Source organism: Ammospiza caudacuta, chromosome 7 (genome assembly GCF_027887145.1).
Source record: "Ammospiza caudacuta isolate bAmmCau1 chromosome 7, bAmmCau1.pri, whole genome shotgun sequence".
Lineage (NCBI taxonomy): Eukaryota > Metazoa > Chordata > Aves > Passeriformes > Passerellidae > Ammospiza > Ammospiza caudacuta.
Genome location: NC_080599.1, coordinates 19,771,375 through 19,872,359, shown reverse-complemented (window position 1 = coordinate 19,872,359; position 100,985 = coordinate 19,771,375). Strand labels below are relative to the sequence as shown.

The 100,985-nt window shown below is 50.8% G+C and overlaps 2 protein-coding genes across 4 annotated transcripts; both read right to left on the bottom strand.

Moving 5' to 3' along the window:
* Window positions 1-1,965: 1,965 nt before the first annotated feature.
* Window positions 1,966-45,773, bottom strand: LMX1A (LIM homeobox transcription factor 1 alpha). Of its 2 annotated transcripts, none has more exons than XM_058808862.1 (8): window positions 45,694-45,773; window positions 44,935-45,117; window positions 9,006-9,238; window positions 3,806-3,975; window positions 3,206-3,283; window positions 3,042-3,111; window positions 2,764-2,937; window positions 1,966-2,126 (listed from the first exon to the last, which is right to left on the bottom strand). In XM_058808862.1, exons 1-8 carry the CDS (start codon window positions 45,771-45,773, stop codon window positions 1,966-1,968), a joined length of 1,149 nt encoding a protein of 382 aa, XP_058664845.1. The 2 variants fall into 2 exon arrangements, with proteins under 2 accessions (XP_058664845.1, XP_058664844.1); XM_058808861.1 differs by having other exon boundaries at window positions 44,935-45,121; window positions 45,698-45,773.
* A 7,274-nt stretch (window positions 45,774-53,047) lies between these two features.
* Window positions 53,048-76,564, bottom strand: RXRG (retinoid X receptor gamma). Of its 2 annotated transcripts, none has more exons than XM_058808630.1 (10): window positions 76,354-76,564; window positions 64,815-65,056; window positions 61,031-61,175; window positions 60,057-60,236; window positions 57,301-57,461; window positions 56,053-56,182; window positions 55,317-55,449; window positions 54,512-54,603; window positions 54,145-54,250; window positions 53,048-53,458 (listed from the first exon to the last, which is right to left on the bottom strand). In XM_058808630.1, the coding sequence occupies exons 1-10, from the start codon at window positions 76,400-76,402 to the stop codon at window positions 53,311-53,313; spliced, it is 1,386 nt and encodes a 461-aa protein (XP_058664613.1). In that variant the 5' UTR covers window positions 76,403-76,564; the 3' UTR covers window positions 53,048-53,310. The 2 variants fall into 2 exon arrangements, with proteins under 2 accessions (XP_058664613.1, XP_058664614.1); XM_058808631.1 differs by lacking the exon at window positions 76,354-76,564 and adding an exon at window positions 76,005-76,015.
* Between the last annotated feature and the right edge of the window lie 24,421 nt (window positions 76,565-100,985).

The window sequence follows — 100,985 nt, the reverse complement described above, 5'->3', positions numbered from 1 at the left end:
CGTTGGGTGGGAGCCTTGGGTGGGCTGTCCCACCTTCCAGGACACTCCAGGAGCTAGTTTAGTTCCAGACCACAGAATATGATCAGGCCCCAGCACAGGTTACCCAGAGAAGCTGTGGATGCCCCACCCCTGGAAGTGTCCAAGGCCAGGCTGGATGGGGCTTGGAGCAACCTGGGATGGTGGAAGGTATCCCTTCTCATGGAAGGGGGCTGGAACTGGATGGTCTTTTAAGTCCCTTCCAACCCACACCATGATGAGGTCTATGATTCTGTGAATATTTGATATCAAAAACCCATCAAACAAAACCTTCTCAACCTACCCAAGACCTTTCTTCCTTTGGAGACGCCTCAAACCCTTCCCTCCCAATCAAGAGGACACAACCACACAAGAAAACACCAGAAAACACCAGGCTTTTTTTTTTTTTTTTTTTTTCTTAAACAGTGATTTTTTTTTTTTTGTCTTTTTTTTTTTAATTTCATCTGGGTGCGTGATTTCTGATGGCGCTGTCGGCACCTCCCGCCGGGTCAGCCATCTCCAGGCCCTGCTACATTCAGTGTCAGACAGGATGGCAGTGACCAGCCAGTGTTCTGTTCTGAGCCTCACAGTCACTTGCACGTCTCTCTCTTTACGGGGTCGTCGCTTACATTGTTTGTGAACAGCAGCACAAAGGGACACAACGCATGAAAACCAGAGTGGGGATGAGCTGAAGGCTCCACCCCAAGGAAAACTCCCCCCAGGGATGAAAGGCAGGGCTGTCCCTCCTTTCTGCTTCTCCTGAGGGTGGGAGATTGGGCTGCAGCATTTCCCAGGGCCAGGACAGCAGCTCACCCCAGCCTAGCACCCAGGCTGGAGGATTTGGGATGAGGTGGCTGCTGGCACCTGCTGGGGAAGGAAAAGGTGATGTGGAGAAGCATGGCTGAGCTCCAATGGGCTGCGATGTCCACCAGCTCCACACAGAGCTCCTGGACAGGTCCAGCAGCAGGGACATGGCCTGGCCACCATGCTGTCCCCACCAATCTGCTGGCCCAAAGCAGCTCTGGAGCCAGCTCTGCTCTGTGTCTCAACTGCGCCTCGAAACCAGTGGGGCAACCTGAGAACAGCGAGAATAACCAACCCCAAACCCCAAACCTGTTGCCTGAAATGAACTGATGCTCCTTCCCTGCCACTGGGCTTTTGCAACCTAAAACATAACGTTTATAAAAAGTAAAATTATTTCCTCTTATAACTTAAGTGCATTGAGTATCTCCTTAAATATGGTTCACACTGAAAATAAAGTTACTTTTGCTGTACAGTAAATTTCTGATAGACTTAGAAATAAACTTTGTTTTTGTTGATACAATCTGGCAGGTGTGGCCGTGCAGTGCTGCACTCCCAGCCACACGGCTCTGCACGCACACACGCACACACACATCCACACACACAGCCCCATCCTCGGGGACAATGCTAGGGGTTTCTAGCTCTCTATATTCACATGGGAACATCTAGCTTAAAAAGTCCCTACGTTTAAGCAGCGGGTTGAGGGAACAGGGGGGGGAAATAACCAAACCCTGCAGCGACACAGAGCTCCTCTCCTGTTTGCCCAGATCGTTGTCAGCTTGTCAGATTTCAAAGCCCAGCTGATGCTACAGGCTTTCCCCATGAAGATCAGCAGTTTGCTCTTCCTAAAGGTGGGGTACAGCGCTGGGATGCTCCTACAGGAGAATCCCCCTCCCCCTGCCGAAACGAGAAATTCGTGTCCCCCGTCTGAAATCTGAAAATCCACCAGCCAGCTGCAAAAACCACTCCTCTCCCTAATCCTAGGCTCCTAAGAGAAACATGAAACTATGCAACCCATAACTTAACTCTCTCCTTGGGAATCCCAAGCTACAACATGATTTGACGGCATCCCAGCAGAGCTGCTCCCTTTCTTCCCTCCCTCCCAACCCCGGAAGCTCTGCGGCCCCTCCTGGGGGGACCACGCTGGGCTCAGGAGGTGAAGTAGGAGTTCTGCATGGAGTACAGGTGGTCGATGGGGTTTCCCACTCGTGCCTGCAGTGGCCCTGCATCTGCTGTGCCCAGGAAGCAGTCCCCCAGGTTGCTCAGTGAGGTATCGTCACTGTCCAGGTCGTGGAAGAGGGGCTCGGCACCTTGGGAAGCAAGGAAGGGACAGGAGGGGTTCAGAGCCTGCTCCAGCACCTCCACAGTGCCTGCTACCCCCAGCTTTTCTAGTGATGCCTTAGGGTTTCAGCTTTGTATTTTTCAAATCCTGTACTGCTTTAGTGTATAGCTCTAAACTCCATACAGAGTGTCAGATGCTGTCCTCACATTTTGGTCAGAAAAACGATCCTTCTGGGCCTGAAACTCAAGGACACCCTACAGCCTCAGGCCCTGAAAAGTATGAACAAAAAGTGAAATCAGGAGGAGCAAACAGGGGGAATATGACTTCATTACCTGAAGCTGTAATTGGAGGATTAACGCCCTGATATGGAAATGGACTAAATTTATAATTGTCTGAAAAATGTCTGGACCATAGTCCATCTTGGGTGTAGCCCCTTGGGGAGGTTTCATCTGCCCTTAATGTACCTGAAAGCCCTTCAGTAAATACTTTTATTTACTGAAAGAAATATTTATTTCTTTTATTCTTTTAACTTTGCCTGGCCTCTGTTTTTAGGTGAGCCCTAAAAGGCACCAGTAGCACACGCCATTTAGGAGTGACGTGACCCCACCCCAACCCGGCATCTCTTTGAAGGAGACAGTGCAAAGAGAGCATCCCCAGCGCCCTACCGTAGGGGTGCATGTGGTCTCCGGGCATCTGGGGCGGGGTGAGCCCCTGCCGGAAAGGGTCGGAGCCGTAGACACCCTGATCCATGCCCAGCAGCTGCTGCTGCGGCGGGGGCAGCGCCGTGTAGGGGTTCAGCATCCCCTCCAGCCCCGGCCCGCCGCCGCCGTTCGTCTGGGCTGCAAGATAACAACGAGATAAGGTCATTGGCTGCGGGTTTTTGGGTGGCTGAGCTCGGCTGAGAAGCCTGGAGATGGGGAAAGCTGGATTGTGAGGGGGGTACCTGAGCTCAGGCGCTGCGTGTTCTGCTGGTCCTGCTGCTGCTGCTGCTGCCTCCTGGCGAGCTTCTTCATCTGGGAGAGAGGAAAGGGGAAAAAAGCAGAATGAAGCCATGGCCTGGCCAAGGCCAGGAGGGAGGGAGCCCCAGCAATGGGTGCTGGTACCCACCTTTGCTCGCTGGTTCTGGAACCAGACCTGCACCACACGGACACTGAGCCCTGTCTCTGCCGCCAGCGTCTCCCGCACCTGGAGAGAACAGGGACAGTGTTCCCTCAGTATGGCAATGCTGGGATGGCCCCAACCAGGGGAAAGAGTGATGCATCTGACTCCATGGACATCAGAAGGCTGATTAATTACTTTATTATACTTTATACATTACATCTAAACTGAATCTGCCAAGCACTCACTCTGCTCACACTGCTCTCATCTTGTCCCCAACAGTCCCAACACACACACCTGGTCCTGACAGGCCAGGGAAACAAAACACCATCACTCTGGGTAAAAAATCTCCCTATTGCATTCTACTCTGGCACAAACACAGGCACAGCAAGTGATAAGAACTGTGTTTTCTTTCTCTGAGGTTCAGAGAATGCGAAACCCAGAAATATTCTTGGAAAGAACTGCGCCTTGCTTTTCTCTGTGAAGAAAAATGTGGGGCTGCATCTCAGTGCACTCAGCTTTTCAGGAAGGGTCAGATCAGCCAGGACAAGGCCATGCTGAGCACCCAGGACATCCCCAAGAGCTGGGCATGGGCCCTTCTCCCCGTACCTTCCTGCAGGGCTTGGAGGAGACCTCAAACGATGCCTTGAACGCCCTCCGCTGCTGCGTGGTCAGGATGGTTCGAGGCCTCTTGGGCCGTTTGTGATCCTTCCCGTCCTCAGCGCCCTTCCCCGAGGCCTGGCCCAGCTTGCAGATGCTGTCCTCATCATCACTTTTGCCTAAGGATGAAATAGAAGCAGGTCCTTTACAGAAAACAGGCAGCATACACCATCTCCAGCATGGTCAAAATAATCTGAGGCATTTAAAACAAGCGGGTGCTGGTGGGGATCTTGTTCTGAGTATGTGAGAAGCTGAATTTGGGAGTGGGGGAGAGCTACTGGCACTTGATGCCTGTGACTGCTCAGCCAGCAGATGTGTTTTGGGGTTCTTCTTTTCCCCAAGTGTCTGAGCAGCTGCAATGTGAAACCCTGGGACAGCTGATTTTCCCTCCACCAGAGCCAGATCTCCGCCTGCCTCACAGGAATTTCCAGCTGGAGACTCATCTGGACAGAGACACGCAGGTCACATCATCCAGGTGAGGGGCCAGCAGCTGTCAAGGACCACTGTGCCCCTGGGGCTGTCCCCAAACCCAGGTGGAGACAGAGATTGGGTCCCTCTGCCCAGGCAGACCAGGCTGGGGAGGTCAGGGATGCTCAGAGAGGGCAAAGTGTTAGCCAAAAATCCCACACAAAATCCTCCTGAGATGCTCTACCATGGAGGACAACTCCCTTCAGAGCACATATATTTTACATACATATAAGGGGCACCCTTCTGCCTGGTATTTCCTTCTTTCTGTGGAGTTTTCAATCTCCCTGCACAGAAACCCAGGGTCTTTCAGCCTTCACCCCTCAGCTACTCACTGTGATGTGCTGCCCCACAGCATTCCCAGGCACTGGGGTGGATCTCCCTGCTGCTCTCCACCACTCAGGACAGGAACTACTCCAGGAAAAGGGACAGTGCCTCTTCCCAGCTCTCCTCATTTACAGCACCTCCCCTGCTGATGACCTTGCTTGCTCACGTTTGACAGCACCTTCCCTCTGGCTAGCTGTAAATCACTCAGCCTTTCCCAGAAAGCTCCTTCAGTGTTCATCCGGGAATGGCTGATGGAGCTGAGGTGCAGGTTGGACATGGATGGGGCTCTGCAAGCCTGTGCTTGGCCCAAATCCATCCCAGGGCTCTGGGAGAGGGGGATGTACCAGGGAGTTTGGGTAATTCCTGGGGAAAACAGGCCAGGTCAAACCCCACGGCAAGGGCTAATCACGGATCACACACAGCAGGAAAGTCTCAATCCCAGGTGGGAATGAGGAAAAGCAAGAGCAGATCTCCAGGGTGAGGGGAGGCAAAGATCCCAGAGGAGCAGCAAGAATGCTCTCAGGCACCAGTCACCTCTCCTCTCCACACTCCTTATTCCAGCCAGGAGCCTTTCCCTGTCAGTGGGCAGGGAGAGCTCTTGGTGCTGGCAATCCCTAGAGAGCCGGGAGCTGGGTCTGGCCCCCAGGAACCAGAGCCTTGCTGCTGCTCCAGCTCCCTCCCTGCTCACAGCACACCCACGGCATTCCCACACCAACAGGAAGGACAAACTGATGTTTCCTGGCACGTCCCAGCCCGAGGGATGCCACACTGGAGCTGGTGTGAGAACCCCAGTGAGGAGGTTCTGATGGGGATGAGCAGTGGCTCCTGCTGCTGCTGCCTCCTTCCCAGTGCTCTGCCAAGCTGCTGGCTCTCCTGAGTGCTGAAGGAGATTAATTTTGATGGAAAGGTAGAGATTTTTACAAATCGTGGGAGAAGGAATGTCAAGTGGTCAATGAACCACCCGAGCACGAGGTCAGCGCCCCACTCCTCTCCAGCCACAGGCTCATGGGCTCCATCAGGCCCATGATGCTCAAAACCCTCTCCAAGGGGGAAAACCTGCTCAGAGCAGCCTCTCCAAGCCCTCCCCCCGCCAACACCTGCTCCCCAAATCCCTCCCAGTGTCAAAGGGAAAGAAGGAAAAGCGAAGCCGGATTTGGCGGGGTATTACTTTTAATTAACTCTCCCTTTCAAGCCTTTCCCCACTGAGGAGGGGGGAGAAATTAATGAGTGTCTGGGGCTGCCCTGACGTCACCTGGGAAGGGGCCTGGGCCGTGGATCTTGTGGATATTGTGGATATTGTGGATATTGTGGATATTGTGGATATTGTGGGGCTTGGTGCCCCCGCTCCGACCTGCCGAGCCCACATCCCGCCGCCGGGGCCGGGACATTCCTCGCCCAGGGAGGATTTAGGGAGAGCAGGAACGTTAGGACGTTTTTAATTGGAAAGCAGGGTCCTCTTTCAGAGGGGCTTGTTTACTCAGGCTGGGCGGCGGAGGCTCGGGGGAGGCAGTAATTGAAGCGAGGGTTTGGGAGATTACAGACAACATATGGCTCGCTTTTTATCTCTGCTTTCTCATAAAGTGGCCCTTGGTGTGCGGGGGCTGGGGGTAGGGAGGGAGGGAGAGGGCCTGGGGGGCTTCAAAGCAGCCAGGGGGGGACAGGGAAGAGGCTGGAGGAGCTCATCACATGCTGCTGGTGAAAGGCATCCAGAGAGGGGACACCACTGTGCATCTCCTGGTCACCACTCTGCATCCTCTGGACATCACTGTGCATCCCCTGGACATCACTCTACATCTCCTGGGCACCACTCTGCATCCCCTGGACACCACTGTGCATCCCCTGGACACCACTGTGCATCTCCTGGACACCACTGTGCATGTCCTAAACGCCAGTGTGCATCCCCTGGACATCACTCTACATCTCCTGGGCACCACTCTGCATCTCCTGGACATCACTGTGCATCCCTGAACACCACTGTGCATCTCCTGGACACCACTGTGCATCCCCTGGACACCACTCTGTATCTCCTGGGCACCACTGTGCATGCCCTGAACACCACTGTGCACGTCCTAAACACCACTGTGCATCCCCTGGACATCACTCTACATCTCCTGGGCACCACTCTGCATCTCCTGGACATCACTGTGCATCCCTGAACACCACTGTGCATCTCCTGGACACCACTGTGCATCCCCTGGACATCACTCTACATCTCCTGGGCACCACTCTGCATCCCCTGGGCACCACTGTCCATCCCCTGGACACCACTCTGTATCTCCTGGGCACCACTGTGCATGCCCTGAACACCACTGTGCATCTCCTAAACACCCCTCTGCATCTCCTGGACACCACTCTGTATCTCCTAAACACCCCTCTGCATTCTCTGAACACCCCTCTGCATCTCCTGGGTCTGTGGGGAGGAGAAGCCACCAACACTGAGCATCCATGGGGGATGTGCATCTGGGCTGGTCCCTGCTGTGTCATTGTCCCCAGCATCCCAAGACAAAGCTGGGAGCCACCAGAAGCAGCCAGGGACAAGCTATGGGGTCAGTGGGGCGATGGCAAGGGCCAGGGACAAGCTATGGGGTCAGTGGGGCGATGGCAAGGGCTGGCACCCCCCAGCCAGAGGCTGCCAGGCCATGTCAGGGGCTTTGGGTTGGGTTTCTGATCAGCCAAGGGGTTGCCTTGCCCTTTTGACTCCCACGCTGGCCCTTCACATCCCTCGGGTCTCAGCTGGAGTTTCCACCAAAATAAATCTTTCCCCCGGGGGTTTTTGCTAAGCTGAGGCTCTTGGTTTGACAGTGGGGCTGGACCACAGGCTGATGAGTGGCTGGGGAGGAAAAGCTCCCCAACCTTTCCCCAAATGCCCTTTTCCCCCACTAGGAACAAACCCAAACCATCGTGGCTGATTTGCTTTCTCTTCCTCATTGGTTCCTATTTTAACTGGAAAGGGTTTGTATATCCCAGAGGAAAAAGCAGTAATTTTTCTATCAGTTAAGGACTTTCCCAGGGCTAAGGGAAGAGCCAGTGCCAGTGGGCTGGGTCCTGCTGCACTCCTGCCTCTCCAGCTCCTCCAGGGCTGGACCATCACTCACCAGCTCCCCTCAGCCACCTCCTCCCATGGACTCACTCTGATTTTTAAACATCACCACTGTTAATTGCAAGGAGGAAGAACTTTTTTGTCCTGAGCTAGCAGGGTTGAGGGCTCACACAGAACCCACACAGGCAGTGCTGTAAGACAGAAGGGCTTTCACTGCAGAGGAGCTCAATATTAAAGAGAAATACAATTTTTGGGCAATTTTTGCTCCCTATCTATGCAAACTATCCCTTCACAGATCTTCTCCCAGTTACAGCACTCCAGGCTTTGTTGTGTCTGTGCTTCACATCTTAACAGCACACCCCTAATCTTGATTTCTACTTTTTTTTAAATCCAGTGCTTTGCTCCAGTAGGGAAAAGACAGCCCCCTACCACAGCTGCTGGCAGTCTTTTCCAGAGCAGAGAATTTCCAAGGTAAATCCTTTCCCTCCACAAATCAGCCTTTTCCCCAGTGAGAGATTTTAGGGGGAACTGAGAGAGTGGTGAGGAGCAGGGCTCTGTGGGGATGGCGTTATCCTGAGGATTTTGGCTAGCAGACCATCAGATCATTTCCACCCTCCCACTCCCCAGCACTGGCCTTTCTCACTAAACTTGCCTTCCTGGGAAGCATTCAGGTTTAATTTGCATTGAGTGCAGATAACATATTTTAATGCTGGTCTGATGCTCTGGGCAACCTAACCTGGCTGTGACACTCTGGCTGGAGCAGGATGCTGGCCCCCTGCCCACCACCTCTCCTGCAGCCCCCCTTGGCTCTGCAGTGTCCCCACAGTGTCCCCATGATGGGTCAGCAGCTGCTGGGGACACAAGGTTTGCAGACTCCCTGCTGCCAACTCATGTTTCAGCTCCATGCCTCAGTTTCCCCTTGTTATTAAAAGGAGTGACTAGAGCAGAAGCAGCTCCCTTCTTGTTCTCAGCCTTTACAGGGGCAGGAAAAGGGACAGGCAGGGACACTGAGGCACAGGGCAGGGACAAGGGTTTAGCCCTAGGTTTAGTCAGTGGCCAGCTCTCCCTCCCACATCCAGGGAAGCTGCACGGGCCAGGAGCACAAACCCCTCCAGAAATGAGCCTCATGAGGTGGGATGGAACACACAGCATCCTCCAGCCCTCCCTGCTCAAGCCCTCACCACCAAGGTGCCTGGAGGACCTTACAGAGCTCATCCCCTCAGCCCAAAGGGCAGAAGTTCAGGGCAGCGAGCCCAAACCTCACCTCCAGACCCCTGTGAGGGGCCTGGCAGCGGGATCAGCCAGGGAGTCCCTTACCAGAATCCGACAGAGCCGGGCTCACCAAGCTCAGCAGCTCCCGCTCCTTCTCGTAGTCGCCCTTACAGAGGAGCTGCCCCTCCTTGAGCACGAACTCGTCGCCCTTCTGCAGGCGCCGCTCGCAGACGCAGCAGCAGAAGCAGTGCAGGTGGTAGACGCTCTTCTGGGCGCGCATCACCAGCTCGCTGGGCGCCACGGCCTCCAGGCAGCCCGCGCACTTCACCGCGAACAGCCTGCGGGACAGACAGACCAACAGACACGGCTGAAGTGGTCAGAACACAATCTCTTTGCCACAGCCAGACCAACAGACAAGGCTGAAGGCATCACAGCACAACCTCTTTGCACACCCAGACACGGCTGAAGGGGCCAAAGCACAACCTCTTTGCACACCCAGACACGGCTGAAGAGGCCAAAGCACAACCTCTTTGCACACCCAGACCAACAGACACGGCTCAAGGGCTCAAAACACAACTGTTGCAGACATCTTTTCAGTAAAAATCCTTTCTGAGGATTTTTTCCTTCTGAGAAGCTGAGAGGCCTCAGGGACAAAATGTAAACAGTGGTTATCTGCTGCTGTGGAATGCAACAGGTGGATCCGTGATTGGTCCCATGTGGATGTTTGGAATTAATGGCCAACCACGGCACAGCTGGCTCTCTCTCTGTCCGAGCCACAGACCTTTGTTGATTCATTCTTTTCTATTCTTAGCTTAGCTAGCCTTCTGAGATGAAACCTTTTCTTCTATTCTTTTAGTATAGTTTTAATGTAATATATATCATAAAATAATAAATCAAGCCTTCTGAAACATGAGTCAAATCCTCGTTTCTTCCTTCAACCTGAGACCCCTCTGAACACGGTCACACACAACCTCTTTGCACACCCAGACCAACAGACACATCTGAAGGTGTCAAAGCACAACCTATTTGCCACAGCCAGCCCGCTGTCACACCCTGTGGGTGATGGGACAAAGGACAGGGCAGCCACAGTGGGCAGATTGTCACCGTGGTGTTTTATGACAAATCCCTTCGCCAGGATTTTTCTCCTGAGAAGCCTCAGAAAAGAAATGTGAACAATAATTATCTGATTGCTTGGAATGTGCTCTGGAGGTTTGCTGTATTGGGGAACTCCCTCTTTTTCCACGTGTCTATCCATCTGATGTGTCTCTTGGAATAAAGAGAGAACGTTACCATGTGGAGAAGAGCGCTTCCGATATTTTGCCTTCATTTATGTAAGACCGTGTGGGCTGGGGTCAATAGCCCACAGACTATTGACCCTATTGTCAATGGTCCAGAGTGGACCCAAACAACCCGTCCAGACATGGTCTTACAGAGATTGTTTACCAACAGGTGCACCTTTGATTGGTTCCATGTGAATTGTTTTTAATTAATGACCAATACCAGTCCAGCTGCGTTGGACTCTCTGGTCAGTCGCAGGTTTTTATTATTCATTCCTTTCTAGCTTTCTGATGTATCCTCTCTCTTTCTTTAGTAAAGTTTCAGTATGTAATTTCTTTTAATATAATATGATAAAATAATAAATCAGCCTTCTGAGAATTTGGAGTCAATTCTCATCTCTCACTTCATCCTGGGGACCCTCACAGCACCACAACAGGGAGATGCATCTGTGTCACCTCCTTGGTGCATTGAGGGGCTGGGGACAGCGCTGCTGGCACTCTGCAGTGACAGGGACGTGCTCTCAGTGCTGCACAGTCACCCAGTGCCAATGGGAGGTGCTGCTTTTGGGTCAACTTTAGCAGTTTTGGGGATCACCAGGTGGTTACCATAAATGCGGGCAAGCGATGAAGAACCCGATGCCCAAAAAACAAAGTTATTAAACCAAGCAGCCCAGGTACCACCAGCACAAGACAGCACCAGCTCCACACAAGTTCTATCAAACCAACTCCCCACTGCCACCTCCCTCCAACTCATGCCAAGACCCAAGGAGATGCTGGAGACAGCAGTGGGATCAGGGAGCTCATCTGTGCTGCTCCACAAGCACCTGCAGAAAGTATCCCCACCCTCCCTCACCCACAAACCACCCCATCCCTCTGGCCCCACCCTCACTTGCACAGGAATGGACACACAGGAGTGTCTAATGTATCATAAAAATCAGGAATTTCATAATAAAGATGATAGCATAAAAATCAGAATCACATCAGGAGTGTCTAATATATCATAAAAATCAGGAATTTCATAATAAATATCATAGTATAAAACTATAATAAAAATCAGAAACACATCAGGAATGTCTAATATATCATAAAAATCAGGAATTTCATAATAAAGATCATAGCATAAAAATACAACAGAAATCAGAAACACATCATGAATGTCTAATATATCATAAAAACCTCCAAGACAGCAAATCTGGGGTTAAGGCCAGTGCCAGACTGAAGACTTGACATGTCAAAAGGAAAAGCTCAGCTTGTTCCTTGACATTGATGTGACAGGGTTTGAGGCATCCCTAATTAAACTGTTCCCAGGTTTCAAGACTCTGGCTCCAGACTTAAAAGCTAATAATAATAACAACAGCAATAACACTTTAGGTTGGAACACAGCTTTTCTTTCTCCCAGTTTAAATGTCCCTACTGAGAATGATCAATGATTTACAGCTGGGAGAAATGGAGGTGGGAAAAGCAGAGGTTGCAGCATCAGTGTTGGCTTCAGAGGACTTGCAGGCACCTGGAATCACCCTTAGGCACAGATATTTTCAGTAAATGGGATGAGCCACAGAGATGTTTGAAGGTATCAAACCAGAACCTCTTTGCCACACCCAGATATTTGAGTTCTTGGCTTGGACATCACATAGAAAAAAAAAAAAAAACACCACTGTTTACCCAGCCTTGTCCGAAATATCTGTGGGAACTGGACATTATTATTCCCCTGTCTTGGTGACTTTGGCCCAGAAAGAGAAGTCAAAAGTCAGCACACATCCTGCAGAGGTTACCTCCGAGCTTTCAACCCCATCTTCTTTTTTTTTCTTGGCTGTTACAGAAACCCAGATAGGAAATGTGCTGAATCAGCCCCATTCTGAGAAGCAGATAAATGCAAAACCTTCATGGGAAAACCACCAGAAAATGGGGATTGTTTGAAAAAGTGCTTTCTTCCTCCCAGGTTTTCCCCAAGTAGTGTTGGCAAGCACAAGGGTCTGGTGTAACACTCTCCCCATGCCAGCCAAATCCTGGGCACCCTCAGCAAAACATGACATTCCCAAAGAAATAGGAAAGGGGTGTTATAAAGCTTTTATAAAACACCACAGAAACAGGGAAATCATCAAATAAAAAGGTTAGGGAGTTCATAATTGCCATCAGTAGCTTTTAGATTTCTACATTTAGCTTTAATTCCCCAAATTTACCTACAACTGCCTGCCCCTAAGATGTATTTCCAACATCCCTGTGAAGAGAGGGATGTGCATTCCCTTGAAAGCATCCCTTCTGAAGGGTCATTTATTTCTTGTTCCACCTCAAACATACACTGGCTTGCATTAATATTTCTGTAGTCACTTCATCTTTAATTATGTCTCTTTTATGTCAAAGGGGAGGCTATTTGTATTCGTCTGGCAACACATTCTCATCCTGTTTAAATGATGTTTAAGCCCTACCTGTTGGGATTACCAACTGCTCTCAGCAATAAAATATTGATAAGATATTATTTTACTGCCAGCTAATCTCCAGGAATAAATGTGCCCAAAATTTGTTTCCCAGGCACTTATTAGAGAGCCAATAACCTTTGCCAACCAGGCACAGCAGCACCACCCCAGCAGTGGATGTTTCCAAGCCCAAAGGGTGCTGCACAGCAGGGAGGTGTGAGATTTAGGTAAAAGCTGCCTGATATCAGACACTTAAAGCCATTCCTAGGTCGCTGAATAAATGACTTTATTTCCAAAGCAGCTCCCACTGAGGGATGCTGATCAGTCCAGGTGTCCTTCACTACCCAGTGCAGGACTCCCCCATCCCTGGGCAATGTGAGCTGCAGAGAAACCCCCATAAAACCAAAAAGAGCCCCTTGCAAACACACCATAAACTGAGACCTCAGGCACTAAAAGGTCACAGGCAGAAAAAACACGATCTGGCACAGGTAGCAATGGAGAGAGAGCAAAGGGTCTTGCTGGTGCCTCAACTCCCTTGAGACCCAGACTCCAGCAATTAATTTAACATTTTAGCCTCAGTGAGACACACCAGCCTGGATCCACAGAGGTTTTCCTCCATCTCTGGGACCTTCAGCTCCATGCCCAGCTCTCTCCTGCTTCACTTATGGCATTTTTGGGATGCTTTAGTTCTCAGTAGCGTTTTTCTCCTGTGGTTCCAAAGTTAAGTCAGGCCTGACTGGGTTTGTTTAGCCAGGTGGGAAGCTGGCCAGGGCACCAGACAGGGAGATTGGGATGCTTGGTGGAGAACCAGGAGCTCAGTAAACACCTCACTGAAGCACTGACAGTGAGTATTTGTAAATAAAACCAACATGCTCAACTTAGGAGGAAGTGGAACAAAAAGACAGTGATGTGAGCAATTTTTATCACCACACACAGCCTTTTGTTTTTGTTTTTTGTTTTTTTTTTAAGTTTAGGTCTCTTTTGAAATGACAAGCTGCAGTTTTGAAGCCGAAAGGGGCTGGCGGTGGCTTTCAGGAAAATCTTGAAGCAAAATATTTGGGCATTTCCAAAAGCGCCACATTTCTGGGGGCATTAGGCATATACCCCAGGATGCAGCACCACTTCTCCTTGCCCATTCCTCCTTCCCAACCAAGCATCCCAGACCTCTCCTTTGGGGTTTCCCATCCACGTAGCATCACCAGCAGCTCAGTAAACACCTCACTGAAGCACTGACAGTGAGTATTTGTAAATAAAACCAACATGCTCAACTTAGAGGGAACTGGAACAGAAAGACAGTGATGTGAGCAATTTTTATCACCACGCACAGCCTTTTGTGTCTGATCTCAAAAATATTCCTATTCTTGGAGGTTGTGGTTTTTGGGTTTGTTTTTTTTTTTTTAAGTTTAGGTCTCTTCTGAAATGACAAGCTGCAGTTTTGAAGCCGAAAGGGGCTGGTGGTGGCTTTCAAGAAAATCTTGAAGCAAAATATTTGGGCATTTCCAAAAGCGCAACATTTCTGGTATTTCCCCCAGGATGCAGCACCACTTCTCCATGCCCATTCCTCCTTCCCAACCAAGCATCCCAGACTTCTCCTTTGGGGTTTCCCATCCACGCAGCATCACCAAAACCCTAAAAAATACCGACACAGGGCCAAAGTCACCTCTGGGATGCTCATCCTGCATTCCCTCCCTATGTTCGGGGTGCGGCCCCGGTGCCAGCAGAGCCACCAGCGCCTCTTTCCCTGTTCCTGAGGGGGTGACAGGCTGAAAGGGGGGCCGTGATTGACGGGCGCTTCCCGGCTGCTGTCTGTCTGTCTGCGTGCCCCGCATACAAAGGCGGCCCCGCGGAGCCTCCCGGGGCGGGGACGCCGATATTGAATCGTGACGGACAAATCTCAATGGCCGAGCCTTGGGTTGGGGCTGCAGGGAAGGGGAGCTCTGCTTCCCTCCCTGCCTGCTCCAGGGATGGGGTGAGAGGGGCAGGGGCAGCCCCTGGGTGACCCTGCATTGGCACCATCCACAGGGATGTCGGGTTCTCCAACACATCTGCCCCACTCGCCCCACGTTGTGCATTTTGGGTTTTCCAGCACACCTGCCCCACTCACCCCGTGTTGTGAGTTTTGGGTTTTCCAGCACACCTGCCCCACTCACCCCATGTTGTGATCACACCTGAGCAGGTCCTGACCTGATGGAATCCTGATGGATGCTGAGAATTTTAAGTTTTCTGTGCTGAAGGGCACAGACCCACATGGAAATACTAAACTGGCATTGACCAATCCATCAGGAGGTGCTGGGAGCACCAGCCTGGCCTGGACCCTTGACCCAAATGCCTTCTCCCCGAAATGTTTTTACTCTGCAAATTCTCTTATCCTCCAAGTGCCATCAGCCTCCAACACCCTCACCTTCAATGGTCCTTGCCCTTGTTTCCAACAGCCTGGCATTCAGAGCCATGAATGCCACCAAGGCCACGATACTGGCGTGGGGATGAGCCAAGGGTGCAGGAGGAGGCTGGCAGTGAGTGCCAGCAATGAGCCACAGGGAGTGAGGACTCTGGATTGAGTTGTGTTGGCACTTGGTCACCTCCTCACCCACTGCCGCTCCCTGGAAGGGGGGGGACATCATCACCAGGTCCTTGAAAGGAGAATGGAGAAATGCCGCTTTGCTGTCAACCCTGCACCCCTGGCTTGGGAATGAGCCACTGCCCTGCTGATGGTGGGCTCACATCACCCTGTCCCTGCTCATGGAGCCAAAGGAGGGGCAGAGGGCATGGCCCATGGCCAAGCAGGAAGGGCATGGTGGCAGTGAGGGCATCCCCCAGCTGCAGCCATGGATCCTTGGCCCTGGCAGGAGGGATGCTGACACCACAGGAGTGACTCAGAAAGAGCTGAGTCCATCTCAGCACTATGGAGAGCAGGCTGGGCACATGCTGGGCACCACTGGGGAGCACAATCCAGAGGGCAGCTCCACACCAAGGATCACCTCCAAACCCACACTGCGCCTCCAGGCTCCCAAGCTGATGGAGGTAAAGCACCCACAGCCTCCCTCATCTCCCTCCCTGTGCACCCCAAGCCCTCAGGGAGCTCTCTGGTGGCACAGGGGAGGGATGTTTTCCCCGGGGCTCTTCTCCTGACCCTTCCCTGTCTCCCAGCTCCCTCCCCCCCGAGGCGGACAAGTGTTCGCTTTACTGCCTGGCAACGGGGCCGGGGCTAAGCTTGCTAAAATATGAGTGTTTTTTGGCTGGAGTACCAGAAGGCTGCAGTCCTACAGAGAGAAAAAAATTGAGCACTCCATGCCATGGCTCCAGAAAGGGGGAGAATTAGGTTTCACACCGAGCAGGCTGGACCATGGCATTCTTTAGTTAATGCTTAACAAACGCCCAAACAAAAGCAGCCAACTTCGCTGCATGTTTGTAAAATGTATTCTCAGCAGATTCGGGTTTATTGGAGAATTCGCTCGCTCTGCAGCAAGTGGCGTTTTCCTTTTTTTTTTTTTTTTTCCTCTCCTTTAATTTCCCTTCTCCTCCCCCCCCCCCCCCAGCTCAAGCCCTTCTCATTCCTGCTGCCTGAATGCATCTTCCAACACTTTGAGGGAACATGGCAACCGAGCTGAAATGGGCTTATTCCACCCCAGGGGCTGATGTGAGCTCGCCTCCATGGCCCTGGGGTGCAAGTTCTCCCTGGGGTTCAGCTGAGCTGCTGCTGCCAAGAGGGAACAGGGAGCCCAAAAAGCCAAGATCTGGCCTCTGGCAGATTCACCAGGGGTGAATCACTGATTCACTTGGCTGGTGGGGCTGTATGCTTTGACAGGCCAGAGAGCAAGGAAGGGAGGAGAAGCCTGAGAGTCCTATTTTTGGCCTTTCTTCACCTAACCCAGCTCTTTCAGGGTCCTCACCCAGGGGTTCATCCCACTGTGCCATGCATTCTCGGAGAGCCCATCATGGCAGAGGATGCCAAAAAGCACAGCTTGCTCCCAAAGGCAGAGCCAGTATCCGGTGTGGAGGAGGGGGCAGCCCCATCCAGGGACCCAGAGGCTTTGAAGAGGTTAAATTATGGAATCTATGGCTCCTGCTCTGTAATAGGCACCTCAGCAGGTCCCATGTCCCCCCCAGGGCCTGGTCCAGTGATGAGGGACACATTGGGGGGCTGCTGGCAGAGAGGAAAGGGGGAGCAGCAGAGGAGAGGGGGCTGATGCTGGGCTGCTCAACCCTCCTTCTGCTACATGGGAACCATCTGAGCTTTCCCAGGAAAGGGCACCTTCGCCCCTGACTCCTGGATGGGGTCCAGAAGCGGTCACTTAACACCTCCTGGACGCTCCAGAGACCACGGCAGGGGCACTGCTACAATGATGGGGTTAAGTAAACAGGCAAACGAAGCCTTCCCAGTGAGCAGCCGCTGCCAAGACACACCAGCAGCCCTCCCTGCGTCCAAGTAAAAGGTGGAGCAAGTGCACATCTCCCAAGGCTGCTCTGTGTTGCTCCGTTTCTCATCAAGGACACACTAATAAGACTTTCACCAACAAGGTCCCACAGCAGCTGATGGCTCTGTTCCCCCTCCAGGAGCCTGATAAAAATCCTGTGCTTGATGGCAGGAGTGGCCAGAAAGTGATCTCCTGAGCAAGGCCAGAAGGCCAACACCAAAATGCTGATTTTCCTCCCCATCTCCCTGAAGACCTGTTCTTTTGGTGTCCCCCCACCCTCAATAACAACGTGTAGCATCAGACAGCATCCCAGCACTGATGAAGAACCAGAAGCACAGGTAGGAGGGGGAGAGGCACACACAACACCACGTCCAGGCCCAAATGCCATCCCAGTGAAGCCAACCCAAGGATCACTCCCATCCAGCCCACAGCCCAGCATCCAAGCAATGCATCTCCCACCAAGCTGAATTTTGAGCAGCGACCCCCCCCCCCCCCCCCCGCCATGCCCCCAAGAAAACAAGGATAATTGAAAAACCACAATATCACTAGTCAAATTTAATATTGAGAGTGAGTGAGTGGGAGCCAGAGGTCAGAATTAATTACACCCCACCATATTTCAGCACGCTGCCGCAGCTCCGTGTCCTTTCCTTGGGGAGCAGTGCTTCCACAGAGAGGTCGACAGACATTATTAGAAAGGACTGATTTAAACGTACCCCCAGGAGCTTTTCAGCTTGTCTCTTCAGAGCCTTTGTTTGTACTGAGATTAATGGAGAGGCAAATGATGGAAAAGCAAAGTCACCAGGAGCAAGAGGATGTGCCATTGCTGCCGCCACCACCCTGATTTGGCTGGCTTTGTGAGCGGGGCAGGAATAGCCAGGAGAGAAGGAAACGCTGCTCGTGTCATTCATTTTGTGGGTAAAAATGTGAAGATCTTGAAAACTATTCTTTTTTGTTTGTTTGTTTGTTTGTTTTCCAAGAAAAAGATATCCTGGCCGAAACCTCCTGCAGGCTGGCTTTCCTACTCCCTTGGGGATTTTACACACATGCTGGTTTTTTGAAGTGCTGTACCACCGCGGGGAGAAGGAGTTATTTTCATTCTGCTCCAGATTAATGTACTCCTCTTGCAAATCATTGTATTTGTTTCTGATTTTGTTTTATAAACCTCCTGTGATGGAAAATTAATACAGACACAAACCCAAATTAAACCTTTCTATTTTCCATTCATATTTTCAAACAGAGAGCTACAAAAACAAAACAAAACAAAATAAAACAAAACAGCAAAGGAAAGATAGAGCATTCTGATTAAACAGAAATCTCATTCCTTGGGCACAGCCAATTCTTTACTGGTTCCAGCCCTGAACAACCTGATCCACATGCAAGTGAGCCCTGCTCCAAGCAGAAGAAGGACTGAGAAGAATTCCAGTCCTTTCCAGCCCCAGCTCCCTTGTGGGACGACAAATTCACCTCCACCTTTCTACCAACAGGTTCAAAAGGGATCAGGCAAATCCAGGGGACTGAGTTCAACACCTGCCTGGACCCTCAAGTCCAATCTCACCTTTAGGACCCCCCAAATCCCAAATAATCCCCCAGGGCTGCCGTGGCCTTGCGAGGCTCTCCTGGAGCATCCCCACTGAGGCCAGTGCGGGTGCGCAGGGCCCAGCCGGGAGCCTCGGCTGCTCTCCAGTCTCCTAGGCTACAATCAAGGCTTGCCTTTCCCTTTATTAAACAGCAACCCCACATTCCCCCCAAGGGCTCTGGGAGCATCCAGGGATGGGGCTGCAGGAGCAGCCGTTTCCCAGGCGTTCCGCATTCAACCGGGGCTGTTTGTGCCCGACGTGCCGACGCGGCAAATTCTCATTAGGAGGCGGCCAATATCCTGTGGAGCTTCCCGGCGCTCCGGTGGCCATAAAAATCGCTGGGCTGTATAAAAGCTAAACAGAGCAAACCCACTTGGACACAGGGAGCAGCTGCTTCGGAGCAGCTCGGCAAACAGAGATCGGCGGGAGCGCGCTGGGCAGGGAGATAGCACTCGCCCGCCCCGCTTATTTCTTGCCTTATCTTTGATTTCCCTCACCCTCACGCAGGCTTTTGCATAAATATCATCTGCGTGTGTTGTCAAGTTGTTGGGATGGGTTTGTTGGGGTTTTTTCTTCCCCCTCCCTCAGCAGCATCTCCACAATGGGAAGCAGCTGCTGCTGTGGCTAAGGGGCTGCTCCGGAGCAAAATCTGCACTCGCATGGAGATATCTCAGAAGAATCATCCTTCATACATAGCTCCGTGCACTAGAGAGCACTATAACATGTGTTTCCATGAAGTTTAACTGCTCAGCTAAACAAGCGTGCTGGAAATGCCAGAGGAATATGCTCTGGAATGAATGGAAATACTCGTCTGAAAAGACATTAAATTTAAGCCATCTTTTTTCTCTCCCCCCTCGTTGCGCCGCTGAGCTCATGTTGCTGCTCTCTCCTGGTGTGTCCTTTTGGGAGAAACAAATGTTTGGGGTATGTTTTGCAGCCTCGTGGCACTGGAGACAGGGATGAGATAAGAGATGAGGGTACACGGGGGCATTTCATGCCATCGGTGGTCTGTGGATGCAGAGGCAGAGCCAGTCCAGCAGCTCATCCTCTGTGATCCCTGCAAGAGATCGGCTCCCAAATGACATCTCACGTGTGGAAAATCAGATCTCTGCCCTTCATGGGCCTGAGCATCAGCTTCTGGGAGGTACAGAGCATCTTAGAGCGGCTCAGTCTTACAATAAGAGTGATAAAACCTCAGGAAAATTTGACTATTAAGAGTTCAAAATTTGCTTGAGCTTCTCTAGAGCTATTTCCTCTTCATTCTGAGCAAGTTCACATTTTTAGCCAATGTTCTCTTGAAAATTCAGCAATCCACCAATGCAAATCCAAACGTCTCTTTGATTTCTGTCAAGTGAATGCATTTCAAGGTGATTGCAGTAGCCCCCAGAAAAGGCTCTGACTGATGCCAGTAAATGACAAGGCTTCTCAGATCCTGACACCAGTCAGGAAGGTCAATATCCATCACTGGGGGAAGATGCTCAAAAGGCTCCAAAATGGCCTGAAGATGCTCAGCATTGGTTCTGGTTAAGAGATTCCCCATAAAATTATTTTCCTTTGTTCTACTTGCTCTATTTTATACCCATATATGTGTGTGCATATACATATATGTGCACATGAGGTATTTTTTTCTGAAAAATCTTAGCTTTACACAGAGATTTTTAAATCCAGCCACAAGCCTAAGTTCAAGTCACACTGCAGGGCTGTGCCCAGGGATGCTGAGCCATCTGGCAAAGAGGGACTTGGGTGCTTTGCTCCATCCAGCCAAATCCCTGGCTGGATGCCATCTCACCACTCCTGACCCAAAACGTTTTTCTGGAGCTTTTTGATCTTAAAAACCATATATTTTCTTTTTTTCCCCCTTGGATTTTCACACCAAGGAGTGCTGAGGCACCGGAATGTCATTCCAGGGAAGAACTATTGATGCTCTTTCCCCCACACCCCTCACATCCCACAGCACCCACGACCCTCCCAGTGTGTTCTGATCACCAGCGAAGGCTGAGCAAAGAGCAGAGACCCCTACAAGAGGCGGCAAGGGTGCAGGGACACCCCTGTCCCCTGTGCCACCACTGGGTAATGCCACAGTCAGAGCTGCAGGGCCACAGTGCCCAGCTTGCCAGGCTACCTGAGACAGGTCCCAGCGCTGCCAAGGCAGCAGGATGAGCTTTTGATGAATTAGATGGCAAAAGCAAACATGCTTTCTCTAGGAAACAGGTTCCTGCCACTCGTCTGCTCAGGGTTATCGCAGCATCAGGGGCAGCAGCCCTTCCCAGCAGCCTCCCTCGGCCGTGGAGGCAGGATATTACTTTGTTGCTTATTCATTTTATTGCTTCTCCTTTCTAAATATTTGCTTGGCAGGGGAAGGATTCCCTTTACACCGTATCTGTTCTTACAGGTCAATTGAATTTCTGGCGCTCTCAATCCCTCTCTCCCTCCAATTGCATTTGCAAAACAAATATTGGTTGTACCAATTAGCTGCGAACCCCTCGCAGAAGATATCCCAAAGCCTTCATTCAGGAGAAGGCTCTCCCACAGCCACGAGGATGGGAACCCACTGCCAGAGTGGCAATGCCACAAATTCCACCCCCAGCAGCCAGAAATGGGTCCAGGTAGGAGGTCAGACCTCGCCAACTGATAGGTTGTTGCCAAATCACATCCTTTAAATGAAAAACAATTAAAAATAAAGGTTTTCCATCAAAATGTCTTGTGGAAACCCAGGGCACCACTGGGAATATTTGTCTGCATGCTCTGGGGTGCCCTGACCCCCATGAGAGCACTGACTTTGACCCTCATTCATGGAGAAAGTTTCCTAGACTAGAATTCTAGTTTTCCTAGAATCCACAAAAGTGTGAAATAGATTATAGAGAGCAGTGTAGGTGCATCACTTGGTGAGAAATTTAGGGTTTGGGGTTGTTAGTATGTTGTGGATGGAAGCAGATGGAGGGCACAGGGTGTCATCCTGGGCTTCTTCTTCATGCTTCTTCTTCCTTCTTCTCCATGGGTTTGGGTGGAATTTTGTAATTGGGCAGGAAAGTCCCCATTGTGGGCTCTTTGGGATCAGTTATTGGGTTAAAAGGGGAAATAATCCAGGTGTCAGTTCTTAATTGGATAGTTTAGCCTTAAAAGACCTTGTACCAAGAGATTGTTGGCCATTTTGTGCCTTCTAATGAAAAGCTGCCCAACTCACAGTAGTGAGACTGTTTTACTGACAAGAAATACTAAACACCTGAGTCAAAAATGAATTACTGTCTCAAGTGCCTTCAATCCAGACCCAGAAAAACCAATGACTGCAAAGAACCTCCACAATGTCTTTATGGTTGGCCTGTGCAGTGCTGGGCTTTTCTAAGCTGCCCCACCAAAAGCAACAGGCACATCCAACCCAAGCACCTCATGACATTTCACCACCCCGATTTCACTGCTCTGGGTTTTATCTGAGACTTCCTTCAAAGGTTTTGTGAAAATCTACAACCGCCACGGGGAGAAAGGAAAAACAGCCTTAAAAACTTGCTGGGTTTTGCCCTGACGAAGCCTAAACAAATGTGAAGAGAGCAAAGGAGATTACCAGATGGCACAGCCACGGCAAGGATCCTTCACCCTCGCATTTTGCTTTTGGTGACTCCCACCTTCTGCCAGCTGCCACGGGGACAGGGATGGCAATGCCAGCCCGGGTGCCACCCCAGCAGGAGGTGTGACACAGCCCCAAGCTCCCAGCCCACCGGTGGCCACCTGCAAAGCGCTCAGAGCACACTGTTAAATGTGTCCTGCCTGTGTCAAAAGTCACAGCCCGAGGCAAAGGCGCAGGGGGTGATGGATGAGCTGATGGATGAGCCATGGAGGTGGGACATGGTGCAGGAGACACTCTGGGCACACCCAGCCACTGGTCCATCCCAGTGAGGATTCCCAGGCTGACAGGGATGCCCAGCTTTGATAAAGCCTCTTTTCCCATGTGCCACCCTCAAAACAATGCTGCAAATCCCAGAAAGCAGGCAAAGCTCACATTCCCCTCCACATCCCCTGCAGCCCAGGGCAGGCAGATTGCCCAGCCAGCCCTGGAGTGCAGGACTAACCCAGCATCAGGGAGAAATGCTTTTTGCCCCAAAACAGGGATGCTTTTTTCTCCACATTTCTTTGAATCACAGCTGGGTGGATTCCCACTGAAGCCCTGGGGTAAAATGAGACAGGAAGACAGAGCAGGGCCCCCCATACCAGGCCAGGGTACCCACAGGTGGTCAAGTCACCCCAGCAGGCTGGGCTGGGGATGTATAAGATGCTGACACACAAATATGAGCCAGTCCCATCTATGACAGCATGCACACATCCAGCATCCTGGGGTGGAGGGTGGGAAGCAGATGCCTGCTTAGAGAAAGGAGGGACCAGCCACAAACCACTCATGCTCCTCTGCAGCTTGGACAAGCATGAGGCTGCTTGGCTCTGTGTTTTGGGGCCAGGCCCATCTCTCTGGTTTGAGCCCAGAGTCTCATTGAGTTAGCCTGCCCAGAGCTGGTTCTGCCACCAGGCTGTTTCATCCCAACATGAAGCCAATGTTCCCCTTTGTGGCTACAAGGAACTCAGGGCCAGAGAGAGGAAGCAGCCCCCAGTGCTGCCAGCTCCCAGCATTTCACCTGAAATGGGTGACAGAGGGTGCTGGAGGCTCTGTGCCCCCATCTTTCCACTTTTCCCCTGATACCACCTCCCATTTTAAACTGATCTCCATGGCTTGCACCAGGAATGGGAGCTCTCAGGCTGGCCAAGCCCCTCCAGCTTGGAAACGACAACACAGAGGCAAAAATCTTGGTATTTACCCTCAATCCATGTCAAAGGACACGATGGGCAAACCAAGGTCAGGAGCAGTAATTTGTTTTGCCAGCCTGTCTCCTGGAGCAGAGGCAGCCTGAATCCCCCTCCCTCGCACCAAGCAACACGTGTGCCCCATTCCCTGCTGGTGGCATCCCTCAGAGGACGTCACCATGGCACCTCCCAGCCCTGCTGAACCCTCTAAATGTCAGCACCAAAGGCATGTCCACCACATATGGTTATCAGTTCTCCGTGGGTCCGTCCATCCATCCCTCCCTCCACTACAGCTGGGTGAACAATTCACAGCGCATAAATTTATCCAGCAGATCCCAGCCCACGTGCTGTTTGCTAACAGTCTGTAGAGAGGCTGTATTTTATCCCTTTGGGTTTCTTGGCCAGCACTCAAGCTCCTGACCCTGATTTATTCGCAATCGGTCAAGAGCCGCATTTCATCTCCGCAGGCCACGTCTGCATGGAGCTATTCCGAGCACGTGGCTCCGTGTCCCGCAGCAGGGCCAGGGGGACACCTCGCCACAGGGCAGCCCCAGCTCCCTGCAGCACCTCCAGCAGGCAATCAGGGGGTTTCGGGTTCCAAAATGGGCTCTGAGGGGGCAAACCAGGGGCCGGGACAAACCGCGGCTCCCGTGCGCATGAAGGCGGTCAGAGCTCCAGATGCCGGCTGGGCTGGCTCCCTGCCTGTCCCCATCCCATCTCCCCATCTCCTGGCCTACCTCTCTGCCTATTTATAGCCACGGGAGACCTTTGCACAGTGCCCCAGCAGCCAGAGGGGTGAGTGAATGGGCGGGACGGCAAATGCCAGCCTTCGACTTTCCAAAATCCTTTCCCCCTTCTGCCTCCCAAGGGAGCTGCCATGGAGAGCCAGTCACGGCCCTGCCTTTGGGACAAAGCCTTGGGAGCAGCTAGGAAGTGTCTCTCAGAGCTGCACCCATCACCAGCACGGCCCTGGGGGGTTTATAAAGCACCCTGGGCTGGGTCTTTGCTAGGGGAGCAATGTCACTCACACACGTGAAACCAACCCAAAAGGTGATGGGAGAGGCACAGAGGAATCAGGGAATTCAGGGAGGGCACAGAGGAATCAGGGATTCAGGGAAAAACAGCGAAGCATCAGGGTTATACTGTGAAGGATCAGGGGTAGCATCAGCCCTATCTGACATCTTCATTGGCAACTGCAATTAGGGACTAATTACCATGTTAATAACATTCGTAGAAGATAATAAACTGGAGAGGATGGAAGGGAGCAAAGCAATCTGAAGGGGACCCTGGAGAAATTAAAAAAAAAAAAATAACAAAGGAAATTCGGCTTGGAAAAATGCAGCTTCTGCAGTTGAGGGAAAAAACATCCGGAGCAGATGCTGCAGGAGGAGGAGGAGGAGGAAGGTGGGAGCAGGGAAGCAGAAAGAGGCTCGGTGTGGGAGCACAAGGGAAGGCAGCCCTTGGCTGCATGGCTTCACTAGGCAGTGGGAGAAGGAGCAGCACCCGATGGTGATACAGCACCCTGCTGGGCTTTTCTTGTAGGAAAAAAATAATAAAATAATAAAATAATGTCCTGAGTAGAACCACTGAATGAAACCTGGCTTCAAACCTGGAGCTGTTTCCCCTCTCACACACTGCTCAGACACCTCCCCTCCTGGCCCCCAGGTGGACTGGGCACACATGGCAAGGGGAGAGGTGGCAGAGCTGTCACCTTCCTCCAGGTGGGCAAGGCAGGGGGACAGCAGTCAGTGCTGCAAAAGGAGGGCCCCCACACCCCAGCTGGACATGGGAGCAATTCCTCTCCTCCTCCTCTGCAGAGCTCCAGCTCCCTGTGCTCAGCCCCTCCTGGCCAGCATGACCTGCCACATACCCCTGTGTTCCCTGTGAGGCTGAAGGTCCTCTTGTCCCCTCTGTCCCCAAACCCCCCAAATCTGCCAGTGACATCTGCCCATGACTGATGGGACACCTGGTGCACCCTGAGGGTGGCACACCTCGGCGATTCCAGTCCTGGCTACATTAACAGTGAAATGCGTGGAACTGTTTTCTTTGTTAGAAAATCCTGTAATTACTCAGATGACCAGAATGAGGTAAGCAGAGTGCTTTTCTTCCAGGGATCCTCACGGACCTGCTCCTCCTGGCACAAACCACGTGGGAGCAAAACCAAGGACAACGCAGGCACTCACAGTTGGGAGGGTGGAGGGGATGGAGGGTGGCAGCCTCTCTCACACTGCTCTGGCTGTCCCAGGACACACAAAGAACATTTCATGAAGCACTCCTCCAGCAAATCTCCATCTCTCCATTCCCATGGCAGGAGGGACTTTTGCCTATCCCTGAGATGCATAGATGCAGGAAAGGGCTGGGCCCACTAAAATCCTTCATCCTGGGACACAACTGCTCCTCTGCCTCTCAGCTGGAGCCTACGGCACCAAAATGCCCAGCTGGGCATCCCTGGGAGTGCCTGATAATGCAGGCAGACCAACCAGGACCTGGGTCACTGTCACTGGTGACAAGGAAGGTGACACCAGTCATGTCACTGTGTCCCCTCCAAGCAGCTGCTGTCACCCTGGGTGTCTGAGCCCTCCAGCCCTCCCCTGCAGCATTTGGAGGGTGTAAAAGCACAACCAGCTCAAAGAAAAGCCAAATTCTAATCCAGCAGGAGCAGTGCTTCAGCATGCAGGGACTCTGCGCTGTGCAGGGAAGGGGCAGGAGTTTCACTGCTCCTTCAGAGGGGAACTGAAGTGGTTCCTGATGCTTGGAGGCAGGCAGGGAGGAGGGGAGAAGCTTTTCCATGATTTGTGGGCTGCTCTCAGGCTGTCCCTGCTGCCAGGTCTTGGGCAATTTGATGACTTTTGTTGCAAACTGGAAGAACGGGAGGCATATGTGAAGGAGGAAACTTGCATTCCTCTCGCCTAAGAAATCCCTTCTCACTTTCCCCCAAATCACACATACACCCAATCCCAGCCTCTCTGGGCTGGCTTGGACACCAGCTCCCCTCCCACACCCAGATGACCTACTCATCCAGAAATGGCCAGGGCCTGAGGCTGGGGCGTTATCCTGCTCTCCTTCCCTTCCCATGTGCTGCCTGCACAGCCCTGCGTACAGCCAGGGGAACCCTTCACCTTCCACTGCTGAGCCAAGCCACGGAAAACACCACAAAAAGCCAGCCCCTCCCAGCAGCATCAGTGCAAAGGGAACCCCAAGCCCCCAAAATTCACCCCACCCCTCCAAAGCTGCATGCCAAGCACCTCCACACCTCCTCCTCCTCCTCCTCCACAGATGTCTCCAGTGGCTTGCAAACATGGATGTTGTATTTCTCTGTCCCTGTTCCCAGAATAAAATCCACACCTGGCACTCTCTGCCTCCAGGAATGGTGATCCCCAAGCCAGGCAGGGGTGGGATGATCTTAAAGGTCTCTTCCAACCTAGAAATTCTGTGATTCTGTGACTCACTGGGTGGTGGGACACAGTGATGGACGTGGCACACCAGGCCACCCTGCCTTGATTCTACAGCACCTCCCCATCCCAGGTGACTCCTCTGTGCCCTGTGGGATGCAGAGGTGGGGAAGGACCCACACCAAGCTGAGCCACAGGGGTGGCATCACCACCTGAGGCCACAAAGGCAAAGGGAGCCTCAGTCCCTGTGAAAGCCTGCAGGGAAGGAGGAAAGCCACCAAAATCAAAGCCACACTGAGCCCTGGGCTAGGGAACCAACTGCTGACAGACCCTCCCTGCTGATTTCCACTGATAACACTGATAACTAACACCGATTTCCACAGAGTGTGACCTCTGAAGCCTAAAGGACACTTTGGTGGGCTGCTCCTGGGGTGGCAATGTCAAGAGTGCCAGCATGGAAACCAAACCACCTCCAAACCACCACCAAACCACCACCAAACCACCTCCTGAGAGGGAGAAAGGGAGGGACTGCTTTCAAAACAAGCAACACAAGGGAGTTCCCACCTCTAACTCGGTATCTATGCTTTGGAGGCTGATTTAAACCTGCCCATAAAAGAAAACCCAGTCCCCACGGCCATCCCTGCCATCCTGGGGAGCTCCTCAGTGGTGAAAAGGTGAAGCTGGGACCCCACAGGAGAGCTGTGGGGGAGAGCTGGGTTAAGCAAGACCCTGCAATCTGGCCACGGGGCGTTTGCCTCTGCAATCTTGGCTTTGCAATGAGTTCCCAGGTCCATTTAACACAGCAAGACAGAAAATTGGACACCAAAGCCTGCTGAGTGCAGGCAGGGCCACCCTGCTCCAAGCCCATCTTGCCGGGGCCTCCTGAATTTCCTTTCCCCTTCCTTTTAAATGGAGAATAAAGACAAAGCCCAAGCTCAGACCCAGATCAAACACAACCTCACAAGGAAGAGCAGCAGGAGAAGTGGAGCACAGTCCTCTCACACAGAGTTTTCCATTCCCACCTCCACGCCCAGCTGAACACGGTGCTTCCCGGCTGGGGTGGGACCCTTCTGGGTAAGAGCAGAAAAAGCTCCGGGGTGGATCCCACCATTCCCTGTTCCAGGAAGGCCAGAAGCCCTTTGAACTCTGTCCTTCTGCTGGAGAGAGTGAAGTGCAGCACCACACACCCCAGTGTGGTTTAGTGCTGGTTTAGACTCACACCTTCCCCAGCGCTGAGCGCTGGCATCCTGAAAACTCCACCGACCCCTCTGTGTGCCAGGCAATTCCATAGCTGATGGACCAAACATCAGCCACTGGATTTGCTCTTTCAAGCCCCAGTGCCTTGCCCCAGGCAGCCAGCAAGGCTATTGTTAGGGCTGGAGGCAGCCTGGCCTCTGTCTGCCTTCCCTGCAAGCTCTGCCCCACGGAAGGATGTGCAATTCCCACCACAGTGCCCTCATTGCATAGATATTGGATTTGGGAAATACTTGAGTTTCTTTTTTTTTTTTTTCTTTTTGTTGCTGCAGGCCAAACAGCTCCTTCCCCACACCTGCCCTTTCAAATGAGAGCCGTTTAACACTGTTTGCAGAGCTAAAAAAACGCCCCAAACCATCGGCATCCCTAAAGCTGGCCCGGCCCCATCCCTCCGGTGGGGAAGAGCAAAGCAGAGGAGGGAGCAAGGAAATGAAAGGCATTGCTGGAGGGGGGAGGCAGCAAACAGCCCCATGTGCCAGCAGCTCCCTGTGATGGGCTCAGCAGCCCCATCCCTGAGCTGGGGAGCCAGCAAGGAGGGGCTGGGGCCCCCCAGATACCTGCAAACATCTCCAGGACAGCTCATGGCAGGAGAGGAGATGCAGTATACACCAAATAGGCTCCCTTGCTCTCACAGTTAAATATCTTTGTGGAGCATCCCCCCGAGCTGGGCTGAGCTCAGCAGAGGCACAGGATCCCCCAAGACACTCTCACAAAAAGCTGCAAGGCACCCCAGTGCTGCTGCAATGGTGCTGGCAGCCTCAGGCATCCTCGACCCAGCACCATCCAGGGCTGCTCCTGCAGGAACCCCTGTGGCTTTACAACACACCCCATTTTTCTCCCCAGTGTCACATGTGAAACAAACCCTCGGATAATCCCATTTTCCAGGTTGTAAACTCCCTCCTCAGTGGCTGAGGACACGTGGGGGCCTCCCCTCTCTGCTCTGATGAACTCAAGGCCCTCGGTGGGGAACCGTGCCTGGTTTCTGCAAACTATGATCTAACCCAATTCCCTCCATCCCATTACTTCAGCATTTACAACACACAGCCTCCCCTGAAAATGGTTTCTGGTAAATTCTTTGAAAGCTCTTCTGGTCCTCACATCATGGTCAGGGTCAGCCAGGCATTAATGGCAAAGCATTTTCATGCCAGGTAACTCCTTCCCCAGCAAGACACTTTGCTTATGCTTTTTTAATTCAGGAAGCAATTAATAGCTGCCACAAAAGCAGCCAGTGCTTGTCTTGGGTGAGGGCCATAAAGGCCTGACTTGCCCTGGGGGGTTCTGATGCCTCCATCTCAGCAGGCACCTTCCAGGAGCGTGGTGGTTGCAGAGGTAAACCCTTAATGGCGGTGGACACCTGATGCTGGGAAATCATCTCCATGAAGAAATGAAGAAGAAAGAAAGAAACCTGATGGGAAATCTTCATGGGAAATCTTCATGCTCCCTCTAAGGTGAGGGGCTGAGCCAGTTCAGGGGATCATTTCAGGGAACAGCATCAAAGTCAAACAAACACGAGACCCCAGCATCTTCTGGCTTCTTCCTCTCTAGGCAAGGACTTCATTCAACTCCCTCACTTTGGGACTTGCAGCTCCAAAAGCCAAAAGGTCACAGGAAATGCTGTGGATGAAGCCAGGATTCCAGCAGAATCCATGGATCTGATAGCAAGGGGGAAAACTTTGGTCCCTGGAGCTCAGCATCCTCCGCTCACACCAAAATCCCAGTTCCTGGAGTCCAACAAAGTCTATTCACACCAAAAAAACCTGCTCCCCAGAGCACGGCATTCTCTGATCACACTGAAAACCCAGCATCCCTGGAGCCCAGCATCATCCACTTACACCAAAACTCTGCTCCCAGATCCCAGCAAGCTCCATTTACATACAGAAAATCCCCAAACCCTGCTCCCCAGAGCCCAGCACATTCCACTGACACCAAAATAACATCCCTTGAGCTCAGCATCCTCCACTCACACTGAACAACTGCAACACCTGGAAAGCAGAGGCAGAGACATGCACACCACAGTGCTTCCTCCCTCCTGAGCACACAGATGTCTCTCAGGGACAGGAGATCCACTCCCTGCCTGGAGACCCCCAGGTTTTAGAAGCCATCCCTTTCCATGCTGGCCCTCTCAGAGCCATCAGAAAACAATGATTCCCAGGCTCACCCCTCTGCACTAGACTTCAACCAGCTGCAGACAGGCCCGTGCATATCCTCTTCCTAATCCTTCATGCTCAATCCCTAGACAGTCCCTGGCTTTTATTATTTTCTGGCAGGAGAGAGCACCACGTTAACCCCCGTGTGCAGGCTGCAGCCTGAGCATCTCTCAGCACATCCCAGCCTGGGTCCAAAGCATAAATGAAACGTTTGTGTAGCAAGAGAACTGGTGAGGACCTATTGCCCATTAATATTTGAAACATTTAATTCTTATTTAACAGCCTGTCCTAACAGTCCCTCCTAATTCTTTGATATGGGAATGATGGGCCTCAAACATTTATATTTATATATGTATTTGTATTTATAATTTTATATTTATATAATTATATTGTGTTATATAATATAATATAATATAATATAATATAATATAATATAATATAATATTATATTATATTATATTATATTATATTATATTATATTATATTATATTATATTATATTATATTTGAATAGACCATGGGAGGCTCTTCCCATTGGGATGGATGTGCTTTTCCTGTGAGGGGTTGAAAGCCATGGGACAGGGCAGGCAGGAGCATCACTGATTATTCATCACAACACAGACCCTGCACTCCTCACCTCTGCCAGACCCTTCTCTGCTCAGCAGTTCCCTCAGCTGCAGGAATATAAGATAAATTCCTTACTGGGACATGTTTTAAGGCAAGGAGAAGGAGGGAATATTGTCTCTAAGTGCCCTGGAAGGTTCTGTCCTTGGCATGGTGCTGCAGAACTCTCAGGGAACAGAGCTGCACCTGCCCAAGCTCTGGCTGAGGATTTGCAGGTGTGGGACAGCACGCTGGGGGCACACGAGTTATAGGCAGGGTTTGTATCCCAGGATCACATCCTGAGATGCGGGCTGCAGCCTCTCCATGCAGGGGAAAGCACCCTGAGCTGCCAAGGTGCTGCAGGCTTTGCCCCACAAGAGAGCAGAGGCACAGAACCCAGCAAGGGCTGCAGCCTCACCAGATAGGGATAAAACAGCCTCCATGTCCAAGCCTGAGCTCCTGAGGGCACAGAGGCTTTGCCCAGGAGGGAGCTGAGCGCAGCAGAGGCACAGAAGGCAGGAGCTGCCCCTGTGGCCCCAAGCTCAGCCCTGACCTTGAGGCGCCGCTGCCGGCATCGTATGACCCGTTACAAAACACAGCGGGCTCTGCTCGGGGGTTACACACTGCAGGACAAATTTAACAGCCCACAGCCTTCCCAATCCCACTGAGGAATTCCTGGCACGGGCTCGGCAATCGCCCACCGCTGTAAGTGGCCAAGTGCCACTGCGTTGGTTGGGCTCCAGACACATGAGGGGACATTGCTCCTCACTCCTGCAGGGAAAGATGCTGCAGCTGATGGAGGACACCAGGCAGGATGATGAAAACCCCAGGAGCAGGTGGGCCTTGAACCAGGGAGCAATGGGAATGTGGAGAGGATGTTGCTCCTAAATCCTTTCACTTGTTCCAGAAAGGTATTTAAGGGCTGCAATTAAAAGTTTGCATTGAAGCCAGCCTGACTGTGCAGCTCTCCCCATGAAGTCATCCTTGGGGTGAATGATCAGAGGATCCTCACTCAGAAGAACAAGCAGATGGAATGAAAGCACCCTGAAAGGATGCCCAGTCCAATACCAGGGGATTTCCTGGCCCAGCCATGAGGAGGAGAGGCTCCACAGGAGAATCTGTCCCTGCTGCCACCCTCCCAGCCACACAGAGCTGGTTTTGGAGATGGAGCACATGGATGCTGCTCCAAAGAAGGTGCAGGCCAGCAGGGTGAGAGCAGATCTGGTCACAGCTCAGCAGCAAGCCAGACCCTGCCACTCCCTCCTCCTCCTCCTCCTCCTCCTGCTCTCCCATGGCCCGCCCTGGCCCCGCAGCGCTGGAGCAGCCAGAGGCAGCGCTGCCGATGCTGCTGCAGGGCCCCCGGCCAGCCCCGGCTGGAACCTTGGCGTAAAAACACCAGCTCGGCAACACAGCAACGGGAAAAACACTCAGGCAGCCACGTGTGAGCGAGCACATGGGTGTCAGAACTCAGTGCAGCCCTCCAGGTGTCCAGAGTTACCGAGGACCCCACCGAGGGGCTCAGAGACCCTGGCACACAGCCCAGAACACCTGGGGATTTGATATTCACCCTTGGAGCAAGTTACCAGCTTTGTATGAGGACCTGAAAGTCACACAGGTTTGAATGGTGTAATAACAAAATGATCACAGGGTGAAAATGTAGATTTTAGGATTTTTGGTATGGGGGTTATGGGGACAAGATGGAGGAATCTGGGTGTGTCCAGCCTTTCTCCTTCTTCTTCTTCTCGTTCTCCATTTTCTGCAGTGATGTTGGCACTTTGGGATTGGTTTAGAGTAGAAGTGCACTGTCTAACATAGGTGATAGATATTGGGAATTTAGTGTAAATATGTTATACGTAGTTTGCAGTATAAAAGGACAACAGAGGGTGCCTGTGGCTGCCCTGCTGAGCAGATCTCGGCTGGGCAGAAAGAAAATTTTATAGATAAGAATTAAAAAACAACCTCAAGACCCAACAGTGAAGAGCCCAGACTCGTTCTTCATTGCACGGGCTGAAGCAGAGACATCCTGCACATCTCAGGGCAGCAAATATCAATGGGGACTCCTGAAGCAGGGGAGCTCCCACCTGAGCACTGAGGTTTGCAGCAACGAGCAATGTGGACTCGTGATTCCAAGGAAAAAGGGATCCTGGGTTTGGTGTTTCCTTCCAGCCCTCAGGAACACAAAACCAGGAGCTGCTGCTCCTATCTGAGTGTGGCCTCAGCCCTACAGGCAGTGCCCAGCCCTGTGCTGGCCAGGTGAGGATGCTCAGGGTGTCCCAGCAGCTGATGAGGAGAAAAGCCCAGCCCAGGTTGGAAGCACCAGCATGGAGGCAACGCAGCAAAGATGAGATGACAGAAAATGTCATTGGGCCAGTGGCTATTTTTATCTGCAAGTACCAACACTTAATACTCTCCTATCTCCCACAAAATGTCACTTGAGCTCCAGCAGAAAGTTTACACCACTTGCAGACAAGGGCTGAAACCCGAGCACGTAATCCCTGCTCCAGTCAAAAGTTTTAGTGGGATTCACAGCGTCTGGACGGGGGAAGCTGAGAAAAAAAAAAAAAAAAAAAAAAAAAAAAAAAACCCTTCCCCAGAGAAATGGTGGCTGTGGCAGCACAGAGACAGGACAGGCAGGTCCCCTCCTGGCACCAGGTATTCCCCTGCCATATCTGCAGGGCACAAGGGGTTTTGTGAGCTACCTTGTGGCCTCCTCACCAGCCCAACCAGAATTTCAGTGCCCTAAAAGGGTCTTCAGCAGAAGGGGGAACAGGGAAAGCAAGGCATTCACCACCCCACTCCCTGAACACCCCAATCACATGGGAGATGAAGGGCTGGGAGCAGTGGGGCGAGTCAGTGGGGGTTTGCAGAGGGTCCTCACCAGGATATCACCCTTCTGGGCAATTCCCCACTCTGCAGCAAGCATCTCTAATCACTCCAAACACTCCCCCCTCTCCTCCTTCCCTCTCACCCCAAAGGCCAAACCCTGCCGTGCCTGGGGCGGAGGGGAAGGAGCCTTCCCTCACTTAATAAAGCCAAGGTAGAGCAATGCTGTTATTAACAGCAGCCTGCCCACAGCAGGAATATTGCAGCAGCAATCCCAGGGGAGCAGCCAGGCACTGCCCTGACAGCAGAGGCAATAAGGCAGCCCCAGCACTGCCCTGTGATATTGCAAACACCAGGGAGTCCTCCCAGATCCCCCCTTGCATCACAAGCAGGGCTTAGTGATTAGGGAAGAATGGATACCTGGATACATGGAACAGCTGGGATTTGGGACAGCACCCTCCAGAGGGCTCCTCCAAGAGGGGCAAAAGAGCAGGGGTAAAAAGAGCTCCAGGCATGGCAAAACACGGTGCAGCACAGGGGTGCTCAGAAAATTAGGGTGCCATGCTAAGGGCTTCCATGGAAACTCACAGGAGGAGGATTTTCCCAGGGATAAAAGGCACAAACTCATCTGTGTCTTGGAGCTGCCCCCAGGAGGTTTTTTTCACATCACTCTCTCTGTTTTTTAAATTAAAAAGAGTGGGCAAAGCATTCAGGATGGAGGTACAGGCAAGGAGAGGAGCCAGCAGAGGACAGGGCTGGGTGAGCCCCTGGAAATGCTGCAGGATGCTGAGGAAAGGACGATGGCTCCCCAGAGGGACACACAGCACCTTGGAGGAATCAAATAATAGACACTGACAAGGAAAACCCTCTCCACCAGCCCCAGAAATCTCCTCCTGCAGCAAGGAGTGGGGTAAGGAACACTGGGGAATACACTGGAGAGGCAAAACGCGCATTCCTGAGATGGCCAAGGAGTGATCACATCCATCTCCCCTCCATCTCCAATTCCTAAGATCCATTTCTGGAGCATCACCAGCCAAGAAACTTTGGTCGGTTGGACGTGGTTGAAGCAAAAAACTCACACAGAAAACCTTATAGCTGAAACTTAAACAGCCTCCACAAACATCTTGCATATTTTCAAGGACACTAAGGAAATTTCACATTTTACCCCCCCCCCCCCCCCCCCCCGTATTTTAGACTTAAAAAAAGGCCTCAAGGGAAAAAGTTATTTAGAACTACTTAGGAAATACAAAAGGATAAAAAAGCCTGTAATTATTTCTCTGCCAAGGGCTTGTCAGTTTGAAAATCCCCGCTCTTGAACCACTAATCCTCATGGAAAAAAAAAAAAATGCAGCTTCGGCAAGATGCGTTGTTGGTTGACTTTTGCTGCACTTTTCTGGCACAAGGGAACTGAAGGGAAAGGCAGAGATTTGGGTGTTGTTTCATCAGCACCTCTCACCCACAATGTGCCTGATACACGTCCTTGGCTGACAAAGGAGACCTGCAAAGCATCACCCCAAAATGAGCCTGAGAATGGTGCTCTGCAAGCATCAGGCTGTGGAGGGAAGGATCACGGCTGATGCTTGGAGACAGAAGTGCCAAAATAGGCAAAAATAAATCAGTTCAAGGTGGGGGTATACTTACTTTAAAAGCCAAGGATTCAGGGAGTTCCTGGGATGTTTTGTTATGTGGTTGGAAATAGCATAAAGACATTATTGGCAGGGAAAGTGCACTTCCTCTGGAGGATGGGGATGGGCCATCCCAGCAGAGCTGGGATTTGGGGCTCTGCTTTAGCAGCCAGATCCATCACTTCACGTCCTCCTGCATCAGTGCCTGTGAACCTGGCTGGCCACGGAGAAACAAAACAATGCCACAGAACTCGCTGTGTCCCACATCCCAACCACCCTCCCCAGCCTGGAGCATCTCCCACAGGAGCTGGCTGAGCCACCCAGGTCCTGCTGCATGCCAGCACCTGCACCTCCTGGGTTTGGGGCTGCACAGGGCATCTTGGCACAGCAGGAGCCAGAAAAACTTTGTCCATGTCATGGGCAGCTTTCCCACTGCCAAGGATAAACATCTCACACAGAGCCACACTCACCACACAGGGCCCTCCACCCACCCTCGCCCATCTCTGGTGTCTTCTTTCACTCCTTTCTCCTAATCCATCTCCACAAAAGCTTCTCCCATCAGCGTGGGGTTGAATGTCCTTGAGGTAATGCATGCAGGAAGCCTCTCCTCCTTCCCAGATCCAGAGCTGAAACAAGCTCAGACTCAAGAGCCTGACCTCCAAGGCTTTAAGCTCCATTAAACTTTTACACCAGTCCACTGAGGTTGCTCTCTCAGCCTCTCATAATGATGGGGGTGCAGAGGGAAGGAGCAGCACCCACCTGAGCAGGCAGCAAGAAGTTTCAGACAGTGATTTCCTAACCAAGCTCCCACACCCACAGCACCATTTAAAATTATCTGCTCAACAGCACTCCTGCGAGCTGTTGGACACAGGGGATGCCAGGATTTAAATCATCCAGGATTTCAGCTCCCTCCCCATCACCAACCCTGCTGGTCACCCCTCTGGCACAGGTGGGACTCCAGAAAAAGCCTGAGCCACCCCACCACTCCAGAGTCCACACACACCCAAGCCAAGAGGATGGCTGGGTTCAAGGACACCATTCAGGTGAGCAACACCTTGTTCTCCCTGCAGCCAAAACCTGGAGTTCAGCATTTCCATGGGGCAATTCAAACCTTGGCTTGGCTGAATCCTGTGTGAGCCTCTCCCTCACCTTCAGCCCTTGCAGGAACCTACAGAAGATGGTGTGTAAGGGGAAAGGAGGCTGTCATCCTTGCAGGAACCTAGAGAACATGGTGTGTAAGGGGGAGGGAGGCTGTCACCCCCTCCTCAGCACCCAGCACAGAATTGGGGTCCTACACACCTGACAGCAGAGCACAGCTGGCATTCCCTCCTCTCCTGCTGAATCTCCAAGAGCAGAAATGGAAAAAGTGCCCAGAAAAAGTGCCCCAGAAGCAGGCTGGAGGGCAGTTCCAACCCAGACTCAACACAGAAATCATCAGGCAGGAGTTTTGTGGTTGTTCCTCAACAAACTCCCACCTCCACTAGCAGCGCCCATGAATTTATTCATCTCAATCACCACTGCAAACAAGTGGCATTGCCCTCCTCCCATTCAGATAAATCACTGCAGGGGTTAATAACCCTTTTCATAGCTAAGATGCAGTTTTCCAGAATTAAAGGCTTAGCAGGGCCAGCGAATTCCAAGCAGAAATTTTGCCAACAAAAGCATCCCTGTGATTTTACAATGGCAGGGGTTGGAGGCAAGAAATGACAACACTGCCTCTTTCAAATAAAAAAAAAAGCTGCTGCAGCTGAAAACTGCCTTCAGGTCCCTTAACCTGTTTCTCTCTCCTTTCCAAGTTTTTCCAGCCAAAAGCTTCCCTGAGCATTCAGTAGCAAAGAGAAAATTCCCACCATCCTCCTCCTGCTCAGCCACTTTGGGCAATGCTATGCAGCGAAAAATCAACTTATAGCAAGGCCCCACTGGCCCCAGGCAGGAAGGAAGGAGTCCTTGGACACACAGGCTCCAGGTCCATGCAAGGATCTCTGAAGCACAACATCAGAGGAGAGGATGCACCTCCCAAAGAGATCAATTGCATGCAAACAATGGATTCTCCAGGAATCGCCCTCGCCTCTTATGCTTTTAAGACTCCACTTTGCTCCCTTACAGGGCAGGGAACCTTGCCCAGAGGGATTTCAGGGGCTCCCCACCCCACTGGGACGGTGGTTGCCATTCCAGAGGAGCAGGGGAGGGGGTTTTTGCACGGCAGGGGCGGGGGGCGATGGTCCCGTGAAAAGGGATTTGTTCCGCTGTCAAGGGAAGGAGAGGGGTGGGGAGCAGAGAGAGACAATGTGGGGACAGCAGTGACATGGAGACAGCTCGGGAGGAGCAGTGCTCACACAGCACAAGGGCTGGCAGAGGAAGCCTCCTCCAGCATCCTCGTTGGCCCCGAGGAAGAGCGGGATGTCATCCACAGCCACGGAGCCACAGGGACCCTCTGGCATTGCTGCCTGCTGGTGTACACAGGAGAGGGGCTCTCCTAATGGTCTGTGCCTTCTCCTGCCAGTCTGTACCTTAATCATGCCAATCTATGCCTGGGAGGAGCTGCAACACAAGCTCAGGCTCACCTGTGGTCCAAGGTGGAAAACACAAAGGCGAGCGTGACATAAAAACCAGGCAGAGCTGGAGAGGCACAGAGGACTCATAGCCAGCGTTCAAACTCACCCAGTAAGATGCTGAAAGCACTTGTGATGATGAAAGAAGCATTTTAAAGCTAGATTTGTATTTCCAGCTACATTTCATGGGTGGCAGAGCCAACTCTCAGTTCTTTCTCTTGTGTGCTATCATACCCAAACCAGGCACTAGTGCAGAAGACCTGACCCCAAAAAACAGGATCATATTCATGGGCACTTGAAACACTCTAATGAAAACAGCAGGACAAAATAAATTATTTGCACTGAACACAACATGAGTCCACCCCTGCACTCAGAAACTCACACATCACCCTCCTGAAAACTCCAACGTTTGTGGGAGAAACTCCCATTTTCAGCCAGCCAGCCAGCCTACAAAAATGTGGAACACCTGAAGGATCCCTAACAAGCTTCTGTTAACAATACCCCAGAAAAATCCCAGATAAGCAAGAAGACAGAGCCACTAGACAGACAACCCCCCAAATAAAGGGGACTGGGGTGCCATCAGCCCAACACTGTGCCCTGCACAGCCCCAGCACAGCACAGCTCAGTCTGCCCCACGCCTTTTGCAAAAGCTTTGGTATCTGGCTGTCCGTAAATATTTGAGGTGGGAAGCCAGGAATTACAGAACCCCTCTCCTGGGCAACCAAGGTTTGACCATCTTAAAAAAAAAAAAAAAGAAAAAGAAAAAAAAATACAAAAACAAACAGCAAACCTCAAACAGAGCTGCAATGAGATGCCTGCTGGTTTCACAGAGACATGTAAGACAACACTGGTGCATCCTTTGCCCCTGAGGGCCAGCAACCCCAGGAGAAGATAACCACAGACCAGCTGGATTCTTTCTGCCAGGAAGCAGGATTCCAACCAGGATAAAAGTATTGAGGAACAAAACTAGGGTTTGCCACGACAGAGAGTGCTGCTAGGCCCCCTTCTGAAATCTCAAATACACAGAAATTCACATTTCTCATGAAAACACATTTATGTTAAAAAAAAAAAAAAAATTCAGCTGGCTTCACCCCGGTGTTTTTGCCTTGTAAAACCCAAGTATTTTCTCCCTGCTTTAAGTATCTTCCTCACTCCTGCTACAGAGGAGGTGCTTGATTGAATTGCAGGTAAAGGCACAATCCTCCAGCACAGGCACCATCCCTGCTTCGTGTTTGCATCTGCAGAGGGCACGAGCCAGAGACAAGAGAGCACAGAGAGACAAAGAACATCTTGAGAAGAAAAATACCAGGAGTAATTCTCATTCCCACCTCCCTCAGACACGCTCCAGCGCCGAGTGCTGAGTACCCACCACGAGGTTCACCAGAAGCGGGGAGCTGTGAATCCACATCCAAACTGCTGGGTTTGGATTTCCCCCCCCCCCCCCCAGCCAGGAGCAGAATCTAGGAGATCACCCCTAGACCCCAAATTCCCTTTTCTCCTGCTCAAAGGCAGAGGGGCCTTTGGGGTACCCCTTGCCACACCCTGGGGTGAGCGTGCAGCATCAGTGCCAGAAACTGCAGTGGGTTTGGGCACGCTGAGGCCACCCCACTGCTCCAGCAGGGTTGGGGACAGCCAGCAGAGATCAGTACCCCCGCAGCAAACACGGCGAATCCTGCCCGCGCAGCTCACACCCAGCACTGCCACCCGCTCCCCAGTCTGCTGGCCCCACCACAGCAGCAGGTTCAGAGCCTGCTGGAGGGCTCCCCCAGGAGCACAAACCCCAGTGGGGGCTCTCTGAAATTCCCCCCGAGTGAAATTCCCATCTCAGCAGAGCCCTCCCTGCGCCCGGCGGCTGCAGCAGGTGAGGAGCCGGCGCGGCGAGGGCTGGCGAGCCAGGGCAGGAGAGGACCCCAGCTGTCTCTCCAGCTGGTGGGGGACAAAATTCTCATCAAAACCAAACAAACCCCTCTTTCTTCCCCAGCCGATTTCTTTCTGGTGCCTTTGTCAGGACTGCAAAAACCTGAAGCGATTCCCACAGCTCTAAGAGCCACGTCGGGGGCTGAGCAGGGAGCACCAGCTCGCAGAGTGAGGGGAAAAAATGTTAAAAAAAAATCATGGTATGTCCAAAATGAGATGGCAGAAACCATTAGGAGTCCCAAGGATGCTCAGGTTGTGACTCTGATGGTACCGACCTGCAGTCTCCAGGATCCCACTGCCAATGGGGTGGCCCCAAAGCCACCCTGTCCCCACCACGGAGGGAGAGCTGACAAGTCTATCTGCCTAGCTCCAAATGTGCCAAACCTCACTCACTTCCAGGCCTTTCTATGAAATATTAATTGTAAGACAAGGCTAATTAAGGGTTGAGAGAAGGGGCAAGATGCCAAATCTCTCCTTTGCTCCCTCTGGAAAGGGGGAGCCCCATGAGTGAGAGGACAGGGCTTGCTGGAGATGGAGGCAAGGCCTATTTAGCTTGCCTGGCATTTCCAGCAGAGATCCTACAGTGGCCCCTGTAACATCCCTCCCACTGCTTCCCTGCTTCCCTGCACAAAAAGTTGACTTAATAACAAAAACCAAAAGAGGTGGTGCTTGGTCCCAGCCCAGCAGTACCAACCATGGTGTCCTTGGTGGGGATTCAGCTGCCCCACAGCCACGCTCCTCCCAGCCCACAAGGAGTGAGCACTGTTCCTCCACGAGCTCTGGGTGAGGACTGAGAGGTGTTTGCCGCAGGAAGTGAGGTGCTAGGTGGGGATGGAGAGCAGGGAAGAAGCATGGGAAGCACTACAGGGAAATACTGAGAGATGGGGAAAGAGAGACCACCAAGAGGGATGTTGTGTGTGCTCTGCTACTCTGTCCAGGCCAGCCTGACTGCTCCCAGAGCCTGGCCAGCTGGAGAAACCCAAGTCAGCATCATCCTCTCCACAGGATGCCCTACAAGAAGGGAAATGGGCCTCCAGAGAACATGCTGGACTGCAGCTGGGCTGACCTGTGGCTCTCTGGAGGGACAGTTCTCTCCCATCACCCACACAAAGCACTGAAATTCCCAATTCTCCAAGCGAGACAAGGCATGGTGAGAGACTGCAAACCACCAGGACAAACCCACCACACCACAGGAACTCTCCATCGGGTGGGACCAGGCTGTGCTGAAGCCTCCAGCACTGCCTCCATTCGATCCATCTGGGATTATTCCCCTCACAGCCCTTCCGGGCTGGGGAAGCAGCGCCAGGTAATTGCACAATTCCATGACCCATGTTGAGCAGGATAAACAACTACCATGCTCCAAACCTCTTCCCCTGCCTCCTCTGCCCCAGCAGCTGCCAGAGGAGCCTCCAGCGGGCCAGATCAGGCTACCCCAAGCCCGCAGATCCATCCACAGCCTGGCAGGATCACGCTGCTGAGGACTCAGGCTCATCCCCACGCAAAGACGCCGGGTGTGATCTGAAAACCCAACACCAGCAAGTTCCTTCGCACGCGTGGAAGGTGGAAGGATTTTCATTTATTTCCCTTTGCAGCCGGACACAACTTCAGATTTTAACTCGCAGAGGAGGAGGCAGCAGCACCCACACAAGCCCCGTGACTCTGGGATTTAGGAGGCAGGCGAGGAGAGCCCCGCGTGGAAGCTGGCACCGGCACAGAGCTATCAAGCCGTGCGAAGACAGGGCGAGCATCACACAACTGCCTGCCTCGGCCGGGGAAAGCCCGGCACGGCGGCTCGGGGGCTGCAGCCGGCCCTGCACTGCCGGCGCCCACATGCCAGGCCTGCTCCGAGATGTGCTGGCCATCTGCTCCTGCCAGCCGGGGCTGGGGCCGGGGCTCTGCGCCACGGCTGGGGACGTGCCAAGCCGTCCCGCCGTCGCCACGCTGCCCAGCTGCGCCCCCCGTCATGACCGCACCGCTGTCAGCGGCCCCCAGAACCTGCCACGGGGATCTGCCCGTGCCTCCAGGCCCTCCCTGCTTGGACAGGGCAAACCTACTGTGGGACACCACTAGGCAAGAGGGGGCTCAACGATTCCTTGTTCCCATGAAGATTTTAAAGCTCCAGAGCAGCCCTACTCTTCCCATCGCTCCCAGCACTCCTCCCTGTTTATGGGTAGGTTTGGTGCTGCCCCCCCAAATCTGCCACTGCAAAAACCCAGCCCCTGACCACCAGTACAGGGGCCCCACAGCCGGGTCATGTCCCCAGCAGCCAGGGAGCCGGCCAGGGCGAAGACTGAACCTTGTCATAGTTGAGACTTATCAGGTTTGGACAAGCGCCGGGGGCTGCCGCGGGATTCGGGATGTTCTGTAACGAGCGTCCTCTGCCCCAAATAGACGCCGTCCCAGGGGCACAGGCTTGAGTCGTCCCTCTCCAGGAGCCCTCCCCGTCAGTGCTGGGGAAACTGCTCCAAGAGTGACCCCCAAGTTCCCACACAGCATCACCATCCAAATCACCCCTGGGCCCTGAGTCGTGGCACCCCAAAGAGATGCCAAGACCTGACCTGGCACCCTCGGCCTTTAATCCATCCCTTTCCAAGTCCTGTCCCAAGTTCTTCCTCTTTGTGAAAGACAAAGAAATGTAAAACATGTGTTTAACAAATTCTCCTCGATTTCTAGAGTCCAGCGAGTCAGATGCTCGCTCAAACCCGTCCGTAACACTTTCCATGGGTGTATTTATAACCGAAGGCATAGCTGCCGTCTCGTGCTCCCTCATTAACCCTCTGCGGCCTCGCCACAAACAGAGCTCAAACAGAGAGCACAGAGACGTGCCGGAAAATTCTGCACCTACTCCTCCCTGGGAAAACACCCCAACGTTCACCATCTGGAAGAGAAATCCCTTCTTTCAATTTCAAAAACAAAAACAACAAACCCACAACCAAACACAACCACAGAACACCGACGCCGTGACCGCAGCAGGTTGGATCCTGGCCGCTTCCCTGACACCCCCAGCATTCCACACGCAGCTCTCCCACCCGGAGAGGCCTCCGGAGCCCGGCTATGCCGCTGCCACGGGGAAGATCCGTGGGTCTCCACTGCAAGGAGTGTCAGTCACTTGTGATAATTAACCAGCTTGAGATAATGAGCTCAGTCTGAGAGCAGCGGCTCTTGCTCCGCGCGTTTCGCTCGCAAATCCCTGCTATCGGCGCTGGCACCGCGGCCGAGGCAGGCACGGTGCTCCTGTATCCAGCAAAATGCTCACTCCAAAGGCAGGATGGGTGTTTGGGAAAAGAAAGAAGGATTTTTGGTAAATTAGGAGTGTTATATAAAGCTCTGAAGAGCCCAAAGGAAGCAGTTCTTTGGGACTCTGCATCCTTACCATCACCAGGTAAGGAGTCACACCAGCGGCACAGCAGAGTCCTGCAGGGAGGATGAAAGGAGAAGGGACACAAAACTGCACTTCCATGCTAAAATAATTAATATTAAATGCAAAGGGACAATTAAATGATGGCAAGAAGCAGGCAGGGGCAGGAGGGGAAGAGGCCAGCAGCGAGCTAGGGTTAAGACCATCACACCTCGGGAAACCGCCCGTCGCAGAGCCTCAGCCTCCCGGCTCAGGCAAAAGTCACCAACCCAAACACAGCTGGGAAATAACCAGAAAAAATGGTGCTATCCCTGGGCCTCAGGAAAAATTTGTGACATTTTTTTCCCGCAATCATCCTCGTCCATCCCAGCAGTGAGAGAGATGGGCACAGCAAGAAGCCAACTGCGGCACCGATTTCTTTCGCAGCCAACAGACATCAGAGGAGGGTTTCAGGTTGGAGCCACTTCAAGAGCTCGCAAGCTGCAGTCAAGAGTAAAATCCACATGTGCTGCAAGCTGGAAAGGCATTTCTGGGTGACAGTCACCCCAATTTCCCCTTGATGGTCCAAACAAAAATATGGATAAAGCAGAAAATGAGGACTGAACCGTGGTGGAAATGTATGGGAGCCAGTAGCTAAATTTCTACAGACAAACAAGCAGCACACCCAATATCAACAATTTTTTTTGCCTACAAAAACCCACCCCATGGCACAGCTCTCTCCTTTCCACTCTCACAGCAGCTAATTCTTCCGCTCTTTCGTAAACATTTGAAAACAAGGTCACACGCACAAATTCTGCTTTCAATTTGCCTTGTATCCATAGTGATTAAACTCAGACCCACAATACGGGATTTAAAGGACCAAAAAAAAACCATCCCAAAACACCCAAAAAATCCCAAAACCCCAACTTTAAGAAGGCCTGGAGCTGGGCTAGACCCCGGCACGCTCACCAGCTCGGCGAAGGCCAGGGATGGGAGCATCAGCAATCACTGTTTTCTGCTACAAAAAAGGGAATTAAATTGCAGGGCTTGGACAACCGTGCTATCGCCATAGCGAGAGATGTGGTCCCCCACCTACACCCTCCTCAAGAAACAACCAGCCCAGAGGCAACAAAAATGTAACAGCTCCAAAAACTCGGCCAGGCAGCGGGGTCCGGAAAGGAGAGCAAGAGCGGGATGAGCAGGGAAAAACGAAAGCAGCTGCAGGGGAGGAAAGACTCAGCAGCCTTCTCCCCATTCCCACTGGAATGGTTTGTCTTTTCAAAAAGAAAAATGCATTTCTCATTGTCTTTCCCCCTGACCCCACACTTCCAAAGGGGAAAGCATCAGGGTTGGGAGGCTTTAAAACCCAAATTTCTTCACCATCACAGACCCAGAAAAGCCCCTGCGTGACAGTCAACATTCCAAATCCAGCAGGGCCTTCCCTGGTTCCTGCCGAGTGCCTCAGTTTCCCCACCAACCAGGGGGGAGAGCAATAGCATTTCCCTGCCTGTGAGGATATTGGGATAATAACCTCGTCCAGGACCAGGTCAGGGAGGATACAACTTTCCTCCTGCCGATGCTCCACGGGAAAATAAAGCCAGGAGAAAATGCTTGACCACATCCCCGCGCAGACCTGGGGCTACCGTGGGTCTCCCAGGCTCCCAACAAAACATCCTCAATTCCCAGAGCACGCACAACCTGAGCACAACGAAACACCCCTGAAAAGGGGAGAACCGGGGGGCAACGAGACCGTGGCAAGGGCTGACACCTCCGGGCAAACACGGGGCAGGGAAAGCGACCGGGAAAGCAGCACCGGGACACCAGTCCCCCCCACCACAAGCTTTCGCCGGGCACTGGGGCTTTGTGGCCGCTGAGAGCAGGGCGAGGGGGGCTCCCCGAGGGGCAAGCCGCACTCACTTCTCATAGTCCAGCTTGCAGTAGAGCTTCTTGTCGCGGTAGAAGCAGGTGGTCTGCAGGGGCTCCTTGCAGGACGCGCACTGGACGCACTGCTCGTGCCACAGGCTGTCGTTCAGGCGCAGCAAGAACCGGTCCAAAATCACTCGCTGGCACCCTTCGCACACCGACTTGGGGGTCGCGGCTCTGCCTGCGGGGAAGGAGCCGGGGGCTGGGGTGGGCGGAGGGAAAGGCGGCCAGGGAGGCGAGGGACGGACGGACGGACAGACGGAGGGTTCCGCGGGTCTCGCTTCCCCCGGGGGTCGCGGGGGGACGGGGGTGTGCGGGGAGCTGCTGCGGGATCCAGGAGGGACCTGTGCCTTAGGGCAGCTCCGCGGGGGACACCTCGCCCCCAATTTCGTTCCCCTTGCAAAGGCGGCAGCGGAGCCGCAGCTCAGAGAGAGGGCGACGGTTTGAAAGCGATATTAAAACGAAGATAAAACGAAAAAATGAATTATTTATTGCTCGATACGAAGGATAGCCCTTCGTTACAAGGGGGATTTAGGGGGACACGCGATTTAATGCGATCGCGGAACGAAGCGGGGGCAGCGAAGGCGGGCGCCGGGGGCACACCCCGGGCGAAGGCAGCGGCGCCGGGCAGCACCGAGCCGGGCAGAGCCGTGCCCGGGCCTCCCGAACCCCCCGTGCCCATCCATCGCTCGGGCCCGCCCGGCCGCGCCCCGCCCTGTGGGGTCCCCAGGAGGGCAAGCGGGGCGCCCCGACTTACCCAGCAAGGAGGAGAAGGGGGTCGCGGGGTCCAGGGCGCTCTGCAAACTCTCCTCCATCTTCAGCCCGTCCAGCATGGTGGGGAGCCGGGCCGGGCGAGGGGTCGCGCCGCCCGCCTGCCAACACAGCCCGGACACACCGCGCTCAGCCCGGCCGGGGCTTCCCCGCCCGCTCCCGGCGCCGCGCTCTCTCCTCCCTCCTCCTTCCCTCCTTCCCTCCCTCCCTCCCAACGGGAGAACCCCTCGGGCCCCCCGTTCCGGCTGCGCAGCCGCTGCCCCGGCCGGGCTGGCTGCAGCCCCCAGCCCCGACGTGGGGAGGCCGCGGGTCGGGCGGATGCGGGGCTGCCGTCGGCGGGCTCGGCCGCTTACCTGGGGCGGCCCGGGCGGTGCCTCGCTGCCAGGAGCCGGCGGGAGAGGCGTCGGCAGCCGCGGCTCCTGGGGGGTCCTGCGGCGGCTCCGGCCTCCCCGGCTGTAGCGCTGCCCCCCGCGTCCCCGCCGCCGGCGCTGCCCGGGGTGCGCAGCGAGCCGCGGCTCCCTGGACGGCTCGGCAGAGCAGCGCACGGACCTGCGGGGAAGCGCCCGTCCGACTGCTGCCAAGGCACATTTCCTGGAGCTGATAGCTCCCTGCCCGACCCCCACCCCCTGCCCTCCCCTCTCCACCCCACTCGAAATAAGTTTCCTCCCCGCTGTCCTGCCTGGCTGCAGGCACCGGCCGCGCCACGCCTCGAGGGGCCGGCGGCCTTTCCCGGCTCCGGGGTGCACGGCTCGGCCTGGCCGCCCCGGCTCCGCTCCGCTCCCTGCCTTCTTTTTCCTTCTTTTCTTAGAAAGCCAAAAAGAACGAAAGAAAAAAAAAAAAAAAAAAAAAAGGTAGAGGGTGGTGCCCCACCACAGCGTCTCTCCCAGTAATGAAACCGGCTGGAAATCAAGTCCCCCTTCCAGGAGCAGCGCAGTCCGGCAGTGTTTGGGGAAAGCCGGTCCCCTGCCCGCGGCGCTCCCCGGCGGGGATGCGCTCCCCCGCGCCGCGCATCGCCCCGGGCGCCGCGCTCCCGCTGCTCCGGAGCGTTTAGAGAAAATCAGTGCTGGGACGAGGAGGAAAACAAAAAAGAAATAACAATAAAATAAAAAAAAAATCCCAACACCAAAGCCGGAGAGCTGCCCCGGAGGGCTCGTCTCCAGTGATCCCTGGCGCCGAGCGGGGCTCGGTGCGCTTCGGTTCCGCGGGGCCGCAGGGGGAAGCAGCCCCGGAGAAGCCGAGCTCCGTCTCCTCCAAACCGCATCGCTTTCGGGGAGGGGAAACCCGCGGAGGAACGGTCCCGCCCGGCCGGGGAAGACGAAACTTGGAGCCTTCCCGCAGCCCCGGCGCTTTCCCGTCCTTCCCGGCTCTCCCTTCCCTCCTGCCTGCGGAGTTTCGCCGTTTTTCGGGGAGTTTCGCGGCCCCGCGGTCGGAGCGGGGCTGGGGCCGCGTACCTGCGGCTGCCGGAGCAGCCCGGACGGGGATCCGCGGCTTCCCCGGCACGGAGCAGGGCTGGATCCCCCCTTCTCCGGCCGCGGAGCTGCGAGGAAGCCGCTGCAGGATCGCGGAGGATGGGAGGCTTTTGGGGACCTCACCTCCTGCGCTCACCGCTGACCTTGGCAGCAGGGGCAGATGCGCTCCCAGCCTCTCTGTGGGGCATCCTCGTCACCGAGTGCTCCCCACACCCAGATGACGTGGGCGATGCAGGGAGCGAGGTCGTGTCCTCTGGGAATTCGTAGGAAGGAGAGAGGCCGCAGGTTAGCACGGGCAGCTCAGCGCCCTGCCAAAATCCCCCGGGAGAGGGAAACGCGGTGCTGGGACAGCCCTAAGTGCATCCCGGTGTGACTCCACCGGGAGTTCGGGCAGGGAAGCCTTGGTGCTGTCACACGGGTCAGTGTCACACGGCTCTGACCACTCACATCCAGCAGGGCTGGGCTGCAGCAGGGAGGCTCTTAGGCTCTGACACCTTTGTCTTTGGCTCTCCCGAAGGTCTCCGAGCAGCCACAGCCGAGTGTCAGAGCGGCCAGATCCACTGGAGCCACCTTGCCAAGGCACCAGCCCAGCGAGGACTGACTGCAGCACGACCAGGGGCTCCAGGCACTGCCTGCTGCTCTTCCCCAGCCTGTCCATCCCACAGGGCAGATTTTCCTCACCCAGCCAGGGAGTGGCAGCCCCGTGGGGTGGGAACACCACCACTAGCGCTGCTAAAAACTGTGTCCCTGTGTAGGGCACTTTGCTGGCAGGCTCAGCCCGCCCACCTGATTTTCCCTGCTCAGAGATGCAGGAGCAGCTGGGAGGGAAGGCATTCTTTCCTGGATGTTGCCACCCCATGGTTTTCCTCCTCCTCCTCCTCTTCTCCATACAGGGAGGGTTTGGAGACTGTCTCACCTTTCAGCTCTCGTGTACCATTCCCAGCTTGGTCTATGGAGATCAGGTTTGGGGGCTGAGTGTGTAACACCAGGGTGTTGCTGCTCATGATTTACACACCCACCAGCTCCCACACAGGTCAGAGGTACAGGAGCACAACTGGCCTTGTGCAAAAAGTGGTCACCAGGTGAGTAAATGCAAGAAATACACTCCAAACCCCCAAAAGTGCAATTTCAACATGGGCAGTGGCCCTACAAAACATGGGGGGAGTATTTCAGGCTGCTCACTACAGCCTCTGAGGACCAGTTTCCATTATTAGCTCACCCAGAGCTGAACTAGGGGCAACATCAGCAGCCAAAGAGAATTAAACCAGAGGAAAAGCAGGTCTTGCCTTTTCCCTTCTAGCTGTAGGGTCTGCAGGCAGCTAGGTGTTGCAAAAAGCGGGTGGTGCTGGAGAAGTGGATTAAACAGAAGCTGCCAACCGAGTGAGCAAGGCCACAACGTTGGCAGAGGGGCTGCACATCTTCCCCAGCCCTGCTGGGGCTGCCCAGCTGTCAGTTCTGTGCAGGTCCCCACTGCTCACTGCTGGACGGGGACCAGCAGCACTCAGCTCCCAGGTAGCCACAGCCACAGCCAGCAGCAGCCAGATCCCTCCTCCAGCATCACCTGAACCCTGCCCAGCCAAGCAGATGCAGAAAGCCCCAGGAGCAGGCAGGGCTGGCCTCAGGAGCAGGCACACAGGAGACCCAGGAAGAAGATGGCTACAAGCCACCTGCCTTGGGACAGGAGTCACTGAGCCAGCACCATCCAGGTGTCGCAGACATCTTTTCATTTAAAATCCTTTCTTTAGGATTTTTCCTCCTGAGGAGCTGAGAGGCCTCAGGAACAAAATGTAAACGTTGATTCTCTGCTGCTGTGGAATGCAACAGGTGGATCTGTGATTGGTCTCATGTTGGATGTTTACAATTAATGGCCAATCACAGCCCAGTTAGCTTGGACTCTCTGTCTGATCCACAAACCTTTATTATTCATGCCTTTCTATTCTTAGCTTAGCTAACGTTCTGAGGCTAGAAAGAATACCTTTCCTTCTATTCTTTTTTTGTATAGTTTTAATGTAATGTATGTTATAAAATAATAAATCAAGCCTTCTGAACATGGACTCAACATTCTCGTCTCTTCCCTCACCTGAAAACCCCTGTGAACACCATCACAATCCAGGTGCCTCAAATGCCCAAAGCCAGCTTGACACAGAAGAAAAAGTCTTGTCCAGCAGCAGAGATGTCCCTGGATGCCACTCCCCATGCAAGGAGCGCACCTCCCTGTCCTGCTGCCACCTCCAGAGCCCCTCGGGGGCACCAGCAGCCCACAGGCTGTCAGATAGCCCTGGGGTGATCAAATCCTCTCCTTTCACCCCTGAAATCCACCAGACCAAGCCTGTCTCGCGTAGAGTTGATTGCACAGAGGGCACAGGAAGAGAGGAGAGAGAAATGGAGTGGCAGCCTTGCTTAGATAGAGGTTGGTCTTTGTCACTCACGCTGATAAACTCTGGGGATTTATCAGGGCTTCTCTACCACGTTTTCCACCACAATGTCTCTTGCCATCATCCCTGAGAGAGGATACACACGCTGCATCCCACTGCCATCAGCAGCAGCTCTGGGGAGCCCCCTCCTCTTCTTCCCCCTGCTGCCTGTGCCCCAAGAGGCACCAAGGGCCTCCCATGGGACAGCAGAGAGCTGGGAGAGGGACACAGAGGGGAGGAGCAGAGGAACCAGGCAGCAAAGAGAGCATCTCAGGAAGCTCAGGTGAGATGGGAAAGGCAGTCCCATCAAAGGGCTCGGCCCAGACAGGAGGTCCTTGGGGAAAGGTCAGTGTTGGTGGCACTCAGTTGGATTCTGTTGGTGTCTTGTGATGGTGTTCACAGGGGTTTTCAGATGAGGGAAGAGACAAGGATCTGATTCCATGTTTCAGAAGGCTTGATTTATTATTTTATGATATATATTGCATTAAAACTATACTAAAAGAATAGAAGAAAAGGTTTTCTTCGGAAGGCCAGCTAAGGATAGAATAGCAAAGAATGATAACAAAGGTTTGTGTCTCAGACAGAGAGTCTAAGCTAGCTGGGCTGTGATTGGCCATTAATTATAAACATCCAAGATGGGCTAATCAAAAATCTACCTGTTGCATTCCACAGCAGCAGATAATCATTGTTTACATTTTGTCCCTGAGGCCTCTCAGCTTCTCAGGAGGAAAAAATCTTAAGGAAAGGATTTTCATAAAGAGATGTCTGTGACAGTGTCTGAGAGTCATGTCAGGTCTACAGGATGTGCCCCTGAATCACCCAGCCCATCAGGGAGCCCAGAGTCAATTTGAACATAAACCAGCTCAAAGTTTTATAGTTTGAGATGTATTTTTTTATTCTCAATCCAGAAGTGCTGTTGTTGGACTCAGTATAAACTGGAGCAGCTGCTACAGAACCCAAAACTCCATTATTTTTTGAAGACCCCTCCACAGAGCATTTTCAGAGGGAGCAGCTCAGAATTAATAAATGCTTTGACACATTTGGCCTGGGCACCAGAACTAAGCTTGCCCATGGTGGGGGGGACCTGCTGCTTACTCAGGAAGCTCATGAGATGTGATGCATGGTGGCAGAGAGAAAATGGCCTTGCACCAGTCATTCCCAGAGCCTGGCTTGCTTATTAATCCCAGAGCAAAGGGAAAATTGTCTGAGCTTGATCTGAGGCTATGAGGGGCTTCATGGGGAAACCAGTGACTGGATGAAGCTTTCTTTGGTGTATCAATGATGGGGATTTCTGCTGTTTTATGAAAATTAGGTTTTTCCAGGGCTGGGAAAGCTCCAGCCATGCCAAGCTGCTGTCCTTCTGCAGCAGCTCACACAAGGATAACCGCAGCAGTGAGTTACTGCCAGCTGCTGTGGGATTTGTTCCTTGGGGTGTCCAAAGCCTCCCGTGCTTTGCAAGGCTTGGGGAGGCACAGCTCTTGGACAACACCCCTGTAGAGAGGTCTACAGTATGAATGAGGAATCCAAGGGCTGGGACCAAATCCAGGAGGTTGCATCAACCCTCAGGTCCCCAGTGACTGCAGGCAGAGCTGGGTTGCTCCATGACTGTTTCCTCTGCAGAGGACATTGGTTTGCTAGGGGCACTTTCAGATGAGCAAGTGGTGTCTCACCCACAGAGGCCACGTGGAGAGTCCTGGTCTCTCAGCCCTGCCAGACACAGGGTGGAGGAGTCTGTGGTGTGCTGTGCGTTGATTCTTTTTTCCAAAAACCCAGTAGTCATCTGGAGAAACAGGACAAAGCCCTGCTCAAACTGCAGCCTGCAAACCTTGTGGCCCAGAACCCAGAGTAACCTTCCAGACTGCTAAGAGTGAGTGTGTCCAGCAGCCACCTCGAGGCTTCCTGCCCCCTTTTGGTTACCATATCCATCACTTCCAAAATATCACAGGCAGCAGCCTGGGATTGTTTACAAACAGTGGATTGAGATCAGCATCAATCAGAAGAGAAATCCAATCCAGCCAGCTGGGGACCAGCTCTTAGAAGTTTACATCTCTCAGAGGGGAAGCCTGAGCAGCCCAGGCTGGAGGTGGCCTCCTGCTTCATCTAACCAGTAGTGTGGTGTGGCACCAGCCCAGCACAGCATCTCAAATTCCAGCAACACTTTTACAATGAGCAGGCTGTGTATTCTCTGTATTTAAACACTTCTTTTAACAAAAAAAATGCCTTTTCACTTAAAAAGTATCTTCTTGGTCCATGCTTTTCACAGGTTTTGAAAATCTCCCTGGGTTTTTCTCAGGAGGAAAAGAAAAAATTGAAGCGTTTTTGTAATGTTGGGGTTTTCCCTCTTTTCCTCCGCTCTTTTAAATTCTCCTTTTCCTCCTCTCAGCGAAAAACTGGAAAATGAATCATGTCCCCGTGTGGGAGCTTTAACAAAACGTTTCATTTTTATCCTCCTTCCTTTTCTGCTGTCAGCCCTCCTCTCCCTGCAACCTCCCCGAGCCGGCAGCGTCGCAATCTGTCACGCGGACAGCCCAAGCTGCATCTCACCCCACTGTCTGCTGAGAGGGTCAGGAGGGGCAGATCACTTAACACTACACCTGTTTTATGAATAATAATACAGACAGTTTCCCTGGGTTCCTGGGAGGACGTTTTCCCACCAGGATAAGCGCTGCATATTGAACAAATTAATGTCTTTAACTCGTTTGACTCTGGTTAGCTCGGCTGCAATGGGGAGCTCCAGCAGGAGAAAGAGCAGGAAAGAGCAGGCAAGCCTTTGAGGGTGGTTTGTTAGAGGGTCTTGTTCTTTCCTTCCCTGCAAGTTTCACTCATGGAAGTGGGAGATTATGAATTTTGGGGTTTGTGAGGTTGTTTCCAGAGGAGAAATATGGAGGGGGAAAAAAAAAGAATGGGACGCGTGAAGCTTCAGGAAAATCAGGAAAATGGAAAGTTATCCATGAGCACACAAGGTCTGCTTCACTTCAAAATGCTCCACCTGGACCAAAATGAAAAACTTTGGTTCTTCTGTCAGTGGCTAGACTAGCTCAGAAAAGAAAACACCAAACTAACCAACCAACCAACCAACACCAGACAACCACCCTCTCACACATTAAAAACTTACTTTAAATATTACTTTAGAACCTCAAAGAATTCCAAGAGCCCAAGAGTTTAAGATGGTGGAATGAAATGTTTTGATTCACAGCAGCAAGCTTCTCTTGGTCATTCCTTAGCAGAAACAAGAAGGAGCAATACCTGTCTTCTCTCAGCCAGAGGACCATGTCCATCAGCACAAGCAGAGATATCCCAAGTGACATTCCTGCCCTGATTTGGGCAGCTCAAAAGTGTCAGGAGGAACCCTCAGCCCCACCCCAAGCTGGACCTGTGACCACAGCAAAAGAAGACACTGCTCTTCCACTCCAATCAGTGCCTCACTCGTAATATTTTATTTGTTTTGTTGACTTTTATTGAGAATGAAAAAATAATTTAAAGCAATTATCTGTACAGGGGGGCAGGGGGGTGGTTAGCTGGGTAGAGGATCTGTGACCCCCCCAGACAGGCCAGGGAGGGCTCAAGGGGGTGATTTACAGCTGTCCAAAACCACGACAATCCCACCGAGGAGGAGCGGAGGGCCAAGGACATCTCTGGAGCTCTCACAGGCTCAGAGCACAGGGGCAGGAGGCTCTGCAGGGGCACAGGGGGCCAGGCTTTGGCCAGACAGACCCTCAAGTGACCTGCAGGGGTGTCTCCAGCATCTCCATGAGGAAGGTGTCGATGGGGGTGTCTCCAATCAGCTTGAAGAAGAAGAGGTGCTCCAGGCACTTCAGCCCGATGGAGCGCAGTGCCGGCAGGCGCAGGAGCAGCTTGGCAAACCTGGGAAAGAGCAGAGTCAGAGGCACAAGGGAGGCACTGCCTGCCCTCTCCCACCCATTTCCAAGCCTGCACCAGCCCAGATTCTCCCCAAAAAATGCTTTGGGGCATTCTCAGACTTAGATTCCCTTAAGCTTTCAATATAAGCGTTTGTCGCCTCATGTGGTGGGAATATGTACCTTTCCAAACCAGAATGTGGCATTTTTAAAACTTAAACAAAAAAGAAGATACATCCAGATCTGAACATCTTAACATGACCCATATCTCCATGGTACCCTTTAAATCTATGCTCAAAAACTCCCCAGGCTATCAGAGTGTGTGCAGCCCCTCAGCTGCCAGCCACTGCCTCTGGTTTGGAGGCACATCTGGGAAGGGGGTGCAGCTGGCAGCCTGTTCCCCCTGCCCAGAGCCCACTTGTAGTGTCTGTGGTGACAGCCAGAGCCCACTGGCAGTGTCTGTGGTGACAGCCAGAGCAAAAACCAGCAGAAGATTCCGCAGGCACCGACCCAGCTGCCGGCACTTCAAGAGCTCGGCCAGCAGAGGGTAGGATTGGATTAGAAAGCAACAAAATTCCAGCTCCACAGCACCCTCAAGGCTGGGGATTTGGGCACTGTGGTTCAGGCAGAGCCAGCACAGCCAGGATCCTCTCTGCAGGGTGGGAATCACGCTGCCCTGCCGGGGGCACTCACCGCCCTGGCTGCTCAGGGTACTTCTGCTTCGTGTAGGCTTCCAGCGTGGCATAGACCTTCTCCCGCAGAGATTCCACTTCTGAGGGGCTGGACAAACCCTTGGCATCTGGTCAGGGGAGGAAATACAGCTGGGGAAAAGGTCTCTGCAGAGGGGGTCTTTGCACTGTGTGCACTGGCAGGAGAGGAATGGGACAAATCTTGGCTGCTGGGAGCTGTCCCTGCCCATTGCAGCAGGGGTGGAATGATGTGGTCCTTGAGGAACCTTCCAACCCAAAGCATGAAATCTGTCTGCAGCCTTGATGCTCATCATCACAGTGACCTGCTTGGAGTGCTTGTCACCTGGGACTGTCCCCAGCCTCGGGCTTACCTGGGTTAAACAGGACAATGGCTCGCAGGCACCCCAGCTCCGACTTATCCATCTGCATGTCTTTCATTTTGGACACCAGCTCTGTCAAAACCCTGCATGTGGGGGACATGGGTGAGCAGACCGTCAGAGACCAGTTTCTCCACTGAAAAAAAGGCACTGGGAACACCCTCAATTCTTCTCTGCGGGAAGAGAGGCATCTTTGAGGCACAGCCATGCCCCACACTGCTGTTCCACAAGTGCATCAGCAACATCCTGAGCATCAAATTTGCTCCTGTTCTCACTTTGTTCAGCACACAGCACTCCCAATTTGCACTCACTCAAGGAAAACCACATGGGTTTTCTCCACTTTTTACTGTGTGGTGCAAAACATGGGCACTGTCCTTACGTGTGCCAGGTGTGAAGGAGTGGTGAGGCAGTGTCCTGCCAGGCAGGGAGCAGGCACGGCAGGGACAATATGCATGCACTTGTTACACAAACAAGTTAGGGTTTGAGGCTTTGCCATCTAAAGTTCTTGGTGAGCAATATTAGGCCTAGATACAGCCACAGCAAACTCTCTAGACAGAAGCATTCCTCCCCCTGCACACCCAACCCAACATCTGCTTCTACAGCTGCAAATCCCTTCTCACTGTGCTTTCACCCCATTCTTGTTTTTTTAAGTCAGTCAAACATCCCCTGCTCCTTCCAAGCCACTTCTGCCCCAAACCACACAGGCTTTGCTCCAGTTCCCCTTAAGGACATGTTTCCCACTCAGAGGGGAAGGCAGAGCTAGCCTGGCCAGCCCTGCTGGGGGATGGCAGCCACGTACCTGTCAAAGATGGAGCCCACGCCGGCGCTGTGGGCGCTGCTGCGGTGCACGTGCAGGCCCGTGGCCAGCAGGATCCCATCCTGCACCGACACAGAGCGATGGGAGAAGGAGGCAATGAGCAGCTCATTCCAGCCTGCAAGCACAGGAGGGCAGGACACGTCAGGCAGTCTGGCCAAAAAGCAGTTCCAGACAGAGCAGCAGAGCTGGTTTCTCCCTGCTGGCTTTGGACTGAACTCAGGGGAGAGTTGGCACCCCAGGTACCAGTGCATCCCTTGCAAGAGGTGGGAAATCCCTTGGAAATAGCTGGGAAATGCTCTCAGGCACATGGTGTGATACTTGGGGTTGTTCTGGGCACGGACAGGAGTTGGACTTTGATGATTCTTCCAGGTTCTTACCAGCTCAGGATATTCTATGATTCAGTGACCCTGACTAGCAGCAAGCAAGGAGCAGAAACTGGCTCAAAGGGAAAACAATTAAAATTACAAAAAAGAAAAGGGGAAAAATATTCTGTGTTTTCTTCCTAAAAAACCACATTCCTAGCAACTCAAATCTCTTTACAAACAACAGATTCTACACCCCATCCACACCCTCTGCCAACCTCTCATCGTGTCTCAGAATGGGACATGGAGGAATGGATTGGCTCAGGATTGCACATTCACCACCCAGCCTGGCTGGCTCTCACACAGCCCAGAGAAGGGACAGGGGCAGCAGGGACAGCACAGGTGGGGGACATTACCTGCCCGGAGGAGAATGACTTGGTCTTCCAGCGTCAGGTCGGAGAAGTGGGGGATGCGCTTGGCCCACTCGACCAGAGTGAAGAGCTGCTTGTCAGCAGCGTGGCAGATGTTGGTGACAGGGTCATTTGTCTAACAGAGAGGGGTACCAAAAGGAAAAGAGCAGAGGAAAAGAGGAGAATTCATCAGTGGAAAGTCTTTGATAATCGCAATTGAGTTAACGATACTCAATGCCACAAGCACAACATCCAAACTGCCAATAATCTCAGGTGGGTGCTGTTGGGGAGAGCAGGAATTTGTTACCACTGTCCTCTCTGCAGCCAGCCAAGTCAGCTTGATGCCTTGGAGTGGCCACCCAGAACAGAGGCTAGACCAGATTAAGAGGGTAAAAAAAGGTATTTATTGAAGGTCTTCAATAGGCACACCTTGGGCAGTCAAAAGAGGGGCTACACCCAAGATGGACAACGCTAAGTTTTTCAGACAATTATAAGTTTGGTCCATTTCCATTTCAAGGGTTAATCCTCCAATTACAGCTTCAGGTAATGAAGTCATATTCCCCCAGTTTGCTCCCCCCAATTCACTTTTGTTTATACTTTTTGGGGCCTGAGGCTGTAGGGTGTCCTTGAGCTTCAGGCCCAGAGGGATTGTTTTGTCTGACCAAAATGTGAAGACAGCAGCTGACACTCTATATGGAGTTTAGAGTTATACACTAAAGCAGTACAAGATTTGAAAAATATGAAAGCTAAATGCCTTAGGGCATCAAGCTGGTTGCTAGACTTTTCTGTTTGCTTGTTACCCTTTGCAAAGCAAGTCCCTCATGGCTGGCTCCAGTCCTGCTCCCCAGGGCATATCCAAAAGCCAGGGAGCAGCCCCTGAACAGGCATGAGCACCAGTTCCATCCAAACCAGCAAAACCACAGCAGTAAACCTGCTGTGTTCAGCTCCACCCCAGCCAGGGGCAGACAAGAAGTGTTCAGGGCTATGCACGTGTGAAAGCCAGCACAGGGCTCAGGCTCTCCAGCATCTATTTCAGTGAGGAGATTCCTCATTGAAACTAAAAGAGACTGGGGAAAAAATGCTTGGAAAATAACATATAGTTGTCATTCAGAGTATCTCTAAAGAGAAACTGTTGGTGATTTTTAGGTGCTGTGGAGCAAAACCCCCTTGCACAATGCTTGTTGTTCACATGGTGCTTGTCTGTTCAAATCCCAGCTCCAATCTCTGGCTGCAGGTGCTGCCAGGGGCTCTTACCGAGCTCTCTGTGCCCATGTCACTGTAGGCCTCTGTTTTGGGCTCCACTGCCAGCTCAGCTTCCAGGATCCTCTCCACGGGCATGTCCTCACTGCCACTGCTCGTGGACTCGGCCTCGGTCTCACTGCGCTCCCTGCTCCTCTGCCTCTCCTCCTGCACAGCTGTGGGACACAAGCACGGCTCTCTACAGCCACAGCAACGCTCATCTGCTCACAGGGGGTCCCCACAGGTGGGATGGAAACCCCCTCAAGCAGGAAGCAACAGAAAATAATACCATTCACATTCTCTTAAAAATTTCCTCCACCCAGGGTTTCTCTCCTGGGAAGCTTAAAGGCAGCGAGAGAAGCCTCAGAGAAAAAGAAAACAATTCCTATCTCATTTGTTTCTCCTGTGTTTTGCTCATGTGGAATGTGTTTGGAGACTGTTTACCCACAGGTGATTGCTTCATTGGATTCTGCTGTGAGTTGTTTTCACTCTTTGGCCAAATGGGGCCAAGCTGTGTCAGGACTCTGGAAAGAGTCACAAGTTTTCATTATTATCTTTTTAGCATTCTGTAAGTATCATTTCTGTATTCTTTAGTATGGTATAGTATTCTTTAATATAATATAGTATAATAAAGTAATAAATTAGCCTTCTGAGAACATGGAGTCAGATTCATCATTTTCTCCTCCCCTCAGTAGACCGGCATTTTACAATAAATGGGTATTTCAGATGTACACCCATTAAAATGGCTGCTCCCACACCAAGAACTCTGAGGTTGCTGCAGACCAGTAGCCTCCAAATTTGACCAAAGATTGTGATTTCCAAAGTATGAAGCTCCAGAACAGAGGGAAGAGGAACTGATGCCTCCAGGTGGCAGTCTGGACTTGGCTGTCACTGAGTGCTGGAAGAGGCAGCACTCAGCACTCCTGCACTCACAGACAGGTTTTTGTGCTCTCAGCATGCTTCCAACAATCCCAGAATGCTTTCAACAATCCCACAGCAGCCAGAGCATCCAGCAGCAGGGCTAGACAGTCCCAAAACCCCAGCTGGATTCACACTTGCTGCTTGTCTCATTCCTGAGCAAAATCCTACCCAGCCTGGCCCAGTCCTGGCATCACCTCTCCCTCCACCACCTCTCTTCCTGATCCTCCCCACTAGAAAGTTCCCTCTACATCAGCACCCCAACACCTTCACTCCCTTCTCCCCTCTGTATATTTTCTAAAGAAGGCACAGAACATGAAATTCTCTCCAAAGCTCAGTTTCTAATTCCCAGGACGTGTGTAAGACAGGTCAGTGTAGGACCTGTGTATCTTGTGTGCAACAAAAGTCCTGGTACACTTTTTTTTTGTTTGTTTTTAAGAAATCCCAAAGGGAAATACAACAATCCTGCTTAAGAAGTGACCAGCAGGCATTATATTTGTTCAGTTCACTGCTGGGGTGAAATGGTAGCACCCAAGGAGATGGATCAAGGTGGGCATCCAGCCTGGTACTTGTGAGGGAGGGCTACACAGGACACAAGTATATGCCAGCCTGCTGGGGGGGAATATTTGTGCAGAAAAAGCCATGCAAGTGTTTCTGAAGTCACCAAAATCTTACTGTAAGAAAGAACATGGCAAGGAAATACCAGTCCCATCACTCAGCCCCTGAACTCAAGCTGCACTCTGTCCCCAGTTTCTGCAGCTCCCAGTGACTGCTGCAGCCAAACTCTCACAGGATCCACCAGATTCCTGGGGTTTAAATTTTCACTCTCTGCAAAAGGAAGTTGTGCTAACACCCTGGTCCTCTGAACCACTTTGCACCTGGCTGGAAGAGGGAGCTATGCCTGGGATTAAGTTTTTGATTCCAGCCTGGCATTCTGCAGTCCCCTGCTGCCCTGTGAGTTTGAGGCAGCACAGCTTTGGTGATGCTGCAGGACGAGAATCAGCTCATGCCCAGTGTTACAGCTGCTTCCCTGGGCAGCTCTGTTACTTTATCTTACAAAAAAGGAGCTTAAATGCTGTGTTGGTTGTCACTTCCTGACGTTGCATCTGTTAGGATAATTTGGGAGACAATCCAGCTCAGCAGGTGAATGGAAATGACAGAGGGGAAATGACAGAGAACTATAAAATGAGAGATAGAAATAAATCATTCACCCTTATCGTCCAGTACAAGAATTAGGTGGTGACAAATGAAGTCAGCAAATCAAAAACAAAAAAATGGAAGCTGCTCTTCACAAAAGAGACAAGAAGGCTGCAGGACCCCTCACTGCTAGGTCCCAGCAGAAGTTTACAGGTTTCCAAGGGGTCCAAGCCACTAAGAGTCACTAACTAGAGGCAAGGTTGGGTCAGGATCAGTTAAAAGCTTCGATACTCACCCATGTGTGTGATTAGGTGAGAAGAAAAATACACTGTAACAGCTTCCCCATCAGTCTCTTCCCTTATTAGCCCTTATTAGGAAAAAAGCCTTCACAGAAGGAAGAATTTTTTGCACCCTGTCCAACATGGGAACAGGCTGCTCAGGGAGGTGGCAGAGTCACCATCCCAGAGGTATCTAAAGGACAGGCATATGTGGCACTTAGGGACAGGGTTCACTGGTGGAATCTGCATTGCTGGGCCAATGGTTCCACTTGATCTTAAAACTCTTTTCCAACCCAAACCACGATTCCCATTTCCTTTACGTAATGAGGTCCCAAACCCCCTGATGAATGCACCAGCCTTGGAGGGCCACCAAGAGGCTGATTTATCCTAATGAATGGAGGAAAATATCTCCAACCCCATTGCTCCCAGCAGCCCTACCTTCCCTCTTCATCCCCATGGCGAGGCACTTCTGGTAGCGGCAGTACTGGCAGCGGTTGCGCTGGCGCTTGTCGATCAGGCAGTCCTTGTTATCCCGGCAGGTGTAGATCAGATCCTTCCTGATGGTCCTCTTGAAGAAGCCTTTGCAGCCCTCACAGCTGTACACCCCATAGTGCTTCCCTGGGGAGGCAAGGGAATGGCTGGCCAGGCAGGCTTTTGCCTTTCCTTCCAGCGTGGAGGAGCTCAAAGCAAATCCAAAGGTGGGAAAACTGCAGGGTATCACCTTGAACTGGCTTCAAGTCTTAGCAGCAGCAGTCAAACCACAGGACCACTGTTTTTCCTGGGATAAGGAGGGGCTGCATGCCAGTGGAGTGATGTGGAGCATCTGAGGTGCACAACAGCCACAGGCAGCAAATGGGGTGCACTGATATGGAGAGGGCTTTCAAGGCTCACTGGGGCATGATAGAAAACCCAGGCACAGGCAGAGCCCAGCTGACACAAAGCACAGGGAGATGGGAACACAGAAATGGGGAAGGCTTGTAAGGCTCACTGGGATATTGTAGAAAACCCAGACACAGGCAGAGCCCAGCTGACACAAAGCACAGGGAGATGGGAACACAGAAATGGGGAAGGCTTGTAAGGCTCACTGGGATATTGTAGAAAACCCAGGCACAGGCAGAGCCCAGCTGACACAAAGCACAGGGAGATGGGAACACAGAGATTTTGGTAGATTTACCTTTGGCAAACAGGGACAGAAGGTAAAATGAGGTTACACACACGAGGGAGAAGAGCACAGTGTTTAGGTTTGGTCACTTTTGGGCACAAATCTGCAACACAGCCAGCCAGACCCAGCCATGAGCTTGCCATGCCAGTGTGGCCCCAACAGCCTCCACACTGCTCAGTGCTGCACAGTCTCAGAGCACCAAGAGAGTTCTCACTGCACAAAGCCTTCCCCAAGAGAGAAAGCCTCCTACCTGAGGACCTGTCCCCACAGATGGCACAGATGTGTTTGGCTAGGGATCCTGGACTCGTGGATGGATAATTCATGTTCCCCATCCCCGGGAGACCCGGCAAGGGCTTGACATCCTCCGAGCTGCTGACGTTGTTGAGGACATTGAGCTGCAGAAGCCACAAGATAGGTTAGAGGGGAGAGACTCACATCTCAGTGAAACCATCCCCAAACGGAGCTGACCCTTCCCTTGCTGCTCCTGCCAGGCTTGTCCCCCAGGCTTACCCCCATGGGGCTGCCCTGGGCAGACAGACAGACATCCTCTGCTGAATCCAGCAGGAGAGGCTTAAGCAGGCACTAAAGCAGACACTGCATGATGTTGTAACCAAAGCCAGGACTAAGCAGAGCTGGAAAAGGGCAGGCACTACCCTCAGCTGCTCAGTTACAGCCTCCAAGCCATGAGGCTGGTGGGATCCTGGCTGCTTCATTAGAGGATGCTGATTGTTGGCTGCTGGCAGCCACAAACACAAACAGATTAGTAAAGCAGAGCTCTGCAGACAGGTGATTTGTTACAATCAAACCTGCACTGCTGCATGGCTAGGGAAGCTGTAATGGTGTTTAAGAACAGAAAAAAAATAAATAAAAATTAGTGGGTTAGCTTCCCTGACTCACAATATCTGCATATGCACATGAATACATGGCCATTTGGTGCCTCTCTGGGACTTAGGTTCCCAAACACCATCACAGGTGGTAGATTTGGTGTTACCAGATTATTTTAAAAAAAGAAACAAAAAAAAAAAAAAAGGGGGATCAGGCTGAGCATTGAAAAATCAGCAGCTGTGAGATGCAGGCAAAGGATGCAGAGCCCCCAGCTGAGATCCCCAGGAGCTGCTCCTGGCTGCTGAAGTTAAAGGTTACAAACCCACATTGATTAGAGACCAAAGCCTGACGTTGCCCAGGGCTTCCTTTTATTGCTGTTTGCTTTGGAGCCACGTCAGGCAGGGCAGGGAGGGTTAAGGGCCATTGAGCACGTCCTGTCAAAAGCTGTCTGGGCAGAACAATCTCTCTCCAAGCCCACCATACACCACCAAATCACCTTCCCCACTGCTGTGGGCTGAGGGCTGGGGATGGTTGTTCCATCCCTGGGTTTGTTTGGAACAGTTGTGCCAATTTATCAGCTCAAAGAAGGCAGAAGCAAGGACAGAAAACAAGAATTTGGATGAAGACCCAGCTCGAGCCTTCATTGCAATCTCTGTAACATTTAAAACAGTGGATTCCATGCATGTTGCTGAAATTTCTCCATTTGCTCCAAGAAACTGCACATTTCCAAAAAAAAAAAAGTGGTAATTTCCACAGAAAATTTTGGTAAAGAACAAAGGTTCATCCCATTGGAATTTTTTGATGTGTCATTAGAAAAATAAAAAGGATGAAGCCTGTTCTCATCTTCCCTCACCGCTATCCCTTCATTTTCAAGCTTCAAATGTTTTAATAACACAGAAAATAAAAATTATCCAGCAAAAATCAGGAGCCAAGTGGTTTTGCTCCAGTAGGACATATAAGTGTATTGGGAAAAATTGCCCAGAGGAACAGAGGTTTGATCTCCCCAGCAGAGACTCAAACCAAGCACTGGCAACTGTAAATCCTTATGCTTCAAAATCCAGGCCAAGGAAAAGAGAAATAAACCCCTTCCTCCCCACAAGTGTCCATCATCTTGGCAAAATGCTGAGCCAGGAGAACCTTTTTATGGTTTAAAATGTTACTCAGAACTCAGGTACCACCTTTTCTTCCTCCCTGCCTGCACTTTGAAAGAATAAAAGGGAGAGAGGGTACAGGGGAGGGGGACACACAGGGCAGTTTTATCCATCAGTGTCCTTAGAGCTTGACTCTTGCAGGTGAAGTGCAATCATGGATGATATCTGGGACAACTGCTTGAACCCAAATCCATTAGCTGCCTCCCTGCTGAATCCCCAGGGCCCAGCCGTCTCCTTGCATTAGAGGCAACACAAATGGAACCTTCTCCTCGGATCTGGGAACTTGGCACAGGGCCCAGGCTGGGGAAACCACTTCCCAGAGCATCCCCAGTCCCAAAGGAAAGGCTTCCAACCGGCCAGTGCTGCCACAATTTCCTGTCCAGCCCTTCTGTCCTTGATGTCAGGGGCACAAATACCATCAGATCCACGGGGAACAGCTGGGTGCTGCAAGGGGATGAGGGATCCTCCAGCATTCCCACTGCTGACAGCTGGGGCCCACACAGGAGTTGAGGATGCTGGGGAAAGGTAAGCCAAACATCATCCTCTTTCAGAGCTCTTCAGGGGCCTCCCCATGCTATTTTTTCCCAGCCTTTCAGGCACTAAGAAGAGCTTCAGGCATTCCAAGGAGTAGCAGCATGGTATGGGAAGAGAGGGCTTGGGGACCATCTCCTTGCTTTTTCCTCAGCAGGAGACACCAAGGCTTCTGAGCACTTCCCACCTTCAGGTCCCACTAACAAAGCTCAAAATCTTGCTCCTAAGAGGCAGAATTTTCACTTAGATCAGGACACCCAGAACATTTCAGCTCTCTGTCGAGATGCCACAGTGCCACCAGAAATGCAGGAGGCAGTTCCAGGCTTTTGGAGCAGCATGTCTCCATCCCACAGAGCCACCCTGGGAGGCTCCCAGCCCTCCCATGGCTCTGGGGAGGCTCCAGCCCAAACACCTGTCTGGAAGGGAAACCTCAGCACCCACGTGAGCACAGGCAGCAAGGATGGGAGTGCTCAATTTTGCTTCAGGCCAGCTTGAGATGCAACACAGTAGGTGGCTGGCATTTAGCATTAACATTTGTCTCTCCCTAGAAAGTCTGTCTCCTTTCCAGATAAACAAATGAAGCAGACATGCTTCTGCAGGAGGAAGGGCAATGTTTCACACACTGCAGCCCTTGGCTATCCTGTTTCCGTGTACAGTAATTACACACTGCAGCAGAGGGGAGCTGGACTGCACCCACAGCGAGAACAAAGCTGGAAATTAGCTCTATTTCTTCATCCTGTGTGGGAACCCAGGACATTTCTCTGGCTGCCCTGGGTGATTCTAGACCCTGGCAGGGGGCTCAGAGACCTTGGCACGGAGTCACAAACACCTGTGCCTTTGATTTTAGCCCATGGAAACAATTACCAACTGTGTGAAGAGTTACAAGCCACAAGGGTTTGAGTAGAATGACAGTGAATTTGTCACAGGGTGAAAAAGTGGAATTTTGGGGATTTAGAATGGGGGTTCAAGAGGCAAGATGAAAGAATCTGGGCATGTCCTGTCCTTCTTGTCCTCCATCTTCTGCTGTGATGGTGACACTTCTGGATTGGTTAAGAGTAGAGAGAGACTGTCTAACATAGGTGATAGGTATTGGAAAATTATAAAAAAGGACACATAGTTCTCAGTATAAAAAGTTAACACCACCCCAAGGGCAGGGACTGTGCCACAACCCGACCTGCTGGACAGACCTCAGCAGGTCAGAGACAGAATGGAACAGATAAGAGAAAATAAACAACCTTGAGAAGCAGAACCCACGAATCTCGACTTCTTCAGTGGTGGGGCTGGGAAAAAAGGACTTTCTAATACCTTGGAGATCATCTCAACCACAGAAATCTGAGAATCCTGTAGGGTATTTTAAAACTGGTGTGCTCTGTGTGTCTGTGCAAGGCTGATTAATGCAGATTCCCATGCTAGAAAATATTCTTTCCAGCTGAGCTCTGAGTGGCCGCACTCCCCACCAGCCAACCCTCTCCCTCAACTTTTGGGACTTCACCCATCCTGAACACAAAGATATCATCACATCCCCACCTGTGGGCTGGCATGTGCCACGAAATTGACGCCGGGGGCGGAGGACAGAGCGACGGGGTGCGAGCCCAGCGAGGAGGCGATGACCCTGTAGGGCGAGCCCAGGGCGCTCATGGGCGCCGGCAGCGCCCGCGCCGCGCTCCCGGCGGGCTCCAGGAAGCCGGGGGGCCCCTCCACCACCGGGCTCCCCGAGGACAGCCCCGAGGACAGGCTCACCGACGGGGAGCTGGCGTGCACCGGGGAATCTGCAGGGAGAAACGGAGAGACGGAGTGGGATGGAGAGCCTTGGTGGTTGTCACCGTCGTATTTTCTGGGAAAATCCCTTCTCCTGGGAAGCTGAGGAGCCTCGGAGAGAAAAAAGGAAAGCAATAATTATCTGGTTTGCTTCTCCTGTGTTTTGCTGCTTTGGAATGTGCTTGGAGATTGCTTATCCAACAACATTGGTTTCATGTGAATTGTTTTGACTTAATGACCAATCACAGTCCAGCTGTGTCGGGACTCTGGAAGAGATCACGAGTTTTTCTTTATTATCTTCTAGCCTTCTGTAAGTATTCTTTCTCTATCCTTTAGTATAGCATTCTTTACTATAATAGAGATCATAAAATAATAAATTATCCTTAACATGGAGTCAGATTAATCACTTCCTTCCTGCCACAGGGGACCCCGAAAATACCACAGGTTGTGTCAGCTTAAAATGCCAGCCCAGCCTCAAAACCAAGCAGCAAACCACACTGTAAAGAGAGAAGAACAAAATGTTGGTTATAATACAGGAAAATGAGTTATATACTGTTGGAACGCTGGTTACTGAGAGTTTGAGACTTTCTGTGCAGACCCCCCAAGAGAACACTGCATTTAACCTGAGACCATAGAGAAGACTTCCAAAATTAAATGGTAAAACTAAGATTTATGAGTGTGTAGTTTGAATAGAAGTGTGTAATATCACATAGTAGAAGACTTAGAGTTTAAAGTTTTAGAATATAGAATATATATATAAAATTTATACATATATATTTTATATTGAATATATAAAACAAGACAGAAGTTTTAGAGCAAAAACTAGTCCTTCTCCTTCATGAATTTGAGCAGTATTGTATAATATAAATATATAATATATCATATATAATATATAATATATAATATATAATATATAATATATAATATATAATATATAATATATAATATATAATATATAATATATAATATATAATATAATAATATATGATATATGATATATGATATATAACATATAATATGTAATATGTAATATAATATATAATACATAATACATAATACATTATATATTATATATTATATATTATATATTATATATTATATATTATATATTATATATTATATATGATGTTATTATTTTTATATATAGTATATATATTAAATTAAAAGTCCACATTACAAGTCACGGGTAATTAAGTTATTGAGTTAAAAGTAAAAATAATTTAAGTGTCTTTTCTTAATTAGACAGTTTATTCTTAAAAGGCCTTATAAAGAAAGAAATACAACTCCATTTTTAGCTTGTTAGAGTGAAGTGCTGTAAAACTCACAGTTTGTGAGATTGTAATATAAATAAGAACTAATAAACATGTAAGTCCAAACAAGAAATACCATCTCACACATTTAATCCCAACCTTGGCAGAAGAAAGAAAGTAAAGAATCCACAATATACAGCAACAAACATTATTTGGAGATAATGCTTAATAACAAAATATTCCTTTTCCACTTTGGTGCCTCAGCAGACTTTGAGGAAGGCACCACTGCCTGCCTGCCTCAGGCTGATTTTCAGTTTGCTCTGAACTCTTCCTTGAGGTCCCATTTCTTCTGTCCAAGCCAGCTCTAGGGACAGCACACTTCTGAAACCCTGACATCCTCACCAGCCAGCCTGGAAACTCTGAATGCTCCACAAGCCTTATGATGAAGCACCTCTGCTCCCTGAGGTGGCTCTGGCCTTGTGCTCCCATGGCTCAGTTTTCCCCCTCCCCACTCACTGTGTCTCCACTGTGCCTTTTCCCATGTTCACTCCCAAAGCTGGGTGCCAGCACCTTCCACAGCAGCTGGAGCAACCCAGGAATGCCTCATGACACGCTTGCAGCGCAAGTTTCAGGACAAGGCAGCCCCAAAACAATTTGCCCTTTAATTTTCCTCATTTGTACAAATCAGAGCAGAGACTCTGGCCACGCAGATGTGCCAGGGCACTCTCACAGCTACAAGGACAGGGGTTTTCCTCCCTCCACACTAAAAAGAGCTGCAGTGCACATCACGAAGCTGAGCCACATGAGATCAGTCTGCCCCTGAACCCTGCTGAGGAAGAGGTGGTGTAAAAAACAATATAACCCTGATCACTGCCACTTCAGGGCAGACTCTGAGGCTGAACAGCTCAGCCAAGGCCTAAATACTGTCTTCTGTAGGACCAGTCTCAAATATTCAGGCATCAAATGACCACTAGTCCAAATGGGTCATGCATTTAGGTTCATATTAAGGATTTCCATGACCTTTTCTCCCTCCCTTAGAATTTACCAGCCCTAGTTAGCATTAGCTGTCATTAACATTTCTGTGAACCATTATTTCTCCGTTGGTTTTTCAACACAGGAGATGATTCCCTGGAGTAGCAAGGCAAAGATGTTGTGTGGGAAGGTCACACAGCTGCTTTTTCACGGCTGGCACAGAGGATACATTCTCCCGTTGCATTTGCAAGTAAGGCAGCGCTTGGGTGTTTTGTTTGTTTGTGGTTTTTTTCCCTCCTTTTAACATTACTGCAAAGTTATTTACGTGACAGTGCTTGTTATTCTACCTGAAGTAACAATCAAATCTGATTCAAAGGGAAGATGCACAATAAAGACGGGAAAAGGTCAGCTTGCTGAATAACATTAAAGACATTTGTCAGAGTCAAGGAGGACTCCATCCGCTGTTATCAACCCGCTTCAGACTTAATTCTGCTGAGGGAGGGGGAGAAAAGGTCTTTGTCAATTCTTGCTTTGGCTTTTTGGATCAATTCTCCCGGTGGGAAAGCGATGTGCAGCAGGAGGAAGCCGGCTCAATGACAACAGCAGAGGGCTCAGAGGCAGCGAGGCGCTCTGGAGGCAGGAGCAGGGCTCTGCCTGCTGCCACAGAGTCACCGCAGATCCCCCTGCCACCACCAGGGAGACACACAGCCTGCTTTCTGCTAGCAGACAGCAACATCCTTGCCTTGGAATGGATCCCAAGTGCTCCAGTCCTTCATCCCAGGGACAGAGCGCCTTTAGCACTGGGCAGAAGCTGTGCTGTTTGTCTGGAGCCTCCCTTACCTCAGCTCACACAGGCACCTCAGATGTTTCTTGGGGCTTCAAAGGACCATCCTGGCCATTATCAGCTTCAGAGAAAAGCAAATGCATTTTTCATCACCTGTGGTACCACAACACACAGTCCTCCCCAGCATCTGCAGCACAGACCTAGAAAGAATTTGCTTTTACGCCTCTTTAAATAACTAGGTAAACAACATTGCCTCTGAGGATTCCTCAGCTTGGAAAATAAGTCATTGCAGGGGATACTGGGCAGAGATCTATCACACCAGGAGAGCTGAGCAGCAGAATGAGTCTTCATCCTCTTCCATTAACACAGAAAAGGGCTTATTTTGAAAGTATCATGCAGAAGATTTAAACCAATAAGAAAAGACACCCAGGAGAGTTAACTGTTTGCTTTTATGCCAGACCTTTCCGGAGTGCTGTCATTGCTGAAACTCTCCATTAGAGAGGCTCCAGGTTGCACAAGGACCCAGAGCAAGGCTTTCCCACCAGGAGGCTGCTGGTCAGTGCAAGCCCCATGGTGACAAGAGGCAAATTTTTCAGAGCTGTGCCCAGGGGGATCCCCTAGACCCCAGGATGGGATCAAAGCTCAAAGCCAGGAAACCTGGAGGGTTTTACCCTGTTACACCTCTGTTATCCCAGCAAAGAGATACCAAAGAGGAACTGTGAATGCACAAAGGAGTGTTTGCTGGTGGAGATGGATGGATAAATGAAAATACCCACTGGAGAGCACAGAGGTGTAAAGCCAGGCTTTGCCAGGGCCTGATGACACAAACCAGAGTTGACGTGCTTGCTCCTACAGCGCCTGGCTACACTGTCCTGCCAAGGCTCTGACAAACCCCTTGGTCAAATCCACAGTGTTAAATTTCCATTTACCAAACAACAACTTTATCCATCTGTTACAAATTCAAATAAAGGCCCTATCTAGAAAAGCACAACAATGATGACAAAAAGCCCACAAAAACAAAAAAATTTTGACTTCCAGTCCCTTTCTGGAATAAGTCTGCTAAGTAATCCACCACAGGAGCAGAAATGCATTCTCCTGCAGCTGGGGAAAATCCTCCTCAGCTTCTCATTTTCAGGCTAGAGTGCTCAGAGAGGGATATAAGAAATGAGTGTTAGCAGACTATCAGCTTGTGAGAGGAGCAATTTTCATGGCTGAAAGGTGTGCAGAAAGAGGCAAGCCAAAGCATCCTTGACCCTGGGGTTAATTATTCGCTCAGCTGAATACACTCAAACTTGTTTCAGTTCAAAGAAGCCAGGGGGGTTTGGACTGTGCAAAGAGCCAAGTTTTGAAAGAAAATAATTAAATTAAATGACTTGCAAGAAAATACTGATGTTCTGTGTCCCACATCTCCCAGCAGAACCCAGAAAGGTCTTGGGTTCACTGGGATGGAATAGCTTTACTGCAGGTATTTTCTCTCATCATCTGGGAGATGGACAAATGGCAGTGGAACAGGGCTAGGTGTTGGGGAAGATGAAACAGGAAAGCTTTATAAATATGATTGCCTGGCAAAAGATTTTGAGAATATGGAAACTATAAGTGAGATTGAAATGAAAGCAAGCTTTGAGATTCCTCAGTTACTGAACAACTGGAAAACAACGGTATGGCCAGCTCAAGGTAATCCCCTTTTGATGGAACAACACCCTCTGCTTGCAGACAGGCCCAAGGGTCAGAGCAGACCCTACAGCTTGGCAGAAGGGGCCCAAAGAGGAGTTTTTAGGGTTTAAAATGTAACACAGGGTGGTAATGTAGTGATTTTTATAGGCTGTATGGAAATGCTGTAGTATTTGTATATTGTACTAGATTGGTTAGTGAGAATTAGAATATTCAGCACAGAAGATTTATGGTATTGTAACAGGAACTTCACTCTCTCTTAGTCTTTTGCTCTGTCTCATCCTCTTTACCATGTTCTTTCCTTCTCTCTCTTTACCTCTGTCTTTACTTCTCTCAGATCAGCTCTGAGCTGTGTTTGGCAGCTCCCAGCAGGGCCCTACACCCAGGCCCTTTGCAATAAACCACAAATTCCATGACCTGGCTGCAGAGATCTCTGCTCTCCATCCATCCCGACCATCCTACCCCTGTCACTCCTACAGCTGGGGAGGAGCTGCAGTGCAGCAGGGAAGCAGCTGTGGGATGGAGCAGGGTGGGCTGGGGAGACAGGAGCCAGTGCTGCAGCCAGCCCCAGCCAGCCACCCCCGCTGCACAGGGCACAGGTGACATTTACCCAGGCCTGCAGTGTCCATCAGGTAATGCAAGGTGACAGCAGGGACGGGGACGCCCCGAGCACAGGGCACCAACCACGCTGGCCATGTCCCCACACAGCTGGGGAAGGCCAGCTGGGACCTGCACTGAGCACCAGGGCTCGCTGCTGCTTTTCAACACCCACCCTGCACTCACCATTGGCTTATTTCTGATCCACAAGTGGGGCTGTTCGTCCTTCTACCGTGCCTGGACAGGTATGTCACAGTCATATTTTCTGAAAAATCCCTTGGCCCAGGACTTTCTCCTGGGAAGCTGAGAAGCCTCAGGGAAAAAGGAAAACAAAATCTTCTCTCATTTGCTTCTCCTGTGTTGTGCTCAGATGTGGAATGTGTTTGGAGATTGTTTATCCAACAGGTGATTGTTTCATTGGTTTTATGTGAATTGTTTTGATTCATTGGCCAATTACGGTCAAGCTGTGTCGAGCCACGAGTTTTCATTATTATCTTTTTAGCATTCTGTAAGCATCCTTTCTGTATTCTTTAGTATGGTTTAGTATATATTCTTTTATATAATATAGTATTATAAAATAATAAATTAGCCTTCTAAGAACATGGAGTCAGATTCATCATTCCTTCCTGCCACAGGGCACCCTGCTAATACAATACAGGGAGTTTCCTGTCCAAGTTCAGGGCAGCTCGATTTTGTATTTATTTCTCTCCTGGAGGAGCAGGTGGATTGTGTGGATTTTCCAGTATCTCTGCTGCAAACATGCACTGCCCAGAGAAGCCAGTGCCTCTATCAGCTCTCCACAAGCTGCCTTAAACAGAAGCACACACTCCAGCCTTCTCTTTGAAGGGGGCAAAGCTTAAGAAAGAAGAATTTGGTTCTGAGTGCTTCAAAGTGGCTCTGCAAATTACAGCATTGTTTGTGGCAGGGAGCAGCTGAAGTACACACACAGAAATACAGTGTCCATACTGTTGCTTTAGAATAAGGATAATTTCCAATGCCAGCTTAAGCATCTCTGCTGACATTAGGAAAAATAATGAAGAAAGACCCCAAGAAACACTCAGTTCTCTGCATTTTGAAATTACTGCCCTTGAGGACATAAGCAACAGCATTACCCTCACCCACCAGCTACTGAAGCTGAGCAAGTACACAAAGCTTTGATACTCCACTCCAACTGTGCTTCATCTTCACTTCAGCAAAATCCTAATCCAGGGACAGGAAACTTGCATGAATGGCCTCATAAATCAGGAGTAGAACACCATCTACACCACAGCAGATGTGGAGGTGTCCAACACATGCACCTGCAGAGCACGAAAGCTCCAGGTCCACGACACCAACCCTAAACAGCCAGGTCTGGGCTAGCACAGTGAAAGTGAAACAAGGTGAGCTTGATAAGGCACTTTGGATGCACCTCTGTGCTCCAAGCACTTCACAGGGGAAGCTGAGGAAGGTGTGGAAACAAAGACAAGTGACCCCAAATATCTCAGTGAAGGCAGTAGGAAGAGAAGGAACCGGGCTGCAACCAATAAAACTGCCTTGATTTTCACACAAATAATGGCAGCAAACATCAGCTTCAGCGGTTACACCTGAGCAGAAAGAAGAATCAAAATGCAGAGGCCAAAAACATCCAAGCACTGCACACACTGTCTGTTTAACCACCACAGGCTGCAGGCTTGTTTTGGACAATGTCCCTTCAACTCTAACACCCAGCAAAGCCTTGAGAGAAATATCCATGTTCAGCACTGAGGTCTGACCTCATCTAAGGCCTAAAACAGTCCTTGAAGATCCCTGGCAAGCCTAGAGATGATGATACTCTCAACATTCACAGTTTCCTTTTTAATATCAGAGAGAATCAAAAGCTGAAACTCATCAAACAATGAAAAACACTTATGCTCCCAAGGCTTCAGAGAAAAGGTTGACAAACATTTAAAGGTGTGAGCTGCCCTGCCTGACACATGACTTTGCAGATATTTCATCCTCTGCAGATCAGAAAGCACTGAGAAGTGGGCAGAGAAGGGCTGATTTCAGGAGAGGAGCACGAGTGTGCGTGGGAGGTGCAGCCTGGCAAACAGCTCGTCCTTGGGGATGACCTTGAAAGGGAAATACCTGAGAGAAACACTCCTGAAAGTGGCTGCAGTGATGGTAGCAGGATACCCACCATAACTGGAATCCAGCAAAGTTCTGCTGCTGTGACTGCAGAAGTTGTTTTTTGTTTAACACACAGAGGATGAACCATAAAACTCTTCCCTTTCTGGGGATATTTTTAACCATCCAAGCAGATTCCCACAGACAGTACAAATATCCCACAGAAAGGTTGGTGGGTTTGCCTTGCTTTTAAGGTCCAGTGACCTCTGTGTTTCCATCTTTCCTGCTCAACTCCATGCCAATAAATAATGCAGCCTTCCCTGAGCGCTAAAAACAAGGAGGAAAACTCTCAGGAGCTGTAGTGGCACATATGGGAGCAGGGGTTTCTCCAACAGGGTCCTTACATTGGGCAGCAGAAAGTTTCCCTCAGCCCTCCAGGTGGTGGGAAGAGCTGCTTCCTCTCTTCTCTGCTAATGCCTCCCTTGCAACAGGGGCCATCCAAAACCTGGCCACAAAAAGCTGTTTGTCCTGTCCAAACGTCCTTGGACTTACTAAGCTATTGACCCACTGTCCAATTTCAGTCCAATCAGGCCAAGACCTCAAAATAGCATCTGCTGCTGAGCCTGCACCAGGGAAAGACTCCTTTAGCAACTACACATCAAGTAATTAAAACAGAGCTGCAAGCCAAATTTACTCACCCTAACAAGGTGTCACATCTCCCTGGTGGCCACGGTAACACACAAGAGTTGGATAAAGCTCCTTGTCTCCAAAAAAAACAAAAGGAAAAAAGTCGTGGAATTTGAGGCCTGAAGGGTTTTTACAATTATCGTTTGATCAGAATTCCCACTTGGCCAGCAGCCACTAGGAAAAAACACGTACAAATTCCTACAGTTTTGTTTGAATTTGTGGAGAAGCTACAAGTCCCCAGGAGAATGGATCCCACTGACTGCAGGAATTGTGGTTGCCCCAGGCAACTGAAGGCAGGCATCTCCTGCTTGAAAAGAAAAATTTTCACAAAATTTAAAATCTCATTTTCTTAAAATTTCATTTTCTTAGATACCAGAGTTGCCCAGTCGCTAAGGGCTCTTTTCCATCCTCACATCCACAATTACAGGAATGGACACAGCAAGCCATGACATCCAGGGGAAAAATCATCCTGCAGGCCACAAAACCTGGGACAATCACATGTGAAAAAGGTGCCAGGCAGGCAGCAGAGCCAGCCCAGCACAATGCGGGTTTTCCTCTCCCTATCCCCTAAACGACCTGGCCTAACCCTGCTTTGCTTGGGAGAGCTGACAAGATTGCAGCCGGAGGTGGTGTGGCCACAGGCCAAGTTACATGAGTAGCAATAAAAGAGACTTTGTGGAGGAGCCAAGTTAGTTCTTGTCCCCAACCAACGTTGCCAGAGAGTGCCCAGAGAGAGAGGACAGCCAGCACAGCATCTTTCCTTGCCCTGGGAGCTGGGCTTGGGGTGAGATGCATCCTTCTGGAAAATAAAACCACATTTTTAAGCCCTTTCTTTGCTCCTGTAGCCCAGCACATCTCCTGCTTTAGATATCTAAGGCTGACTCATCTGAACATTTTCCCTGCTACTCTACAAACTCATCTGTGACACCTTGGAGTCTGACTGTCCTTTTCTCATCACAAATCATGTGCTTATGACCAGCTTGTGGATGTATTTCTCAGACAAATTTGGTGGTGCTATCCAGATGTTTAAGATCAAACTGAGTGTTGCACACCCCATCAAAAACATGCACCTTATTTCTATCCTGAATGCAGATAAAATTAAGGTAAAGCAGATGCAACAGCCACTTGAAAGCAAAGAAAAAGACAGCAAGTTGATGCCTTCTTTTTGCCATTATGCTGAAATTGAAGCCCAGAATTTCAGAGCTAAAGGAAATCTGAATGCAAGAAGAACAGCAGAACCTGCATCACCTTAACTTTGCCCTCCAGCAACACCGTGCAATGAATGCTACAAGCTGACAGCTTAGTGTGGACCCTGATGTTCCAGGAAGAGTTTCATGGCTTTTCCAAGGATGGGGGAGCAGTAAACACCAGGAACACATGGTGGGCCTGATGGAGATGCAGGCTGCCTGGTGGTGAGGACCCAAGGCAGTGGAAGATCCCTTCCACCCGTGGTCACCACCATCTCTCCTCCTCCAAAGCCTGGCTGCCCTCTCACACAGCCCTAAAGCTGTTTGCCCAAAACAGGCACTGCTTCCTCAGCCAGCCAGAATTCCCCTCAAAGGAGAGGGAGCTGCCACAGGGACATGGAAGCCCCTCTGGCTTTTTGGGGAGAACGGCCAGGAGTGGCAAACTCCATCCAGGGAGCACAAGACAGGACAGAGAGACTGTTTTAAAGCATCCCAAACAAAACTTGGCCAATGCTTTTACATCTCTGCCTGGCATTCACATACAGAAAATACCTCTGTTTCTCATACCAAGCTGGAAGCAGGTTAAAACCCCAGTTTAATATATTAAAAGGAAGTTAAACTCCCAATATACTGAGATAGAGAAGTCCCTTCGCCTTTATTGGTGGAAAAGAAATCCCTCTGCTCCTATTACCAATTTCCTCTCCTAGAAATCTCCCAAAGGCTCTGCTGAGTGTTGTAACCCTTGTCCCTACAGGGATCTCTGCCTGGTTCCTATGAAGATCAGCTTGACTGTCACTTTTCCTTTGGTTCGTTGCAAGTTTGTAACAGAAATAAATTCAACACAAATAACACTTTCATTGTTTTGTTCTTATTTGTAATAGAAATAAATCAAACACAAATAACACATTCATTGTTTCCTTCTAATTGCAGCAGTAGGAGAGAGCTCAGCTTGTCTTTGCTGGGTCCTTAAAACCACCCATGAGCAACAGATTCTCCCAATGAGAATCTGCAGAAACAGCCTAAAAAGGTATTTTGAAAAGTCAAGCTCTTGTGAAACTCGAGGATAACTTGATGCAATACTTTCCTGGAGTTGGCGAATTACCAGAGGTGAGCATCTGGTGAAAAAGGGAGGGGGGAAAAACCCCACACATAGTGGGAACATCCCATGTGCAACGTGATGTCTGCAGGAACTGCTTCTCCAGCAGAGAAATACCAGGCTGATTTACACAGCATGGGGGCCTCCAGAGAGAATCCTGGAGGTACTTCCCCCACCTTAAAGGGCTGGGAACAACTTAAGGAAAGACTTTGCACACACACGCACTTTGTTCCATCAATACTTCCAGCAGTCCATAGGTGGGCGCTCCCAGCCCCTCGCAGCCGAGCACTCCAACCCACAGCTCCTCAACCCATTCCCCCTGTGTCAGGGCAAGGGGTAGAACCTCAGATAAAACATAAAGAGTATTCCCAAAGAGCATTTCCCGAGAGGAGCCGCGGTTCCTGCGGCCAGGGCTCGCTCTCGGTGGGCACAGGGGTGTCACAGCCTCCCTTGGCTCATCTGACACAGCTCCACACGATGATGGTGGGATCTGTGTCACAAGGGCAGGAGACAGCCCCGCAAGGCAAGGAATTAACCCTCGTAAGGTTTTTCTCGGGAGGTGTTTTATGTTTGAAAAGTAATTTTCTCCTCCCCTCAACAAGTTAATAAAAATTAAATGGGAAAGATGCTTACTCGGTTTGACGCTGTTCTTACAATGAAGAGATTCAAGCCAGCACACACAGACACAAACACGCATCTCCCGAGCGATCCGCTGAACTTCAAAGCGCAGCCTGCAGAATTTCAGGCAGCCTGGCGCGGCCGTGCAGAAGTTCACAGCACATAAAACCACAGGACAGCTTCGATCACAAGCACACGGGCACTGCAGGTTACAGCCACATCCCAGCTAGGTTAAATTTTAGCTGGGAATTTAAATTTTTAAATTCCCTTTACGTTTTTTAATTCCCTTTACACCACCCCCCCTCGCCGCCACCGTGGGACCAGTTCCTCCCCCTAACCCCGTAAACGCAAGTAAAACACTTACTGCCAAAGCCCGCAGGAAACTTAATGAAGTGAGGATAATTCCCATACATGTTTAATCTTCAGTTCATCGCTCGCCTTTCCCGACACGAGTGCCTCCTCTAAACTTCAAAGCCGTCCGGAGCGCAGCCGGGGCCGGGGCATGGCTCTGAGGGGGCTCTCGGAGGGTGCCGGGGCAGCTTCTCCTCGCCGCGGGCCCATGCTCGCCTCACGCCGGCCGCGGCCAGGCCCGGGCCGCGCCAGCCCCGCGTTCCCCCGCGCTCCCCCGCTCCTCCTCAGCGCCCGCTGCCCTGCTCGGCTGCCTCGGCTCCCCGCGAATTCCCGGCGCTCCGGGCACGCAGCATAATCGCCCGGCGGAGACGCCAATCAATGCACGGCGGCTCCGCTATGGATCGGGAATCGGGAGCAGGGGGAGAGGTTAAGTTGTTCAGGGGAGGAGCGTCGTGGGGAAGGAGGGGGTGATGTGCTGCTCCACCAGTGTTGGTTCCAGCAGCTCCGGCCATGTGGAGCTGCACATCCACCCCGCATCCCACAGCAGATCCTGCCTCAGCTGTGCTGCCGGCCCTGGGGCTGCAGCCACCCCCGGGAAATGCAAGGCTGAGGAACAGCAGGACCTTGCTGGGGCTAGCGGAGCTGGCGGCTCAGCTCCCATCCCCAGCCCCACCCAAAAAGGAGCACAAAAGACACGCAAACCGCACCAAAAACCTCATTAACCGGTCGCTAAGCTGTGTGGGGTGAGAGGAGGTGGGACACAGGACAGAGCTCGGGGGGCTCAATCCATGAGTGTCAATCCCAGCAACCACAAGGATTCCTAACCGGTGGCAAACTTTGCTGTTTCAGGACAACACTGGCTTTGCCTGCACTGCTGGCCTTTAACAGCCGCGCTGGGGATCCTTGTCAGGAGCAGGGAGCAAAAGCCTGGCACCAGGCAGGGATACCTCAATACTGACTGCATACACTCAGGAAAGTTCACAGCAGAGCTTCAAACAGCCCCAGACCCACATCCACAACTTCATCTAATGCCCAGCCCTCCCAGCAATGAAGTTGTGCGGGAAATGTGCAGGAATATGCAGGAACGAGCAGCCACCTGCCAGCCAGGGCAGAGCCACATGTGGTCCCCAGCACTGTCCCCTCCAGTGCCCTGTGCTCTGGGTCAGGAGCAGCCCCATTCCCTGACTGGCAAACCCCAGCCCAGCTCCTGCAGCTCTGGGGAGAGACAAGGACACAGCACAGCCCACTGGTTCTGGGCTCTGATCTGGGAAGCCCCAAATGAAGCCTCCTCCAAAGGAATGGAGGAGGGAGCAATTTTGCTGGAGGCCTGCATTAATATGTGTGCTGGAGGAGAAGGTGGCTTGCAGACCTGGCATTGCCACCAGCCACACGGCAGAGAAAGGGGCTAGCAAGGGGCTTTGCCTTCCCATGGAGAGCATGGCATGCAAGCAGCAAGGCAAAAAGAGGGAAGATCAGATTAGGATGTTTGGCATCCTGCAGGAGCCTTCTGGCACTTGGCTCCCTCCAGGTCACCCCAGGACCCATTTTGCCCCTTGGCACAAAGTGTACTGGAAGGGGAGGGGATGGAGTCTGCCAGCCCAGAGGTGCTCAGAGCACCCAGCAGCAGCTCAGGCAGATGCTGACTGAGGTGCAGTCAGCCCTGAGGTATCAGTCTGAAGGAGAAGGAAAGGTTGCCCTTGTTAGCTCTGTTTCTTCCTTTGCTCTCAGACATTGCCACATCCATTTATCTCTAGCTAGAACTTAGGCAAGGGAAAAGGTTTTTCCTCTCCCTTATGTTAACAGCCTTTATTTTTCAAAGGTGATTTTATTTCCTCCAATTTCTGCTCTGCATCTGCGTGTGAGGGCTTGGTGATGTGCAGTACTGGGAGGACACCATGGCGTGGATGCACAGCTCTTTATGGGCAGCAGGTACATCAGATCAGCTCCAGGGCTTAGAGTTTACCTGGGAGTGTGAACCTAACACTTGGGAGTGCATCTCCATAGAGCAGAACAAATGGATAACCTGCCTGCTGTCAGGAGCAAGGAGGTTTGCAGGCAGTAGTATCACCATTAGCTGTGGCCTAGGTTTACACACACCTTCTTTTTTTCCTCACAGTTAAAAAACAAAAAAAAAACAACCAAGAGATCAGTATTCAGAGTAGGTTCTACTTAGGTTCTACTGAGGCAAAAAAAGCCACCAAGCAACTGCAGTCTTGCAGAGGGAATACAAACAGCAGAGATCACTCTTGTATTTTCTATCTGTCCACCTTTCACATCTCATTTGTTTTACTGCACAAACATTAATGGCACTGCAGAACTGTTTTTAGAGGAGGAGAGGCAGCTGAGCACACATCCCTCTCACTGGCCACAAGTTTTTAGCCCTGGGGAAGGGAGACCAAAAGGGTTTCATGACCAGCACCAGAGTACAACACAGCAGGATCTGACTGTGTGGTGCTGTGTCCTGTCCCTCTCCTGTTCAGCTGAGCTGGTGTCCTGCCCTGCCACCACCCCAACATCCAACAAGGCCATCCCCAGGGAATGTCCTCAGCTCAGGCCAGTCCTTCCAGTGTTCACAGCTGCATCCAGGTGCAGGAGATGTAGGCACAGCTCCTGTTTCAGTGGAGGCTGCCCCACACTCCACCCTGTCTAATCCATGAGTGTCAATCCACAAGGATTCCTAACCTGTTGGCAAAGTTTGCTGTTTCAGGACAACACTGGCTTTGCCTGCACTGCTATCCTTTAACAGCCACACTGGGATCCTTGTTAGGAGCAGGAAGCAAAAGCCTGGCACCAGGCAGGGATACCTCAATGCCCTGCAGGCAGAAACCCAGGGCACTGCTGAGGATCATGCTGCAAGGTGCCTTGTTTCAATCTCCTCATAGAAAATTGGATTTCTCAGCAGGGCAAGTTTTTTCCCCTCAGTCACAAGACTGAAAGAAACATTTTTCAATTAAAAAAACCTAGCAAGCAACCTGCTTTCAAAAGTGATTTTTCACACACACACACACACACACACACACACACACACACACAAACACGCACACTCAAGATCCAAAACTTCCACACGAGAGAGGGACTTTGTGCAGCCTGCCAGAGGGATGTTTCTCTGATCTGGTGTCATGGGAAAGCTCTGGCATGATGGAAAGCCTGCCTGTCCAGCACCCTTGCAGAGCTGCAGTGTGGCCTTGTCCCCCAGGTGCCCACCAGCACCCAGGACTCAGGTGCTGCTTTGACACAAATCCACTCTTGCACACCAGTTTTGCTTCCACCTGCGGGAGTCCCACCTCCCTGCCATGCCAGCCTGGCTTGTCCCTTGCCCTCAGGCTGGCCAGGAGGGTTTGTGCCCTTGCCAGGCAGGGGCAGAGGCAGCTGCATGCCCTGGGAACGGGGAGGTGTGAGCAGCTTTGTGTTCTAAGCACCAGCCGTGCCGAGGTTTAGCTGTACCATTTATTCTCACCCAGCACGCGGGATCTCAGTGGCTTTAATTCCATGCTAATGAAGTTTTAGTAAGGAATTATTTTTATTGATCTGCCCAGAGCAAAGAGCCTGATTTTAGACCAGCTCTGTCAGCACCTCCTTCCCCACAGCTCTTTTCTTTCTTTGGGAGAGGAAAGAAGACAAAACAGCTCTGAGCTCCTTAAAAAGGTTGGCAGTCCCAAGCAGTAAGTGGATTACTTTATTGATTTTTAGCAGATCTGGGTTAGTGAGTGCTTAGCACTGCAGAACACATGCACACACAGAGCAACTTCAAGGAAACCCCTCCAGGCCCTTTCCTCAGGCAAATCAAGTGGCAGGCAATTAATTTAGGAGGCCACCATGGATTTTGGAGCGTGGAGAAGTTCCAGTCCCTGCACCCAAGTCAGTTTGTGACGGACTCTAAGGAGCCAGCCCAGCCTCTCTTAAGCAGCACTGCAGGACCCTACAGAGGCAGCCCCTCAGTTTCTTGTAGAATAGCACAATTCACAGCTTCAGAGTATTAAATGCTTTTTATTCCCCTGCCTGTCCTCATTGTTGTGTAAAAGGAGAAGGCATTATGACTGCCACTGTTAATTTAGGAAGGAAAACCATGGCCATGCTGCACCCAGATGGGATTCAGTGCTGCCAGGGGGCAGCCAGCAGCCACACAGGGGGACATCAGTCAGAGCAGGACTCCTGACAAAGCAGAAATATTCAAGCCAACCAAGATGCTAATGTTGTGTTGGGATACCCAGCTCACTCACTCACCTCCCAGGTAACTTTCCAAGGCCACTGTACTGTAGATAGATTTCTGAGTGTGCTGGAATAGCATCTCAAAGAGCTCCTCCACCAGTACTGCTCCACCAAGCCTTTAGGATGCTGGTCTCTGGAGCCTGACTGCGTAAGGGCCTACAGGGGAATAATTTTATCCCACTTTGTGCCATAACCAAGAAAGCTGGGAAGTAAATATGGTCCCTTTTCCTCAAACTAGGAAAAACCCAAATATGTTCAAGAATGCTATCAAGCCCCACCCCATCTTTGTTCAAAGGCAAAGGCAGTCTGTGTATATACTGATGTCATAGATATGGCCAAATAAAAAGGTTGCAGCTCTTATAATCCCACAACATTCATCTTCCTGCTGCCACACTGCTCCAGAGTAACAGAATTCCAGGGAAAACCACTTCCTGTGGGATGCTGGTGTTGGGGCTGGGGCTCCCTTCCCATGGCTAATGAGGTGCAATAAGGGCTACCAGGCCGAGTGCCCCAAGAGCCAAAATGCCCATTCTCCTCCCTGCTGGCCTCTGAGGGTGACACAGACACCAGGTGACCTGCTCAGGGCCAAACAGGGAGTCAGCGCCAGAGCAGGGACTTGAAAGTGGATTTCGCCAGGCTGGCACAGTGCATGGAGCCAACCTCATCCACGTGTTGCTCTGTTCCATGGCACTGGCCTGGGACTGGCACAAGTCACCAAAAGCAAGCTGCCTCCCTGGAGATGGAAAGGAAGGGAGCTGCTGCATCAGCCCTTCCCCATCCATCCCTGCCCCTCCTCGTGCCCAGCAATAACCACAGACACCAAGCTAATGAAATTAAGCCCAGAGCCCCTCCGGGCTAATGCAATTACCGACAGCAGCACATTCAAACAGCAGCACCACCAACACACCTGCAGGAGCACAGCCTGCCCTCTGCTCCTCCCCAGGCCTTCCCTGTCTGTCCCTGAGCCCCACCCCGTGTGAGTGCCATGCCCAGGGTGCCAGGGGATGCCATCCCCGGTGACAGGCTGCTGCAGGGAGGGAGGAAGGGAGGGCACTGCCTACCTTGCAGAAAGCACCGTGCCATGCAGCCAAGCGCAGCCTCTGGGGGCAGATTTAAAGAAGCCTGTTTAAACCTTGGGAGACCTGCAATTACCAGCACCCTAATGAGGCCCTGGACACTAATCAGTGGTGTCACTGAATCCTCTTACGCCTGCCTAAGCACCTCCAGCAGCTTTGCTGGTTGCGGAGCCCAGCTGCCCAATCCTGCAGGGAATTACCTCCTCAGACAGGCACCAGTGGTGGTGGCACTGAGGTCTTTTGACACAGATGAAGGTAAAGCACTCCCAGGCATTTGTGCAAGGTGACAGAGATTGCTGACAAGGCCTCTGCCCAGCCCAAAGGCACCTGGGCCAAGCCCACACTGGAGATGCACTGGAGCTGATGCCTTAGGATTTAGCTTTTCTATTTTTCAGATCCTGTGCTGCTTTAGTGTATAACTAAAACCTCATACCTGTCAGCTGCTGTTCTCCCATTTTATTCAGACAAAACAATTCCTCTCTGGGCCTGAAACTCAAGGACACCTTATTGTCTCAAGTCCAGGGAGATGTAAACAACAGTGAACTGGAGAGCAAACCTGGAGTAAATTACTTCATTACCTGAAGCTGTAATTGGAGGATTAACCCCTGATATGTAAATGGACCAAACTTATAACTGTATGAAAAGCTTGTGACCATTGTCCAGCTTGGGTGTAGGCCCTCTGTGAGGCTTTTGACTGCCCAAGGTGTAGTGTGGTATTTTTGGGGTCCCCCAGCAAAGGGAGAAAATGATGAATCTGACTCCATGTTCTCAGAAGGCTAATTTCTTATTTTATGATCTATATTATATTAAAGAATACTATACTGAACTATAGAATAGAGCTAAAGAATACAGAGAGGATACTTGCAAAAGGCTTAGCAAGATACTAATGAAAAACTCATGACTCTCTCCAGAGCCTTGACACACCTGGCTGTGATTGGTCATTAAGTTAAAACAATTCACATGAAACCAATCAAATGATCACCTATTGGATAAACAATCTCCAAAGCAGCAAAACACAGGAGAAGCAAATCAGATAATTATTGTTTTCCTTTTTCTCTGAGGCTTCTCAGCTTCCCAGGAGAAGAAATCCTAGCAAGGGGATTTTTCAGAAAATGTAATGGTGACAGCGTAGCTATAGAAAGCCTTTAATAAATTCCCACTTTTACTCTCTTAATCTTGCCCAGCCTCTGTTCTGGGTGGCCACTCCAAGGCATCAGGCTGAACAAACATGGCTAAACCAGCAGAGATATTCCCATGCTGCCACTCCCTGGGATGCAAAGGGCAGATTTAGGCCTGCCAGCTGTACCCATGGAGCCCAGGGGATGCTCCAGGAGAGGTTGGGGCCCTGGGTGAGGCTGGCAGGTGGCCCTGTGGCACTGCTGGTCACGACTGGCAGGGCGACAGGCGGCTCTGCCTCTCTTGGAGCTCCCTGCTCCAACAATGCACTTTTGAATATCATGAGGGCAGCAAAAACAACAGGTCCACTATAACCATGAGATATCCTGAGGCAGAAAATCCATTGGGAGCCCAGCTAGAGAGAGCAGAGTCAATTAGACACTTTCTGGGGCGTCAAGCTGCCAACAATCCCGGCCTTTGTGCCAGTGAAGAATCACTGCCTATGTGCTTCCCAGAGACTCCCCCTTGCCCCAGCAGAAAGGTCAGCAGCGTCATGGAAAAGCATGCACAAAGGATTCCTGGGAAGGTGGATCCAAAGAAGTGGCCATTTGGATCCTCTGGAAAATAATACTTTGTCAAAAGCATCGGCTGCTTTGAGTTGGGAATTTTTTTTTTGCACGGGAATGAGCAAGCCCGTGATGCAGGGGATTTGTGCTGCGGCACAAAGGGGTTTGGGCATGCATTGTATCCTGAAGCAGTGGTGGGGTTGAGAGGGTGGAAGCTCAGAGTTTGGGAATTCACAGCTCCCTCCTTGCTTTCAGACAGGTCACTCCAACTTTTTACCTTTTCTGGAATAAAGATCAGAGGAACCACAGCTAGGAGAGTCCCCCATCCCTCACACTTGAAGGGAAGCACCTTATTTCTCTTATCCATGGCACAGGACAGCAACCTGTGCTGTAAAACCAGGATTCCAGGGTGGATGAGCACTGGATGAAGTGAGGATTTCTATGTGCAAGCGCTGAAGTCACTCAGATCCATAAGCAGGTCTCTGACAAAAGGGCCTTGTGTCCAGAAGGGATTTTGTTGGGAAAAGAACACTCAGCTCTTAAGTTCACCTTGACAAGTCATTTGGTGTTCAGCAAGGGATATCAGGTGAAGAAAGGTTCACTTGATACCACCCTGCAAGCAAACTTTCCACTCAGACCACCTGAGAACACACAGGCTGTCACTTAAACACAAGCCCATCTTTAACCCTGCTGTTCACATGATGTGAAGCTGAGATTTCTGCAAAATGCCTGAAAACAGTTAGGCCATCTTCCTTCAAAGAAAACTACACCCTGACCAGGATTTCCTCATCTGCTGGGAAAAAAAAAAAAAAAAACCAACCAAGAAAACAGAGTTCTCAGAGAAATCTTGAAAGGCACAGCCGATGCAATTTATCAGTTTTCCCACAATCACCATTTTTCAGACAAAGCGTCTCAACAGATGTTCCTTGTCCAGGTTAACCCTCCATTATTTCTTGTAGTACTTAAAAAAAATTTAAAAGGCAACCCTCAGTCACAAATAAATCCTGATTTAGAGGCTTCTTTGCCTGCCTAAGTGAAACTTAGTCCCCAAACCTGTCTCTACAGAACTTCTGGAAAACTTTCAACCCCCTTTTTCCCCCCTTGATCCTGCTCCATTTTTCATTCTCTTTTTGCTGGGAAACCTGGATTTCTGTGAGCAGACTTGTTGGCCAGATATCACTGTGATATTTTCTGAAAAATCCTTTCACCGGGATTTCTTCTCCTGGCAAGATGAGAAGCCTCAGCTTCTCCATGTTTTGCTGCTTTAAAATATGATTTTTGAAAATTGTTTACCCAGCAGGTGAATTGTTTTTAATTAATAGCCAATCACAACCAGCTGTGTCGGACTCTGTGAGGAGTCACAAGTTTTTATTATTCATTCTTGTCTAGCCTTCTAATATCTCCTTTCTCTTTCTTTAGTATAGTTTTATAATATACTATAATATACTGTAATATATAATATACTATAATATACTATAATATATAATATACTATACTATAATATAATATTTATATTATACAAAACTATTACATAAATAATATTATCTTATATAAATAATATAAAAATATGTATTTATATTATTTATATATATAAATAATATTATTATTATAGTATAGTATATTATAGTACAGTATATTATATTATAGTATAGTATATTATAGTATAGTATATTATGATAAATCAGCCTTTTGAGAACTTGGAGTCAAATTCTCATCTCTCACCTCATCCTAAGAACCTCACAACACCAGAGCCAGAGGCTGAGCTGGTGACACACAAGGCATCTGCTGGACCTCACATGGCTCACCACAGGCTGGGCAAGGTCTTGTCACAGCAGTGTCCTGCTCAGGGCCACCAAGGGCCCCCACCTGGATCCTCCCTGGCAGGTGGCACAGCCTGCTGTGCACCTGGGGGGCTTTGCTTGCTGCTCTCATGCTGTGCATCCCCACGTTGGTGCTTTTACATTTCCTCCTGCTTCAGCAAGTGCAAAACTCCGGAGACAGCCTGTCAATCTCCATCACGTCCAGCTGCCTCAAATGGTCTATTTATACCTGACAGGCAAACCTGGCTGTCCTGGAGTTCAAGGGAACAGGGTTATTTCTGCTTGGAGTAGCTCCTTTCTCAGGGGAGGAAGGCTGGAGGCATCCAAGAGGAACAGCTTCACATGGCTGAGGGCTCAGCCATGGGTCCCCAAGGTCCCAGCCACAGCAGGCAGGCCCCAAAAGCCCAGAAGGCAGATATCTATTATAAGACATCTAATCCCAGGTCTCTCTGGGTCCTACCATGGCAGAGGGGAGCTCAGCAGGTACTTTTGGATTTCTGATTCGTGTTCTCTCCACGAAAAGCCACAGCTTCAAGCTTGTTTGTCACCATCATATTTTCTGAAAAATCCTCTTTGCTCAGGATTCTTCTCCTGGGAAGCTGAGAAGCCTCAGAGAAAAAAGGAAAACAATAATTATCTCATTTGCTTCTCCTGTGTTTTGCTGCTTTGAAATGTGGTTGGAGATTGTTTGTCCAACACGTGAATTGTTTTGACTTAATGATCAGTCAGGGTCAGGCTGTGTCAGACTCTGGAAGGAGTCACGAGTTTTCATTATCATTCTTTGTAACCTTCTGTCTGTATCCTTTCTCTATTCTTTAGTATAGTTTTAGCATAGTATTCTTTAGTATAATATAGATCATAAAATAATAAATCAGCCTTCTGAGAACATGGAGTCAGATTCTCAGTTCCTCCTCCATCTGGGGAACCCCAAAAATACCACACTTGTTCACACTGGGGGTCTGCACTGAGCTCTGCCTGGATCAGGTGTGAGCCTCTGACTGCACACTGTCACAATAATGCCACAGTGAGGGCTCCAGCTTTCCCTGAATCACTCCTGTCTCTCCTCACCTGTCTCAAACAGAGTCTGCTCTCTGGCAGATCTGGTCCAGGATAAAGCCTCACTTATCAAATTGGCCCCATTACAATAATTTGAAAAGATCTGAGGAAGGAGAGGGCATTTATGCCAAATTAGCACTATGGGTCACATGGCCACAGAGCTTTAGATCTGGACCAAGGGCCCAAGAGTCACAAATTCACCAAATCACCACGGCACAGCTCCAGTCAACATTTCTCAGGCAGCTCTCTTTGGAGTTTAGTCCTTGCTCCAGTCACTGAGGCATTTCCTGTCAGCCACAGTGGGAGGCTGCCCCTCTCACAGGATTCTGGAGCTCCTCACACAGCTCACCTGGATCCCACCTCCACTTCTCTTCTGCAGGTGCCATTGGCACATTTAACCTCTTTTACAGTAGATTTCTTCCTGTCCATTGGATCCTCTGAGAGCAGGGAAGGAAACCAAATACCACAGATGTGTCTTCAAGGAGGGAGAGGCAGGCTTTTTAAGGCTTTGCTGTCTCCTCTGATGCACAAAGATCTCCTGCTTCTGTAATGACACAGGATTCCTGGGGATAGATCTCCTGAACTCCACTCAGGAATTTCAGGCAAGCCTTGGAACAAGTTTCCATTGCTCCAAATGCCCCAACCCAGCAGCCCTGCCTGTGAAAGCCCCCAGCTCACACCTGTGATGCCTCTGAGTCATCAGGGAATAAAAGCCCCACACCACACTCCCCCAGCCAGTAAACCAGAGCCCATCTTTGCCCAAAGATGCAGCCATGTCCATGCTCTGGTGCCCACAGCCTCTCCACAAACACCAGACCCGGAGACACAGACAGCCCAGGTGTGGCAAGTGGAAGAAATAAAGCACAACCCAAGCAATGAGGCATAAAATGATGTATTTAAGATGAGCAAACCCAAAGGATCCCTTCATGAACTGGCAGAAAAAAAAAAAAAAGGAGAAGGGGGATATAAAGAGCTCAACTCTCACTGGTGACCCAAACCACTCCACCCTTGGTAGTTTGTGCCTGTCCTCTAAGCCATGCAGACATTTCCATTTCACAGAAAAGCAACGGGTTCATTTTGAGGTTATCTCTTTATGGGTGCAACCAATTCCAGCAGGCTCTGCCAGCCCAGTCTGTCTGACATGCAGAGGACCAAGCCTCCCCTTTGCCCACACAGACACACAGCTCTCATCTGTCCCAGCAGCTGTCCTTCCCCTGGGACTCACCTTCTGGTGGCAGCCAAAGGGAGACAAACACCACGTGAAACTCAGCCAAGATGTTCTCCAGCAAGAAAGGTTCCCCTGCAGAAGATGTTTTAATCCCCCTCTTCTCAAAAGCCACAAGCTCCCCTGTGCCAATGGAAAACCCACCGGTATTTAAAGCTGTGGGAGCATGACAAAATTCCCCATGCCCCAAAGAAAGGAGCAGCCCAGGATCAAGGCAGGGACAGACCACACCACACATGACAGCCCAACAGCAAGGAGCGAGCACTTGAGGAGTTTGCAGGGATGTGGAATGACATTTGCTGTCAAATGTCTGCTCTTTGCCCCTCAACCCCTTCTCAGGAAAAAGAGAGGGAGAGAAAAGAGCAGCAGCCACACATTTTGGCCCTGTCCTTTTGAGCCTCTGAGCAGAAGGAGCAGCCTCTACACAGCAGAAGCAGAGAAATGACCTGAGATGATGTGGGCAGAGTCAGGAACTGGCACTGCACTGATGTGCACTGACTTAAGTCAGCTTATCAAAGCAAGCCCTGAAGATCAGCTTCTCCACAGAACTGTCTCCTCTGCCAGCCAGACATATCCCGGCTGAAAAATCTGGAGCCCAGTCTCTTTTCAGGCTTTTAAGTTTTCCAGACCAGGAGCACACCCTCAAAGGTTGATAAATTCACCAGTCCCAGGGTCTGTCCTGTCCTGATGGTTGCAAAGACTGGCACTTCCCATCAGAGAGTTCCCAGGCACAGTTTGGGAATCAGCACAGGCCATGGGGTGTTCCCACCAGGAACTCTGGGTATTTAAGAGCCAAGCCATATCCACACAAATTAGTCTCCATTTAAGATTAGGTTCATTTAAGTAAAGAGGCTTTTAAATCACACCTATCTACTAAATCTACTGGGCCTGGTACCTAAAATTCAGGGCATCAAGGACCCAACTCCTCAAGCCCACCATAGATTGTGCAAGATACACCCCTCAGTGCCCTGAGAATTTCCCTGAATCCCCCCAGGAATCTGTCCAGAAAGGAAAGATCCCACAAACAGAGCAGAGCCAGGAAACACATTTACCTGCCATGCTTTGGCACACATAACCTCTGACCCAGGACAAGCAAGCAACAAGGGAAGAGCAGTATTGATGAACCCATGGGCAGGTGAAATGGAAGAGCTGAAAGAATCCAGGAGACACACCTCTCTGACAAACAAAACAATCTCATTTGGAATGGCCAAGAGGAGCCCTGGTGCCTTTTCCTGGGTGGAAACCAAGGAATCTGTGTGGCCTGGCTCCCAGAACACCAAGCAAGGAGACCCAAAAGCAGAATCTCAGTCAGTGTTCACCTCTCCCACTCCTCTGGGAATTTTCACCTTTCTGTGCCTTCCCATCACATTCAGGGGAGAATCTCCCAGAACCTCCCCCATCATCTGTAACCCTCCTTGGAGAGGAGCCTTGCTTGTGTCTCTGATGAGCACCTTGCACAGCCACTCCCAGGGAGCAGCCACATTCCTGGCCTTTGCAACAAGTCAGCAGTGAGAAAAAGGTCATTTACATCTGTCACCCTCTCTCTGGGTTTCTGTGGTTGAGATGATCTCCAAGGTATCAGAAAGTCTCTTTTTTTCCCAGCCCTGTGACTGAAGAAGAAGTTGAGATTCCTCAGTTCTGCTTTTCAAGGTTTATTTTCTCTTATCTGTTCCATTCTTTCTCTGACCTGCTGAGATCTGTCCAGCAGGTCGGGTTGTGGCACAGTCCCTGCTCTTGGGGTGGTGTTAACTTGTTATACTAAAATTACATGTGCTTTATTTACAATAATTTTCCAATACCTATCACCTATTAGACACTCTGTCTCTACTCTAAACCAATCCAGAAGTGTCACCATCACAGTAGAAGATGGAGGACAAGAAGAAGAAGAAGAAGAAGAAGGACAGGACATGCCCAGATTCTTCCATCTTGCCTCTTGAGCCCCATTCTAAATCCCCAAAATTCTACTTTTTGTGGCTTGTAAATCCTCACACAAAGTTGTTAATTGTTTCCATGGGCTAAAATCAAAGGCACAGGTGTTTGTGACTCTGTGCCAAGGTCTCTGAGCCCCCTGCCAGGGTCTGGAATCACCCAGGGCAGCCAGAGGAATGTCCTGGCTCCCAACAACCGTCTGAGTGGCAGTGGATGTGGCCAGGGCTGCCAGAGAACAGCCAGGTGTGCTCTGCAGGGATGTCTGTGCACATTTCCTCACAGATTTGGAGGCAGCCTGTCCTGGACCCATGAGGTTATCAGTGCTGGGAGATGCTGAGCAGCTCAGGCTGCTGCTGGGCACCTGCTGGAGGGAGGACTCACCCTGCTCCTGTCTTCCCTGGGTGCATCCATCATTTTCAAGATGGACAGACTCTGTCTGAGTGCTTTTTACATCCAGAACAAGCTCTCACCCGGCCCACACAAATCCAAATCCCAGCCTACACAGAGAGGGCAAACAAACAAATAAATAAACTCACAAAGCCAGGTTCAAACCCCAGCATCCCCTTTTCAGCCTGGAGAGGAAGGCAGGGAGGATGCTTGACATGAGATGTGATGTGACCACTCCCTGGCATCCCAGTGCAGCCACCTGCCCCATCCCCTGCTGAGCAGGCACAGCCACCCCCCGGGGCACAAGTGGCCCTGTGCGTGCAGCCGGTGACAATGGTGACAATGGTGACAATGGCTCCCCAGCCAGCACAGCAGCCCTCCCCACGGGCTGGGGCTCTGCACGACATCCCTGTCATGCCAGGGAGCATGGCCCAGCCCAGCAAAGGGGCTGAGCTCTTCCCAGCTCCCTCTGACTGTGATGTGGGTTGAGTCTAACCAGGGTGGGACAAAGCTCTTTGCATCTCAGGTGCTCAAGGTGCTGGTGCAGCTGTGGAGGGGTCTGTGTTGCCCAGGTGGTGATTGGCCAGGGGACAGGTCCACAAATGCTCCCCCTCCTCCCTCAGCAGCGCTCAGTGCCCTGTTACACCCCCCAGAGCATTAGGAGCTTTAATAAACAATAATGCAATTATAAATATTTTTAAAACAGGACACTACCTCAAACCCACCAACACAAACATTACATACTCACGCTAATAAAAGTCACCACAAGAGAATTAAAAACCTCCCCTCTACTTCATGCTACGACCCATAAAAACCATTTTAAACCTTAAAAATCATCTCCTTTAAAACATAATACCCCATCAAAACCAAATCCAGCAACAAAACTCAATTAAAAAAAAACCTTATCACAACACCTGAACCAAGAACCATAACATCCAAGAAGGAGGGGGGAATATTCACATGCTCCAGGGTCACTCTTGGCTTCCCTGGTCACATCTCCTGAAGAAAACCCACCCTGGAGCATGTGTCAGGCCCAGCCTGGCTGCAGGCTGCCATTCCCCCAAACACAACCCCACATCCTGGCCTGAAATCCTGCCCCCATCACCCTGCTGTCCCCTCCTCGCCTGGTGTATGCCTTTAACAGTCTGCTGGATGACCCATTGCAGCTAAAATAACAAAGCTACAAAAGAAGAGGGCAAACAGGCTCGATATTCTGCAGCAATTAGGGCTAAACAGGGGAACAGGGAGCAGGGAATGAATGGACAATGGGGAGGGCAGGGACGTGGCAGCCCAGGCTTGGACAGGCTGGGCACAAACTGTCCTCAGGAGGCAGGGAGCAGAGCTGGACCTGAGGGGAGCAAGGAGATGAAAAGGGTTATTTAAACAAGCACAGGGCAGTCCCCACAGGGCCTCCCTGTCCGCTTGGCTTCACCACAGAGTGTCCAGGGAAGAGCAGCTCCCTGTTTGCCCCCTCTGCCAGCCCTTTGGGGTGGCGGGGGGACGCTGGCAGGCTGCGGTGGGCTCCGCTTCCAAAGGAAGGAATCCATTAATCTCTCTGGTAATTACTGCCACATATGGATTTGCACAATTACACTTGGTTAATTGGTTATTACAGGCAAGCCAGACTGATTGGGCAGAACGGCTGAGCTTTAACCCCTTCGCTGCCCCCCGGGGCCAGCCAGACATCGGGGCAGCCTTCCCTCAAAACAGTGCTGTGCTCTCCTCTAACATCAGGGCAGCCTTCCTCCCAAAACATGCTGCACTCTCCTCTAACCCTGCTGGCTCCTATGCAAAGGACCAGCCAGCACAGCCCTCAGCACCCAGACAAGACCTCTTTGCTCCCATACCTTCCTTTCCACTGGGGAGCCCAAAGAAATGGACCCAAGGAGAAAGGAGTGAGCCTGCACCTCCAAACAGCCCCACTCCCCAGGCAGCTTCATGTGCCCTGGGTTTGCAGCAGAGCCACCATGCAGTCCCCAGGGTGCTGAGGGATGGCAGGCTCGGATTTTGTTTGTTTTTAGAAGGAGACTGAGATTCCTTGTGCACTTCGGCTTTGTGCCCTCAAGCCCAGCAGGGCTGGTGCCAACGACTGAAGAATCCACCCCTGAGCCTGTCTCAGTCTCTGAACTCTGATTCTCCTACAGCATTTGCAGTGTAATGCTTTTCTTCCTCCAAACACTCAAAACAGAAGCTTTAGCTACAAATGCATACATGACCAGAGTAAAATGAGCTACAACAAAAAAATACAGATAAAGCCCTTGTAAAACTCCTGACAGCACAGGACTTCTGCCAGCTGGGAGAGGAGGCAGCCTGGCCTCCCCACAATGCCACTGTCACCTCTGCCACCCCTTACAGGTAGGGAATGGACCATCCAAAACCTGGCCCCCAAAATGTGCTGCTCAGGATGCAGCCACGTTTCTGAGAAAGCTCAGAAGAGGCAGGCCAAGGTGAGAGCAATTTCTGCCAGAACTGTATCAAAGGCTTCCCATTAAAAACCTGGAACAAGAAAGGAGCTAAGGGCTTCCCAAAATCCCCACAGAGCAGAAGGGCTCATCTGAGGAGAGAGCTGTGCTCAGCAACCACTGACATCAGGGACAGAGCATGCATTGGCATCCTGGTCCTTCAGAGCTGCTGCACTGCCCCTTGGACACAGCAAAAACAGAGGATCCTGCTCCAGACAGCTCCTGCCTCTCCCAAGGGCAGCAGGATATTGCTCAGCCCAGGCTAGACTTGATCACAGTCTGATTTACAGAGCCAGGCATCACACCAGGCACACGGGGAAGACTTTCAGCTCAGCTTCTGAATCACCCCAGCAAGCAGCAGCAGCAAGGGAAGAAGCCAACATCACAGCAAGGTGGGAGAAATCTAATTCCAAACCACCCTCTAGCCTCATCCTGTGGGTAAAAAAAGTCCTTGGGGCTTTGGCTGAAGCAAAAAGTATCTGCAAACAAAGACATTCCCACCCTTTCCACTGTCACTGCTACAACACTCTAGGTTTGGCCTAGGAGTAACCTTCTCATTAGCTAATTAAAGTGCTTTTAATGTTCTGTCTCCACTGCAAGGAGTAAGAAAAGTCTTCTCCCTCAGACGTCACTGGAGTGATATAAAAGTTGCAGCAGGAGTTGTTCCTGTTGTTCCATGTCAGATTAAGCACTTTTCTGACCCAGAGATGGGGCAACTGAGAGGTGTTTTAAAAACTTTTATTCCTTTTTCAGTCTCAATGAGAAGGGTGAGACAATACAGGTGTTACAATTCACACCATCACAATCAGAGGCCAATAATTCTTAATTACAATACATTATAAGCATTTCTTGGCCTGTCAGTTTTTGCTGTAGATGCCTTAAAGCCAATCATCTAAAATTACCCCTTGTGGGTCCTACTACAATGCATCTTTCATAGTTCTATTTCTCCAAAGTATCCAGTCTTATTTACCAAACCATCCTTTGAAACTTGTTTCTAGTTCCATCTCTCTATCAATGTCTGTGCTATTCCATGGCACACCCTCTATGCGAACAAGCTTTAAGAATTCTCTACAAATCCATTCCCCACAGTCCACTGTGGTCTCCCAGCTCCCTGGGAGCTTGGCACAGACATTTGTCTCTCATGCCAAAGGCAGCTCCCAGCTCTCTGTGTGCAGGGACAGGCACAGGCAGCATCTCCCAGCTCCCCGCCCTGGCTTGGGGTGTGCGTGAGTGAGCTGCTCTCTGAGGAAGGGAAAGGTTGCAGACCTCTCCCCTAAACCCAACAGCCTCTGCAGCATTCAGAATGAATCTTCAGAGCTGTCAGGGCGAAGAACCTGCAACTGAGCTTAAAAAGGTCAGCTGGGAAAAGTCAGGATGGGAAGGATGCTCACTTAATTGACAGATGCAGAGTGGAAGGGGCCAGGTTGGGAGTACCTGCAGCTGGTTTGGGCAGCTCGCTCTGGACCCCATCTCTGAGCTCTGCTGGCTGCAGCTGGTGACAAATCCTCTGTGGATCACCCCCAGACAGCAGAATCTGTCCGGGAGTGATCCACAGAGGATTTGTGGAATTTAAGCCTGAAACTGAGACTGGGGCTGAGCACCAAGCAGGGATCTTGTGCTGCATTCCTTCATCCAAAGGGGTGAAAGCAGGCTGGCAGGTTTTTAGAGAAGAAGATAATTTTCTCTCTCTCCTTTACTTACTGCCCAACACAGGTTGGTTTTGATTCCCAGAGTTCAGAACTTATGTAAATCTTACTTTGCATCTGGCTGGATCAGTTCCACTGATATATAGGAATCAGATAAATAGTGTGCCTGCTGATGCTAATTAAACTTGATATTTATATGGATATGTGACATATTTACTAATAAAGCAGCAAGAGAGGTAGCTGGTTTATATTTCATGTGACTTGGAAATATGTAAAGGCAAGTAAATACATTCCTTTTGGTCAGAATATTGATACACACATATTCCAAAAAGCTCATATGCAGCAGAGGTGGTGAAACACATTGGATCAGGTCAAAACCCAAAGCAGGTTCAAAGGGATCTGGAATTAATTAGGCCATTAAGAGAGTTTTCCAGTGGAATTCTCTCTCTTTCTCTGTACATACACACACATATTTAATATATTTGACAGAATCAATATTTATCTAAGGAGAGGTTCAATTTTTAGTGAACCATCACTTTGTTAAAAGTATTATTCTCATGGAAAACTCTTGGCTAGCTCTATGAGTAACTGCCACCTAAGCTTTTTTTACCCTTTACAAGCCAGAACTCCTTTAGTATAAGCCATCAATAAACACAGTATCCCCCTCCACACCCTGAAAACTTTCCTTTTCCTCTGCTGCAGAAGGAAAACACAGACTCACAGGTCTGGAAGAAACAGAGATGAACAAAAGCTCAGCTTGCCCATCACCCTGCCCCAAATCAGAGACCTTCAGGGACAGAGCTGCCACCTCCACCATTCCTGTTAAATAGCTTTTCCCAGGGTCTGGACTCTGCAGCACAGTGTTACCGAGGGTTTCTTCCCAAACCCTGCACCCAAATTCAAGTCCCACATCCAGGCTCTGCCCAGCTGGCACTGCTGGCCAAAGGAGTAGCATGCCCAGGAGGCTGGGCACAGCTCTTGGCAAGGCTCTCAGTGGTGTCCCCTGAGCCTCCCAGCCCAAAGCTGAGCCCAGGGTCAGGGCAGGACTTACAGAAGTGAGGGAAGGATCCTGTCTCCAGGGAATAGGGAGCCTGCATGCCCGGCTGCATTTCCAACCTGTGTCCTGGCTCCTCAGCAGACTCAACCATGAAGGGAGCTTTGGGATCAGCTCTCTCAGCAGCTCTGGGCTGGTGGAGAAAGAAAGGAGTATTTACATATTACAGAGCAGCATCTTCCCAATCTGTCCAAAGTTACAGATTTACCTCCCAGACCTTGACCAGGCTGGTGTTTCCTGTGTTTGCTCTCCGGGTTGCTGTCTCTTTGGAAAGCAGAAGATGTTGCAATGCCAGGGGGAGGGCTGCGGAGGGCTGGGCTGCCTGGGAAGGGCCCTGCCATGCCAAGCAGCCGGTCCAGAGCAGCTCTGCTGACAAAGTGTCTGCTGGAAGCCACTTCTTCCTAATCCCAGCTCCTAAAGGAACGAAACCGAGCCAACAGCTGTCATCCATACAGTCTGAGCATCTGCCTCAGTTCTGCCTTCCTCCTTCTCCCTGCCAGTTGACTGCTTTTTCAACTCTATCTGCTAACAAGCACCAAGAAGGTGGCAGTGTCAGCCCCATCACCACTGGAATCCCATGGAGACCAAGCAGAGCTGGTTTTGCCTCACCAAAGCTGTCTGAGGACAATGAAGGCAGCAATGTTCTGTACACATTCCTGGGCAGTGTCCCCAGCTCTTGCAGGTGACCTGGACAGACCCTTGTCTCCAGGAGACTTTCAGAAAACAACCAGCCTGTGCTGTGACCGGTTTTTCTGGTGCTGAATTTAGAGCCCCTGGCTTTGTTCCTGTGCTTGCTTATCTCTGTTACATTCTCTAACTGTGCGTAGACGTCTTCGTGTTTGGATTTTGCCAGCCCTGATGGAGAAGAGCTACAGGCAAACAACATTCCTCTCCCTTGTCTGAGCTGATAATCTTGGTATCTCATGTCCTTGTGCTCCCCCTCGGGCTGTGTCAACACCTGAGATTGCTCTGCCCTCACTGCCCCATCCTGTGCACCGTGTGCTGCCCAGCCCAGCCCAAAGCTCCACCAAAAATACCTCTTGGTGCCAGCCAGACCTGCTGGGGAGTTGTGACCGTGTTCACAGGGGTCTGAGGATTGGGGAAGAGATGAGGATCTGACTCCATGTTTCAGAAGGCTTGATTTATTATTTTATGATATATATTACATGACAACTATACTAAAAGAATAGAAGAAAGGATTTCATCAGAAGGCTGGCTAAGAATAGAAGAGGAAAGAATGATAACAAAGGTTTGTGGCTTGGATCTCTGTCCAAGCCAGCTGGGCTCTGATTGGCCATTAATTACAAACAACCACATGAAACCAATCACAGATGCACCTGTTGCATTCCACAGCAGCAGATAACCATTGTTTACATTTTGTCCCTGAGGCCTCTCAGCTTCTCAGGAGGAAAAAATCCTAAGGAAAGGGTTTTCCATAAAAGATGTCTGAGACGGGGGAGTTTTAACCACCTCCCTCTTCTAGATTTCTCCACTTTTGCAGCCACAAAACATGCAGGTTCCAAAGTGCAGAGTGGTCTCAAGATATTGTCCCCCCAGAGACTTTGAGCCTCTGCAGGGCTGAGATCAGCAACCAGGGCACTGCCAAAGCCAAGTGAGCTACACCAGTGCCAAGTACCAGGACAATCTCCTGCAGGGGAGGCAGCCACAGGAGTCCAGGCATGCTGAGGTACCAATTGCTGCTTTGGTTTTGCTTTGCATTTTCAGGAAATTCTTAATCTGAAAGTGCAAGGAATTCCTCAAATTCAAGCTCTCATGGAGATGAAACCCTGCAGAGCAGTCTGGATTGAAGCCAGGAGGTGAGAAAAGAGGCTCCTCTTTAGGAATTCAGTGTGCTTCATCAGCCACAAGCATTGCCCTTCTTATGTCCTTGCCCTGCTGTGGGTAAGGTGGATCCAAACTCCTCCTTTTCTTTCTTTATTTTGTTTTTAGCCAGGAAGGGCTGCCCAGCAGTCAGATCACTGCTCAGGGGCTCCAGATCCCTCAAATCTGCCAGTCACCTTTCAGATCCACTCTGGTTTTCCTCCCCAGAGCCAACAAGCAGAGAGATTTGCTGAGCCCTGAGCTGTGGTGCTCTTCCCATCCCTTTCCCTTTCTCAGACCCAACACGTTACAGCAGCTGCCAGGGCATGGAGCTGCTCCAGAAAGGAATCTCCTGTGTGCCATGGCACAGCTTTGATTCCACCACAAGAGCCATAAGAAAGGCTGCAAAACATGGTTCTCACAATAAAAAAAAAATAATCACTTGAGGCACTTTGTGTGGCTGTGAGCAGAAATAGCAGGACATGAACTCTCCAAGAGCTGAACCAACGTCCTGTTGGTGCAGTCCAGCCAAACAAACCGGTGATGGGCTCTCATGTGCCAGGGAAGGGTTCACAGTGATACCAAAGGAATTATTTCAGCCCCACGGTGACAATACCCACCTGCATCCTTGTTCTGTTTTATTGATCTTGCCCTAAATCCATGTGGCTGGAGGAGATGATGCATAAATTACTAACAAGTTAATTTCTTGCTCCGACACAGACTCACAGCAGCCCTTTGAAGGGGAACCAGGAAAGACAATGTGTGAAAGGATAAAGGCAATGAGACAAGCTTGGACGTAATAATCCCATGTGAATGATTATTGCTGCAACTAATGTAATCTAATAATGAAGAATTTACACCAGATGTCCCCCAGAACATGCTGGGCAGACTCAGGATTCAGCAGTGGATCCATTTCTAAGGAAACCTTGTTAGGAGGGGAAAAAAAATGCTGTTGTCTGTTCATCAAATGAGAGGTTGTAGACCTTTACAGTCAGAGTGGGAACAAAAGCCTGCCCTGCAAAGCTTCCTGGAAGTGCTCAGCAGATCTGACTGTGCATTTGTTTTCAGGTGAAATTGGAGGGGTTGGGTTTGGCCTAGAAAGCTTCTAAACGGTCCAGGAGCAGCCTGTTTGAGGGCTGACACCAGGATCTCCCCTGCCTCTCCCTGGGACTCACAGGGAGCTTCTGGGACTTCAGGCTACAGGAAAAGTGAATAAAGAATGGAAAATTACTTCTTTTTATTTATTTTGAACTTGAATCCCTTCAGCTCTCTCAAGTACATACATAAAAGAGTGCTCCATCCCTGTCAGCTATCAGCTGGGCATGGATTCCCCTGGCACCTTTGGCAATCAGCCAGACCAGAGACCCAACATCCACATGTCCTCTTATTCAAAAACCACTCTGAGCTAAGTGTAAAAACAGGCACAAAGCACATATTTTACTCTCCCTCCTTGCCTCTGTTGCTTACTCATCACCTCTTTGAAGGTATTTTGTACAGGTATTCCAGACACCTCTTCCAGCTGCACTTTGAGGTTCATAACTCCTATTTAAGTAGTTCTGTGGGATGAAGGGGGAAGGGAAGCTTTACCAAGATCCACTTCCACTTTAACACAAACCACTATATTCAACTTGAAAGATTTGTTTAAGCCCCATTAACTTAATTGGGACTTAACATCTCGTTCATTGAGATCTCTGCAGTGGACAGGTGTGACAGCAGCACTGAGTGGTGTGTGAGCCTGCTGAGATGGTGTCCAAATTGCATCTTCTGTGATCCCCCTGTGTCAGGTAGCTGGATAGGGGAGGCTGCACCTGCAAACAGGGACACCAACACAGCTGCACCTGCAAACAGTGACACAGACATATCTGCACCTGCACACAGGGACACAAACACAGCTGCACCTGCACACAGTGATATAGACACAGCTGCACCTGCAAACAGGGACACAGACACAGCTGTACCTGCACACAGTGACACAGACACAGCTGCACCTGCAAACAGGGACACAGACACAGCTGTACCTGCACACAGTGACACAGACACAGCTGCACCTGCAAACAGGGACACAGACACAGCTGCACCTGCAAACAGGGACACAGACACAGCTGTACCTGCACACAGGGACACAGACACAGCTGCACCTGCACACAGGGACACAGACACAGCTGTACCTGCACAGAGGGACACCAACACAGCTGCACCTGCACACAGGGACACAGACACAGCTGTACCTGCACACAGTGACACAGACACAGCTGCACCTGCAAACAGGGACACAGACACAGCTGCACCTGCAAACAGGGACACAAACACAGCTGTACCTGCAAACTGTGACACAGACACAGCTGTACCTGCACACAGGGACACAGACACAGCTGTACCTGCAAACAGGGACACAGACACAGCTGTATCTGCACACAGGGACACAAACATAGCTGGCTGCGCTTAGGACTTACAAATCCTGATTTTGGCCAATTAGTGTGTCAGGCATTGCCATGCCTGGAAATGAATTGCAAACAGGACCAAAGATCAGGTCTAATTTTAGTAAGCCCTTACGCTCTGCATCCCCTGACTGGGCTGGCTTTGATGAAACACAATCATAGGATGAAAGAAAGCAAAAAAAACCCCATCTGGCACCTTCTGGGAGGGCAGGGAGAGCGAATCTGGCAGGCAGGAGGTTCCTACAGAGATTGCCAACACTACTACACGTCTGATTTGCTTTTTTGGGCAGCACCGTGAATGCAGAGGTGATCAACATTTGGCTTGGCTGGCCAGACAAGATGTGCCTGCATCAGACTCTCCTCTCTCTGCCCCTCTCAAGGCAGCTCCTTCTGCTGTGCTTCACATGCCCAGCCCTGAGTTTCAGCAGTCCTGAGGCTCTGCTGGAGTGCAGCACATCAGTGGGAATTGGTGCTCCCCTTGCACAGAGCCGTCTGTCTGTCTGGGCTGCTCCCTGCCAGACATCTGGACAGCCAATTGCACATTTCAGCTTGCATCACAGCACAGGGATTGTTGTTGGAGGATATCTCTGAGCCGCAGGAAACTTAGTTATCTGTAGGATTTTTAGGACAACACGTTTATTTACAACTCAGTGTCACGGAAAGACAAATGTTTAACCAAGCTAGCAATGATTTTGTTCTCCAAATACTTTCAGTGAGGAAGAGTGACTCTGAAGTGAGAAAAACCTTTGCTGTTGTCTGAGCAACAAAAGAAGTTAGTAAAGATTCTTGCCTAGCCTTTCTCTAACTCTGAAGTCGTGAAGAAAGCGCTGCAGCCCAGCTGTGCTCTTGAACCAAAGAGCATTTTGTGTTCTTTTTGCACTTTGTTCTTTCTATAAATACCCAGTGGTTTCAGTGTGCCATGGAGGATGCAGGTGAGCTGGCTCAATACATTCATCAGCCTGAGTGAGTCAGTGCCCTGCAGCAGCAGCAGCAGCAATCAGGCAGCCTCAGCCTCCTCCTCCTCTGACACAGGGCAGGCAGAGCAGCCCCAGCTCTGGGTTCTGTAACCCCTGTGAGCTCCCCAAACCCTTCCTTGCCCCCAGTCTCTCTCCGGAGCAGCCCACAGCAGCTCATGTGGTGTGGAGAACCTGCACCCTGGGCTGGGTTGTAGGGAGGTGGTCTGCCCTGCAGGGCTGTGGTGGTTCCAGTTGTGGGTTTCTCTGCGTCTGGATTGAAGGCACTTGAGATGTTAGTTCATGTTTGGACTCGGGTGTTTATTATTTCTTATCAGTGAAACAGTGTCACTACTGTGAGTTCAGCAGCTTTTCATTAGAAGGCACAAAATGGCCAACGATCTCTTGTTACGAGGTCTTTTAAGACTAAACTATCCAATGAAGAACTGACACCTGGATTATTGTCACCATCATATTCTCTGAAAAAATCTCCTTGCCCAGGATTTTCTCCTGGGAAGCTGAGAAGCCTCAGAGAAAAAGGAAAACAGTAATTATCTGATTTGCTTCTCCTGTGTTTTGCTGCTTTGGAATGTGTTTGGACATTGTTTATCCAACAGATGATTGTTTCATTGGTTTCATGTGAATTGTTTTTACTTAATGACCAATCAGGGTCAGGCTGTGTCAGGACTCTGGAAGGAGTAATGAGTTTTTCATTATTATCTTTTTAGCCTTCTGTCTGCATCCTGTCTGTATTCTTTAGTATAGTTTAGTTTAGTATTCTTTTACATAATATAGATAAAATAATAAATTAGCCTTCTAAGAACATGGAGTCAGATTCATCATTCCTTCCAGCCATTAGGCACCTCACAAATACAACAGATTATTTT

What these genes read in the sequence shown, in the direction of transcription:
- LMX1A (XM_058808862.1), bottom strand. Translation starts at nt 45,773, where the DNA reads ATGCTGGACGGGCTGAAGATGGAGGAGAGTTTGCAGAGCGCCCTGGAC. An exon ending in CCTCCAAGCCCTGCAGGAAG is followed by an intron (nt 3,284 to 3,805) that starts GTACGGGGAGAA and finishes TGTTCTCTCCAG; the next exon opens with GTGCGGGAGACGCTGGCGGC. An exon ending in CACGCAGCGCCTGAGCTCAG is followed by an intron (nt 2,938 to 3,041) that starts GTACCCCCCTCA and finishes GTTATCTTGCAG; the next exon opens with CCCAGACGAACGGCGGCGGC.
- RXRG (XM_058808630.1), bottom strand. Translation starts at nt 76,402, where the DNA reads ATGTATGGGAATTATCCTCACTTCATTAAGTTTCCTGCGGGCTTTGGC. An exon ending in TGGCACATGCCAGCCCACAG is followed by an intron (nt 61,176 to 64,814) that starts GTGGGGATGTGA and finishes TGGCTTCTGCAG; the next exon opens with CTCAATGTCCTCAACAACGT. An exon ending in AGTCATTCTCCTCCGGGCAG is followed by an intron (nt 55,450 to 56,052) that starts GTAATGTCCCCC and finishes CTGTGCTTGCAG; the next exon opens with GCTGGAATGAGCTGCTCATT.